The following is a 144,179-nucleotide window of genomic DNA, read 5'->3' as shown; positions in this document are numbered from 1 at the left end:
AAAGACTTCAAATAGGAGCCAAGGCTACCACTTAAGGGAATGCAGTTTGTGCACTGCACAAAGGCACTCAGCCAATGGGACAAAAGGAAGCTAAGATCCAGCCCAAGCTCTGCCTGCCAAATCATGTACCCCCGGAGCTGCATCACCCAGGGGTGCCTTTTCCAAGTTTACACAAAGCTTCCCTATAAGCAATCAGCTGGGCCCTAAACCCAACAATAGCAGTATTGCAGTGTCTCCAAAGAAACATTCTCTTGTATTCCATAAACTCATTATATTTGAATATTCAATTGGTACTCATACATAATTTATGTCATCACTTCACAATGATTTATTCTCAAATTTTTCAGGCCCATTAAAGTGAGTTCCAAATCATCAGAGGAAGGACACATTACAAATTTTGGCCACGGTCAAAGTAGCTTTTGAAAGGGATTTTCCATTCTCTTCCTGGGACAACACCTTCTATCAGTGAGGATTGTTAGTTATCAGAGGTCATGGGCTTCCTGATAGGCACAGTTTCCTGCTCCTTGGCTGCAAATACATCTGATCTATTACACATCGGTGTCCTTCCAAGGCAACTGAACATCCCTGCCATGTGAGAATGTCTGTGTCACTGAATAAGTCCAGATACTGAAGCTTTGAACTGTAGCTAAACAGCTGTGAGAAAAGATCTTTTCCTTGTCTACTTAGCCAGCTAGTGACCGCTTACTGGATCTCTCCTTTCAGAAAGAGAGTTTTACTGTGTTCCTTGGACCAAAGGAACTTTATAAAATGCACTATTGTCCTAGTCTTACCATAAACTAAGGTTTGGTTTAGGTGTGACAAAGTTTGATCCAAACTTCACTCAGGCTCCTGAGTTCTTTGCTTGACTAGGCCCAGTCTTGGGTTCCCATTCTGTCCTTGTAGAATCCAGTGTGAGAAAGAACTCTTGCTAAATGGGGTCAGGGCTTGGTGGCACATGCTGATGATAATCCTAGCTACTTGAGAGGCTGAGGCAAGAGGATCACAAGTTCAAGGCCATCCTGGGCAATTTAGCAAGTGCCTATCTCAAAATAAAAAAGAGAGCCGAGCACAGTGGCGCATGTCTGTAATCCCAGCAGCTCCGAAGGCTGCAGCAGGAGAACTGAGAGTTCGAAGGCAGCATCAGCAATGGTGAGGCGCTAAGCAACTCAGTGAAACCCTGTCTCTAAATAAAATAGAAAATAGGGCTGGGGATGTGGCTCAGTGCTCCAGTGATTCTGAGTTCAATTCCTGTATCCCCCAAACAAACAAACAAATAAATAAGAGAAAGGGCTAGCTTGTGCTAGGCCCTAGGTTCAATCCTCAGGACTTAAAAATAAACAAAACCAAAAAAAAAAAAAAACCACTTTGCTTACTGAGAATCCCCCCAACCTTTGGTGTCTTCACCCTCTATGGGTGAAGACATCATCATCATCCTGGCCTGCCTGCAACAATAATCCTATAAAGTCAGGTTACTCATGTTTTGATGTCTCCTCTTGGTAATTTCCATCCTGTTGGCCCCCACCTTGCTCCAAATCCCACTTGTCCTTGGAGGAGTCAGAATTGAGTCCAATCCCTGCCCCCCTGCCTCAGTCTCCATACCTATCACTATGGACCCTGTTGAATTGTCTGCCTTATCATCTTTAATAAATATTTGGATAACTGTTTTAAACAGATGTAAAACAATCAGTTCATATCAAGACAAATAACCAGGGAGTACCAAAGCATGCCATGGTGTCTTAATACTCAACACTGGCCCTTTATTTCCTGGCTTCATCAAAATATTAAACTATAAATAAAAAATGATGATGATGAACTGGTCACAGTGACAAAAACCCTGAACCCAGGATTAAGGAGCCCTGAGCTCCATCCTCATTTGCTCAGTTATCAGATCTCTGACCACCTCTATGTCACAGGGTTCATATCTACTAGACGAAGAGTTTTAGCTGCTCTGCCCATTCTAATTTTTATGTGTCCCTGAACAGTAGACCAAGTACAGCCTGAGAGACACCTTTGACTTGCTTTTTTTTCCCTCCCCTTAAAATATTTACTTTCATTTTACGAATACATTGAAGACATTTAATCATATGGAAATTAGTTTCCCATTCTCTAACCTCTCTTTTCTCAAATGTAATAATTGCTAATAGCAAATGAAAACAGCCATACCCCTTTTGCAAAACACTATTATGCCAAACAGAGAATTCTTTTTTGAAAATGTAAAGAAAAATAAAATCAAATGTGGAGGTATAAGTTTTCATTTTGTAGTTAGGAGTGAGCAGAATAAATTCTTTTATATCTTTCTACTGCTAAATTAAAATTATGGGAAACGCATGTGTAAATATGTACCAACAAATCCCACCACATGTACAGCTTATAATGTACCAATGAAAATATGGGAAAAAAATAAAAGCAACTGGAAAAACACAAAAATTAAATATTACAGGAAGCCTTTGTTTTGGACTAAGCTTCTGAGGTAAATCCCAATAGACCAGACTCAAAATAAAAATGAAATTTCTCATACTAAAAGTCATGCTAAAACAAAGTTGTTATCTGACCATCCAAGAAACCAGGAAAAATGAGAGATAACAACCAAATTTCCCAGAGAGACTAGTTTCAACTGGCATGATAATGAAGTTCTCTCTGCTTTAATCCTTACAAAAAAACAGGTAACCTGAAGTAACCTCATATTAACCAGTTGGTTAGTTTTCTTTTGTTCTGTTTGCCTGATCCTGCCTTACAAGAAATGTACCTTCAGAATGACCAGTCCACCTTTTGTTTCTGCTTTTTTTTTTTTAGTTCTTTCTTTCTTTTTTTTTAAACCTTTAATTTTTTTTTTTTATGTGTTGCTGAGGATTGAACCCAGGGTCTCACACGTGCTAGGCGAGCACTCGACCGCTGAGCCACAACCCCAGCCCTCAGCTCTTCCTTATCTATAAAACCAACCTCTGCCGCTCAGCTCATAGGAGCCCTCAGTCTATTTATGGAACGAAATATCTGATTCTAGAATTGAAAATAAGGTTCATTTAAGATTTTTAAACTAAATGGTAATAATTTTGTCCTTTGACACCATTACCAATGTTTCCCAACATTCCATGAGGAGTGGTATTTTGAAGAGTGTATTAAATCAGGTTGCAGCTAATAGGTCTCTCTGAAATGCTTGTCATAAACCTGCAATTCTATCTTGCCACATGAATGGACTTTCACTACCAAAATGCTTAGTTTTGCAGTGCCTAGTTTGGAAATATTCAACCAATGTGAAAGATTAATACAAAACAAACTGTTCTTGTTGGTGTAAAACCTGTAATCTCAGTGACTCCAGAGGCTAAAACAGGGAATGGCAAATCCAGGCCAATCTCAGCAATTTAGCAAGATCCTGTCTCAAAATAAAACATAAAATGGGTTGAGGATGTCACCCAGTGGTAGAGCACCCTTGGGTTCAATCCCTAGTGCAGAAACAACAACAACAAAAAATCAACCTAGCATTAAAAGACTGGATTCTAGCCAGGCATGGAGGTGCAGGCCTGTAATCCCAGTGGCTCAGGAGACTGAGGCGGGAGGATCTTGAGTTCAAAGCCAGCCTCAGCAAATTCAAGGCACTAAGCAACTCAGTGAGACCCTGTCTCTAAATAAAATATAAAATAGGGCTGGGGATGTGGCTCAGTGGTCAAGTGCCTCTGAGTTCAATCCCTGGTACCCCCCACCCGCAAAGAAAAGATTGGGTTCTAAGGGTTTAGAAGTGTAGCTCAATTGTTAGAGTGCTTTCCTAACATCCAGGAGGTCCTGGGTTCAATCCCTGGCACTGCAATAAACAAACAACAAAAGACTCTTCCCTAGAAAAAGAGCCCATTGGGAAAAAAAGTACTTGACTACTTGAGAGTTGGCCTCTAGTTTACCTACACAGCTGGTTCTCATGAGTCATTCTTGGACCTGGACCAGAAGCATCAGTAATACCTGGAAACTTGTTAGCAATGTAAATTCTCCGATATTAAAAAAAAAAAAAGTAAATTCTCAGGCCTCATTCCACATATGCTGGGCTATAAAATCCAGGGATGGGGCCCAATGTTGGTCTGTTTTTTTTAACAAATCCTCCAGGTGATGCTGATGCTCACTGCAGTTGGAGAAACCCTGAGCTAAGATGTATGACCTTGAGCAATGAAGGCAACTCTGAGCTGCAGTCGCCAGTTCCGAAGCCCTATGGTACTTCTATGATCTAACATCTGAATTATTAATAGGAGGATAGATTGGATTCATAGCCCTAATTTTGAGAACTGATACCTGATAAAGTGAAGAAGGAGAAAGCAGATGAGAAGGGCGAAAGGACATCCTTTCATATAGCCCACAATTAGTCAAAGCCGCAATTTGGTTGGTGATGATTTATGGCTGTGATGCCTATGACATCTCAAATTAGAACATCTTTTTTGGAGACACTCTGAATGCAACTAACTCTTTGGGAATTTAAAAATTTATTAGGCAACTTGGATCTCAGCTCAAAGAAAGACACAATCAATTAAAAATATGCTTTTGTTTCCTTAGCCCTGCCTTAAGTCATTCAGGAGATGGATTCTGAAAATGGAGTCTGATAGATTAACAGATCTTCTTTTTGTAAGCTGGAACAAAGTACTGTCTCACTTCCCAGGAGTTAAAACCTTTCCTTCCCCACCCAGGAGGTGACATATATTTCAGGATCCATTTTAACCAGAGATGATATAACCAACCCTCCAGGTAACTTCAGGAACTCATGTTTCCCTGGCTTAGCAATGACTCAGCGGATGATGGGGAGTATGAATGGCCTTAAGTAGCATGCTGGCGCCAAGGGTCACATTGTCATTACTTAGTAAACATTTTGCTTGCCCAGAGCCTAAGTCTCTGCAACTCCATTCTTATGCATGGCCTGGGTCAGATTTCTCTCCATTAGGTCTAGACCTGAGGTTGAAAGAGACGCCGTTTTTCATCTGTGTGTTTGAAGCTACTTATCTATTATCAAAATAGCATGTAAGTAGTAGCCACTCGGTGAATATCTGTCCAACGAAGCAATGAGCAGACTAAAATAATGCATAGGTTTAAATTTAATTTCCAAGGAATGGCAATAGTTGTGTGCCATTTTGAATACTCACTCTTACCTATTTATTTCATGATGGGGAAGGAAACTAATGTGTTCTTAGCACTGTGTCCCAAGAACATGGTGCATGTTTATTTATCTCATTTAATTCTCATAGCAATCCTGTAAAATGGCATTGTTAGTCCTATTTTGTAGACAAGAAAACTGAGGCAAACACATTTTGCGGGGAGAGACTAGGTATTGAACATGAGGTCCTCTACCACTGAGCTATATTCCCATCCCCTTTAACTTTTTACTTTCAGACAGGGTCTTGTTGAGTTGCCCAAGCTGGCCTGGAACCTGTGATTCTCCTGACTCAGTCTCACTGAGTTGTTGGGATTACAGTTGTAATTACAGTTGCCCAGCCAGGCCAGCACTTAAGAGCGAACAGCTGGTAAACAGCAGAGCCAGCTTGGAGCACAGTTCTTATCTTCCACTTCCCCCAACCGTATAATATCAGATTTAGTGTATGAGGAAAATGGTCTCTCAGAATTGGACTCAAGAAATCATAAGCCCTTTCAAGCACCTTGATGTAACAGAGATGATGACATATGGCAAAGAAATTTTATAATAAAGGGGGAAATAACTACACCCCTGCTGTTTTTTTATCAAATGTTTTATTTGTTTTATCAAATGTTTTATACATGTGAAATCATTTATTAATGTTATTTATAAATATAAAATATAATTTATAAAGAATGTAATAAGCAATCATGTGTCTATCACCCAGCTACATGTATCATTTCTTCACTATATCTTTTGGTTTTTGTACTGGGGATTGAACCCAGGGGTGCTCTGTCACTGAGTTCCAGCAACAGCCTCTTTTTATTTTTTGATTTAAGCCAGAGTCTCACTAAAGTGCTGCCTCAGTCTTGTGAGTCACTGGGATTACAGGCGTGCACCACCACACCCAGTGTGTGCTTTTCTAGGTATACTGTAGAAACAAATATATAAATATGATTAAAATGAATCCTGAATCATAGGATACACATACATTTTTCCTTCACAAGGTAATAATAGATTCTCTCTTAAATAGTTTGGACCAACTTGTCCTGCTACCAGCCATGGTTAAACCTTTTTCTATTGTCTCAACATTTGGCCTTGTCACACCTTAAGGGGAAAATAGTATCTCTTCGTTTTAATTCATAATTTCTGCATCATTTCTCAGGTTGAGTATTTTTCATATGTTTACTGGATTTTCTAATTTTCTCATGTATGAAACAAATCCCAGCTCTTATCTGTGATATATAAGATCTTTAGTTAAAAATACTCACTCACTCTTTGGGCTGGGGATATAGCTCAGTTGGTAGGGTGCTTGCCTTGCATGCACAAGGCTCTGGGGTCAATCCTCAGCACCATAAAAAAATAAAAATAAAAAGATTGAGATAACAGAGATGTAGGAAAGATCTATGGAGATGATATTTGGAGGGAGAACTGTTTCCTCTGATTCCTCCAAGAGGCAGAGGAAGGGATATTACTCTTACTTCCAGACAAAAGAGAAGAACTTCAGTGTAAAGAGTCAGAATTTGATAAGTATCCTGAGGAGTTCAGGGAACATGGTGGACTCATATCAAGTCATACTTTTAAGGAAACAGAGAGAGAAAAGGGACATATTGAGGAATGACACTGGCCAAATTATATGTATATAGTGTGTGTATGTACCAATAGGTAACAACGAATCCCATCATTATGGATAATTATAATGAACCAATAAAAAAATATGAAGGTAACTCACCCACCCCTCCAACAAAAGTCTATAGGCAAAATGGCAGGAGTTGTCTCCAGTTGCAGTCAGGAGAGGCCAGCTGTGGAAGCAGCTTGACTTTTATATTTTGCTTCTGATATCTCAAACATTGAGAAAGAACTTTAATCCTCCCACCACCTCACCTCCTTTCTTCCCCTTAAGCCCCCTGGTGGAGTCAGAAACCGGATTTTGCTGGAAGGGGGTGTTTAGAGAAGGTAGGAGCACAAGAGAAAGGAAGAGAAGGAGCCATGATGCACCTTTTTCTCCACAAACATCAGGCCCCAGTGTGGAGAGGGTCAAGATTTAATTTAAAATTAAGTTTGTCATTTTGATGGTTATTTGGGACTAACTATTTTAAAATATGGAACTGAATATGTGCTTGCCACTTATTCAGACTGTATTTTTTTCCTTATTCTTTTTCTTCTTTATTTAAATGTTTTTTTTTTTTTTAGATGTTGATGAACATTTATTTTATTCATTTGTTTCTATGCAGTGCTGAGAATGGAACCCAGTGCCTCACACATGCTAGGCAAGCACTCTACCACTGAGCCACATCCCTAGCCACCGTCGCCCCCACCCCTCCCTCCTCCCTCCTCCTCCTCCTCCTCCCTCCTCCTCCTCCTCCTCCCTCCTCCTCCTCCCCCTCCCTCCTCCTCCTCCTCCTCCCTCCTCCTCCTCCTCCTCCCTCCTCCTCCTCCTCCTCCTCCTCCTCCTCTTCTTCTTCTTCTTCTTCCTTTCTTCTTCTTCCTTCTTTCTTCTTTCTTCTTCGTATGTATGTTGCTGAGGATTGAATCCAGGGCCTCAAGTGTGCTAGGCAAGTGCTCTAACACTGAGCTTCATCTCCAGCCTGACTATAATATTTTCTATTATCCAAAAAGGAACCAAGAAATCATTGAAACTCCCAGCATTTTCATCCAAGTGTCAAAGAAATAACAGTCCCAAGAAGAAACAGTGGGAGACAGATAATGTTTTCTGATTAAGTTGTCTGGGTCCTAATTTTCAACAGAGGTATAACTAGAGGATGGCGAGACAAGAGACTATAGAGAAAGTGGCAATGGCCTCATTTGAGTGTGGACTGAGTTATCGGAAGGATGTGGGACTTTCTTTAAGGAACCTTCTTAGAAAGCCATTAAGCAGTTCAAGGTAGGCAAATTTTGCGAGCAATATGGAACTCTTATAAAAATCCCTCTAGTTTCAGGCTAAATGACTATTTGAAGGGTAGTAGAGACAGGGATCACGAAAAAGAAGTCTGGAAAAAAAATATTATGTTGGTCCAGAGCTGAGGTAGTGAGGATAAATAGAAAGTTTTAAGAGAAATGATGCTCTTGATATCACAGTCCTGATTTGAACTAGTCAGTAGTTAGCAGCACTGTTTCTACACACTAGGAATTTTTGATCCTTTAACAAGCAGACAATATTTCCTCCATTTCCACCCCACCTCCAGTACTGGGGATTGAACCAAAGGCCTTGTATCTGCCGGGCAAGCAATGAGCTGCATTCCCAGCTTTTCAATTTTGTTTTGAGACAGGTTCTAAGTTGCTGAGGCTGACCTTGAACTTGCCATCTTCCTGCCTCAGCCTCCTGAAGAGCTTGGACTACAGGCATGGACCACCATGCCTGGGATTACTGTCTCCATTTTTTTTTTTTTTTTTTTTTTTTTTGCTGAAGTAACTAACATTCAAGAATATCTAATAATTTGTTCTAGTCCACATACTGAGAGCTTCTGGCTTCTTAAATATTTTTCTTGAAGTGGCAGTGCTTGAACTGTTTGCTATACAGTTTTTTTTATCATATGTGAAAATAAATGTAGTGCCACATATAAAATTAAGTGTGAGATTGGAAGAAAGAGAAGGAAACTGGGTTCTGCTATAATCCTCAAACTTAAAATGTGTATATGTTCAGCAACTGTGCTATGTGGAATCATGGAAATGTTCCAAGAGACCCTAGATTTCAATACAGTTGAGAAAATCAGAATTGGCCTAGGTAAACTTCAGTTTCTTACCCACCCATAGGATTCTGAAATATATTTCTTAGAATACCATTTCTCAAACCTTAACTTGCATATGAACCACTTGGGGATTTTGTTAAGGTGCTATTTCTGCTTCAGTAGGTCCAGGGTGGGGCCCCAAGTTTCCGCATTTTTAACAACCTCCTATGGGACACCCATGCCACCAATCTGACTTTTAGGAAAGCAAGGTTTTAGATGAACTTCTTCTTTTTTTTATTTTTACTTTTTGTAAAAGGGATTGAACTCAGAGCCTTCCGCATGTAGGCAGGTGCTCTTCCACTGAGCTACACCCCAGGTGGGGAATAAGTAAATATGCACATGGAGAGAGATTAGACGCAAAGGACCTAAAGCAATCTCAGAAAACTGTAATTAAGGATGGGGTCAGACAAATGATGTCAGGACCATTTCTCTGCTTTACAATTTCCATTCCTCATTGAACACCTTGCCTGGGTGTTCCCTTCCTCCCTTTTTTCTGCAGCTGGTAAATGCCCAGAGGCAGACTGGAAAGTGGTTTTTTTGTTTTTTTTTTTTCTGTTACACTTTCCCCATCCTCCCTCAGGAAAGCTGTGCTTTCAGGCTTACTTTCAAATATCAAGACCCAAAGAAACAAAAGTTTAATGTGGAACGACAGCTGTGCTTTGATATTTGTAGGGCAGGGTCCCTGTTGTGCACTTCCCCAGTGTCAGTTATGTACAATTCCTGGAGACAAAACTCGACTTGTTTAAGTGGTTTGTCCTACAAGTTCTCCTGCTTATTTCCCTGTACCTTCTTAAAATCAACCTTTAAGGTATGCCAAACATTAAGAAGGAAAGGGTTTATCTCCGAAGATTATTGGTTGCCAACTTTTTGCGATGCTCTCTTCAGTCAGAGGTGATGTGGGGTTTAGGGAACATTGTAGAACTCTCAGTGGGTTATGGGATAAACATGTCGAGATGGATTGGATTAGACAGCATTGTTCCAATTAATCATGCTGAATTTAGAGCCAGGAGACGTTGGGTTCTGCTCTTGATTTTGACATTTGCATTCTCTGTGACCTTGGGCAAGCCAGTTCATGTTTTGGGTTTCAACTTTTTCACAAGTCAAATGAAACAAAAGGACAAAATGTTCTCTTACATTTCCTTGTGGCTCTAAATACTTTGTTTCTGAAATTTCAGGGGAAAAAACCTTTTTTTAAAGCTGTATGTTTTCAATGCCTGGTCAACAAAATCACTTTGGATAGCTTTAAAAAATGTATAGCCCTTCTGCTGCTCTGATATTTTGAGATGCAGCCTTAGGAACTTTTCATAAAATTCTCCAGGTCAATTCTGTCCATCAAAAAATTGGGGAAATCATGAAGTCAAGCCACAAGGGGGCGCCTGGGAGATGCTGATTTTTCATTCCAGTTATTTAAAACTATATTAAATATGGAAATAGAATAAAATTGGTTTTTACCTTCCATATATATTTGTTTTACTTAATTTGAAAGAATTTGTGATTGAAAACATCCTTTGCTTTTTCGCATTTTAGTTTGTTTTTCTATATCGAGTCAAAGCAATTTTTTTTTCCTCTTCTTGATACTGGAGATTGAACTCAGGGGTACTTTACCACTGAGTTAGATCCTTGCTCTTCTTTATTTTATTGTTTTAAGTTTTGAGACAGGGTCTCACTAAATTACCTATGCTGACCTTAAATTTGTGACCCTCTTGAGGGAGGGAGAAAGATAAATCAAATGGGGGAAAAATGTTAACAATAAATGAACATAAGCATATGTTCTATGTGATCCTTTTTATTTTTATAACTTTTTGGTAAGCTTAAAAGTGTTTTCCAAATGAAGTTAAACAAAACAAAATGCTTTTCTGGCTTTCCTCACAATCTCCATCTGCCACTCCCCCTTGGTGTTTAAGCTTCAGTATTATTATGTAATTTCAGTTTATTACCTTTGCCCATGGTGTTCTCCAAATTGGAATGCTATGATCTTCCCTACTTCCTACTTATACCTCAGTACCTGCAGTATACTCTCTGGGTAAGATGCCTGTGTAATTTGACTGAATTATTCACCTACCTCTCCTGGGGCTCACTGTTTTCCTCAATTTGACTCTTATCCCCTTTTTTCACTCAGTGGAATTAATCTGTTTTTTTTTCTCTTTTTTTTTTCTTTTTGCTATTGGGGATTGAACCCAGGGGTGCTCCCCCACTGAACCACATACCCAACCCTTATTTATTTATTTATTTATTTATTTAGAGACAGGATCTCACTTGGTTTGTTGAGGTTGGCCTTGAACTTTCCATCCTCCTGACTCAATCTCCCAGGTTGCTGGGATTGCAGGTGTGCACCATCACAGCACCTGGAATCTGTTTCCTCTTCTAAACTCAGAATTCTTCAGAACAGAGACTTACTCATTATTTTATCCCCAGAGTCTGAACTCCTGGTTCTGTCCTCTATCGTTCATAGATCCATTTTTATTTGTTGGTTGTACTGGTTCCTTCCTTTCTGCCCTTTGTGGTGGCCACAAGGACACTCATTTTCTGCTGCTTCCTGTTTTTTACAGCTGAAGTATGACTCCTAGCTACTCTCCCAGTTTTTTTTTTTTCCCCTGACTTTTTCTCCATGTGGAGGAAGTGAGCTTTTACTGATGAGGTGCTGAAATCTAGCAACCAGTCATCACTGTTCCTTGTGAACTTACCCCCATTCCCATGTCCTAAGCAACTACCTTCCCTCTACCTGAATTCTGTGTGTTAGAGCCAGCTTGGCAGTCCCAGTTTACTCATCTATAACAAGAGTACACTTTAGTCCAACATCCCCCTTGAAGGAGAACTATTTTCTGTTTAATTTGCTTAAACCTCCTGTTGAGACAGTTCACATGGCCTAATCCTTTGTGCAAATTTGTCGAAGTTCATCAAATATTAGTAGAAATGGTTCTTCAGCATTATATACTTCAAAGACCAGTGTGACACACACAATAGGTCTTTCTTATGTCTTCCCTCTGCAGAGACTTTATGGTGGGTAGCAATACATGACTCATATCAGAGTTTTAAGTTTTTTTTTTTTTCACTGAAGCAAAACAAGAAAATTTATTGAAAATCGAGGAAAATCAAACAGAAAAAATAACCTCAAACAAGTAACAAAGCAAATACTAAAAGGAAATAAGAGGAAAAGATACCTAAATTAAGACAAAGCTCCAAACTATTTCAAAATGATGAAATTGTATTGGATATGGTATCTAAAAATGCAGGTGGGGGATGGGGATCTGATGTGGATATGGCTGTCAGTAGAGGACTGTGGGAAAATCCTTGTGGGAAAGCAGAGGTCCTTCATTCCTGGAGATGCAGGCAGCCGCTGCACTGGGTTGTAGACTAAGATCCCCATAAATTAGGAAAGATAGTGATAAAATTGGCGAGGGGTGGGAGCAACAACAAAGGAAGGAAGTGCACCCAGGAACACCCATTCCACTCCTAGACTGGAGACCCAGACACTCCCAGGTGACTCAAATGATAGGTGGGGACAACAATTAGATGATATAGTAGTCAGAGTGAGAACCTGTGGGACTTGTGGAATGTGGCAGGTGCAGAACCCTCATCCACTCAGAAATCTCCTGGACCTGATTTATCTGCTCTTCAAGGTCACCTTCCTCAGGCTCTGCAGTGGAGAGTCTCTTCAAGGCAGCTTCTAGTTCCTCATCCTCTTCCCTGAGGCGCCAGGCACTCTCCTGGGCACTGCCCCCAGAGGTTCCCACCTGCCTGGGCCTGAATAGAGAAGCTTCTGGGTCTTCTTGGGCTGGGGTAGTGGACATCTTTGCAGGATGGCATGTACAACAGAAGCTAGACCAGGATGGGCCCGCCCAGGTTGAGTGTGCCCAGGATGAGTGCGAGGGCCTGCCGAGGCATCATGCAAATGGGTGATACCTCGTTCAGAGTTCGGGTATATCTTCTGTTGCACCACAAACCAATTCTGCACCTGTTGCTCCTCTAGGCCGAGGCTAGAGGCCAGGGCCACTAGAATACGTGGGATGGAAAGGGATCCTTCGGGAAGTGTGCCTGCAGCTCCTGCATCTGTTGCTTTCTGAGAATCAAAATAAACCAATCCGAGGCTGATGGGCCTAGCACACTGCGAAGGCTTTGGATCTCATTAATGGCAGCGGAGGCTCCCTTCAGAGGAATGGGACCGAGTTTTAAGTTTTTAATTCCTTGTTTTTTTAATATTATTCAGCTATGCATTTTATAGGCTGGGCAAGGTAGCACACTCCTGGAAATGCCAGCAACCCAAGAGACTGAGGCAGAAAGATGGCAAGTTTGAGGCCAGCCTCAGAAACAGAGAGGTCCTATCTCAAAAACAAAACAAAACAAACAAAAACATTAAAGAGCTGGGGATGTAGCTCAGGGGTAGAGCACCTGCTTTCAGTTTCCAGTACCACAAAAAATAAAAATGTAAACAAAATAGCTGGCCACAGTGGTGCACGCCTGTAATTCCAGCAGTTTGGGAGGCTGAGGCAGGAGGATTGGGAGTTCAAAGCCAGCCTCAGAAACAGGGAGGCACTAAGCAATTCAGTGAGACCTTGTCTCTAAATAAAATACTAGGGCTGGAGATGTGGCTCACTGGTTGTGTGCCCCTGAGTTCAATGCCCAGTACCCTCCACCCCCCCACCCCATCCCCCCACCAAAAAAAAAAAAAAAAAAAGAAGAAGGAATCCCTTGTGGAAGGAAAATCTCAGTATTGGTATTAAAACACATTCACTCTGAAATGTCACTTGTGAGTAGTGAGTATTTTCTATATGATGAAATACAGCACATGCTTGGGATGTGCCCTTTGGGAGCATGAGAAATCTGACTCTGGAGTGTGAGCTTCATGACAGCAAGGCCCTGTCCATCTTGTTGAAAGTGCTGTGTCCATCTTGTTGACTGTGCTTAACCTGTAGGTAGTAGTCAACAAATGTCTGGTGAGTGAACTCAATGCCCCTTGTTTTGGGGAATGCCATAGCTCAAAGAGCCTAAATATATTGAAGCCAGTGTGAAACAGAATCCTAAACAGGTAGGTTCTTGAGTCCCCACATTTGCCAGGAAGACACCACGTGGTGCTTCTGCTTTATCTATGATGAAGCTATGTAGCAACCTAACTAATCAAGGTCTTCATGGTCTTTATATAGGAGATTTTCTAAATGTTTCTGCAACTAAATTTTTTTTTTTTTTTTGTACTGGGGATTGAACCCAGGGATACCCTACCACTGAAGTATTTCCCCAATTCTTTTTTTTTTTTTTTTAAGATAGGGTCTTGGTAAGTTGTTTAAGGCCTTACTACATTGCTGAGGCTGGCCTTGAAATTGAACTTGTGATCCTCCTGCCTCAGCTTCCTAAGTCTCTGGAATTGCACCATCATGCCCAGCACAATTAAAGGTTTTAAAATGTCTTTCAGTCATGTGTTGTCAGTTTTATATCGCTGTGACAAATACCTGAGAAGGGTATATTTTGGTTCGTGGGTTCAGAGGTTTCAGTCCGTGGTCATCTGGTTCCATTGCCATTGCTATGGGCCTGCAGTGAGGCTGAGCATCATAGTGGAGAAGGTGTGGTGGAAGAGAAGCTGCCCACCTGATGGACCTCCAGAAGCAGAGAGAAAAAGAAGGGACTAGGGACAAGAATTGTCCCAAGGGCATGCCCTCAAGGACCGACTTCCTTCAACTAGATTCCAGTCTCTGTGGTTTCCACTACCTCGTGGTAGTCCATTCATCTATAAACCCCTCAATAGATTTGTAGAGAGCATGATCCAGTCACCTCCCTAAATCCTCTGAATATGGCTGCATTAAAGACAGGAGATTCTGAGGAACATTCCAGATCCAAACCATAGCAAAGTCTGTGTTCCTGCTGTTGCATATTACAGTATTTTGAGTCTGTTATTTATTTATTTTTTTTTCCTGGAACAGTTTTACTGTAATGAAGGGCTGAGTTACTGACAGCTGTCCGCTTGCTCATCTGCTCTTTATCAACACAGTACAGTTTCCTGTCCTAGTCACGATGGGGAAATGATACAGCTGACTTCGTACACATGAGTAATCTAAAGTTATTCCGTATTAATCTTATTAATCTTCTGAGCCAAATACTCTAACTTTATTTGCATTTTTGAATGATTGTCAGTTATGTTCTTAAAGACAATTTTATTTTCTGTTTGAGTTCATGTTCATTTGCAGAGCAACAATTTTAGATATTCTCTCTCTCTCGTTTTTGCTCCCACTCAACTTTCTTTTTTTTTTTTTTAATTTTATTGTTGGTTGTTCAAAACATTACATAGTTCTTAATATACCATATTTCACAGATTGATTCAAGTGGGTTATGAACTCCCATTTTTACCCCGTATACAGATTGCTGTGTCACATCAGTTACATTTCCATTGATTTACAAATTGCCTTTCTACCCACTCAACTTTCAACCCAGGACCTCGTGTATACTAAGCAAGTGATCTACCACTAAGATACATCCCCATCCCTTTTTATAATTTCTGTCTTGAGGCAGAGTCTATGCTATGCTAAATTGCTCAGGTTGACCTTGAATTCCTGCTTTGGCCTGTCACTTAGCTGGGATTTATATATTCTTCATCTATTATCTCCCAGGTTTTCTAAAGAATTTATTTATTTTTTCTGCTCTTCAAACTTGGGAAATTGACAAGTGGCAATGTTGTGGGGGAGGCTATAGGATATACTCTATAAATCATCCAAATGTGAGGTCCTATACCATCTCAGCATGAACTGGAAATGGAAAAAAAAAAATGTGCTGCAAATAGGATTGACTCCTTTGGGCTCCAGTTGGATTGGCAGCAAAGTAGATTCTGCTGTGGGCTGAAGTCATTTTCTACTTCAGCTCGGCTCAGTCTATGGGGAATGGCGGAGTCATGACTTAGCAGCAGAATTCTGGAAGCAGGCCAGCATCTACATCTGTTCTGAACTGTAAGTGGACTGGAAAAACACTTGGACAAAAAGCCAGGGGTGGGAGGTGAAGGAGAACACAAAATCTCTCTTCTCTAAAAAGGCCACAAGGAATGAATTGATTGATTATAAGTAGATTGGGATTAGAGAAAAGTTTTTCTATAAATAAAATATACACATTTCTTTCTTCATCTTCATCTAAATTTCTCTCTTTTTTTCTGATAATACAAGAATTGCAATTTATAATACAACAAAGCCATATTTAGAAAGACTAAAGCATTACTTATAATACTTGGGATGTGTCTTAAGGATTGAAATTCAGTGCTTTGGTGACAGAAAACATTCAACACATTTTAGTGAATTGCATAGTGGGTCTCTTTTCTCCAGATAGGTGACTGACTGTACAACATCTTGTAGAAGCCATTTAATTTAATTTTTTTAATTTAATTTTTAAAGCATCTCTTACATCAAGATAATTTTTTATCACTTGAATATCATTAATAGAATGGCTTGGAATAAAAGTGGTTGACTTACTGGAAAGAGTTTGGAAACAGACTGGCCTGGGTTCAGAGTCAAATCCCATCCTTTCCTGTCTGTGTGACTTCAAGCTAATTGCCCTCTGACTTTGCTTTCTCATCTGTAAGGGGATGTAAAATTCAATGAGTTGTTGTGGATTGAGTGAGTCCCTGGGTATGTAGAAAGCACAGGAAAATGCTAACACCCTTTCTGTCTAATCTTTTCTAGTTCCATATATATATATATATATATATATATATATATATATATATATATTTAGTTGTAGATGGACACAATATCTTTATTTATTTATTTTTATGTGGTGCTGAGGATCGAAGCCAGTGCCTCACCTATCAAGGTAAGTGCTCTACCATTGAGCCCCAGCCCCAGCCCCTAGTTCCATTTTTAAAAATTTATTTATTCTAATTTGTTATACATGACAGTAGAATGCTTTTCAATTCATGATACACATGTAGAGCACAATTTTTCATGTCTCTGGTTGTAGATACTTTTTTAAATATTGTGTTATATTTTTTTAATTTTTAAAGTTATTTTATTTTTGACTGACATGATAAGTGTTCATATTTATGGGTTATAATATGATGTTTTGATACATGTATCCATAGTAAATGATCAAATCAGAGAAATTAACATATTTATCACATATATCATTTCTTCAAGGTGAGAATATTCAAGATCCTCTCTTCAAGCTATTTTGAAATGTAGGATACACTATTGTTAACTATAGTCACCCTACTGTGCAGAACACCAGAATTTCTCTGTGACATTGTACTTGTTGACTAACATCCACCCCTCCCCTCCAGCCTCTGGTGACCATCACTCTAATCTCAACTTCTTTGAGACCAACTTTCTTACATTCCACATATGAGTGAGATCATGCAGTACATATCTCTCTGTGTTCTTTATTTTCTTGTTACCCTCCTGACACTGTTATATATACAGTTTTGATTCCTAGAAAAGGTATTTCTGTCTGTTTGGAGCCAATGATATAAACTTGGCTTGTCTAAACTTGAAATTATTTTTTGGACTAGCCAAAAGTGAGTAGGAAAACCAAGAAGGAAAAGTAATACAGGCTGAGCAGCATATATGCACAGGGAGGAAATTCTGAGGCTCTTTGGATCAATCACAGTGAATTTTGTGATGCTGACGCAAAGGTCAACCTAGTAATTTAGCCAAAATGCCAAATTCTTCTGGGAAAAATTTTGTGGAATTACAGTAAATTTTCAATAAGCAGCAAATAAATGGTTATAAATAATAAAAATGGTAGAAATAATTTCTACATGGTTTGGAAAAAAATCATCCTTTCTCGGAAAACATTTTGTATAAAAAGAACAATGTAGTCCTAAGGCATCTCTGGTTCCCACTCAGTCTCTCTAAATTATGATTTCCTTATGGATAAGGACATGATTGAAATGAAATTGATTATTTCTAAGGTCCATTTTATTATTATTACTATTATTATTATTATTATTATTATTATTATTATTATTATTATTTTGTTGGTACTGGGGATTGAACTCAGGAGCACTTGATCAGTGAGCCACATCCCCAGCCCTATTTTATATTTTATTTAAAGACAGGGTCTCACTGAGTTGCTTAGTGCCTCGTTTTTTGCTGAGGCTGCCTTTGAACTCTCCATCTTCCAGCCTCAGACTCCTGAGCCGCTGGAATTACAGGCCTGTGCCACCATGCCCTGCTTCTAAGGTCCATTTTAAATGTAACATTTCACAATTTTGTGTTTCATTTAAACTAATACTAAAATTATTTGTAGGGTTATGCATATTAGCAACAGTAACAGTAATTTCCTGAGAACTGACTTGACATGGTTCAGGTCATTTACTCCCTATAGTAGTACCTTGGAAGTAGGTATTATATTCCCATTTTAAAGATGAGAAAGCTGAAGTCAAGGGGATTTAAAGTGATTTTTCCAAGGTCAACCAGTTTGAAATAGTAGAGCCCAGATTTAACTGGGACTCTTTGATTCTAGATTTATGCTTTGTAATATTGTCTTCCAGTCTGCGGGGCACATATTACTCATGGACAGTGTCATAAGAACCTCTATTGCTGGCCTGGGGGTGTAACTCAGTGGGAGAGTGCTTGCCTAGCAAGCAAGAAAGGCCTTGGGTAGGATCCCCCAGCACTGCAAAATAGTTTCAGAAGCTTTATTGGCAACAGAGAAAATTATATCTTTCTGAAAAATATCATCTCAAAAAAATTGTGTCATGGTGTGTTAGCTTTCCATTGCTGTGACACAATACCTGATATAAACAATTTAAAAGGAGGAAAGATTTGATACTGACTCATGGTTTTAGAGGTTTCATGGTTCCTTGGTCTCATAGCTTTGGGCCTGTGGCGAGGCAGAGCATCATGGAAGGGAACTAAAAAGAAAGAAGGAGGACCAGGGTCTCAATATCTCCTTCAAGGGCTTGCCCTCAGTGGCCTCACTTCCTTTTCCTAGGCTTCATCTCCTAAAGGTTAACATCACCTAGTAGCACTGTAGGCTGGTGACCAAACCTTTAGCACATGGCCCTTGGGGGACATTTCAGATTCAAACCAAAGCAAGTAGATCAACATACATTTTGGAATTGGGAAGTTTTTCAGTGCTGTGCACTGTGTCCTGTGGATGGGCACAGTGATTTATTTAACTGGCTTCTCCTTGTCACATAATCAGCATTGATTATATTTTTATTGACCAAAGTGTATATTGTATAATTTCAATACAAATAACTCCAAAGGTTTTGAAGACTTGAAGCAACTCTGCAGTTCATTTCATCTGTCTAGGGCCCACCCCCAGTCCCCATGTTTTACATAAGAAGGAACTGAAACTCAGAGGGGTGGGAGAAGGGAGAAGTAATGAGCAGCAGGGCTCCTGGTTCCAAATCCAGGCCTCCTCCCCCTTGGCTGTCATATGGAAGTGGCTTCCTCAGAGACTGTCACTTCCTCACAGTGCCCAAAACCCAGCTCCTCACTGACTGAGACACACAGGTTTCTGTTTAAGCCCTCTCTGTTCTTCACCCATGATCTACCCTTGAATCAGGCTGGGGGCATTGCTGGAAATGCCAGCTGGCATGGTACCTCGCTCCCTTGAGAGAGGACTAATTTTGCCTGGCCTTGGAGAACTTGCTTGCCTTTTTCTGCTGTGACTGCACCAATATGGCTGCATGTACGAGTGCCAACAGGATGTTTCGCCATCTGCCTGTTCAGTGGGGAATTGGCCTTTCTGCTACTCTAACAGGGTTTTGGAAGGCTTCATGGCTCCAGGCCAGCCCAATGAGGTGCTCCTTCTTGGATCGCATGCTGCTAAAGGAAAAGAGGCTGTGCTGAGCTCCAGAGCCAAGGGTGTACTGAGGCCTGACAAATGGTTTGCACACAACTGCAACAGCAAGTGTGATCGGAACACATTGTGGCACTGTTGCAGACTTTCTGCTAAATATATGTCCTCATCACTTTTGGACAGTCGACAGAAAGGCCCAGCTTTGAAACACAGAGATTCTTCTTAATTACGAAAGTACTACACACACACACACACACACACACACACACACACACATACACACACACGGATTCTGTGTGTGTGCTTTTTGTTATTGTCACTGGTTTTTGAGAAAGGATCTTGCTATGTTGCCTAGACTGACCTCGAACTTTTGATCCTCTTGCCTCAGATTCCTGAGTAGCTGGGATTATAGGCATATGCCACCACACCTGACTGCTTATCAAAAGTTAAATATTTGTTCCCAATTTCCATCTTGTGCAGAATCTTCAGTTTTGTTGATATGTATTAAACCCATTTGTTGACCTTTTAATTATATATATATGTGTGTGTGTGTGTGTGTGTATATATATGTATGTATATATATATATATATATATATATATATATATATATATATATATTACATATGTCTTTTAATTTTAATATATATTTATTTCTGAAAGATCTATTTGGTTCTTTTTCAAATCTGCAAATATTTAAAAATATTTTCTTACACCACTGAATCTTATTTAACAATAATTTCAGCAACTGTATAGTATTCCATCCTAAGCTCACACTGCAATATAGTCAACCAATCCTCCATTGTTGAATATTTATGCATTCTTCAATTCTTAATTTTTTTTTTTTGCTTGTTGTTTGGTACCGGAGAACTCAGGGCACTCAACTACTGAGCCACATCCCCAGCCCTATTTTGTATTTTATTTAGAGACAGGGTCTCACCAAGTTGTTTAGTGCCTCTCTGTTGCTGAGACTGGCTTTGAACTCGAAATCCTCCTGTCTCAGCCTCCCAGCCCCTGGGATTATAGGCGTGTGTAACTGGGCTTTTTATCTTTTTTTGTAGAGATAAATCTCCTTTTTTCCTAACTCTAATTGATTGTTTTCTTAGGCAAATTCTTTTTTTTTTAATTTTTTTTTCTTTGTAATTGTTGATGGAAAGAATGCCTTTATTTTATTTGTTTATTTTTATGTGGTGCTAAGTATTGAACCCAGTGCCTCACGCATGCCCTTAGAAAAATTCTTAAAAATAAAATGGTTGAGTCAAAGATCATGACTAGTTTCTAGATTTAAAATTTTTGTTATACACTATCAAGTTGTTCTCCAGAAAGATCATGCCAATTAAATCCCCACCCATGACGTATTGGAGGACAAATGTCCCCGTGTCCTCACCAACATAGGAAGTTAACTTTTAAAATCTTTGTCAATGTGAGAAGTGAAAAATGACAGCATTTGACCATTGCATTGAAATGTAGGTGGCTAACCACCACACATTCCCTTCCTATAAGCCAAGCTTAGCTTGCAAAATTTCATGACAGTTGCATTTATTCCCAGATAAAGACAACCTGAGCTATTTTGCAAATTATAATATTTTCTTCGTTAACCACACTGAAACCTATGATACAATTCTGGATGTAGTTTGCAGATGATAATATTCATCCTGGAGCAGATAACCCCATATATATTTTTTATTGTTTTTGGCAAAGAAGAAAAGTAGTTATCTTGACTTTTGCAATGATGATAAAGAATATTTTCAGTAACAGTTTATTTCTGGGGGTTTCTTAGGTATCTATCAGAAAAGTCAGGATCCATGCTGTCAGTATTTGTAACAATATTTTGATAAGATAGAAATGTAGGAATTGGGGATGTGGCTCAGTAGTAGGGTACTTGCCTAGTATGTATGAGGGCCTGGGTTCAGTCCTTAGCATTGGAAAGAAAGAAAGAAAAAAGGAAGGAAGGAAGGAAGGAAGGAAGGAAGGAAGGAAGGAAGGAAGGAAGGGAGGGAGGGAGGGAGGGAGGGAGGGAAGGTATTATTGTGTTGCATAATGTAGAGGTATCTGGGAAAGAAAAATCTGAATCATTTTGGTGGAATTACCTAAAAGATTCTAGCAAGGAAGATGGCATTTTGCTTGTTGGCATGTTTCAATAATCAGAATCTAGGTGCTTTTCCTGGACCGAGGAGCTCTGGAGAATTACTGAAGCTTGCATTGCTAATGTCTGTGATTGGTGCTGGGAAAGATGTCCTACTCTGAAGAGTTGTACTTGATCTCAGAATAAAACCAGAGATTGTAAAGGAGGAAAAATCAAAAACAAAACCAACTCTCTATATTTGTTTCCAAAGAAATGGAGATGAGGAGATAAATTTCAATTTAAAAAAAAGCTTTGAGGTAGATTTTATTTTAAGACAACCAGTATAATATTATCTACATATAATTTTGTCAATATATTTGCGGAATACTTATTTGCACAGATTTTCCCAATATATTTGTGTTTCTTTCTTTATTTATTTATTGTGGTGCTGGGGATTAGAACTCAGGGTCTTGAGCATACAAGGCAAGCACTCTACCAACAGAGTTATATCGTCAACCCCCAATATATATATTTATTTTTATTTATATATGACAGCAGAATGCATTACAATTCTTATTATACATATAGAGCACAATTTTCGTATCTCTGGCTGTATACAAAGTATATTCACACCAATTTGTGTCTTCATACATGTACTTTGGATAATGACATCCATCACATTCCACCATCATTGCTAACCCCCAATATATTCATACTTTTATAAAAGTCTATAAACTATATTTTTCTTTCTTTTCATTTTCATCTTACTGGGGATTGAACCCAGGGGCACCACTGAGCTACATTCCAGCCCATTTTATTATTTATTGAGACAGGGTATTGCTAAGTTTCTACGGCTGGCCTTGAACTTAAGATTTTCGTACCTCAGCCTCCCAAGTTGCTGGGATAACAGGTGTGTGCCATTGGGCCTGGTTCATAAACTATATTTTCAAAATCTTTACAATGTATAATTTTGAAGGAAAATGTTTCAATTAATAAATACTTGATTTAGTATCAACCTTATTATCTGTATAAGTAGAAAAGTTTTTCTTTAATTGTAACGGAAAAAGAAACTCCTAAGACAGATGGCTTGTTGCCAGGAATTGAACTTGGGGATTGAAGTCTTCACAGAAGTAGTTTCTTTCTCTTCTCTTTTTGGCAGTATGATTGCCTTAACATTTCATATGTGGGGTCCATAGAAAGAATATTTCTGGAAAATACACAATATGGAAGAAAGAAAGATGAATTATTATTCCACAGAGGCAAGGGCAAGGAACTACCCAAGGGAAAAATTAGAATGAGGAGCGCGAGAATTAAGAAGGAAGGCTGCACCCAGTGTGGTGGCTTTCGCCTGTAATCCCAGGGACTCAGGAGGTTGAGGCAGGAGGATCACAAATTTGAGCCCAACCTGGGCAACCTAGTGAAACTCTGTCTCAACATTAAAAATAAAAAGGGCTGGGGATGTTGCTCAGTGGTAAAGCATCCCTGGTTTCCATCCCTGGTACAAAAAAAAAAAAAAAAAAAAAGTGGGGATTGGTAGGTGGAACAGAAAACAAGTCCATGCATTGAGTACATACCAGTTACTTCACATATATTGTCTCTAATATTTTGAACAATTCTTTAAGGTAAATCCTCTTTCTATATGAAATTCTACCTCTGGAAAGCTGGGCATTTTGCATGCTCTTTAGACAGTCTAAATGAAATCTTTAAAAAAAATAAATATGTACACTTCAGAAATTTCTACATTAACCTTAGTCAATGCTATTTGTTCTTTGCTAGTTTGAAAATTAGTTGGATTAACCTGAGTTATGTTAGCATTGCATAGTTAAAATAAAAATTTGGTGGAGTTAAATCTTTAAATATACTGTGCACAAAAAGCTTGAATGTAGTCTTCCAAACCAAATATTTAATGAATATTTAAATGATAAGGAATATAAATTCCCACAATTGAAACAGCAGAGTAAATAAAATATGAGTAATTATTTAATCGAGCAGGTGTAATGAAAGCCAAAGCAAAACTTCTAACTGCATGTGGAACTTAGTTTTCCCTCTTAGTTTATACAAAGTGACTCAAAAATTGGTACAACAGATTAGAGACAGGTCCCCTGACCATTAGCTTGTTCTGATTTTTGTTACATGGACTGAGTCACACACCAAAAACCCTCTTTAATTCTCACTCCTTGTCCATTTTGACAGTAACCGCCCAAAACATCCATTTGATTATAGTTACACTGTGTTCCCATTTGGACCAATGAAGAACTCAGACTCTTTTGGGGCTTGTTTGCTGAAGAGGATGGTAAAAAATGTTGAAGTTCCACAGAACTGCTGTAGCAACCTACAGCTCACCTGTGATTTCCATCCACACCTACACTGGCTGGGCTATCCCTTCAAAAAAAAATGAAACCAAAGCAAAGAGGAGGATGTTCTTAACCATTGTCTCTGCCCAGTATGCAGATGGTGCCCTCTACCGGCAGAATGGAGCCATTGCCAGAAAGGAGATGGAGCCTTGAACTGCTGATGGCTGAGTGTTCAACTAAGTCAGACCATAAGTACAAGCAAAGATATTCCTGATAACTTTTTGGTTGCTTTTTATAAGCTTTATTTGAATTAAAAATTAAAAAACAATATATTTTCATTTTCAATTTAATGATGAAAGTTGCCATGGCAATGTAACATCATTTATAGTAATTCCTTTTCTATGCACATCATCATATCCTTTTAGACAATAATCCGAATATTTTCTTCAAAATAATTCCTTAATATGTTGTTTATGTAAATCTCATAATTGCCAAGATATTTTGTTAGGAATGAACCCAAGTCATTAAATAAAAATAAAAGCATATTTGTGGGAAAAAAAGCATCATAAAAGAAGGTGCAAAAAGACATGCTTTTATACATATATTTTTTTCTGGGCATGCTTTTATACATATTTTTTTTCTGGGGTACTGGGGATTGAACTCAGGGGAACTCGACCACTGAGCCACATCCCAAGCCCTATTTTGTATCTTACTTAGAGACAGGGTCTCACTGAGTTGCTTAGTGCCTGGCTTTTGCTGAGGCTGACTTTGAACTCCAGATCCTCCTATCTTAGCCTTGTGAGCCGCTGGGATTTCAGGCATGTGCCACTGCCTGAAAGTACAAAAACTGCTCTCTTTCCCTTCAAATTTCCCTTACTAATAATATGCAGCAAAACTTTGGATGTCCAAATGCTAATGCAGGAGGATGATTAATGGAACTGCATGCAGAAGCACAGAAAATACAAAGATAGTATTTCAGATATAAAGGTTTGCAAAATTAGCTTTTTTGGAGGGTATTGAAGATTGAACCCAGGGGTGCTTTACCACTGAGATACATCCTCAGTCCTTTTTATTTTAAAGAAATTTGAGAGAGTATATCCCTAAGTTGTAGAGGGTCTCACTAAGTTTCCAAGGCTGGCCTAGAAATTTCCATCATCCTGCCTCATCCTCTAGAGTTGCTAGGATTATAAGCATGCACACATGAAAAACATAGTTCTTTAGCTAACTAATAAATTAAACAACAAATATACATATATGTTATATATGTTTGTTGTATATATATATTTGTTGTATATATATAACATATATATGTTGTATATATATATACATATACATACATACATACACACACATATATATATTTTTTATTTTTTTTTCCTCCAGTAGAGTAAAAATCTTGGATGGCTTTTGCTTTACCACCGAGGCCCTTTTTATTTTATTTTGAGACAGGGTCTCCCTAAGTTATGTAGGATGACTGGCCTGAAAAGTGTGATCCTTTTGCCATAGCCTCCTGAGTCACTGGGATTATAGTTTTGTGCCATTACAGCCAGCTAATATCTAGCACCTTCGTCTTTAAAATGGCTTTTCCAATTTTTTAAGCAGACAAACATCTCATTTCTGCCTGTTTTGGAAGCTGGCTATGTATGATAAGTTTATTTGTAAATAGATGCATATTTATAATCAAATGTTGATCAATTTTGAGAACCAACTACTTCTCCTAAGCCCTAATGCAAAATAGACACATTCTAAATATGGAATGCTTAGCATGTAGTTATTGGACTTCTTAAAAGAAATGCAGTCTCCAAAGTTCCCCTTGTTTTTTCATATCACATAGCTGCAAATTCATCTACTGCTCATAAAAGTGTTATTGCTAACCTCAGTGCTGCTCACCTGTGATCCCAGTGACTCGGGAGACTGAGGTAAGAGTGTTGCAATTTCTAAGCCAGCCTTAGCAATTTAGAAAGACCTTCAGCAATTTAGCAAGACCTTGTCTCAAAAAGAGACAAGGTTGGGGTTGTGGCTCAGTGGTAAAGTGCTTACCTTGAATGTGTGTGGCACTGGGTTCGATTTTCAGCACCATAGTAAATAAAAAATAAAGGTTCATCAACAACTAAAATGAAAAAAAAATAAAAGAGTCTGGAAAGAGTTCAGTGGCAAAGCAAGCTGGGTTCAATCCTTTGTACCAAAAAAAAAAAAAAAAAAAAGAAAGAAAAATAAAAGTATTCAGTTCCTTTGAGCAAAGTTTTACTCCAATGCTCGATTTCCTTCTACCATACTAGCATACTCTGGAGTGTATCTACAAGTTTACTGTGCATGTTCATTAAACCTTTAAAGTATTTCACGGTGGTGACTCTTTGTTCTAAAGTAGCATCTTCATTACATCCAAAAATAGTGGGGATGCTGCTGGGAGACCAAAATGGTCTGCATGACATTGATTCCTTCTTCTGTTGCTTTGTGCAGGGCAAATGCCTTGTGTTTGCCTGTTACATGAATCCTTACTTCCACCCAAAAGACCTTATTCCAGGTTGTTTATGATCTTTTCAAATTCATCACATTCTGCTTGTAAACTTTGTGTGTGTGTGTGTGTGTGTGTGTGTGTGTGTGTGTGTGCTGCTGAATCCACAGCTTTGCGCATGCAAGGCAAGCACTCTACCAACTGAGCTATATCCACCATCCCTGTAATCTTATAAACTTGCAGCATTCTCATAAAAAATATGAGCATGATTAGGGTCTATATCAATATACTTAAAAAGGTGATTCCCTGAGTTCCAAGCCCAACGCTGTAAAAATGATAATAATAATAGAAATATTCCACATAGAAGAATGGCAGCTTTCAGGATGAGTGAAAATATGTTTTGGGAAGCCCTATATTTTCATCCATGCTCAATGTCTTCCCATGCTGGGAGCCATGGCACATGCCTGAACACGGTGGTAGAGCACCCCTGGGTTTCAATCCTAGTACCCCCCTCCACTATATATACATATATATGGTTCTTTAAAAAATATGTTTCTCATATTTAAAAGAAAGACCCTGATTCTTATGAGAGCCTTTTAGTTTTTAGTAACAATAAAGATATATTCCAGGTGGTCAGACTGATTCTTCTGATGGTAGGACAGTGGGAACCCCTGGTAGGTTTTATAAAAGGAAAAATAAACTGGCATAAGCTAGATTATTAAATACTTAACTTTTGTATTTCCATTCTTCTCCCTGGGAAAGAGCTGTGAATGCCCACCTACACAGCACTGGTGTCTGAACTTGAAGTTATTTACAGAGTAACTCGGGTGGATGCCATGAGTTCCGTTATTCATTTATTTATTTTTGGTACTGAGGATTGGACCCAGCAGTGCTTTATCATTGAGCAATACCTCAAGACCTTTTTTTTTTTTTTTTTTTTTTGTTGTTGTTTAAAAAATTTGAAACAGGATCTTTCTAAGCTGCTGAGTATCTGAGTATCTTCAAGGCCCACACTGGCCTTGAACTTGGGATCCTCCTGCCTCTGCTTCCTCAGTTGCTGGGATTATAGGTGTGTGTCAGCATGCCCCTCCATGATACCACCATTTTAGATTCAGTGATCTAAATTATATTCTACAAAAAGATATAAAGGCTGCTTTCTATTTTAAAAAATTCAGCTATTCTATTCCTCTTACTCATTAGAATTTCCTAGCTCTTTTGTGCTGGTATAAACATATACTGGTGTAATTGCTAAAGATGATGAGCTGTTTGACAATGAACCAGCTTTGGAGAGGCGAGCTGAGTGTCATTTATGAATAGAGAATGTAGCAAAATAACAACGTTGGCTTTGTATTTTCCTCTCCTGGTGTCACTGCCAATAAAAGCCTGAAATTATCCTGTAGCCAATGGTTGAGGACTACTCTGTTTTGGGAAATGAAGAATTTGGCACAAACAGTGTGATGTCCCAATGTGGTGTGAGTTGCTGCTCATCTTCTGTGGGGCACCCATCTGTTCCTCCTCCTCCTCCTTCTTTTACTTCTTCTTCTTTTTTCATACCATATTGGGACATCAGACTGTTTGTGCCAAATTCAAACAGATTTACTTTTTTGATACTGGGGATTGAACTCCAGGACCTCACACATGCTAGGCAAGCACTGTACCACTGAGTTAGAGTTACACCCTTAGGTCCTTATTTTTATTTCTAATACATATTATGAAACTCCTTTTTATATGCTCTCTTTATTTATGTAAAATATTCTAAACCAAAGCCTAACTACCACACATCGTAGATGGCCTAGAATTCAAGTTCAGTTTTAAACACTTGAAACTGGGGCACCGGGCCCTTCCTTTCTCCCCATCGGTGCCCCTGCCAACCTTTCTAAAACACTATATTGAATTTCCTCAAAGGAAGGGAAAACAAAAGCCTTTTATATTCTTATGTGTTTTTAAACCAATAGCTTCTTCTGTATACTTCTATTTATTGTATAATTAAGAAGAAAAAGACTATTCATGTTGAGAGGAAAATTCTTTTTAAAATGTTGCGTATTTTGCAATACTGCACAATATTTTTAAAAAGGAGTTTTCTTTTCCATAGGGAAGAAACAATTTAAAAAATGATTAAAGTTTAATATAGACAATAATAATATTCTACGTGGAAATCGGTGTATTAGGTTTCAGTGAAGTGAAAAATATTCTACAGAGATGGAAATATATCACATTTTATAGTTTATTTATGCTCTTTACAAAGGAATATGGCATGTGTGAAGACAGAACAGATAAAAAAAATGGAAGCGTATCCTTAAGAGGTGATCTTCTATAATGATGTCTACCCAACATGCTAAAATTTGGCTTGTTCTGCTATGGTAAAGGGCTTAGGCAAATTACGTACCCCACATGTTAGAATAAATATTCAAAGATAAAAATATTAATAAAAATAAGAGATGGCGTGGGGCAGGGCATGGGGAGAATGGAGGAACTTTGGGCAAAGGGGAGGGAAGGGTGAGGAGGGGACATGGGGGCAGGAAAGATGGTGGAATGAGATGGACATCATTACCCTAGGTACATAGATGTCTGCGCAGATGGTGCGCCTCTACATCATTTTCAACCAGACAAATGAAAATTTGTGCTCCATTTGTGTATAATGAATCAAAATACATTCTGCTGTCATATATACCCAATTAGAACAAATATATACAAATAAAAATTAAAAAATTAAATACATGTAAAAAATAAGAGACTTTTTTTGGTCTTTGATTTCCTCATTTTAAAAGAATCTTGTCAAAGCTAGAGAATAGGAAAATGGCTCATTTATCAAATTGACAATTGCTTTGTATGAAATATGCACAAAAATAAAAAGCATAATCCCAAGTTCAAAAGTATTGAGATTTGGCCTGTAACAACTCAGAATACCAATTTTAAGTAAACTGAGGACTAGCCTGTCTAATATTTACTAAGCTAAAAAGTCAGTTTGAAGTTGGGAGCAGTGGTGCATGTTTGTAATTCCAGCTACGCTGGAAGTTGAGTCAGGAGGATTATAAGTTAGAGGCTGGCCTTGGCAATTTAGTGAAACCCTCTCTCAAATTCCTTTTTTTTTTTTTTTTTAGAATAACTCTTTTTTGTTATGTTATTTTACTATGAGTTCTTTTTAGTACATTAGAGTTATACATAATGGTAGAGATTCATTTTGACATTCATAAATATATACAACATAGTTTTCTCCATTGAAATCCCCATTATTATGCCCTTTCCTCTCCTACTCCCTCCCTCTGATCTCCTTTCTCTACTCCAGTGGTCAAATTCTTTTTTTTAAAAAAAGGGGGGGGGCCTGGAGAGATTGCTCAGTGGTAGAATACTTGCCTAGCATGTGTGATGGCCTGGGTCTAGTTCCCAGTGTTGTACCTATACACACAAAAAATCAGCTTCAAAAATATTCAGCAAAGCCAGGTGCAGTGCCACAGAAGCCTGAGGCAGGAGGATCAAGGCCAGCCTCAGCCACTTAGTAAGGCCTTAAGCAACTTAGCTACACCCTGTTTCAAAATAAATAAAAATAAAATGGACTGGAGGTGTACCTCAGGGGTAAAGCACCCCTGGGTTCAATCCTTAATACAAACAAACAAACAAACAAATCTCCAAAATATTTAGCAATATTCTCATATTTCCCAATGATGTTTTCCATAGAGATAAACCTCAGTATCTTGCAGATCAAAGCATTATTCTTCTGAAGCATATTGTTGAACTGTCATCAAATTTGTAGCTTAGTTCTTTCTACTTAGGTAAGTCTTGAAGGGGCCTGTACTATTTCCAATCTCTATTTTATTAAAAACAACTAAACAAAAAATGACCAGACTATGAGGCATTTTAAGCATGAGGAGGACTTTTAATTCTACAATTGTAATTTTGTTTGAAGCAGTTTCTCCTATTGAGAAATTTGAGGGAAGGTAAATAGGTTTAAAAGAAATTATGTTGAATGTAGTACTTTTCCAGAGTTTTTACTTGTGGCACTCACTAAGCTGGTGAATTGTTGGGGAGTGTCACTTGCTCATTCAGTTCCTTGAACTCATTCTGAGAGACAGGAAGCAGCTTCTTTGAACAGGTCAGAAGCCTCACTCCAGGGCAGTCATTTTGGTAGGGTGGAAATATCTTTATGATATTTAACAGTTCATAAAACATTTTTATGTTTGTAATTTATTTGATTCTCATTACAACCCTCAAGTAGTGAAAGCAGACACTATGGTCTGTTTTATAAGAATTTAGAAGTCAATTAACATATCTGAGCACACAGAGCTCCTGAGTGGTGGAGGCAAGCTTTGGACCTCAAATTCTTGTTACTCCCAACCTCAACCTCTTTTTACAATCTTGGAGTAAGGAGTCTAAATCCTTTAAGCCAACTCTTCCTGCTACCAGCAGCAGTCCCCAGCCCTCACCATACCCTCTTCCTCAGCCCATGTGGTGGCTTTTCTGGATCAAAAGGAAATATAGAGAAGATAGAGGCTAATCTAAACTCAGGATGCCTACTGGCTTCTTGAGAGCTGGGTCACAGTTTTGCCTCAAAACAGTAAACTTTAGTAAAGTTTAAATAGATTAGGACCATCTGTTGCACAACTCCTTCTCATCATCCCATTACCATAGCAACCCACATGCTAATTAGACAAAATTTTTTATCGGGAAAGTTTACAAGAAAATGCCAGCAAATTCAGCTTCCATTCCTAGTTCCAAAGTTACCTCCAGGGTCTCAGCTGGTGCTCAGTGTTCCTGCTTCCTGGCATCTGGTGACATTCAGCTCTTGTTCAGTCCCAGATGGACCCCAATCCACCCAACTTTTGGCACAAAGGTCTCGCCTGGAATTTTGCATGACTTTCCCATTACCCAGTCCCCAGAGATAAGAAAAATGCCAATGATATATAAATGATTTTCCTCAGAAAAGAGGAAAAGAAAGGATTTCTGTTCTAAATAGATTGTATGGAGTTTTCAAAACGGATTGCAAATTATCACTGAATGACCCTTATTATGATAATGAAAAACAAATTTGTAAAACATTTACTATGTGCCAGAGAGTATACTTAGAATAATACATTCCATTTTTATCATTTAATCCTTATAGTCACTTTATGAGCCAGGTATTCTATCATCCTTTTTTAATAGATGAGGAAACTGAGACCCAGAAAGTTTAAGTTGCTTGCCCAAAGCTCACTTTAGTTGTAAATTATAGGCTAAAATTTTCATCCAAACTCAGAGAGGCACGTGGTCAAAAATTACTAGTTGAGAGATAATAAGAAGGGCATATGGGTGAAGGGGTGATTGAAATAATCACTGACTTCATCCCTTAACCCTAAATCTGATTTTATGTATGCCAAGTTTCTAGGCTTAGAGCAAACAAGTGAGAGATGAATTATAAATAGGTCCTGATATTTTTAGTATTGAGTAGTTGATCAAAGCAAATGTTGTTCTGATATGTAAACAATACTCTGTAAGAGCTTCTTTTGCTGCTGCTAGGCAAATCAAATTTAAGAAACTGTGTCAGGCAGTGTGATGCACACCTGTAAGTAATCCCAGCAGCATGGGAGGCTGAGGCAGGAGGATCTCAAGTTTGAGATCAGCCTCAGAAATTTAGTGGGGCCCCACCCAACTCAGTGAGACCCCGCCTTAAAATAAACAATAAAAAGAACTGGAGATGTAGCTCAATGGTGAAGTACCTCTGGGTTCAATCCCTAATACCAAAAAGAAAAAGAAAGAAAAAAGAAACCATGCCAGGACAACACTGTTCAGACTGGGTGACATTGTAATTCCTTTGGGCCCAAGGATGTGGGTCAGAGTGGACAGATTTATTTATTTATTTGTTTGTTTGTTTATGTGTTTATTTATAGACAACATGTTTATCTTTCGGTATCAGTACTTTAGCAAAGAGGGTCAATAAAGAGCTTTCATGGGTGGCCTTGCTTTTTTGTCTAAGAGGCTTGTGAATACACATGCTCTTTCTTCATTCATTTCAATTGAGGTCTATGTCAGAGATCTCCCCCAGGGGAAGTGACTGAAGTGGAAATAATGTGTGTCTTGTGGACACCTGGAAGGCTCTGATACAGAGGAAGCATCTTCCCATTTCTTCCCAGGAAGACATTGAAAGAGGAGGGGTTGCAGCTCACCCACAGATACTCACTGGTCGTCCTCTCCTATATTCCTCTTCTGCACAGTTCCAAAGAAGACCCAACCTGGAGCCTTCTTTTGGGTGTCTGGACTCAGGACTTGATTTCATTTTGTAGATCAGAGTAAAAACAAATGATCACACAAGGACACAAACAAAACTAAATAGCTGAAATTTCTTCTCCTTCATAAACCTTACTGATGTTAAACCCATTCCTTGAGGCTGAGGGTATAACTCAGTGGTGGAGCATGTGCTCAGCCTGTGGGAGGCCATGGGTCCAATCCCGAGTACCACCCATTCAGTAAAACCCCTGCTCCTTTTCTTCTAACTGTAGATTCATGGCTGCCACAATTATCAGTGAAAGGGTTATAGAAAAATCTGAAAGTATGTAATTTAATCTTGATTTTAAAAGAAGTATATTAAGCTGGGTGCTGTGGCACATGCCTAAAATCTTAGCAGCTCTGGAGGCTGAGGAATGAGGATTGCAAGTTCAAAGCCAGCCTCAGCAAAAGTGAGGCGCTAAGCAACTCAGTGAGATTCTGTCTCTAAATAAAATTTTAAAAAGGGCTGGGGATGTGGCTCAGTTGTAGAGTGCCCCTGAGTTCAATCCCTGGTTACCCCCCAACAAAAAAGGAGTATATTATACAAATATATTAGATGCTAGGATTTGAGACATTACAACATAGTGATGAACATATGGCCTTTGGAAGCAGACTCATATTGTCATATATGACCTGTTGGTCTGGAACAAGATATTTAAACTAGCTGAGTTTCAGTTTTACATTCACAAAACAGAGAGTACATCTATATGAGTATATACACACACATTATATATAATATATAAAATTATAAAAATATAATGGATCTGGTGGTGTGTGCCTGTGATTCTGGTGACCTGAGAGGTTGAGGTAGGATGATCACAAGTTAAAGATCAGCCTGGGCAATTTAGTGAGAACCTGTCTCAAAATAAAAAATAAAAAGGTATGGGCTGTAGCACAATTGTAGAGCACCTCTGGGTTCAGTTCCCCAAAAATATTTTTAAAAAGATTTGTATAAAATGAAAATATAATGGAATATGAACAAATATAAAATAGAAACATACTTGTTTTTTCAAAAATGGCAATATTGCCTATGTGAAGAAAGAAGTTTAAAGACATAGATTAGAAAGGCATTGTTCTCCTGAGAGCATCATCTTTTAGAAGGCCTGCTTGCAAGACTGGCCATTAACTGGCACCTGGGAACCTGGATTTCAGGAAGGTTTTCTGGTAAAGGCATCTCACTACACCTAAATTTTTTTGTGCAAACATATGGTTTATGCCAAACATCTGCTTTCCATCTAGGAGTTAGGAATTTGCGGAGGTACCAGGTACATTGTGTATGTGATCAATTCCCAATAAAATCCTGGGCACTGAGTCTTTTGTGAGCCTCCCTGTAGACAGCACTGTACACTAATGTCATGACTCACTGCTGGAGGAATTAAGCACTTCCTGTGGGACTCCACTGGGAGGGGATTCCTGGAAGCTTGTGCCTGGTTGCTTCTGGGTTTACCCATGTGCCTTTCCCCTTGACTGATTCCACCACCACCACCCCCCCCCCCCAGTACAGGGGATTGAACCCAGGGGCACTAAGCTACATCCCCAGTCCTTTTTATTTTTTGAGACAGGGTCTTGCTCAATTGCTGAGGCTGGCTTTGTGCCTCACCCTCCCAATTTGCTGTGATTACAGGGATGCCTCATGAGTCCCTGTTCTGATGATTTTGCTTTGTATTTGTTTACTGGACTAAATCATAGCCATGAGTAGTACTATATCCTGAGTCCTGTAATCCTTGTAGCAATCTGGGAATGGCCCTGACATAGCCCCTTGTGTTAGATTTATCTAAGTATTATGTGTGATTATTCTTAGCATTATCTTATAGTTTAAAAAAACCCACTAATAAATGATAGGTAGCAATATTATTTATTGAGATGACATGATTAATTTGAGTCATCTGTTAAAATAAATGGGACAAATAACATACTAAATGATAGGTAGCAATATTATCTATCTTATGATAACATGATAAATATGAGTCATCAGCTGAGTCATCAGCTAAAAGACATGAGACAGAAAAATAGCATTAACCAAGCCTGAACTTTTCTGAATATGGTCCAAAGTCAATTCTCTTAAAATAACCACAAACAAGTATAGGGCTTTTGTTTACACTAGAACAAATAGGATACTGTATTACTTCTTGGACCTTCTGCTGGGCTTGAGTCAATGAAAACTTTATGCATACTAGTTAGATATATTCTCATACAGCTTCTGTGGGGCAGGGGAGCAGGGAGGAGCATTGTGCCATCCTGAACCTTTGAGAAAATTGATCCTAGTCACTTCCCATGTTTAAGAAAGCAGTGTATTAATATCTGACAAGAGCTCATTTGAGATCAAGGCATGAGGACTACCGAAGGTACTTCCTTCTTGTTCTGGTAGACCCCTCATGCTTGGCTAACCAATTAGAAAGTTTGGGTTTTGCATGCCTCAAAAATAAAAAGAAAGAAAGAAAGCAAAACAAAATTGCCTTAAGCTTTTTTTTTTTTTTTTTTTTTTTTGAGGGATTTACTCTATTCTTTTTGAATACTCAGGCTGAAACCCTACACAGAAACTGAAGTACTTTTACTGGGTCATCCAACTTTCAAGCACTTTCATTATGTTTAACAAAAAAATAAATGAGCATTTAGAGACACATGTTATATTTTGGTTACTGCTCCAGCTTATATACTTGGTGACATGAAAGACTGCAAGGTTTGCATGGGGCCTAGTGTAGGGAAGGGCTCTTCAGCAGGTCCAGGCCCTATCACTTGGGCCATGTGATTCAGCAGACCCATTGCAGTTGGAAGTATCAGTGGTGGGAAAGATGAGGTGTGATTTTGTGGCAGGTCCCCAGTGGGAGAACCCCAATTAAGGTCTTTGGAAATTGGGAGTAACAGTATGCTATCTCCAGTGGAGACTCATAGGCCTTTGGAAAATGACTCCTACCATGCTACAGGGCTCTGATAGAGTCAGAAATTCTGTCAGGGGTCACCAAATGACCGTGCAGTAAAGCTTCTCATCATGATCAACCAAATCATAAGATGAAGGGGACCCAGCAGTAATCTCTCATAAAATGAAGAAGCTACACTCAGGATCAAGCATAAGAAGGACCAGAGGGGACAAGGAAACTTCGTGAGAAGTAGCACAGACCCCCAATGTACCTCCCAACTGTTGCCCAGCCTTTCTCCTCCAAGGCACACCCTTGGCTGATTGGGGAGTCTGAAAAAGTCTGAGCTTGCCTTGTGGATGGATCTACCCTGGTGTGAATGCAGGCTGAAAATAGATGGTACTTCTCTATAGTCCATTCAGAGGTAGCCTTGGGACAGGAGAAGAGGAAAATTCTCCCAATAGTAGAGTGGTGCACTTGATTATTCACAGTATGTAGAAAGAGAGGTAGCTGGAGTTTCCAATATACTTATGGGCAGGGATAAATGGCCTAGTGAGTTGGCCACGGGCCTGGAAGGAAAACAGATCTCAGGTCTAGGTAGAGAATGTGGATCAATGTATAGGAATGTTAACATCCACCAAAGAATAACCACAGAAAAGGCACAGAAAACCAAGAGGATTGAATAAACTGGCCAATCGTCTGACAGCCAGCCCCTGTCATTGGCCACTCCAGTGCTGGCATGAAGGATACATAGTAGCAGGGGTGGAGGTCCTGCAGGGAACAAGCATTGTGGGGCTCTCACGTGTTAAGACTGTCATTGCCAAATGTCCAACTGTCAGCAATGGAGACTCTGGGAGAGGCTGACTACACTGAGCCCCTTTGGTTCTTGAAGGGGCAGTAGTTCATTCTTAGGGATAGACACATTCTGGGTGCGGGTTTACCTCTTCCTGAATTCTGGGCCCCAAGAAGAACCACACTCTGAAAACTTACCAAGGGTTTAATTCACTGGCCTGGGGATCCCATGGAACTTTGGGGATCAGACAAGGGACTCTATAGCAAAGGAGATATGGGAGGAGTTTCATGACCAAGATCCTATTAAATCCCGGGTCACCCAGAAGCTGCCACCCTGAGAGAGTGTTGGGACAGCCTATAGATTGCCAAGCTGGAGAACCAACTCAGAGGCAACACCCTGACAGGGCTGCTGGCACCACAGATTGGACTTAATGCAGAGCTCTCTCCTACTCTGGCCTCACTCAAAGCTGGTAGTCTGGGATGACACCCAATATGTGGACCAAAGCCGTGTCTTTATAGGGGTGGAATTTACTGCTTTCAGAACCTAAAGCAGTCTAGCAGGCATTGTGCTTCCTTCTTCATGGTAAGAAACCCAAAATGCAATAATTTGTCTCTTACTTTGGAAAAATATCTTAGCATCTCCTTCTTTCCCCTTAAAATTTTATAGATGAACAAATCCTGAATTTTCACAGAGTTTCTCTCATTCTCTGGAATACGTGCATCTTACCAAAGCCTCCAGTGTGCTAGACATTTCTTGCCTTTCCAGTCCAGCCAACACAATGTCACCAGTGTAATGGAACAATAGGATGTTTTGTGGGATGGCCAGATGATCCAGATCTCTTTGGACCATGCAATGGCAGAGGGCTAAGGATTCATACAACCCCCGGGGTGGGTGGGGGGAACTGCAAAGGTGTATTATTGTCTGGTAACAGTACCTGTGAATTCCAGCTATTTCTGGCCCTGCTTTCCTGGCTGGGGTAGAAAAGAACATACTTGGAAACTCAGTGGCTGCATACTGTGTTCCTGAGGCCATATTAATCTTCTCTATTAAAGCATCAGATCTGGCCCAGCAGTTGCTCTGCTCTGGTTTAGTTTGCTTAACTGTCCCCTGTTGCACAACCTCCTGTTGCCCTCTTTCTCTTTACTCTGTTGTAGTTTTCTTCGGGGCACTTATTTCAATGCGAAATTATATCACATGGTTATTTGTTTATTGTCTCCCTCCCCAGCTTCAACAAGAAAGTAGGTTCCACGTGGCAGACACTTTGTCAGTTTTGTTCTTTGTTATGTCTCTAGCTCTTGGAACAAGGCTTGGCATATAGTGGGAATTCAGTATAGATTTGTTGAATAAATGAATACCTCCTCAGTTTTCTTTCTTTTTTTTTTTTTTGTAAGGAATCATGGACTCTTGTCCTTACTTCACCACTTGGAACTGTGGTGAATTATTTCTTCTGAAAGGCATTGTTTTAACTTAAAGTATCAACCAGAAAAAATAAATTAACTATATTAACTTCTAGCTTCTTCTTCCTAATTTTTGTTTGTTTGGTTTGTTTGTTTTTTTCAATATCAGGGATTGAACCCAGGGGCACTTAGCCACATCCTCGTCTCAGCCTTTCTTTCTCTCTCTCTTTCTTTCTTTCTCTCTTTTTTTTTTTTTTTTTTTTTTTTTGAGACAGGGGTGTTGTTAAGTTGCTGAGGCTGACTTTGAACTTGTAATCCTCCTCTCTCAGGCTCTGGAGTCACTGGGATTACAAGCAAGTACTACCGTGCCTGATCTCTTCTTCATAACTTTAAATGCCTAGTTTCTTCAGCTACATTTAATGTCGCCAGAATCCTCCATGTCAAATAGAAATACAAGGAGTTGACCTTCAAAGCTTCTGTGGCCACTTTTGCCTGTCTTTACTAACATCAGTCATTTCTTGCTACAGCTTAGCAGTTCTCTTTTCTTTCTTTTTTCTTTTCTTAGTACTGGGGATTGAACCCAGACATGCTGCCACTGAGCTACACCCCAGCCTTTTGTTATTTTTTATCTTGAGACAGGATCTTGCTAAATTGCTGAAGGCCTTGCTAATTTGCAATCCTCCTGCACTAAGATTAAAGACGTGCACCGTGTTTGGCGACCTTAGGAGTCCTTAACAAGGAATTGGTGAAACTTAGTGACATCAGTGTATGGGGTTCTGGAAGCTCATGAATCTGCTGAAATTATGCCAGAATACTGTGCTCATTTTTTTTTCCCTAGAAGAATGAGCCTTAACTTTCTGCAAACTTTAAACGGGACCCAGCACCTTCCAGAAAGATTAAGAATTCCATAGTTGCGATTGACACCACTGATGCCTCCATCTACTCTTTGGAGCCTCATAGCTGGTTGAGAACATTTCATGATATAGAACTGGTTAGATGTTCTGGATGGCACCCTAAGAGGGTGTTAACAGCTGAAGAAATACGGTTACTGTGAAAATTGGCTACGAAAACTAAAGAATGAAAACCTAGGATGGGAGCTGGGGATACAGCTCAGTTGATAGACTGCTTGCCTTGCATCCACAAGGCTCTGGGTTCAATTGTCCAGCATCATAACAAACAAACAAACCAAAAAAACACCTTTTCTCCTAGCCATCTCCAATTCATTAAAGAATAATATGCAATGCATATTCAAACGTATTTTAGTATATTCATGCATGCATGTATCCATCCATTCATCCATTTCTCTGTTCATCCATTCATCAAACCCTCTGCCCATCAATGGGGGGGCAGAGGATCCTTGTATGGATTCACACATCCACACAAAAAACTCCCTACATGTGGTTGGTGGCACATACCTGTAATCCCAGTGATTTGTGAGGCTGAGACAGGAGGATTCCAACTTTGAGGACAGACTTGGCAATTTAGTGAGACCCTGACTCAAAATAAAAAATAGAAAGGCCTGGGGATGTATCCCCCTCTGGGTTCCATTCCCTGTGCTGCAAAAATGAATAAATAATAAAAATGAAAATATAAATCAAAACTCCCTATAGCAAGTCTTTCTCCAAGAGCGAGACATACTGTTTTCTTTACAAACAAATTCTATTCCTAGTGGTATTATTCTGCTGTAAGACCCACTGTTGAGAGAGCTTTCGCCTCATAGATTAATGCAGATCTGATCTTGGACATTGAGAACAATACTTCCAGGGCTGGGGTTGTAGCTCAGTGGTAGTGTGCTTGCCTTGCATATTGAAGGAACTGGGTTTGATCCTCATATTACATAAAAATAAATAAATAAAATAAAGGTATTGTGTCCGTTTACAATTAAAATATTAAAAAAGAATATTTCCAGCAAACATTTAAACATCCCAACACACTTTTGATGGTTGTTAATATTCATTAGTAAAAGTGAAAATGAAATGATTTTTGCTTGTTGAAATGAAAAGGACTTTATTTTTCCTTATAAAGAATAATGGATATAAAAATTCTCACTGTATTAAGATTAAAAGTTAATTAAAGGTTAGGGATATGACTCAGAGATAGAGTGCTTACCTACCAATCCAGAGGCCCTGGGTTCAATACCCAGTGCTGTTTAAAAAAAGAAATCAGTTAAAATCAATTATTGTCTTGCCTAGAAGCCATCACTAGCTGTATTTTCGCATATAAGTCTATCTGTAGACTTTTCCACACCCATACACATTAATATTTACAAAGTGGGATTATATTAAGCTTGCCATTTTAGAGTTTGCTTTTCCATTTCACCTTTTGAGGGGTATCTTTCACCAAATGTGCATTTGCATCATTAGTCAGTGGTTATGGAGAATCTATTGTATCAACAAAATAATTTTTTAAAGCAACTTCCCATTGAGTAACATTGAGATCATTTCCTTTCTCCCATTATTACAAACAGTGCTGGGTGAACATCCTTGTACAAATATCCACTGGCACTTGTCTGAATATTTCTGTATCTTGACCTTTGAGCAGTCTGGATCTTCCTATGAAAGAATTGAACTAGATGATCTCTCGAAGGTTTTATCTAAGAATGCAATTCTGGAATATATCTAAATTTGCAACTTGATTTTCTTGCTATGTATAAACATATCTTGCACATCAGATAAGAGAACATGTATGTTAACTTAAAAACTTGAAAAAAAATTAAAAAACAAAACTTCAACTTTTAGAGATCATTACCCTTTCCCTTGGAATGTGATTTGATACTAAATTATTGTAGCTGCTGGTTATCTTTTTGCCTAGCTTAAACCTGATTGTGTCATATAAATTAATCTGATTTCACTCATGAGCAGAGCCTGTCTGAATCTTCTTCTGAAGAATAATGCTCCTTTCAAGTTTTAACAGTTGAAGTTTTCTCTTTTCCTCTAAAAATAATTCCAGCCATTCTTGGAGAAGATAAAGGTTGAATTGACAAAAACTTGATTATAGTTATTAACTTTTCTGCCTAAATTAAGGGACATTTCACAAAACAATGGCCTGTACACTTGAATGTTCATGTCATGAAAGACAGAAAAGCTGTTCCAGATGAAGAAGGACTGCAGGGACACTACAAATGTGATGTACAATAATGGACCAGGCCCTGAACACTGGATTGTGGGAAAATTCTATAAAGGACATTGTTGAGCCAATTAACAAAGTCTGAATATGAACTTTGTGTTGAAATTTTTGAATTTTATAATTATGTTGTCATCTGGAAAAAAAATCTTTGTTCTCAGAAGATACACACTGAAGCACTTGGGCATTAAAGACATTCCTTTTTTTTTTCAATCAAAGTTTATTTCTGTGATCCTTTTCTCATTTTTTTGGCATTGAGAATAGTGAAACAATTTTTTACTATTATTCACATATGAGTAAATACATGGTTTCAAAGTGGTAGTCTTACTTTTTCATGTCAAAACCATTTTCCTGATATCTAAAGTGAATCTTGGTATCAATGAACTGTTTAGTATAGAGATAAGAAACAGTCATACTGTCCAAGTCAAGCTCAAATTGTTGAATCAGGTGATGGAAATTACACTTAAATCAGAAATTTTAATGAGCTTCCTTTCTGAAACTATTAATGAGCCATCCATTTTCTTTAGGTGTTTTAATATTTTTCCTCTGTATCATGTCTGATGATTAACTTATTAACAAATGATGATTATATGGGACTATATGATATATACTTGGGCCATTTTTTGGTAAGTTTCTTGATTTGGTACCTAAATTCCAAAAGTCAGTTCTATGGTTACATGAATTTAATTGGTACTCTCAGATGTCTCCTTCATAAAATAGGTGATAGATTAACAGGGTTTAATTATGAAAGACCCTAGGGACTAAGATACTTCAGTTCTAGTGTTGGATATCAAAGTAAAAATTTTAGATAAGTCATTTATTTAACTTTTATTCTTTGGTTTCCATAATTAAAAAATTAGAGGCAATATCCTATCTACCTTGTTAAAATGTTTGAAATTGGATAATATATTGAAGACCTGTGAAATAGTATCAGTTTACCTTTAGTAATCTCAATTTTTCAAATTGTTAACCCTGGGATTGTAGTTATTAAAGGCACTTGTTTCTCTTTATTTAAAAGGTCTGTGAAAGTCTCTTACCATGGTGTGCCTCAATTCCTAAAGTTTCACTTTCCTTCCACAGGGGACATGTACTAACAATTTTAGATTGTCAAAATAGTAATTTGAGGTCATTATGATTTGTCACAAATTACACCCAAAAGTACTTCCATTGATAATAGCTTGCTTGAGGCCTCCCAGGAAAAATATTAATGATGTCATATTTGCATTGATATCTTAGAATATTATAGGATCCTATGCTGCATAAATCCAGTAGAACTTTTGTTCAGATAATTTAAAAATTTAGAACATGATTTTAAAGGTGACATGTCTCCTGCAGAAGAAATCTTGCTGAAAGAAATTACAGCTTCTTGAATGAACAGTTTTTCCTGTTTGTGCACCTCTCTGAATGAAAGAATTAGGAAGAAGAATGGTTTCACTGTTCATAGTTTCACTGGGGAGAGTGAGACAGAGAATGAGAAAAGTCATAAGACATTCTTAGAACAACTGAACACAAAATATACACACAGATCCTGAGATGTTATAACAAATTTAAAAATAGATCAACATGATCCAAATGGTTTCCAAGACACCATTATGGTGGGTAAACAGCCATTTTTACAGGGTATGTTGCATAGATGTCCACATCATGCCACGAAAACCCTACTCTTTATCTCCAAATCTGAAAGCTAGTCATCCAGAGCAGGTGGCCAGTCAACGTCTACAGACTCCACATCCAGCTCAAGAATGTCAGCAGTCACATTCATCAGAGAGCCAATGTTTGGCCTGGTTCTCCCAAAGTCTCCATGTACAAACTCCTTAATGTAGGTTCCAGCTTGAGTCTTCAGATAAAGGCGGAAATGATGTTCATCCACATAGTGTGTCTCCATAGAGTGGATGACACGAGTTCTCAAAGCCATGGGTCTTCGGTGAAGGACCCATAGAGGGGTTTTCTGTTCAATCTTTAGGTCCTTTATATCATTCAGGAATTCGATGTCTTTCTTCTGTATTACTTTATTTGTCCATATTAAGGCACTATAGGTCTTAGTCTTTTCTTCTTCACCTTCTTTCATATGTCCTATTGCCTCTCTTGAGACAAGCTGCAACTCACGTACTTGGATTTTGTTAGATGACTTATTAATTTTCTGCTGAAGTTCCTTAATTTCTTGTGAAGTGAAATATACTCTATGAGGATTCACCAGCTCAATTGCAAAGGGCCTTCCATTTCCTAATGTTCTCACATCTACATCTTCTCTTCCAGAGGATGAGAAATTAAAACTCTCTGCTTTGAATACTGTCAGCAGATGATCTGAAATTAATTCTTCCACTGAAGATTCCAGCTTCCTTTCTCCATCAATTATCCAAGGAGTTTGTGGTAGATTCCTGGAATATTTATTGTTATCTCCCAGCCACAAAAACAGCACCATGAGCACATTCAATTTCAAGAACAGTGCAAACAGCCTTTGGTGAGTTTGGAGGACAAGGAAACTGCTTGCAGAAATCCCCTTCTTTTATCTTATTCAAAGCTTTCATAACTGCCATTCTAGTGAATACCGACTATACAGGGTAAAAGGAAAATTAAAAGACATTTTATTACCTGCTTATTTTTGGCTGGCTTGAAACAGTCTGGGAAAATTTTACCTAGGAAGTGGCAATCCCCAACTGTTTCTGGGTGAGCAAAGACCACACTCACTTCAAACAAGCTCTTTCCATCAATGGGAACACCCAGTTCCTCTGAAAACAGGGGGTATGTTATCCATTTGTAGGCTTCTTTTAGCTGAACTATATCATTTCTTCCCAGTGACAGACTCTGTTTTCCCATTTCCTGTTTTACCAGCAACCATGCAGCATGCTCTCTTACAGAGAGCTGTGGTGGGAAGGAGACTGAAAATACCAAGTTTGTGAATTCAAACCCAGAGGCCTCAACCTTTTGACACACCTTTTTAATGAACTCTTTCTCACAGAATTCTTGAAGAATTCCTAGGCAAACATTGCATACATTTACATTTAAATTTGAGTTTGGGGAAGCAATGCTCCCATCTTCAATAACAGAGATCTTGCTCTCCCCATTTTGACTCAGATTATCAATCCCATCTTCCAGTTCTTGAAGCCGAATTTTCTTGAGAGGTGGGTTTGGAACTTCCAAAATTAATTCATCTTTTTCAGCTTTCAGAAATTTCTGTATATCATTAAGCAACTCCTCATATGAATGTTTGTATAGTGCATGAAAATCCACGCCACAGAATCTGAAGATACATCTTGGACAGGTGCCAGTACTGAACAACAACTGAGCCACATGCTTATTTTCCTCAGTCAGTGGAAACATGCTGAATTATAACTTCTCCCAAGATCCCGGAGCCTAATATTTAACCAAAGACATTCATTTTCAAATGGTTCAGACAACATACATCTCATTGTGAAGACGGAGAGAAAGATACACAAATGTGGTAGAGCCTTAATCATTGATGAATCTGGGTGAAGGCTACAACAAAGTTCTCATACTACTCATGTAAGTTTGAAATGATATCAAAATGAAAAGAAAAAAGAAAAAAAATGAGCTCTTTAGAAAACTTTTTCCCCCCCAGGTTGTGGGATATAATCAAAGACAATAGCTATGAAATTTCAGTCAGACGTGAGATTGAACTTTTTTTTCAATTTCTATCTCATCTACACCAAATTTTCTATACACTGAAAGGGAATGAAAGAAAATATAAGGATAAAAATTTTAAAAAATACAAAGGAATTCAAATGAAAAAGATAGAATGAGTGATTATTTTCCAACTGATTTTTAAAAAATATATTTTTAGTTATACGTGAACATAATACCTTTATTTATTATATGTGGTGTTGAAGCTCAAACCCAGTGCCTCACACGTGCTAGACAAGTGCACTACCAGTGAGCCACAACCCCAGCCCCTTTCTAACAGTTTTGTTATGAAAAATTTAATTTATGGAAATATTGAGAGGACTGTAAAATGAACACCCATATAGCTGTAACCTAGAGCCAACAATTTTCAATATATTGCCATATATGCTTCATTTATTATTTTGTGCTAATGTGTTTTAAAGATATTATGACGTTTCACCCCTACCTAACAAGGTTTAATTTTCCCATTTGATTCCAAATGAGTCTTTTATTGATTTGTTCAAATCAGGATACAATCAAACACCATGTATTATACTTGATTATATTGTACCTCCCCACACACCCCCAGAGGTACAAGGGACTGCACTCAGGGATACAAAAAACAAAACAGAACAAAAAAGCCCACATATAGGCCAGCTCTGTTTTTATTATTTTCTCTTGCAGGATGACTTAATCACTTTGAACTCTAGAATTAGCATAAGTTACCACTGAGCCCTTTTTAATTTTTGAGACAAGTTCTGGCTGAATCTCTAAGGCTGGCATCTAACTTGTGATCCTCTTGCCTCAGCCTCCAGAGTTGCTAGGATTACAGGTGTGTATCACTACAAGTCTCTTGCAACCTAGAATAGAACCCAATTCTTGTTCTGGCCTTTAGTTTTTTGATTTTTGTGACCAGTGAATAATCTGGGTCTGGGGGTTGGGAGGATCAGTAAGGAGTTTGAATAAGGTTGAGTCTTAACATGTGCTAATTATACAAAAAAATATTTAATTATAAACCAGAGATGTTTTTCTTTCCTAGAAAGAGACTAAGTACCATTCTGAATAGTGTTGACCATCTTTTGGAGCTTCACTTTTCTCATCTGTGTAATGGGGATGGTAATCCTTATCCGGTCTGTTTCAGAGGTGTGCCAACAAGACAGAGTGTGAAAATATTCTTTCACTAATTTATATGCACATGAAAGTTGAGGCAGGAGAAACACAAGTTCAAGGCCAGCCTTAGCAATTTTGTAGCAAGATCCTCAACAACTTAGCAAGACTCTGTCTCAAAATGAAAAAAAAAAAGAAAAAGAAAAAGAAAAAGTTTGGGGATATAGCTCTGGGTTCGATCCCTGATATAAATACAAAAAACAAAACAGAACAACAACAACAAAAAAACCCACATATAGGCCAGTCCTGTTTTTATTATTTTCTCTTGCAGGATGACTTAATCACTTTGAACTCTAGAATTAGCATAAGTAGCTAATAGAGGCAGGGGGAGCTTCTAGAGGCAGGGGGAATAAGGGAAGAAAAATTCTGTTTGAACCTAGTCATCTTTTGGTTCCCCTTCTCCCCTCAAAATCAAACCCTGAACCTAAACGGATGGTAATAATTCTTAAAACCAAGTCTGCAAATATATAACGTGGATTGTCCCCACTCCCCTGTTCCAAACAGTCCAAGCCTTGTGTAAGCAGCCGCCAGGGGCAAGTAGAGCAGGCAGCATGTCGTGACCGGGTGTAACATGTTGGCACAAACAACCCTCTCTCCCACCTCCACCCTTTCCCCCTCCCTGCGTCAGCGTCCCTGAAGTACACGCCATGAGCAACTGTGTGGCTGACAGTGTTATTTCCTGTGTAAATGAAAGTACAAAAGGATGGAGGCATGACAGGTCACCCTGTCACACTGGTGACACCTAGGGTCTCTTGTTCGGAAATATCTGTAGTTTGCTGCTCTGCCTGAGTAGCCACATCTCTGAGTGATGGTCCATCTCCCGGCTTGGAGGATTCCTCTCCTTTGGCCTCACCTGGTCAGGCAACTATGGCTTACTATTTTATTCAGGTTGTTTCTCTGTCTGTCATGGTTGAATCCCTTTAGCTGTTCACACCTCACTGAGATTATACACCCAGGGGATCTCTGTGCCGGAAGAGATGTCCAAGTCATCAACACCCCCACCCACCCCCACCACAGTCAAATGCCCTTCACACTATTGCTTATATGCAGTTGGAGCAGCCAAGGCTCCCTGGGTATAAATTTCTGGTACTTACTACCTGTGTACTCTTCTGAAAATTAATTGTTCTGCTTGTTTCTTTACCTGTTAAAATAACAACAACGACAACAATAATAATAATATGTATCTCATAAAGGACTTTTGTGGACAAGTAGAATTAATACACAACTGTAAAACACATACAAGAGTGCTTGGCCCATGGTAAGCTAGTTACCAATGTTATCATCTGCAGCAGGTAGCTGTCTAGCCTCTTCATAAACACCTCCAGGGGTGGAGAAGTCCCTAGCTCTTAAAAAAAGCCATTTTAATCTTTGGCTAATTCCAACTGTCATATGTGGTTCCTTATATTGTGTGATTTGGGGAGAAGGGAAATACAGTATCAAAATATACTGGATACAGCCTGGCATGGTGGCACACACCGGTAATTCCAGCAACTCAGGAGGCTGAGGCAGGAGGATTTTGAGTTCAAAGCCAGCCTCAGCAATGGCGAGGCACTAAGCAATTCAGTGAGATCTTGTCTCTAAATAAAATACAAAATAGGGCTGGGGATGTGGCTCAGTGATTGAGTTTCCCTGAGTTCAATTCCCGGTACCAAAAAAAAAAAAAAAAGAAAGAAAAAAAACCCCCAAAACTGGATACAATGGTAGTTTTTTTGTGTACAGTGTGTTGTAACCTTGTGGAATTTATTTGTCTTCATTTTATGATTTGCATGTGGCAAAAATGAAGCATGTGGAGGATTCGGAAAAAGTCAAACAATGAGTAAATGGATGAGTCAGGATTTGAACTTGGCCGTATTAGGCCCTAAAATCTTCAAATATTGGAAGGCAGCTGTTATTTTCCCATTGAGACTTAGTTTCTCGCAGTGTTTGGCACATAGTTCTCATGATAGAATTAATCTTTGTTAATTTCTATGAAATAATGCTTTGTCAATGCCCTTTGAAACATGCCTTCTTTTTCTTTCTTTTTCCTGCTGAGGCAGAATTACTTCAACATTCTCCCTTCCTTCATTTTAGCTGTATAAAGTATCAATAGATTGGTCTTGCCTCTGGAAACTTGTGTCCCACAGAAATTATGACTCGTTAAGGACTGTTCCACCACTGAGCGACATTCCCAACCCTTTTTATCTAGTGAGACAGGGTCTCATTAAGTTGCTCAGGGCCTCACTAAGTTGCTAAGGCTGGCCTTGAACTTTGATCCTTCTGCTTCAGCCTCTGGAGTAGATGGTATTACAAGCATGTCTGGCTTGTCACTTCTAGGACAAAGCCAGAAGGGAGTGCGCTTGAGGCAGCTATTTCATTTTAGACAGCTCTTATCATTTATTTTATTCATTCTTTTGTTTATTTGACAAATTTTAATGAGAGCTGAGATCTGTCCTGTGCTGAGCTAGGTATAGGAAGTGAAAACATCAAGTTCTTCATAAGACTGGACCAAGTTCTGCATCTCTTCTAACTATTGATATCACCTTTCCCACCAGAACAACAGAGAACAAGGTTAATTTCTGATCTTCACAAGAATCCTTCATATATTTGAAGATAGTTTTCCAGTTGCTATGTGATGGTTTTCTTCTTTTTTTCCCTCCAGGTTTTCTTTATAAAGATAATTCTTTACTTAATTTTACAAATGACCTAAAGCTGATGAAGAAAATGGGTCTTATTTACATTCTCTGAGACTCAGTTTTCTTTATCTGTGAAGTGGGAGTAGTTATACCTAACAGGTGATTCAAAATTTCAGATTTTGGGTTACTTTTCTGAAATAGATTAATGATGTATATGTATTAGTGTGCATTCATGACATTAAACATCTAGGAGTGATGGCACACACTTGTAATTCCAGCTATTTGAGAGGGTGAGGCAATAGGATCACAAGTTTGAAGTCAGCCTAGACAACTTATTGAGACTCCATCTCAAAATAAAAAGGGATGTAGCCCACTTGTCACCATGCATGAGGCATTGGATTCAATCCTCAGAACAACAACAACAAAAAGAATTAAATAACTTTAACTTTCTGCATACATGCAGTAGGGACTGTGTGTATGGGTCACATTGATTAATTCACTGACCTAACAGCTCTGTGGGGTGAGCACCTTTATTATTCTCATTACACAGATAAAAAAAAAAATGGAGGTAGAGGTTAAGTAACTCGTCCAAAGCCACACTGCTAGTCATTAGCAAAGCTGAGAATGGGTCTGGGCCAGGTGGCTCCAGCTCACGGTTGGCAGCCATTTTTAAATTAAGAAGGGCTGAAGGAAGGATGAGAGTCTCAAGAAGGTAAAGAGTAACTTAAAGCCTAAACTTAGAGCCTGGTCTTTAACTAGTGTCATCATGACTATTTTAAATAATTGCTTACATTTTGAAATCCAGTCCCTCAGAATCACAGTCTGCTCATCTGCCTTGAAGCGGACTTCCTTGCTCTCAGCACCCTGACCTCTCAGCCTCCTACTCACATGAGCTGGCTCACTTTATACTCCACTACGCAGCTCTTGGCAACAGATATTAGTATTTTTTTTCAACACATCATTTGTTAACTTCTTTCAAAGTTGCAGCTTTTAAACATATTTTTTCACTTAAGTGTACTTTTCTTAGGATAGTTTGGTTTCTAGCTATTTACTACTTTAAGTCAGTCTGTGAAATAGGGAAGCATAGCTAGCTTCAATTCAAATCATAAACAAAGGGATAATTTCCTTAATACATATGAAGTGTTTACATCAATAAGAAAAAGAAAAATAGCCACATTAAAAAAAAGAGCAAAGGATATGAATGAACAGACCACCATAAAAACAAACTACAAACATCTCTTGAATATGCAAAGAGACACTCTCGATTATTATTGGAGAACTCTGTTGAAGGGATGCTATCACTTTTTCCTATGGCAAATATAAATCTATGAATCTATGTATGTATGTACTTATTTCTATATTTCTATGTGTCTTCTGACATATACTGCTGGTGAGGGAATAGGAAAATAGATATTTTCATATATTACTTTTGGGAATTATGATATTGGCGTTGGCTCTATGGAAGACTGTTTGAACAATTACCTGTCCAAGTCATAAATTCCTCTGTCCTTTGTTTATGTCAGAATCTCTTAACCTTGGTGCTATTATCTTGGGTGGATAGTTCTTTGTCCAGTACATTGCAGGATATTTAGCATCATGCTTGGCCTTTATTCATTAAATGTCAGAAGTACCCATACCCTCCACACATGAGTGTGACAATCAAATTTCCTCCAGATATCCAGACATTGCCAAATATCCTCTAGAGAACAAAATTACCTCCATTTAAAAAACACTGGTTGAGGGTTTTTGTTTTTGTTTTCTCTTTCTAAGAAAAAAAATTTTTTTTTCAATCCTGGAAATTGAACCAAGAAACTCACAAATGCTAAGCAGCACTCAGTGACATCCCCAACCCCTTTTATTTTATTCTGAGACAGGGTCGTGCTAAGTGCCCAGGCTGCCCTGGAACTTGCAATCCTCCTTCCTCACCATCCTGAGTTGCTGGAATTACTGGTGTGTGCCACTGTGCCTGACAGGTTGAAGATTTTTAAGTGCTGCATAACAACCACCTCAAATTTTGTGGCCTAGAATGACAACTACTTTATTTGCTCATGATTCTGAAATCTGACTTGGGTTCAGCGAGGCATGTCCTCTGCTATTCTTCAGTGGTCATTCTAATGGCTGCATTTATTTGGTGGGTAGATAGGTTAACCTCACTGGGATATTGAGATGGCTGGGCCTTCTCTCTCTGATATTTCTGGTCTTCATTTCTCATACATGTCCTCTCAGTAGAGTGAAAAGGTGAAGGCATAACTCTCTATCCAGGAAGTCTTTCCAGCAGAATATCTGGGTTTTATATGGCAGCTCAGGCCTCCAACAATGTAAGAATGAAAGTTGCCTGGCTTTCTTAAAACTATTTCTGATTTTCAACTGAGCAATATTTCTGTATTTCTATATAAAGTGAGGAGGTTGTCCAGAAAATTAGTGGACCTTCATGTCTACTTTTGATTTATTGGGGAATCTGGGTGAGTGACCAAGAAGAAATTATGCAAAAAGTTTGCCCTTGGCCTCTCCAGAGTCCACAAGGCTTCAAGTCAGGATTCCCTGGTCTTCAAGCCTTAACTGGCTCTGATCCTTCCTTTTCAACCAACATAACTCATCTTGCTTCTCAAATTTCTGTTCTGAGGATTAACTTCCTTCTGATCTTAGCTGACTTTCACTTCTTTGGAGAGGCAGTCCTTGACCACCTTTTTAAAATTTTTAAAATTTTACCTTTTAAAAATTTTTTAATTAATTAATTAATTCTAATTAGGTATATGTGACAGTAGAATGCATTTTGATTCACTGTACACAATCGCAGCACAACTTTTCATTTCTCTGGCTGCTCACAATGTAGCGTCACACCACATGCACAGCCATACATGTACCTAGGGTAATGATGTCCCACATTATCTTAAATACCCCTTATCCTATGCACCCTACTTCCTTATCCAAGTGCTTCTGAAGCCTCTGCTTAAACATTCTGTTGTTGCACAGACCAAAGCGAGTCACATGGCCAAGTCCAGAGTCAATATAGAAAACGTCAGGAAGTATGGTTTATTGAAGGCCATCAGTGTAACCTTTTTTTTTTTTCCCCCAGTGCTGGGGAGATTGAACCCTGGATCTCATGCATGCTAAATATGTCTCTACCACCCAGTTATACTCCCAACCTCCATCAATGCAACTTCTGTCTCACCCCTTACTCCTAATTTTTTTTTTCCATTAGAGAGTTTATCACCATCTGCATTATCATTTTTGGTTTTCTCTTTTTACAGAACTGTGGATTCAACTCAGTTTCCTTCATGCTAGGCAAGCCCTCTACCACTGAGCAACACCCCCGCCCAGTTTTCTTAGGGGAGGAACCCCTACTTAAGTGGCGAGGGCTTTGCTGTCTGATTCACTCTCAAGAATCTATCAGTGTTTGCATAAAGGCCAAAAATAAATAATTGTTGAGGAAATAACTGAGATTTCTGAATTTTCTAAACAGTGTTTAGCTCATCTACAAAAGACTCCATGCTAACCAGTGAAGGGATTGAAATACTTTGCTTCCTTTTAAAGCACCATGTACATTTTAACGGTAGTTTTCTGAAAATAATGCTTTAAACTTAATCATGTGGTAAATTCTTACATACAAATGGAATATAAAATCAAATTTACCTACTTTTGTCAAGACTGGCATTTTTTATCTTCTTAGAAATAGGCAATACTTTATGGCATTTGTTAGCTTATTAATATTAATTCAAATAACCCTTTTTGCAGCTTTACTGAGGTATAATTTGCAAATAAAAATTGTACATGTGCAAGGTATGTCCTGTGATGATTTGATATGTATATATGTTGCATAATGATTACCATAATCAAATCAATCAACATATCCATACATAGTAATCAATAATCTTGACTATCTTTAAAAATACTTTCATGGTCATTTCTTTAGAGTAATGCAGAAGTGTAAAAAAAAAAAAAAAGATTTGTGGAGTTCAGCTGGAGTGATGATAACTTTTGGGAAGTTGTTAAACTGTAGATTTTCAAATCAAGGTGAACTCAGGTTTCCCAAAGTGCTCTTTTGCAGGAATTTTTTTTTCTTGTACTTTAAATTTTTAATAATCTGGAAAATGCAGAGAGATTTTAAGCAATATACGTTAGAGGAATTTTGATGGCTTTGCATGTAAGCAGATCAGATACTGTAATCTTGCTTTTCCTTACTAATTTTGGGCCTATAAGGAGTACACAGGATTCTTAACCTTTTAGGTAAAATCCTTTTTTTTTTTTTTTTAACTGATTGTCTGGGGCTGCGGTTGTGGCTCAGTGGTAATGTGCTTGCCTAGCATGCGTGAGGCACTGGGTTCGATTCTCAGCACCACATACAAATAAATAAAGGTCCATCCACAACTGATTGTCTGGAAGAAGGAACAGGAAGGAAGGGTTAAAACTTAGAAGACAATATATGATTTCAGGATATTCATATTATTTCAAATTAAAATTTATATACTGTATTACTCCATTTTCTGTTGCTGTAACAAAACACCTGGGTACTTTATAAATAAAAGAGATTTATTTAACTCACAATTTGGGAAACTAAACCTCCAAGAGTGGGTATTCCTATCAGTTTGGTCTCCAGCAAGGGCCTCATGGAATATGTCATGTAGGGAGCTATGGTGAGATGGAAAGCCAGAAACTGGGGAGAGGCCAGTCTTGCTTTTGCAACCTTCTCTCCCAGTAACTAACTGGGGTCCCTAGAGAGCAGATTAGTTCCTTCTGAGGGCAGCAACCCAATGACCTAATCACCTTCTCATATTGCCGCACTGGGGACCAAGTTTCCAGCATGTGAACGTTTGGGGGACACATTGAAACCATAGCACATACATAGCAAGTGTTCTCCATTCTTACACAAATTCATTATTAAAAATCTCTCAGTACATATCCACATGCAAATATAATGAAAAGATGTTACATTTCTTGTGTGTGTTTTCAGTGTACGTCATGTAATCCTCATAGAGCAATTATAAGATATTAGTATCGATACTGCATTTATTTTAGACATGTTATCAGAAAATCTTAATCCAAAATAAGTTACAGAAACAATTGCATTCTATCTGAGTGACCTCAGACAACTCATTTCCATTTTCAATTGTGAAATGAGAACTGAGGAGGGCTGGGGTTGTGGCTCAATGGTAGAGTGCTCCCCTAGCACGCAAGAGGTACTGGGTTTGATCCTCAGCACCACATAAAAATAAAAATAAAAGATATTGTGTCTACCTAAAACTAAAAAATAAATATTAAAAAATGAGAATTGGGGAGATGCTCTAATTCTTAGGTCTGAGTGCTGGCAGCAAAGCAATATCACCTAGGTAAAGCGGTCTGTGCAGGCCTTTGAAATAGAAAAAAATACCAAGAGTATATAACTTAAAAGGATTTTGTATGAATTTTAAAGATGTTGGATGGGAGATTCCCCCTCGCCCCCCCCCTTTTTTTGAGTAAGAAGTCATGTTTTTGAGTGAGAAAGAGAAAAGAGGTTTATTCCAATCAACCTGATAGAATTTAGAGACTTAAAACATAACACATAAATGTTTTTCATTTCTCTGAAAAGGTTGTCAGAGTTTTATCTATATCAGAGTTGCTTACATCATCATTTAACACAAGTGTCCAGAGAGTTCAACAGGAAACAAGCAGCCTTCATAATGAGCTGATGAAGTGTGAGAATAAGGTTGTTTGGATGGAAGGAAATGAAGAAAGAAAAGATGGTCTGTAGATGTGCAGCTGTACCTCAGCAGAGAAAGGTCACACTAACATTTGGTAATGTTATTGCATTGAGCAGATGGGGGGAAAATTCTTCTCAGACTCTTAATTAAAGTGAAGATGGCAAACACCATACCAACTGCTTCCTAGTGAGGTATTAGTCACCTGAGAATCATTTCCACACCCATATACAGGGTGTAACAGGAACGAGTATGAGCAGAACATGATTTAAAAAATGATCCATTCTGACCCTCATAGAATGAAAGACTGTTTGAAGGAATTAATTTATGACAGCCTTGGGGGGAAAGAAAAGAGGGAAGAGTGGGAAAGAGGAGTTTCTCTCTTCAAAGGGATTAGAGCTGGAAAACGCAGAGCAAGTGGAGACACAGGAGGTGCTGAGCCCATAAGTGCATACACTTTTCCATGCCATAGTGTTTGGTTCTCTCTCCTCTCCCAGAGGGCTTGGCCAACTCCTTTTTCATCTTAGCAAAAGAGCAAACACTGTGCTGGGCCCTGAGGATTTAAACATAAATAAGATTCCATTTTGAACCTCTGAATCTTGGGGTATCCAGTCTACCAATTATGGGAGCAGGCAGGATGGGACCCCGGGATAAGACTTGTTAAATAGTCTCAGAGCAGCAAGGTTAGGGTTGTAGACAATGTGTGTACAGAGCCATTGGTGCTGAGGGCAGGCCATGGCTGACCCTGGTGTGTCTCACAGAGAGATGACATTTGCTATAGTCTTCAGGAAAAGGGCAAATTTGGTGAAGGTCATGGGTCACGGGGGTTGTGGGAAGGGGAAGACTGGAATTTTAGAAAGATAGAAGTATCTGTGTGTGTGGGGGTGTTGGGGGCCTGTTCATGAAAGAACAAGGTATGTTTGGAGGGTGGCTGCTGTTTCTCAATGTTAGAAAATTCTAGATTCTGTTACTTACTGTATTTATTTTATGTCTTTCACCTATGGCTTGCATCCCAAGGACAATTAGTCTCCTATCCCCATCTAGAAATCATTGAATATAAGCTGATTTAAATTCAAAATTAGCCCACTCATGAGGGTCACTAAAGAAGAGACCATCAAAAGCACCAATAGTACAGTTTGATGAGCACTAACCCCATTATAACATGGTCATGTTTAATTCTCATAATATCTCCATGGACTAGGTACTATTATTTTTCCTGTTAAATATCTTTTTAGTTGTAGATGGACACAATACCTTTATTTTATTTGTATGTGGTGTTGGGGGTCGAACCCAGTGCCTCACGCATGCTAGGCAAGCCCTCTACCACTAAGCCACAACCCCGGTCTCTTATTTTTCCTTTTTAAAAGTGAGAATATGGAGGCACAGAGAGGCTGGGGATCTTGTCCAAAGTAAGACTAGTTAGCTGTGGAACCTGGTTCTAACCCAGGCAATGTGACTTAACGGTCACCACTCTCAGCCAATGAGCTATCCTCCCTCAAGACGAATGCACAGTCATGACCAGGAGAAAAATGAATACTTCGAGTATCCCACTCTCCAGAAGCTTTCTCTCATTCAGAGAAACAGCATAATGGTGAGGATGTCTCATACAAGGAAGCTTGTGACACAGAAATGTACCACCTAGATCTGCCTGCAAAGAAGGACTGATGCCTATCTTGGGGTGAGGGACCTCTTCTGTCCAGGGTTAAGCCCCTTCCCAGGATGGACCACATATAGCGACTGATTCGGGGTGGGGTATCTAAAGGTCCAGTTATACAGGCCCAATATTCTGGTGGACCATGTGAGGTCCAGAGCCGCCACTGGGGTTGGGGAGGCGGTTGGGTGCACACTGCAGCTCAACTTCTCCTTCTGTCCCATCCTGCTTCCTGCCCCTCCCGCCACAGCTGCTGACCCCATGGGTATTCCTTAATGAACATCCTGCCACTCTGTCTCAAAGCCTGCTTCCCTGGGGACTTAATCTATGACATCAATTCCAGTGAAGAGATGTCTGTGTCCTCTCTGATTCCTTTGTAACTTCCTTTCACATTGGTTTCCTTTGATTTTTCAACTTCTAGAAAAATATCTAAGAACAAAAGTTGGTAAAATTCTCCAAGGTAGGTCATATAGTCACCATCCCCTTTTGTTAATATACTTTAGTTTTTAGAGTAGTTTTAGATTCCCATGAAAATTGAGCAAAAGTTACAGAGAGTTGGCCTGTAAGCTATTCCAAGCCCTGCACTTCCACCCTTGACCTCATTTTTTTCCAATCTTAGCACCTAGCTCCCTTGGTTTGGGCTATTGATATATATTGTGGAAGTAAGACTTATTTACAATCAAAACTTTTACCAGAATTATTTCTATTATTTTGTAATTTTTATTTTTAACATTTGATTATTTGGTAGACTTGATTTTAATAGGCTCTTGCCTTGTAGCCTGGGCACGATCCTTAAGCTTTCAGAGTCAGGGTCCCACCTCCAAAATTGAAATAATAACCTTTGGGAGGGTTTAATTACATATCCTAATCCTAACTCAAGGCAAAATGCCTGGTGTTTTTTTTTTTTTTTTTTTTTTTTGGAGGGGGGTTGCCAAGGATTGAACTCAGGGGCACTGACCACTGAGCCACATCCCCAGCCCTATTGTTGTATTTTATTTAGAGACAGTGTCTTACTCAATTGCTTAGTGCCTCACTTTTGCTGAGGCTGGCTTTGAACTCATGACCCTCCTGCTTCAGTCTCCTGAGTCACTGGGATTACAGGCATGTGCCATCACTCCAGGTTGCTGTTGCTGCTGCTGCTGCTTCTTCTTCTTCCTTTTCTTTCCTCCTCCTCCTGCTGCTGCTGGGGATTGAACCCAGGGCCTCACTGATGCAGGCAGGTGCTCTCCCACTGAGTTATACCCCACCCACTTTTTGATTTTTACTTTGAGACAGGGCCTTGCTAAGTTGCCCAGGCTGGCCTCCTGGTCAGGCTCCTGAGTAGCTGGGATATCAGATATGCACCACAAAGTCTAGTTGCTGGGTGCAGTTTCGCCAGGCATGGTGGCCCTTGCCTGTAATCCCAGTGGCTCAGGAGGCTGAGGAAGGAGGATCATGAATTCAGTCAGCCTTGGCAACTCAGCCAGGCCCTAAGCAATTCAGTGAGACTCTGTCTCTAAATAAAACATAAAAATGGGCTGGGGCTGTGGGGCAGTTTTGTATTAAGCTGGCACAGTAAAGGATTCAGTGAATGTAAATTTCTTATGGCTTCAGTATCCCAATGCCAAAACTGGGTGGATCAAAAACCATAGAAATTTATTTTCACATTATTTGGCCAGACAACTAAACACAGTTGCTGCACATGTTTAAAGTCAAGGCTCTAGAGGGGACCCCTGTCTTGCCTGTTCCAGCTTCTGGTGGCTGCTTGCTTTCTTGCCTGGTGGCCACAGCATTACAATCTCTGCTTCCATAGTCACATTACTTTCTCTTCATCTCTGTGTTAGATTTCCAGCTTTCCCCTTGTAAGAGTTTTTGTGGTTGCAGTTACAGCCCACCCTGATAACCCAGAATAATTTCCCTAACTCAGAACCCTTAATTCAATCACATGGGCCTAGGCCCTATTTTTATTACCAGGTTAACATTTATAGGTTCCAGAGATTGGAATCTGGTATCTTGGGGGAGGGAGCATTTTTCAGACAACTACATAGGGTAATTGACAGTTTCTGCCCATTTTGTGTGTGTGGGGGGTGGGGGGGGTGGGGGGGGGTGCTGGGGATCAAACCCAGGGCCTTGTTACATCCTCAGCATCTGTGCTATCTTTTAAAGGCATAGTTCTAAGCAGTTCACTTTGGGATCAGTAAAGTAGTCCTTTGCCCCTTCCGGCTTGTCATTAAAAGCCATCTGTCCTATTTTAAGGATTTTTCTTTACTCTCTCTCCCTGAAGGGATAGTGGTTCCAAAGGGAGTCGGGTACCTGTTCTATAAAGTCCCAGCAGTAGATGGAGTCCTGTTTGGAGCATCTTTCCAAGGTTTTAATTATGGACACATTCTAGCACAGTTCCCCAAATTTACATTTTCCTGATTCAATAGATTGGGCGATGTCTAGGAATACATTTTTCCCCCAAAGTGTCTCAGGATTCTTTTCATCAGCCAAGATTTGGAAATACTGATTCCTTCTACAAATCCCTTAACTGAAACCCTCGAAATAGGGTATTCCCCTTCCTGCTTGCTGGGTGTGTCACGGTTCCATGACTGAATTTTTATTGGAAGGGTGGGGTAAACAAACAAAAAAGAGCATCCCTGAAAAGTGAACAATCCTCTCTGTACAGTATTCACTGAAAGTGTTCCCTAGAGGGAAGATTTACAATTCCTAATGAAATAGAAAATGACGACGGCCAGGATTTGGCAGTTCTGTAGCTGTCATTAGCTCGGGATCTCTGACGGATGATGGATCGAGCCCGGCCGCACCCTCGGCTTGAGCCAACGCTTTTCAGAGTGAAAGCAGCTTCCGCGAGAGGGGCGAGGTCCCTCCAGACCTAGTGCGGGTGTCCATAGAGAAGAACTTTCCCAGTGGGGTGGGCGGGGAGTGGCTTTCAGCGTCCCCGCCCCGCCCCCCCATAAGAGGCAGCTACTGCAGAGTGGCGCGGGCAGGGGGCGTGGGGAGATGTAGGTATATTTATTCTGGCCTGAGAGTCGGACGCTGGGAGTGCTACAAGCTACCAGAGGAACTGTCATTGTCCCAGCAGTCTGATTCTTCAGAGAGGACTAAGAACCTCGCACCCCTGGTTGGCCAGGTGGGGGCAGCCGCGTTACGGTGACTTTATGCACAGAAAATTTTGTGGGAGTTTGAAAGTTCCTTTGGGAATGCTGGGACGCCGAGTAAGTCTCAGCAGGGATCGCTGAAAAAGTGGTGTCCACCTCAGCCATAGGGTATAAGGGTCATGTTCGACCACGGCGTGTGGGGGCGCAGCGTCTTCAGATTCAGCCGGAGGTGACTGGGGGCTCAGTTGGGCGTGATGGGAGACACAGGTACAGGTTCCGCCGGAGGCGACAGCGGAGCAGTACGAAGCTCAGCTGGGGTCAAGTGGGGCGTGGGTTCAGGTTTGACCAGGCCAGGTGCGCGCTACCAGCACAGGTAGGAGCCTGAAAGGCACAGCACGGGACGCTGTAGGGGGCTCGGTCCGGTCCGCGGCGCGCCAGGGCGTTGTTCCGGCTCGCGGCAGCGAGTGGCGCTGAGCCGGGAGAGTCTACAGCTCTCGGCCCTTGGTGGCGGCGGGAGGAGTTCTGCAAGGCTGCCGCCTCCTCCCGCTACAGGCTCCTCCTCTCTCTCCGCCTCTCTCGTTCTGGCCCTCCAGTCCGCCCGCCCGCCCAATCCGCAGCCCTCCACCCACCAGAGCCGGGCCGCTTGTCTGGCCGGCGGAGGCTGAGCGCGACCCTAGTGAGCCGTGGCGCCCGCCGACCAGGGACAAGCGCGACTCCTGGGACGCGCTCTGCTTCGCGCCACCGTCTCTTCCCCTATTGTTTCGGGGACACTCGGGCCGGCGCCGTCCGGGTCGCGATTCTCCTCCTCTTCCTCCCGGAGGGGAGGGAAAGGAGAGAGCCGAGCGTTTGCTCCGGGAGGGCGCAAGCCGAGGCCCCTGCCGCCGGGGCTCCGGGCTGGAGGAGGTGGAGGCGGAGGCCGAGGCAGAGGGAAGTGCGCGTCACTCCCGGGAGGAGAGTGTTTCACCTTCAAGCAGAGGCTGCGGTTACAGTTGCGTAAAAGCAGCAGCAGCAGCGGCGGACACTGGGGCTGGAGGGGCTCCATGGCCATGGAGAGGAGCGCTCAGTTTCTTTGGATCATTGCGTAGGCACCTGAGTTAACCGACGCTAGGCGGGGGAGGGGAAGGTAAGGAGCGTTGGTTTCGCCGGCCCCCTGCCCCGCCTCCTTTGCTATCCTAGGAGTCCATTGCGAGGGCGCAGACCCGGGTCTTGCGCACCTTCCCGGTCCCTGGAGGCCTGGCCCGCTTTAGCGTTGGGCATTTCTGCCGAAATGAAAAATATTCTCCTGCTCCCCGCAGCACCCTCCTTCCCTCTCCCGCTCTCCTCCTTTCCCCAGTCTCTTTGGATTAGAAGTAACCAGACTCCTCTAGAGTCAGTTCTTTCAGTAAGAAAGGGTCCTTGGGAACCGTGTCTTGATTTCTTTCTTTCCCTGTATTTTCTCATTACGTTTACGGGGACCGGAACAATGGATCTTTGAAAGTCTGTGTGAACAGCCTTAAACTTTCTGTAGAGGGCTGGGATTAAACCCCACAGGAAACCGACTACAGTGAAAGGTTGTTGGAATGTGCATTGTAGAGTTTTAGCTTCGGTGCGCGCGCGCTTGTGTGTTTGCGGGGGGGGGGGATCTTTGTCTGCTTACTGTACCCCTGGGTTGGTGGGTCCTCCATCCCCCCACTTCACTTTGTGTTACTTAGGGTAAGATGAGGCTTTTAAATAGCATGAAACTTTAAAGCTGGGGAATAGTTTTAGCACTGGACCCCACTCTGAGCTTTTCTCTGCAGAGTTGGGAGATCCTGGCAAAGGAGGAGCTCTTTCCTTGAGGACCCGAGGTGCTGCAGTCACTGCACTTTTCAGCAATAAATCCAAGGTCCTGACTTCCCTGGATGCTCTCTGCTGAGGGTTGATGTGTGTCACCAGACCTCTCCCTGGAGCGGAAACAACTCACTTAAATTCTCCACATAAGGTTAGGAAAACAGACTTTGATATATGTCTCCTTTCATCAGCAGTTGAGGATAAAGACAGAGTGCCCAATAATTTAAGAACTTTAATTCTGCTCATGAGCCTCTCACTACCTTAACTTCATTCCCTTTGTGCCAGTGTGACAACAAAATGCCATCCTGCCCATTTGCATGTGCTGAGGGTGTGCAGATGTGAACTCCTTCCAGGGAAAAGTGAAAAAAATTGATAAAAAGGGGGAGAGACTTCTTCTGAGCTGAGGGAAGCCTGAATTCCCAGGAAATGACTGCTAAAATCAAATACATATAAAATAGCTTTTTAGTTCCTTGGTTGGGTAGAACAGAGTTCTTGGTTTGACAGTTGAAGAAAGCTTGCTCTTTTTGTAGTTGGGCATCATGCTCTGGTTGGATGCCCCATTACCTATTCAAAGGGTTCTTCTGAGTTTGTGTTTATGATCAAAGCAGAAGAAGGTGCATAAGCACGTCCTCTACTTAGTAAACATTGGGTGGCACTTTTTGGTGCTTTATCCTATTGCTGAAATGACTCCCCTCAGCTTTCTGTGTGTCTGCACTAGAGGAGCTGGACAGTTTGGAACTTGGAATCTGTTTTCTGGCTTTCCATTCAGTCTACCTTGTGCTGTATTTTTCTGATCTATGTGTACTTACATGATCAGAAAACTAAGGTTAGGATTGAACCCTGAGTCTTCCGCTGTTCGATTTTATTAGCCTGTGGATAAGAGAGTAAGGTGAGGACTGGGTGTGTGTATGTATGTCTGTGCATGCATGTCTGTGCATGCACATGCGCATGTGTATATACAGGAAGTAGCATCTGTAAATTCTTACATGTTGCTTGTGTAAAGTTTCTGTGTTGTGGTTAATTGAGTAAAGTCTCCTTCCTTGATCTAACTTAACTGGTGAATTTCAGAAGTGTCAAAGTCACAGTCACAACAGGAAACCTGAACCGTGCAACCATTTACTAGTCACATTCTGGTAGAATAATCAAGTCTGTCCTCAAACAGCTACCTAGAAAATGAGAAGACAAGTGGGGGTAAAGTAATCTTGTGGGCCATTTTTGAAGTTGAAAGGGTACTCCTTTCTAGCTATGTGCCTCTGCATAAGTTTTTGAAATTTAGAAAGATGAATCATGTTTCAGAATGAGAAAACTTTATCATTGCTTTCAAATTTACAGCTTGAGACTCATATTTGAAATGCTGCATGTAAATATCTCCATTATAAAGTATTTTAAAACATTTGGGTCTCACATCCTCTATCTACCCAGCCACTGTCCATTCATTTAACTAACAATTATTAATTACCTATTGTAATTAGGCCATGAATTACAATAGACTTCTCTGGAAGGAGTCTCAGCACCTGCTTCATGGAGCAAAGTGGAGCAACAGAGGGACACCGGTGGAGTGGCAGCTGTTGTGGAGACCACATGGTACCAAGTTACCCCATGTGGTGGTCTCCAGCTACCAAGATGAATAAGACATAGCCTCCTGAGTTGCTGGGATTACAGGCGGGCACCACCACACCCAGCTCATTATGCACATTTTTTAAGAAGCCAGAGAAGGAACTGATTGGGAATGGGGTTGTGTTGCAGTTTTTTGAAAAATAAAATTTATTAAATCAGAAAAAAATAAATGGGACTGAAAACTGGTATCAGGGTGCCATTTTAGAATGTAAATATTGAAGGGCTTGAAAGGTTTGTACAGTTGCTAACCAACTATTTGCTACTGGGAAAATCCTCTGATTTTTCCTCATCTGTAAAGTGAGTTTTCAAATGCTTTATGGAATGTTCTGAGGATTAAATTGGATTAAGTTTGCTATGTATATGATAAAATACTACATAAGCTAGTGCTATGTGTTATCCAAAGGGACTTTAAATATGTGTGTGTTTTAAAAGCTATCATTAGTTATAAATCATAGCTTGAACTTGTATTAATCAGAGATTTCTGATTTATTGGCTTCTTCCAGACAGTTTTGAACCCCCTCTGGGGAGCAAGTCTTTGTTTTAGGTTCTAGCTATTGTTAAATGGTATTCCTCACCTAGACAGGCTTCTTCTCATCCCAGACACAGGAAATTCTCTGGTTTCATTTGGATTGTGAGCATTAATTAGAAGGATGAGCTTTCTGGTACAGTGCAACCGTGGAGAAAGGTTTGTCCTATAACATACACATATCACCCTGCCTCCCAAGCTAAGCTGGCCTTTACTTCCCTCTGTCCTACAAGATGAATATGGGAAAGAAAAGAGGAAAAGAAAAGAAAGCAAGAAAAGCTCTGTATTTTTGAGACCATGAAAATCACCTGACTAGTTTTCTCCATTTGAAAAGAGTTATAATTTCCAACTATATTGTTAGAGGCTCTTCTCTCAATAGCAGCAGCTGCTGTCTAGGTGAAATTTGAATCTGTAAGCAATACTTGCTTTAGTTCTCTACTTGAAATAGAATTAAGCTCATCTGACATTTTAATAAATTGCCTTTGATAGAAATCCAAACTCAGATATTTAAAGCTATTGAATTAAATGTGACTTTTTTGAAGAAAGGAGATAATATGAATGTAAATTTTTTTTTCTGGACAGTGCTACATATGCTGAATCCTAGTATAGAGTTCCAGGGGATCTTAAAAATAATATTAAAACAAGGAAGTTGAGACCCAGAGAGGCTTACTAATTAGGTAAGGTCACATAGTAATTTAATGACTAAGCAGGGACAAGACCTCCTTTGTCTCTTATTTCCAGACAACACCCCCTCACCATATATTCTCATTTATTCCAGTTTGGCTTTGTTTAACAATATAGTTATTTGAATGTTTTTATGGTCAAATAGTATGCATTTGAGCATAGAAAACCATTGCATCCAAGTTAAAGACAGACCCTGTATCTTTTCATTTCGTAGTTCTTACACATAATATGATGATCATTGTGCGGTGATGTTACTTGTAATAAATTTCTGTCAAATAGGGAACAAAGTGTAAGAATAATGCTAGCTTTACTTGCATTTTCTAAAAACAGGACCAAGTTTAAAATATTGTAGAAGTGAACATTTTTTTCAAAGCAGCAAGTTCCTGGAAACATTATTCAGATTTGTGTTGTGAATCACAGGATAAAAGCATACTAGAAATAGTTTGTATGTTCTTTTGTTTTTCCTTTATTTGCTTTGGAAAACCTTTAGTGTTGATTGTTAGAAACTACATTCAGCAAATGCTTTGTTGTATTTCTAAAATGTGCAAGATCCTGCTGCTTTCTGTGAGCAAAACAAAGATAAATGAGACATGGGGTCTTTATTAAAATACCTCTTAAAAAAGTGAAGCCGATTTGGAAGCTGTAATTATTATCTCCTAACAAATGAATCTGGTGATCTGTGAAGCAAAACTGTTTTGAAATTGTTGTCATTAGACTAAAGTTATAAGCAGAGTTGTAGCAAGGCACATATTTTCATTATAGCATGAAGAGTGGTACATCTTTTACATTTATTGTATCAGGGCTTCATTTTAGTTTGGACAGTAAGTAAAAGTTTGGCAGTATTTGATGAATTTTATATAATGAAAAATTTGCTGAAGAGAGATTGTGGCATTTTTAGCTTCAATGTATTAATGTGCACTCTCTCTCTCTCTCTCTCTCTCTCTTTCTCTTTCTCTCTCTCTCTCTCTCACACACACAGCTTTGATGCTGCATAGAAGGTCCCTGAGGACATTGTTGGTTGAAGAGTTATAATCCACATTGAGTCACTCAGAATAAAGAATTGTCCTCATTGATTGTGAGTTTGATGGAAGTATCTTAGAACATACAAACATCCACCACAAACTAGATGTCTTCATCAGGTCTGTTACCAAGTCTCTCTTAAGAGTGAAACTTACTGATTTGAAGATATTCCCCAAATTACTGTCTTGCCCTTTGGAGGAGGCAAACCTTCTGTTGTCATAATGGCCTGAGCTAATGGTGACTCATTTTCCTGAAAATGAATGGTTTCACACACAATGAAATTGGAAAATTAATTGTTAACATCTTAGTCATTGGCAAGTTTAATATAGCACAAGGAAAAATGTCAGAGTCCTGTTTTGGAAGGAATGAGAAAAATGAGTTATTTTTTTTTAAAGATTGTAACAGAACAAAACAAAACAAACCCATATAACATTGCTTTTTGATACCATTAGTGCCACCACTATAAAATGAACTTTATGTTAGAATTTAAAAAATTATACCTCATGAATGAAAAAAGTGTGACTTTAATTGCTCAGTATGTACATACTGGTAGCCGTTTACGAATCAGCGGACCACATATAGCTTAAAAAGCCTAATGAGGGATGAATAGCCTTTCAGTACATTTCATGACATCTTTTGATTCCTGACAATGCTCTGCTCTCCCAAGGCCTACCCTGACTTGGACACCGCTTGTACTTACTGCATGGGAACTGCTCCCAGTATAGGATCAGATAGTAGATAACTTCCCAGCTGTTTGGTTACCATGTGGTCTTAGCTTGACTTTAACCTTCTTGCCTCCTGTTTGTGCTTGTAACAATAGCCTGCCCTGCTTCCAGGTATCCCCGTTTAGGTACACAAAGGCCAACCATCACCATAGTGCTGGGCAGTTGCTTGTTCATGGAGGTCCTGACTTTTGACTGTGGCATCCTTGAGTCTTGGAGAGCAGAAGGCAACTGTTGAGAAGAGGTCATATGATCCATTTATTTGGCCTAGGTTTCACATGCCCTCAGAGGACGTAGAGATTGGGTTTATATTCTGGCTTGGAACTTGCTTTCCAAAGAATAGGAAAGACTTCTTGGGTCTGTTGTTTCCCCTGCCCTATTGGTGTGTTGGACAATGTATTGTTATTTTTTGTGGCAGTTTAGTGATAGATTTTAGTGAATACTTACAAAGTAAAGAAGTTATCAGTAATGATCTGATGGTACACTTTGGCGTTAGTACATTTGCCAGGGCTTTTAGAAAATTTAAACGTTCTTCCATTCACAGACATTTAAGAAACTGTACTACAGTTAAAAGAAATGTACTACAGTTAAAAGAAACGGTACACTTGAGTCCTGGTCTTGCCCTTAACCAAAATGTTGCTTTTTCTTCTAGCCCTGGATCATTTCACTTTGGACATCTGATTATTCATCTAGCCTCTTTTTGGTTTGAAAGGCATGTCAAAACATACTCATTGTGTATTTCCTATTGTCATTGCATTTCAGTATCTGTATATCACTGGATCGTGAACTTTTGGTGTGCCTATACTTGTTTATGTAGCCCATCTCGGCTTTATCTTTCCCCCCACTTTCCAGCATTCTACCAACATAACTTTCCTGGCTCTTTCTTCTTGAGAAGTATTTGAAAGCGTTGTCCCTGGCACTCTGTAGAGAATGCAGCCCACAGGCGGCTCTGGCCTTTGCTGTAACCTCAATTAAATCAGCCTCCCTCAAGTCAGGCTTCAGCTTTGGCTTGTTCTTTTGAAGGTCAGCTGCAAGGCTGACACACGCCTGCACCACCATTGTGTGCCTCTGCCCAGCCATCCATCATTGTCTGCAGGTTGGAAGCCTCTCTTGGGTCTTACCAGCCGCTGGGAAGGAGGGCATGGAGGATGGTCTAAGGAGCATGGGGGAGGAGGGGAGGACCCAGGAGAGCAGCTTTTCAGTAGAAAGAATTCAGGAGGGAAAAAAAAATCTGATGAATAATAATAGGAAAAAAGAAACAGAGAAGAAGCAGAGAAGGACTGATAGGTAAAATGACCCACTCCCTCTGTGTCTAATTTTCCAGAACATCTTCCAGGAATTTATCTTTTAGTTCTGTAGAAAGACAAAATTACAGCAAATTTAGTTATGGATCTGCTGGGCTTTCATTGAAAATTCAAGAAATGAGGCAGCTCCATGCAACAAAACAGGAGAGCTCCTAACCGGGCAGAGGCAGAACAGTGGGTTTTATACGGTGGGAAAAAGGAAACAGCGTTAGAAAAAAGCTGATTGGTTAACATCAGATTATTGCAGGTTACTTTTTTTTTTTTTGTATAAGAGTTAAAGCAGAAGGGACTTCTGTATTCTACTGATTGGATTAACTGGAATCTCCTGTTTTCTGGGGAAAATTGGTTTGTTTGGGATCTTAAATGAAATCCCACAGATTTCTGAATGAAAGCAGACTTCATTTTTTAACAATCTCTTGCACGTAACTGTATGTATGGACTTAGCATTTATGCTGAATTCCTTACAGGGGTTGTTTTAGAAAAAGTATTTTATTCTGTATGCTCTGGAAATAGAATAGGCAATGCATAATATTCTTCTGCATTGTATAAAAAGACCCTCTCAAAAACCTCTTTGTTTATAGAAAATCTATATTATACATTAAGTTCATGATCTTCATGAGAAAATTGGTCACACTTAAATATTTATTTGAAAAATTAACAAATTAATGGACCTAAAAGGTCAATTTTGCTAAGATTATTTCTTGTCTCCTTCCTCCCTCCCTCCCTTCCTTCCTTCCTTCCTTCCTGGGGATTGAACCCAGGGCCTCATACCTGCTAGGTAAGTACTCTACCACAGAGTTATATCCCCAGCCCTTTTTAAAAGAAATTTTAAATTTTGAGACAAGGTCTCATTAACTTGCCCATGCTGGCCTCTAACTCATGATCCTCCTGCCTTGGCCTCTGTCACAAGCATTTATTATGGACTCAGTCTGAGGCACAGTTAGATTTAATCAAACCTATTTTATTGATGCTAATCACACTTCAGACACACATCCTAATTCTAAGTCCTAACAGTCTACACCCAAGGGTCCCAGATGCTCACGCTCACGTGACCTGTCTTAAGTCCGGGCTGCTGGAACTTGATCTGGGGTGGAGGAGTCTGGTGCAGGGAGGACAACAGCAATGGAGGCCTGGGTCTCTCTGTCCTGGGTCCTGTTAGTCCTATCACCCCTCAGAAGTCTGGGTTCTTAAGTTCATTTTAAAATTCATTTGCTTGCAGCTGATAACTGGGTGAGGTCTGGGTATATGCCCCAGGTGTAGACTGTTACGTTACTAATTTAAGTCAAGGTTCTGCAGTTTATCTAAGTTTTGCAGTTTACATTATATAATGGCACATTGCTTATAGTCTCTTATCCAACATACACACTAATTAATATAATCAACAGTCAATAATCCTATAATATTTCTAGTACTAATATCAGCCTCCCAGGTAGCTGGGATTACAGGCATGTGCCACCACACATGCCCTGCTTATTTCTATTGAACAATTCTATATAACTAAGATAATGAACTTGTTGTTTATCAACAAACATGATCTAAATCTAAAACAAAACTAAATGAAATACCTACCTCTTCCACCAAAAAAAACCCCCAAAACTGAAAATCACCTCGTCATTGTGCCTTTTTTTAAAAAGTTGTAAGTTGGGAATATAGAAACATTCATTAAAAGTTCAAGGCTATTAGGAGCTCCTTGAAGATTTTATTGGGTCAGATGTACTAATAGTAAAATCCATGATTTGTTTTTATGATAATTCATGCATATTTTGTTTCTGACATGTTTTACTTTTGGGGTATACCAGTCAGTATGTTGTAAAGATCTTTATGAAAGATAAAATTTTTTGGCCAAATTTTTTTTTTTTTTTTTGGTGGCAGGATTGAACTCGGGGGCACTCGACCACTGAGTCACATCCCCAGCCCAGTTTTGTATTTTATTTAGAGGCAGGGTCTCTGAGCTGCTTTGTGCCTTGCTTTTGCTGAGGCTGGCTTTGAACTTGGGATCTTCCTGTCTCAGCCTCCTCAGCCACTGGGATTACAGGCATATGCCACTGGGCCTACTTCTTTGATTTGCTGTATTGAAACTGTAGAAAAGCTAAGACACTGGAACTTGTGGAATTAACCCATGGATTGAATACTGTTTTAAAATCATTGTCTGTTCTTTCATGCCTGAACTTCCCATTAAAAATAAATTCTCATAAACTGAGTGTGGTAGTGTACTCTGTAATCCCAGTGACTCTGGAGGCTGAGGCAGGAGGATCACAAGTTCTGGCCTCCTCAGCATTTACTGAGACCCTCTCTCAAAGTGAAAAATAAAAAAGGACTGGGGATATAGTTTAGTGGTAAAGCACTCCTGGGTTCAATCTCTAGTATCCTACCCCCACCCCAAGAAAAGTTCTCATAGAAAATGTAGGTGGGATTAAAAGAAATTTAAATAAGTCAAAATAATTGGATTTTTATTAGGTGCTCAATATGGGACCAATCTGCATGTCTTGACACTGTCTGTGGTACCCCTCTGCATTGGGCTAGACTAGTTGATGGTTTGGGGGACTGATGATATGGCCTGTGGGCAGGTGTCCTCAGCTATTCCAGTAAGTGATAATCACAGGGGAGTGAATTTGTTTCGCCTACTGTTATCTCAGCCATAGAAAGACCATTAGAACCTAGCCCTTCTAAAGAACTCTTACTTTTTATGAATTACTGCTGCAGTCTCCATATTGAAAAAAGACGTTCCTCTTGAACACAGCTTTTCTTGGCTGTCAGCATAACAATATAAAGTGGCTGGAATGTTTTCCTTTTTCCTATGTGCCTGTTGCATCTCATAGTATGTGGTTAAACCATTGAAAAAAAATTATAAAAGGCTAAACTTGTCCAGCTAGTTTACCACTCTTTATCTTTAGCATTCCTGTCAGCAATTGTTAATTATATTTTTTAGTCACCAATTAGATTTCATATTGGCCATTGACTTTTTTGCTTTAAGTAATGTTCTTAATTTCTTCCACATCAGAGACACTCCTAGAGATTAAATTTCTCAGGGCCTCAAGAATGTTGAAGAAGGATTAAATGGAAAGTTTTAGTATCAGTCTGTGTGTGTGTGTGTGTGAGAGAGAGAGAGAGAGAGAGAGAGAGAGAGAGAGAGAGAGAGAGAGGCGGGGAGGGAGAGAGGGAGGGAAGGAGAGAGGGAGGTGGTGGGGGAGAGAACAGAACAGAGGAATCTTGTACTTTAACAGATTGTTTGGGAGTATACTTACACAAAATCAAACATCTCTGAATGGGGGTACATTTTGTTTTTATTTTTTTTTCAACCATCTGTCTGTTTTCTCCCAAATATGAATAAACACACACACATACACACACCCTAGTACTTATGCTGAATTCCTTTGCGGGAATTTGTGATCTGAGTTCAACAACCACTTACTGAGTACCTCCTATGCATAATGTCCTATGTGTATACCAAGACAAGAAAGACCTCATCCTGGTCTCAAGAGGCGAACTGTCTACTGCAGGAGATGGGCAAGTACACAAATGGAACCTAAGACAAAAGCAAGGCGATCCTCTTAAGAGTTTTAAGCACAATACACAGAAGTGTGGACACAGGGAATGTTGAGGCCTTGTGAAAGAGACTGTGCAGAATTGAAAACTTTGAACGAGAGTATCTCAAGATTTTTTTTTTTCTTCAAAATCATTCCCTTTTTCCAGTTTTTTTTAAAACAATCTTTAATGTTACTGAAATTTACAATAGTTTGCATTCTGTGAGTACTTAGTGTAATTTATTGTAAATAAATTAATTGGATGCTTTTACCAACTGTATATGTCCTTCCTACCTCAAGCTGTTATTTCAAGTAAGGCATCCTTTCTCCAAGAGAAGAGTTTTATTTAAAATAATAGTGTTTTTAAGGTATCTTTTTTGGGGCAGCTGAGAATTAGACAAAGGTACTAGATACTTCTTTGAATGTTTTTTCCTAACTTATATGTGTTTATCTTTTTAGTCTGTGGTGTTCTCAACGTCTTAGTAATTTCTTTAAATAACTACTTTACATATTTGCCTTAAATTTTTATTTTTGTGATGCTGGGGATGGAATTCAGGGCCTTGCTAACACAAAGCAGGTGCTCTGTTATTGAGCTATAGCTCTCTCCATCCTGCCTTTGCAAATGCTTAATTGCCTGTTAATTTGTTTGATGTATAACAAACCTTTTGAGCTACCACTTTTTGTTTTCCAGTAAATAAATACTCACAAAAGAATTATGTCAAGGAACATCTAAATGCCTGAAAATCATGCTTTTAAAAACTGGGGAATGCATTTCCATTTCAATATGAATAACTTGGGTTATGGCCCATTTTGGATTGTCTGTCTTATTTTAGGGGCTATCACAGTTGTAACACCCCTAAGTGCATTGTAAAATATGCTAGACCCCTTCTACATAGATTGTGCTTTCCACGACAAGTACAACCCTTTAAAAAGCAGCATATAATGCAAGACAGACACACCATATTAAAGTGAAATTGGTCAGTGTAAAATTGATATGGTGCATAATGTTTGCATTAAAGCCTTGAAAGCTAGAGGATATTCTTTATTGTCTTTCCCCTGGTAGTTCCCTCCTTTGTTTTCAGGATGCCAAATTCAAATGCTACAAGTAGTGTTAACAACTTTTGGATGAGGTAGCCATTGGAGGTAGCTTGGGAACCTACATCATTTTATTTTATTTTATTTTATTTTTTTTTTAGAAATAAGCAATTTATTTTTTTATTTTTTAATTTTTAATTTTTTTATTGTTGGTTGTTCAAAACATTACATAGTTCTTGACATATCATATTTCACACTTTGATTCAAGTGGGTTATGAACTCCCATTTTTACCCCGTATACAGATTGCAGAATCACATCAGTTACACTTCCATTGATTTACATATTGCCATACTAGTGTCTGTTGTATTCCCTCCCCTCCCCTCCCCTCCCTCTACCCCCTCTACCCCCTCTACTGTAATTCATTTCTCCCCTTGTATTATTTTTCCCTTTCCCCTCACTTCCTCTTGTATGCAATTTTGTATAATCCTGAGGGTCTCCTTCCATTTCCATGCAATTTCCCTTCTCTCTCGCTTTCCCTCCCGCCTCTCATCTCTGTTTAATGCGACCAATCGGAGGAACAGGCCCAGCGGCCTGCCATTATTGGAGTAGGGGCAGAGCAGAGCTGCTGCCAGTGCCCGGAACAGGCCTAGCGACCCGCCGGCGTGGTATCACCTCACCCCTATGTGCCTACATCATTTTAATGGTATTTCCTTGGCTAGTTTTTTTTTTTTTTAATATTTATTTTTTAGTTCTTGGCAGACACAACATCTTTGTTTGTATGTGGTGCTGAGGATCGAACCCGGGCCGCACGCATGCCAGGCGAGCGCGCTACCGCTTGAGCCACATCCCCAGCCCTCTTGGCTAGTTTTATTCTGCTCTCTACAAGTGATTCAGAATCGAATATAGGAATTATATTTCTTGAGAATACTATAAAGCTTTTGTATGTCCCCCATAGTTTTCACCACAATCTTCTGACAGCAGGGACTCCCAATTGCTTACTGAATGAGTGAAATGCCATTTTTTTTCCCCATGAACAATTTAGACCTGAAACTAGCAGAGGTCTTTCACCTCCTTGGTTAGATTTATTCCTAGATGTTTTGTTGTTGAGGCTATTGCGAATGGTATTGTTTTTTCTGACTTCTTTATTAGCAGACTCTTTGTTATACAGGAGACATACTGAATTTTGTATGCTGATTTTAACCTACTACTTTGCCAAATTTGTTTATTAGCTCTAGCAGTCTTTTAGTGGGATTTTTTTTTTTTTTAATCTTCTAGGTACAGGATCATATCATCTGCAAACTGATAATTTGATTTTTTTTCCTTTCTTATTTTTATCCCCTTTCCCTCCTTCTCTTGCTTAATTGCTCTGGATAGAATTTAAAATAATTGATCATAATACTATGCCCCAGTAAACCCATATATGTAGAATAAAGTTTTAAAGTATTTACATCTTACATTGAGGGGAGATATCTGCTTAAAAAAATGACTTTTTTTTTTTTTTGCTTTTATTCTAAGATACAATTGTCAACAATATGTTAATTTCTAGGAAATGAATACTTGTACATTTACATATTTTTCAGTAAAATAGAGCCAATGGACTCAGAATAAATATCTATTTATCATCTATCCCCATTTAGCTTGTGGTAGTCATAATCTGAATTTTCATCCTAGGTTGCCATTTTGTGACCTTGAAGACACAGATTATTCTCAGTGGACCAGTGACTTCATTGAGTGCCTCACTGCCTTTTTTTGGGGGGGGTACATCTGGTGACATATTATCTCACACAAAAGGGCCCTCCAGGCTGTTAAGTAATAACAACCTTTCTCACCCCAAAACAATGAGGTATCAGATGATTGCAGCTTGAGAAACAAAGGATTCCCACTCCTTTTCAGAGACGATTAGGGTCCTAATTCCCTCCCCTCCTGATGAGACTGGCACTCAGGAATATCTAGTTTAGTCTTTGCTTTGTTAGTAGAGGATCATAAAGAGGCTCTTTGTTATGCTCCTTCTTTTCTTCCAGCAGGATGTATCCATTATTTTGGTTTGTTGCCTGGTACTTGCAGCAGTTTCTTCAAATAGCACCTTGAATGGTGGTGTTTTTTTCTTTTGTTGGAAAGCATAAGCTTTATCTAAATAATTACTTTGTTCACAAATCAAACCCCACAAAACTAGTGTTTTCCACAAATGCACTGACTCTAGAACATTCTTTGCCCCATGTAAAATCAGCATCGATTGTGGATTAGATTTCCTTTCTTTCCCTATTAATTTTCAGGTCCTTTGCGTCCTGGGAATGCTTATTTGTGGCTTCTCTAATGATTGTTTTGTGTTTCGCAGGGTTTGTGAATGCTTTAGAGCATTTGGGAGGCACCCTTATTACTAGAATCTTGTTCATTGTTTGGCAGAAGATGAGGGGATTAATTGTAAGGGTATTGAATGAAGTCAGGTGATGCTTGGATGCTCTAGTTAAGGAAGGGGCATAGTGGGAGAGGAAGAACATCAGGTTTCTGAAGCCCTTGAGCACACCTTATTTATCCAGTCATTGCAACAAAACAGTATATGGTTTAACAAGTTCTTCTGCCCTCCCTCCCTCCATCTCTCCATCCTTCCTTTCCTCCTTCCATCCCTCCCTCCCTCCTTCTCCCTCCTTCTCCCTCCCTCCCTCCTTCCCTCCCTCTCCCTCTCCCTCCCTGCCTGCCTGCCTCCTTTCTTTTACAGATTAACAGAGTTTCATTCCAGACCTGAAAGTGATCACTGTAAACATAAGAAAATAAAAAAGGATTTCCGTGTGTGTGTGTGTGTGTGTGTGTGTGTGTGTGTGAGAGAGAGAGAGAGAGAGAGAGAGAGAGAGAGAGAGAGAGCTTTTCCTAGATAAAAAACAACTGTGTACTATAGTCTAGTAAAGTTCTACATGAAAAATTCCTGACAAGATTAATATGCCCTTCCACGCCCAGCAAAGTTCTTATCACATTCTTGGAAAAATGCATTCTTTAAAGTTATTTCCTCTCAACTGTTTGGAAAGATGCAGTGTGTAACTTTAGAGCCTTAACTTCAGAGTCAGAGTACCTGGGTCTAATTCTTGATTGTCTGCACTAGTTGTGTGATGTTTGGGAAAGCTTATTAACCTTTCTGGGTCTCCATTTTTTTCTCATGGGCAAAATGGGAATAATGGTACCTACTTGTAGATTTGTTGTATGCAGTCTGTTATTAGTGAGTTAATAACACATAAGGTGTTTAGAACAGTGTTTGACAGGAAGTACATGTTAGCTGTTTTCGTTTTTTTTTTTTTAAATCACCTGAACCATAATATTTGAATGTCTGCTTTTTTAAGAAAAGAAATGCACAATTTAAAGAGATTAGACTTTAGGCTTTCCCACCCAATGATTCAGAGTCTGTAATGAAGTGAGAACACGGGTAGAAATACTTAAATTGCTTAACCCAAAGATAGTGGGAAAATTCAACACCCAAACATGAACACCTATCTGTTGGAACTTTCAAGGGCCACCCATGGTGCTCATAGGATTTTTGAGTTTAAAGAATTTCAGTTTAAAGAACTTAGCATAATAATTCTCCAAGTGTGACCAGCTGCTTTAGTGTTACTAAGGTTCATTAAAAAATAAACAAACAAATAAATAAATAAATAAAAGTAAAATCATTTGGACCATAAGCACAGGGGCAGAGAGCCCAGGAATCTACATTTTTAACAAGCTTCCCTGGTGGTTCCTAGGCATGATGAAAATTGAGAACAGCTGGTGAGGCAGTTGGCTCTAGAGGCTTGCTAGATTCACTTGGGGAATATTTAAAAGATTCAGATGCTCCGATCCTGGCTTAGCCATCCTGATTTAATTGTTTTGGGGGTGTGGCCTCGGTATTAGCATTAGCAGGTGATTATAATGGGCAGCTGGAGTAGAGAAGCAGTGGTATTAGAGGACAATTAGTGAAGGTGACTGTTGACATAATTTATTATATCAGGGATGTAAGCTGACTTGAGATTTTCAAAAAGTCATTACAGTGGTTATCAGTGTCGGGATGGAATAGGGAATTATTTAATGGGCATAGAATTTTTGTTTGGGATGATGAAAAAGTCCTGGAAATGGATGGTGGTGATGGTTGCACAACTTTGTAAATATATTTAATGCCACAGAACTTAAAAATGGTTAAATGGCAAGTTTTATATTGTGTATATTTTGCGACAATAATAAAAAAACACCTCTTAAAAGACATTATAATTTACATATTCTGAACTGTATTATTTTTTTCTTTTCACAGTGACAGGGTATCATGTATGCCACTGATTCCAGGGGACACTCCCCTGCTTTCCTGCAAACTCAGAATGGAAACAGCCATCGATCACCTGGTTATGTTCCAGGGAAGGTTGTTCCCCTGCGTCCCCCTCCTCCTCCAAAGAGCCAAGCTTCAGCCAAGTTTACCTCCATCCGACAAGAAGCACAGGCAGCCTTTGCATTCTCACCTGAAGAACAGCAAACACAGAGAGCAAGCCGGAAGCAGAAGCGACACAAGAATACTTTCATTTGCTTTGCTATAACTAGTTTCTCATTTTTTGTTGCACTTGCAGTCATTTTAGGAATATCCTCAAAATATGCTCCAGATGGTAAGTATATATGTGTGTGTGTGTGTGTGCCCTCGCGCATGTGTGTATATGCTGCATACCTACAACACATTCCCAAAGAAGAAAGGAGGAAATATTGGAATAATTTTTAAAAACTTTTTTTTTCCCATAAGTTGGCTCTAGCAAGCCAAGATACAGTTAGGCAATATGAACCTGTTATGAATAAGAACAGTTGTTCAAGGAATCCATTGGAAATTATAAATTTCAAAGATTTGCTCTTCTTTGCTATTTTTCCCCTTGGTCCTGGTGCTCAAGTTGTTCTTGAAATCTCTCTTTTGGAAATGCTTTTAAGAGTATTTACTGAATTATTGCGGTAGCACAATTTCATCCTTTGTGGTAGAATGATTTTTGGACTACCGAAAGTATGTTTTTGTGTCATAAATATGATAAATTGGTGTTGATTTAAAAAAAAAGTGATTAAAAATAATCATAATATGTTTTGGAATGAGCTTAGTAGATAGTTCCAAAGGAGGAGCTTTAAATATTTTTTAGTTATATTCAGTGTACATTCCAAAGCCTCTCTGAGTATGTGTAAATTCTGACACTTAAAAAAAAAATCACCCATTACTTCATAGTTAAATATCATGTAGGGAGGTTTTTATTTCTTGAATGGTCTTTGCTTTTCAAGAAACAATGTCAGCGATTCAATGATAATATATTTACTTTGAATGGTTTTGAAGAATTTTGTTGTCATTCAGCTTTAATAAAACACTAACAAAGAATTGCCTCATAAAAGAAACCTATGTATCTTCCAAAACTCAGAGGGCTCAGGGCTGTGACTGAGATCATCAGACCATTTCAGCCTGGCTTGGATGCTGTATTTGTCTACTTTTTTTTTTTTTTTTTTTTAAATAAACTCTAATAGATTTCCCTCACCCCTTTAGTTAAATTAGATGCTTCCTTAACTGGATATAACAGCTGAGGGACATTTTGCCATTTATAAGACTTAAAAACATTATTTTATTTAGTTTTCACAGATGCTTTTGGGTCCCCAAGGGCAGGGGGTTAGTGCCAGTGCTTCTGAGATGATAGATGCAAAAGAAGAAAGATTTGTGTCAACATCTTTGTTCCTCAAACCATTAGAATCCATTATAAATTTGTAACATTGACTTCCATTCTATGCAGTATTGACTTTTTCTCTCCTTTTCGCAGCAGAATAAGCAAGTTCCCTTCTGCTGTTTCATACTTCCCAAGTAATCTGCAGTAAAGGGATGTTAGATAGTGGGAATCAGAGCTGAAGTCTATGGCTTTCCTTTGTATTTTCATGTCCATTGAAAATGTTGAATTGCTAATGTGGTTCCTTGAGTCAACATTCTTTCGTTTCATATTTTGGCAATATAAATACAGATTATCCATGGAAAGATCTGGCATGCTGAAAAATTTCAGGCTCAGCATTTTGCTGTTACCACTCTAAAAGTGGGTAGCTGAGAAGGTGAGATTGGCTGAGCTGTTTTTCACTGCTGTCTGCACACCACACATTTTGTCATTAAGTGAATTTTACTGGAAGGGAACAGATTGGAATTTTTGTGATGGTTCTAATGAAGAGTGCTCCCCTGGGGAATAATTATAAACAATTAAGAGGAATTAGATAACTGTTTTAGTGGACTCCAGATTTCAAAGGATGAGATTTCCCTCTCGGTAGCTGAGAATAGTGCTTGTTACATGTGGCATAAATTAACTTTATTTCTTTTTTTTTTTATTGGAGATTGAACCCAGGGACACTTTACCACTAACTTACATCCTCAGTCCCCACTGCCCAACTTTTTTTTATTTTGAAACTGGATCTTGCAAAGTTTCCAGGACCTCGTTAAGTTGCTGAGGCTGGACTTGAACTTGTAATCCTCCTGCCTCAGCCTCCTCAGTTGCCAGTATTTTAGGCATGTCCCATGGCTACATTTGCTTCTTATGTAACTCCATGGAGAATTCCAGCTAGATGTTTTATGGGGGAGTGGGGTGTTGAAGAAAAGTTCAAGAAATTCTTAGTAGTTGTCAGAAAAAAATTTAAGAGATTCTTATTTCCTTAAGAGAATGAAAAGTTGAAGGATTTCTTCCTACCCTGCTTTTCTGTTCTGGGAATTAAATCCAGGGATGCTTTACCATTGAGCTGCATCCCAGCCCTTTTTCTTTTTTATTTTGAGACAGAGTCTTGCTAAGTTGTCTCCTTTTCTATGTTGCTGGGATTATTGGTATGAGTTACCATGCTTGACAGATTGTTTTTATTTTTATATATTTTATTCTTTACAGTGCTAGAGATTGAACCCAGGACCTTGTGCATCTTAGGCAAGTGCTTCACCTCTGAGCTATACCTGCAGTCCCAAGGATTGATTCTAGTATAATAGTGATGATCATTGATTTATCTGAAGAATTAAATATCAGTCATAAAACAGCTGCTATGAGAAAAATTATTTCCTAAAGTAATTGCCACAGACTTAGCGAGTGGGACTAATTTGAGGCGTGGTTAGTGTCACCTCTAAGAGAAAGCAGTAAAACTAGGACAACATAGGCACTTGGAAACAGGAAGAGGGTCGCAGAAGGTTATGCAAGTTCAAAGGGAAGAATCAGAAATTTTTCTATATAGAATTTCTTTTGTGTTACACTCAGTTTGCCACTTTAACAAAGATATATCTTCATGTGTTTCTTCCCCCTTCCCCAGCCTTAGTTCCTAGGGATTAAATACCCAGCAGTATTTAACCCCTGAGCTATACCCCCAGCCATTTTTTTTTTTTTTTTAATTTTGAGTCAGGGTCTCACTAAATTGCTTAAGACCTCTCCAAGTTGCTGAGACTGACTTTGAACTCCCGATCCTCCTGCTTCAGCCTCCAGAGCCACTAGGATTACAGGCGTAGGTTACCATGCCTGGCTCTTCCTATGTTTCTCGAGCATATCTTTCTTATTACTACCTTTGCTTAGTTTAAATACAAGTGATTTGTTAGTCTAGCTTGATGAATCATGTGGACTTGGATGGCAGGGGATACATGCATATCTAGTATTTTTATCTCCCCTTCACGCTCATCTTGTTTAAATACTATCCATCTTTTGGGGTCTAGATCTAGTGCCAACTGTTTCATGAAGCTGCTGTAATTACTCTGGCCCCATCCTCCCCTGAGGTCATTTGTACCTTAAAGTAACTACCACTTGTTCAGCACATAATTATATCATACCTGATGGCTTTTTCTTCTAAGCTAGCAGGTAAACTTGACTGTGAGCTCATTTTATGCTTTAGAAGTTTTATAGTATGTATTACAAATGCACAAATCAATCTTCAACAAATACTTGGTCATTAGTTGATCAGAAGTGAAGGTGTGATTTTCCCCCTTCCTCTTTCTCACTGTGGCACAAAATAAGGATTTCATGCATAAATAGCTGCAGTTTCACTGACACCTGTTCGAGAGGCAAGTTGTAATTCTAGTAAAGGAACACTACCAGTGAAGAACCTCATTTCTTAGAAGCAGAACTTTCTCATCACTCAGCTTGCTAAGTGATCTTGGGTTTGGCTCCCTAATCTGAAATTTCCTCATCTATGCAAATGAGAGGTCATGTTTGTGGCTACTTGGGTCTTGCGGTTTCATGGGAAAGCACACATGACTCAAGATGCTAGTATTCCTCAGCCTCTGCCTTGGAAGGAGGTGCTACGATTGCCCACTTTGTGATTCGCTGTGCACAGGAAGGAACTTGTGGATATCCAATCTACGTATTATTTAGCAGTCTCCATTTTTTCACTTACCAATATGTTGTGTGTGTGTGTGTGTTTTTTTCTTTTTGTGGTGGTGGTGGTCAAACCCAGGATTCACACATTTTAGGCAAGTGCTCTACCACTGAGCTACATCTCCAGCCCTATATTTTCTTTTCTAAAACAACTTAGTGTGAGTCCAAGGGTAATTTATAATTTCACTTCTTACTGTGAATTTATTTCCAGAGTAGATGGTTTGGGGGAACTTCCTTTTTGCCTTGTGAAGTTTGACCTGAACTAAATGCTGGCCACTTAGTTTTGTGGTAACCATTTTTTTTTTTTTAAATGTTGGGACAGTACAGAAAAGGGGTGGAATTTCTACCCTGATGTTAGGAAATCAAAATATATCAACACCTTACTTGCAAAACTGTATGTAGTAGTGAGAATGCTTGGATTTGGTTACTGGTATTCTTGCCTTTTGCTGGGTTGGATGGGATATCAGCGTTGTGTTGTTTTATAGAGAATTGCCCAGATCAAAACCCGCATCTCAGGAACTGGGACCCAGGACAAGATCCTGCAAAACAAGTCGTTATCAAGGAGGGAGATATGTTCCGCCTGACCTCAGATGTCACGGTGAATTCAATAGTCATTGAGAATGGAGGTAGGTAATTGTCCCTGCCTGCAGAGACTGCAAGGTTGATCTTTAATATGGGGGATATTTTCTGTTCCTTATAAACTATTCTTAAATGGCATAGATTTGGGGATAGAATGTCACTCTAACCATGGAAATGTGTTTCCAAGATTGAGCCATGGAATTCAAAAACTCTAAGGACCTTACAAATCACTCGATCCTTTTTATAGATAGGGAACAAGAAAGGTGATTATTTGCAAGCTGAATCTGTGTTATAACTGACGGATAATGATGAGAGAGTTAACATGGGTTTGCATAAACAAACATGAGATTCAGATTTATAGACTCTTAGTTATTTTTTCTAGAAATGATTAATTTCTAAATTGGATGGATTGAAATATCAACTCTTCACTTTTTCATTGGCTTTATTTTGAAAACTAGTTTCAGTTTCTAAGCAAATTTTTCCTAATAGTGGAAGTGTTATCTTTTCTTTCTTTCTTTTTTCCTACTTGAGGGGAAATCTATTCCTGTGTGTCTCAGAAAGATGTCCCAGAAGTTGGCCTACAATAATGTTGTTCCCTACAGGGCTGCTTGTATTTGGGGATGATAAAGATGGATCCAGAAATATTACTTTGAGGACTCGTTACATCCTGATCCAGGATGGTGGGGCGCTTCATATTGGAGCAGAAAAATGCCGCTATAAATCCAAAGCGACAATTGCTTTGTATGGCAAATCAGATGAAGGCGAAAGTATGCCAACATTTGGCAAAAAGTTTATTGGCGTGGAAGCTGGCGGGACACTGGAGTTACATGGGGCACGGAAGACATCGTGGACGTTGTTGGCAAAGACGCTGAATACCTCAGGCTTGCCATTTGGGTCCTATACCTTTGAGAAGGACTTTTCCCGGGGCCTCAATGTGAGGGTCATTGACCAAGACACGGCCAAAATTTTGGAAAATGTGAAGTTTGATACGCATGAGTACCAAAATGAGAGCAGGCGACTTGAGGAATTTCTGAGAGTCCAGGATCCGGGTCGAATTGTTGCTATAGCTGTGGGAGATTCAGCTGTCAAGAGCCTGTTACAAGGAACTATCCAGATGATCCAGGAAAGGCTGGGGAGTAAGCTGATCCAAGGACTGGGCTACAGGTGGGCATGCCTTATTCTTTTTCTCTCTAGCTCTGTGTTGGAGTCTTTGTTTGAGAAGAGAAAGGAAGTGGGGAAGAAATCACCCTCTATAATAAAAAACAAAGAACACTAAAAATGAGCCAGCACTACATGCAACATGAATGATATTCAATAACATAATGCCCGAGTTAGCCGGGTTGGAGCGCCAGATATGAGATTCAGAAGTGCTTGTCTTGGCTGTCAGTTATGAAGGCCTTTGTGAATTATCTTGTCAGGTTTGGGAACAGAACAGAAATGTGTTCCTGAAAACCAGTCAGGTGGCATAAAGGCTGATTTGCCTTCAAGGAGACTTCCTTTTTTCATTACCTCTTGAAGACAGAAATTCTGAATGATTCAGGGAACTCAGGGGTTGAAAGGTTAGGGCACAGTTCCATGCTAAGTTTTAAAACCCAAAGGGGTGGGGCATGCCCAGTTTCCCTTTTCTTTTGGAACCGTTTGCATACTATATTTCATACTTTGAGTGTATGTTTATACTTTGAACCCACTTGTTTGACTCAGGTCTCTAGAGTCCTAGCATCTGTAAGGAAGGATAAAGTCTTACTGTCATCTAGACAGACAAATTTATTTCTACTATTTATGGTTCTTGTAGCATCTACTTATTAACCGTGATTTCCTAATGCAATCCTCAGTCTGGGAAAAGTAGCTGGCTCAACATTTAATTCAAAAAACAGAAGTTTTAATTCTGCTGAATGTTCTTAGTAAAGTTGGGAAATATCTGCAATGAGAAAAGTAAGAGGACCTCAAAACCCAGAGACTGAAGTGATCTAGTAGTAGTTTTTTTTTCCTCTTTGATGGTAGGTTATTGAATGCCTAACCATTGAGCCACATCCCCAGCCCTTTTTTATGTATTATTTAGAGACAGGGTCACACTAAGTTGCTTAGGACCTTGGTCAGTTGCTGAGGCTGGCTTTGAACTCAGGATCCTCCTGCCTCAGCCTCCAGAGCTGCTGGGATTATAGATGTGCTCCACCCTGCCCAGCTATAGAAATTCCAGAAGACAAAAATTAGTGAAGAGAAAGGGTGTGTAATGCTTTGGAAATGCCTTTCTTTCACCTTTGATTAGAAGATGCTAAGTGCTGGATGCTCATTAACATTTAGGTACAAGGATACTACCTTAGAGTCTGTCTTTAATCTAGTGAGTAAACTAAGGCTTACATGCATGCTAACTATGCAGTAAGTCACTGCGGTTACAGGGGATAATGGAAACAAATAGAAAGAGCCCCTAAACTGACCTAGGGAATTGGTACTGGCCAAAGGCAAGAGGCCTGGAGGAATTTCAACAGTGTGCTGTGTAGACAGTAAAGGAGGAAAGCTTCCTATACCAGGAGCAAAACCTCAGAGGGTTTTGTGTTGTTGTTTAAATATAATTCATACAGAAAAGTGTTAAAAAGAATGGAGAATTTACTGAACTTATCACAGAATGATCACTGAGTTGCCAACACCTAGACCAAGAAATAAAGCATTACCAGCAGCCCATCCACCTGCAGCTGGGCCCTAATCACTCCCTCCAGAGCAAATGTTTCCATTCTCCTCAATTATTTGTCTCTGTTTGAGCTTCATATAAATGGAAGCAGACAATAGATTTTGTGTCTGCCTTTTTTGCTCAGCATTATGTTATTGAATGTCATACATGCTGCATGTTGTGCTTTTATTTTCTGTTGTAGGAATTTACAACCATTTAGTTACTGGTGGACATCTGAATGGATTTCCAGTTTGGACCTGTTATAAGAAATCCCTTTGTAAATGTTCCTTCACCACCTCTTGATGTACATGTGCAGATATTTCTATAATTTATAGACCCAGGAGTAGAAACATGGTCTTTTCAAAGTTAGACATCTACTGTGTTAGTCATTTTTCCATTGATATGGCAAAATATCTGAGATAATCAGTTTATAAAAAGGAAACACTTATTTGGGCTTACAGTTTCAGAGTTTTCAGTCCATGGTCACTTAGCCCTATCATTTTGGTCTGTGGGAAGGCAGAACATCATGATGGGGAGCAAGTGGTGGAGTGAAGCTGATGACCTCATGGTGGCCCAGGAAGCAGAGAGGAGGCTAGAGTCCCAATATCCAATTCAAGGTCCTGCCCCCAATGACCTAACTTCCTTCCACTAGGCTCCACCTCTTAAAGGCTCTAAAACCACCAATAACACCATCAGCTGGGGACTGAGCCTTCAGCACATGGACTTTTGAAAGACGTTTATGATCTAAACTTTAACACTTGCTGTGTTATATGCTTTGTTTTATTGTTTAGCAATGGCAGGGGTTGCAATGTATATCCTCCCCACCCCTCCACCTGCCGCCTCCCAGTGCTAGGGATTGAATCCAGGGGCACTCTACCACTGAGCTGCATTCCAAGACCTTTTAATTTTTGTATATTTGAGACTTGTTCTCACTATGTTGCTGAGACTGGCCTTGAATGATCCTCCTGCCTAAGCCTCCCAAGTTGCTGAGGTTACAGGCATGTGACACCACATACCCAGCTAAACTTCTCTTTCTTAACACCATCATTGTTTCTAGATTTTTATGATCACCGACTGTGACTATTTTGACTTTGGTTCCTTTACCTTCCAGAATGGTTTCTAAATTCCCTTTGAAATATTTTCACTGACTCCATGGAGGAATTAGAATTGTGATCTTTCGACAACGTTCCATTACATTGACATTATCTCCAATGTGCATAAACATGCACTCCTTTGAAGATAGTGTTCTAGTGCATTGAAATTTTCGCCAAGTGGAGGAGGGAAGTAGAAGTGTTTTGGAGATAATGTCAGTAGAATGGAACATTGTTTTATAGTTGCTGAGGCAGTTCTGGTAAATAAAGGAAGCCTCTGACATTCTTTCTCTCCTTCCCTCTCAAATAGGAGATAATAAATTGAGACATTCTTTATTTGATCTTTTCTGCTGTATCAAAGGATACAAATAAGAGCTACAAAGCATTGTCAGCCAAAGAGTAGCTAATCCACACAGGGGTGGCTTTGGGTTTCTAAGGGTGTAGGCATGCTTTGGTTAGCTTTTGTCTGTGAATATCCAGCCATCTGTCTGGCATAGATTATATTTGGCATTTTTTTTCTCTAAAGTAGGAAATTCACATTTTTCTTTTCATGTTTTGAATCAGGAGGCTTAAGGCAATTTTCTTGCTTTTGTTATTGTGTTTTTTTTTCCCCCTTTGATTTTAGCCACCACACACTTGAGCAAGTCCCTTGGATATTTAATATCACAGAAGTAAAGTGGCATTTTCAAATACATGCTTTCAACAAATAGACAGTGGTATATAAAATCAAAACTTTGTTGAATAGTAATTCTGAAACTTAAGAATATTAAGAAAGTCTAACTCAGCTGTTTTTCAAACTTGCCTGCACACCTGGAGACTTTAAAACTTCCTGATGCCTAAAGCCTGTCTTAGAGCAGGATCTTACTGGTAGGTAGGACCCCCAAGCAACTGAAATGCAATCAAGATTGGGAATTCCTACTGTAATATTCAACTGAAATGCAATCAAGATTGGGAATTCCTACTGTAGTATACATGTATGAAGATGTGAATCAGGCATGTTTGCTTCTAACTTGTTGGTTACTTAAAAGTTTGAAATTACAACCTCATGGGAAAAGCAAGGTCTCAAGGTCAGGGGTTCTCAAAGTTCGGTCTCCTGACCCAGCAGCATTAGCATCCTTGGGAAATGTATTAGAGATGGAGATTCTCAGGTTCCACTTTGGGTACTTGGGTGGATCTAGCATACTGCCTCACCCTCTAGATGGTTTTGATGTTGACTAAAGTTTGAGGGCCATGCTGTAACACAGTGGTTCTGAAGTCTACCTGCACATTTAGGTCACCTGGGGAACTTTAAAAACATCCTAATGCTGGTCCCAAGCTTTAGATATTTTGATTGCATAGAACTGAATTAGGTCTGAGCATTGATATTATTTCTAAAGTTCCCTATGTGATTCTATGATGCGTCTCAATTTTTGAGAACATTATAGAAGATAGTTTAAAAGAGAACAGGGAGTAATCATTTAAAGAGAAAGACAATAAATGGACCTGTGCCCAGAATGATATGTGAGTGATATGGGTGTGTACTGAGGAAGGAAGTCCATGATTAATTGAAACCATATTCATCAGTGTTCCACCTGTTAAAGAGCTAGACAAGCAAGTATTTGCGAAAATCAGGCATGTTTGCTTCTAACATGTGGTTACTTCAAAGTTTTGAATTACAACCTCATGGGAAAAGCAATCTGTAAAAATGAAATCTATATGCTAAGTGAAGTTAGCCAATCCCAAAAAAACAAATGCCGAATGTATTCTCTGATATAAGGGAGGTGACTCAAAATGGAGTTGGGAGGGAGAACATGGGAGGAAGATTACCTCTAGATAGGGAATAGAGGTGGGAAGGAAAAAGAGGGAGAAGGGGAATAGCATGGATGGTGAAAGAGACCCTCATCATTATACAAAATACATGTATGAAGATGTGAATTTGGTGTCAACATACCTTATATATAATCAGAGTTATGATAAATTGTGGTATAAAGATGTATTAAGAATTGTAATGCAAAAAAATAAATAAATAGATTAAAAAAAAAGAAATCTAAAAATTAAAAAGCAACCATCACATGTGTGTTAGAGATTTAGGTCATTACTGTGACAGATAATCGGATGGACACACTCTTTTTCCTTCTAGGCAAGCTTGGGCTTTAGTTGGTGTCATTGATGGTGGAAGTACTTCTTGCAATGAATCTGTGAGAAACTATGAAAACCATAGTAGTGGCGGGAAGGCTCTGGCCCAAAGAGAATTTTATACAGTGGATGGTCAGAAGTTCTCTGTGACAGCCTATAGTGAATGGATTGAAGGTAGGCAAGGGTGGTTTATACTCTTGTAAGACATTGGTAAGTATTGGACTAGATTTTTAAAAAAATAGTATTCACATGACTGGTTGGATTCTTTACCAGTTGAAGCTGACATTTGTTTCCCTATTAAAATCTTTTAGATTCAAGAGCTCTTCCTGGATTCGAAAAATGATCTGTTCTAGTTTGAACATCCCAATTGGACTTTGTTCTTGATTTTTTTTTTGAGTCATAGAGTGTGATTAAGTAGTAAAAATTAATTTGTTTCCTGTTGGCACTAACTGAACCAATCTGAATGTGATAGGGTGAGCTTTCTTTGGTTATGTGCAATGATAGTGAGCCTGATTTGTACTTTGAATCTTCTCTTTATGTAGATATACCACCCAATATTACCTTTGAACACTTGCTGTGCAAACAGACTTCTCACTTACTAGGCAGTTTTTCCCCGCTGATGATCTTGCAAATACACTTTATCATAAGAATCGAAAACACAGAGAAGTATAAGATAAAAATGAATCTTCAGCCCTATTATTTGGAGATAATTATTTCAGTACATGATAGTCTAGGATCTTTTTTCTTCTATGTCTTTCTCCCTGCATTTTGCTTTAACCTGCTTCCTAAAAGTTATTTTATTTATTTGAATTTTCTTCAACATAATTTTTTCATAGTTCATCTTTCAGGATTATAGTTTATTCAAATATTGCCTAGCACAAGGTGTTTAGGGAGCATCTGATTTTTTTTTCTTTTAAGGATGTTTACTGTAGAATTTAAAAATTTAACCCATCTTGCTGCCAAATTATCTTAGCTTCTTCTTGTCTGTGCTTGTCTATTATCTTTCTTTTCTAACTGAACATAATGCCTTTCTTTTCTAACCAAATCTAAACAGATTTAATGTGAAATGAGCAAAATTAAGAGGCGCTTATCACATGTGTGATTACCCAGAAAACTTTAATTTAACCTGGGCCATACCTCAGTTTTGAGCAGCAATGTAGCAAAGTGTTTACTAACATGGATTTCTCTTGACAGAATGCCTGAGCTCCCAGCCTTGCTCTTTCACTTAATATGTGATCTTGGGCATGTAACTTTAACTTCCCAAACCTCAGTTTCAATGGAAGCTACCACATAGGGTTGCAGAGGTGAAGAATGTGAAGTTTTTATTTTTAGCACAGTGAATGTTGCACTCAGTTATGTTAACAGTGATGCAAACATGATTGGGGTTATAAGGATGTTTTTTATCACTATGATTAAAGACATTCTTTTGCTTTAAAACAACAATTAAATGGATCCCCTGACAAATAACAGGAACTTTCACATGTTGCCTCCAAGCAACTTTCTGGGGTTGGAGTGAGGAAAATGGTATTTTTTAATACCTAAGGAAGCTGGAATCAAGCCCCAGCTTTCTGCTTCCAAGACTGTTGCTCTTTCTATCGCACCATAGTTGTCTCTATCAAAATAGGTGGGTGAAAAGCTTTTCTTAGCAGTATTTGGTCCTGCCAATGGAATTTCGTGATCCTGTCTCCAGAAGGTTCCAGGCAGGGGAGATTACTGACGGACCTTGAGTCAGCTTTTCCTTTGTAGAAAATGTCTTCATTTCCACATTAGTAATGACATTTCTGGAGGAAGGAACATTCTTTCTGTATCATAGGCTATTGTTTGTATCCAGTATTCTCAGTGACTCTTAGTTTCTGGAAGAGGTGGAAAATCTCCCCAGGAAGCAGGGGACTGAACTTATTTCCTTTTTAACTTCCAATTCAACGTGCTAATAGGAGATAACCTGCAGAATTTTCTTCTAAAGCTAGAAAAAAGTGAGGAATTGTTGAATGGTACCATCCTTCCCATCTAACCTTCTCACTTTCTTTTAAAACAAATACATTCTCAGCATCTTTCAAATTCAGACTTATTTGTCTTATAGCTTACTTTTTAAAAAGTATTTTCATGTGAAACAGTGAATGTTCCTAGGCTGCCCCGCCCTTCTTTTTCTGGGGATTGAACCCAGGTGCACTTTACCACCGAGGTATGTCCCTAACCCTTTTTTTTTTTTTTTTTTAAAGTTTTGATGCAGGCTCTTGCTTTGTTGCTGAGGATGGCTTTGAACTTGCAATTCTCTTGCCTCAACCTTCATATTTGCTGGGATTATAGGTATTTGTCACCATGACTGTTCTAGCTGCCCTTTTTATAGGGGGAGTGTTTTCTTTTATTAAAACTGAAAATTTGGGAAATGATTGTTGTTGCTGCTGTGGAGCTTTTAATTATTTTTGTTCTCAATTTTCCCGTTTTTATTCTTGGAAAGAGAGAGTAACATACAGGTAAAAAAAAATTAGATTATGGGGCTGGGGATGTGGCTCAAGCGGTAGCGCGCTCCCCTGGCATGCGCGGGATGCTGGGTTGGATCCTTAGCACCACATAAAAAAAATAAAATAAAGATGTTGTGTCCACCGAAAACTAAAAAATAAATATTAAAAAATCTCTCTCTCTCTGAAAAAAATTGGATTATGCCTGAGGCGGCGCATGCCTGTAATCCCAGTAACTCGGCAGACTGAGGAAGGAAGATCACAAATTTGAGTCCAGCTTCAGCAATTTAGTGAGAACCTGTTTCAAAATAAAAAATAAAGAAATTGAATTCTGGAAATAGATTAGTTTTCAATTCTGCGTTTTTTTAAGCTATAATTTTTAGCCATTATCCAAGCTCCTAGATCTTGTTTTTTGTTTGTTTGTTTGTTTGTTTGTTTTGTCTCTAGTGAATATAATTTCTGTCTCTCACAGTTTGGATGAAAGGTGATTATGCATGTGAAATTTTTAAAAGTTATTATTATAATTACTAGAGTTATTATTATTTATATTACTTTTTTGGATAAAATGCTATTGTAGGCTTCAGTATATGGATGAAAGAATTATATCAAAAAGCATCTGAAGTTTATGAGGTATTTTTATGACACACAGAAACAGGACAGTCAAAGTGTAAAAGGACAGAATCCAAAATTTTCCCAGGTTAGGTTTTATCTGGATAGTTGGCTCAAGGCTGTAAGACTGTATATTATTCCTTGTTCCTTGCTTGAATTTCCTTCCTTTTGATTTCCCTGGCTTAAGTGAATGTGTTCTTTGGCTCTCGTCATTGCCCTTTAGAGTCAGCATCCTAAAGTAGCCCCAGAGTGGTATGTTGTTAGAATGAGAGAGAAGTACAGATGTTTATTACAGATGTCTTGAAATGGGCTGTTTCTCTTTCACCATTGATGTTATGAAGTAACTGCCTTCTATTCCAGACACATTTCCATGAGATCAGCTTTTGGCTCATGACAGATTCCATCATGGATGTTGTAGAAGCAGGAAATGCAACCCTGGGTTGCATTTCGAAGAAGTGTAAGTGATGGAGAAGTTGATAATCTTTTCAGTTCTCCTCTGCCTAATTGGGAACCAGCTTTGAATTTCAAAGGAGATATTAGGAAAGATCAATCATTAGTAGTTACTAGGTTATATAATTTACATCATCCCAGGAATGCAGCACTGTCATGTGCCCTTGGTTCACATTATAGATCAAGCTAGTCATACTTGTTCACTCAGCAGACATCTGTGGAGCTGTGCTCTGAAGAACATAGAGTAGTGAGTACATCAACGGAAGCATGCAGCAGCTTTCACTGATGCACCTAAAGTTTATAAAAAAGGTGGAACAGTGAAAGGCTCATTGGTGTATACCTTTAATCCCAATGATTGCAGAAACTGAGGCAGGATAATTGCAAGTCCGAGGCCAGCCTTAGCAATATAGTGAGACCCTGTCTCAAAATGAAATATAAAAAGACCTGGGGACCAATAAAAAAATAATAATTTTTAGAAGTAATCTTATATCTCATTAGATACTACAAACCTTTTCCCCATTGTTTCTCTTCTAACTTTACTTATGTCATGTATATTAAAAAAAATGTTTCAACTTCTGACTTTGTCATCTATTTGTACTTTTAAAAAAAAAATAAAAATATGAACTTAAAAAAAAAAAAGACCTGGGGATGTAGCTCAGTGGTAGAGCACCCCTGGGTTCAATCCCTAGTACCCACCCTCCCCCAAAATGGTGAACAGCAAGAGTTGGGGGTCAGTCCAGGTAAAGGATGAAGTGTTTGTTACATATTAAGTTTGTTTTGGTGGGGCTGGGGCTGGGGCTGTGGTAGAGCACTTGCCTAGCACGTGTGAGGCACTGGGTTCAATTCTCAGTACCACATAAAAATAAGTAAATAAAAGTAAAAAGAAAAAATAAGAATGCTTAAACAAAAAGATTGTTTGGGGCAGTGTTACAATTGTAACACTGAGTTGAAATACAGCAAGGGATTTGGGGATTGAGAGTCGTCAACATTTTAAAGCATAGTTTTCGAATGTGATGTTTTTGTATCATGGCTGGTAGGTGCATCAAGATCTGTTTCCTAGGGCTGGGGATGTGGCTCAAGTGGTAGCGTGCTCGCCTGGCATGCGTGCGGCCGGGGTTCGATCCTCAGTACCACATACAAAGATGTTGTGTCCGCCGAAAACTAAAAAAAAATAAATATTAAAATTCTCTCTCTCTCTCTCTCTCTCTCTCTCTCTCTCTCTTTCTCTCTCTCTCTCAAAAAAAAAAAATCTGTTTCCTAGAGAGCTAGGACATATATTTCCATATTTTTAACATTCATACATGCAGAGTGACTGGCATGTGCAAAGCACTGGTAAATATTTCCTAAATTCCTTTTATCTTAACTTTTGATTTGTGAATCAGGGAGAAGGTTGATTTTAGAAAAATACAGTCCTGTTAATACATCACTTTTTTGTTTTTGTTTTTTTGTTTAGGTGTTTCTCTTTCAGGATTCCGGGTGGAGCCTGTGGATGGAGTGAAGCTTCACCTGCTGGATGATGTTAGTAGCTGGAAGCCTGGAGACCAGATTGTGGTTGCAAGCACAGACTATTCCATGTACCAAGCCGAGGAGTTCACTCTTCTCCCCTGTCCCGAGTGTAACCGTTTTCAGGTCAAAGTTAAAGGTATCAGACTATTAAGAGTATTTCGTGGGAAACACTCTTTCTTAGGGAGTTGATTCTTGGAATCATTTTTCTACCTACCCATTCCTTACCATGATCATCATCAGCATCATCAATATTAAAGATCTTGGCCAGGTGCCATGGTGCATGCCTGAATCCAGCCGCTCAGGAGGCCAAGGCAGGAGGATTGCAAGTTCAAAGCCAGCTTCAGTAAAATCGAGGTGCTAAGCAACTCATTGAAATACAAAATAGGGTTGGAGATGTGGTTGCATGATTGAGTGCCACTGAGTTCAATCCCTGATACCCTCCACCTTAAAAAAAAATAAAATAAAATAATAAAAGATCTTAACAGTGTAGGACATTGAACAATAGCTTCCAGAGGGAATTAGAAATACTTAATACACAACATTCTTGCTATTAATGATGTGTAGCAGGCAAATTAGTGTTTCTGTGCCTAGGTTTCTTGGGAAAAAATAAAAAAGATGTGGACTACCTGTGCACCTACCTATAATCCCAACTACTTGGGAGTCTGAGGCTGGAGGCAGAAGTTTGAGGTCAGCCTCAGCAATTTAGCAAGTCTGTGTCTCAAAGAAATAAAAATAAAAAATAAATTAAAAAAAAACCTGGGGATGCAGCTCAGTGGTAAAGAACCCCTGGGTTTAATCCTAGTACCAAAAAAGATGTGAACCAGATGATTGGATTTTCCGGGTCCTTTTTAGTTTTTTATTAATTTCCCATTATTGCATAGTAACAAACCCAACTATTAACCAAATCCATTTTTAATAGAAATGTTTCTTAACAAAAAAATTGTGATTTTTGATTTTTGCTTGACAAAAATAAATCTCACTAATTTTTAAAATGCAATCTAGTAGATATTTTTATAACCATCTTTCCTGTCATAATTTCAAATAATACAGTTTTTTGAAGGAGAGCAATACACAAAGGGTTTCTCATTGTAAGCTGAGTATAGAAAGAATGGCTGACATCAGGTACTTCCTGTGAGCCTGATACTCTGCAAAGCCCCCTGTAGGTTCATATATGAGATTCATTGCACATTCTACTTATTGTTTTCCTTGTTTTTGTACTCAAGGTAGTATAATGATGGTATAAAACAAAAGAGTTTACAGTAACTTCGATAAGTGTAATAGATCATTCAGAGCTTTTTCCAGTAATTTAGTGTAATAGATCATTCAGAGATTTGAGATTTAAAGGAACATTTTCTCCTAAAATAGGATGATTGGCTTACTCAGCTTTTTTTCTCTGCGCTTCATTCAGTGTTATACTTTTCCTTCTCTTGATAATACAGGGCAGAGGCAAAGCAAACAAATAAAAAAAAACTAAAATCCCAAATAAAAGCAATTAAAAAAAATCCCCCAGAATGATACCATCTGGCATTAAAAATTTTTTGGAAATTCCCATTCCTGATGACAAATCTAGATGATTTTGATCTCTGTAAGCCCAACTTGATGATTTATTTGTATTTTTCCTTGCTGAGTTTATCTAAGAGCATCAGAGAAAAAAACTTATTATGAAACTACTTCTGAACTTCCAGTAAAGGTAGCCATTTAAAAGAATGTATACTAATACTAAAACAAGAGTGGGAAAGAAAAGATGGTAATTTTTGTATGGCTAATGTCCAACTGCAGATTACTTTTGAAGTACGAGCAAAAACAACTTGACACCCTGATTTTAACTACTTCTTCTTCTTCTTCTTCTTCTTCTTCTTCTTCTTCTTCTTCTTCTTCTTCTTCTTCTTCTTTTTTTTTTTTTATAGATTCACTGCATTTGGTTCTTGATATGTCCTAGGCTAGAACAAGGACAGGAGCTAGAGGGAAAGACTAGATTATTAGGCAGATTCCAGGTCCTTAATGCTGTTTACAGGAGAATCGGGCTACTTCAGCAAGCTCTCTGTTCCTGCCTGTTTTTGAGAGTTGGGAGGACAACTGGTAATGAGGATTTAGGCTTTGGGTGGGTGGTTGGACCAGATAATCTTTGAAATTGCTCTTCCTGGGATGCTGTGATTTGGAAGTTTGGAGAATGAAAGATGACAAGTTAGTTATTGATTGTGTTTGGGGGTTATGGAATGGAGAGGAATGTAGTTTTGAATTAAGTTCCATATTTTCTTTGTTGGAATTTCTTTTTCCTTTGCTCACAATGACCAGAAACCCCTCAGTTCCTGCACATGGGAGAGATCATAGATGGTGTAGACATGAGAGCTGAGGTTGGAATTCTCACCCGGAATATTGTGATCCATGGAGAAATGGAGGACTCATGCTATGCAGAAAACCAGTGCCAATTCTTTGATTATGATACCTTTGGGGGACACATCATGGTGAGCAAAAGGATTTGACAATTTCTTTGAAAATCCTAGTTGCTGAGTACATATTTGAAGAAACCTTCAAGTGGTTGAGATATATGGATAATAAAAAGAAACCATATTTTATTTATCTTTTAAATAAATGAGGATATTTTTAAAAACAAAACAAAATAATTGCTTCTTTATTTAGCTGACCTGGGCCTATAGCTCAATCATTTAAGAACATTCCTTCAAGAATTTATTAAATCAATATATTTTGAAAAACCCCAATATACAGAAACAAAAGAATGAGTAATATTGTTGTTAGTGCATACAATTTCTGAATCAATTGGTTCTTTAAAAAATATGATATTACTAAAGAGTGAGAAGTAGTAGTATATTTGCTTATTTCTGTATATATTTTTAATGCGGATTTTTATTCTGTAAGAATGTTGAGTACTTAGTACACAGGAGGCAGTATTCTGTATTCTATTGGATTTCTGGCAACATGTGTTCCAAATCACTTTCTTCACTGACTAGGCTGTGGGTGTTAGCAGCATTCCTGTTTCACTGACTTTTTGGAAATGTTGATCAGCATTATTCCTATGTTCTTAGTTATATCATTGAAAATTTAGTGCTTAAAAATATTGCTCCAACTTCAGATCACAGAATAATTTTTTTTAAAGAATCTAAGCAAACAATATTCTGTGGTAACTAAAATATTGGGGAGAACTTAGAAATATATAACTATTAGACTCTGGCGGAGGTTATAGAAATAAAAGAATGAGATTAGGAATGACCAAAGTCTAGATAGTCCCTGACTCAACGATTTTTCAATTTTTACAATGGTGCAAGAGTGTTATGCATTTGGTAGACACCTTACTTAAGATTTTGAATTTTGATCTTTTCTGGGGAGAGAGCTGTGCAGTTCTGTACTCTAGAGATTCTGGGCAGTGGCAGTGAGCTACAGGTCCCAGTCAGCCACAAGACCACGAGGGGAAACAATGCACACTTAGCTTTGTTGCTAAGCTAGGATTTTTGTAGGTTGGGTACTAAACAATTTTTTTTCATCTTTTATATCTTTATCGAACCCAGTGCCCCACATGTCTAGGCCTGCATTCTACTACTGAGTTACAACTGCAGCCCCCTAAACGAATTTTTGACTTACAGTATTTTCAGTTTAATAAATGGTTTTATCTGGACATAACCCCATCCAAAGTTGTCAGGGAGCACTTGCATTTGAACAAGTCAAAACATACAGAAATCATTGCTGGCAGCTTTCCTGGTTACAGTTGCCTTTATTCCTAATTGAAAGCTATTTTTATGGCATTTTAAAGCATTCACTTATATAATGAAGCATCTCCTAAATTATTAATTAGGGATCTGGAAAAACAGGGTGCAAAAGAAATGTTTGAACATGTAGTATCCTTCAGATGTTTGGTATTTAAACAATAGTTTTTGCTTCTTTCCTCTTCTCTGAAGTGTCAGTTTGCTTTTGGTTACCTTGTTTTGTAGATAAGGAAAAATTTTACTGCAGTCCATCTCTCTTATGTGGAATTGAAGCACATGGGTCAGCAGCAGCTGGGGCGCTACCCTATTCATTTTCATCTGTGTGGGGATGTGGATTATAAAGGCGGGTACAGACACACAACATTTGTGGATGGACTGTCTATTCATCACAGCTTCTCCAGATGCATCACTGTGCATGGGACCAATGGCTTACTGGTGAGTAGCTTCCATTACGTTGATATTATCTGTCATTGAAAGGTTGACTCTCCTTAATGCCCACGACATCTCAGTTTTGCTTAAGTAAACTATTTCTCTTCATACCTTACTCTAAACTGCTGTTACTGAGAATTCTGCTGTTTTTCTGTTTGAAGGAAGCCTACATTTTTTATCACCCAAATTATCTTCTTCGGTGAGAAATAAAACTTGACTTTGCCCCTTCTGCTAAGATCAAAGCTTCTTTTTGCATTTGTACTGTGTGCTGTGCTGAGCCACACTTGTCACTTAAATCCCAGTCCATCTTGTTACTAACGACATTATATACTTGTATTTCTGCAGATAAAGGACACCATTGGATTTGACACACTAGGTCATTGTTTCTTTTTGGAAGATGGTATTGAGCAGAGAAATACTTTGTTTCACAATCTGGGACTACTCACCAAGCCAGGCACTCTCCTCCCCACTGATAGGAACAACTCCATGTGCATCAACATGCGAGATAAAGTATTTGGAAATTACGTCCCTGTCCCTGCCACTGACTGTATGTGAGTAATTGACAGAGAGGAAAACTCCTGTTTGATGGGCAAGGCCTGTGACTTTGGGGGAAGGCTTTTTAGAGGAAGTTGTTAATGGGCATGCTTTTTCATGAAGAATGTTTAAATCGCCTTCAAAAATGCCTTGCAGGGCTGTTTCAACTTTCTGGATTGCTCATCCCAACAATCATCTAATTGATAATGCAGCTGCAGGTTCCCAGGTAAATAATACTGAAGTGTTTTCAGATTATTTTTTGTATTATTCATGTTTATAAATGCTCTGGTTTATAAGGGTGTGATGTCTTGTGTGCCTCTGGAACCCAAGCATGACCTTGTTTCTGATACTGCTTGTCTGGTTGAGAGCAGGAGACATCTGAGGTGCGTTTTCTAAATCATTTATGACAATTCATTTCCATAGTTTATTAAGACGAAAAGAGGGTAGCTGATCTCCAGGGTTAGATCATCTCCAGAGTGCATTTGTAGTATGTTATGTGTGGTCTTTCTGGATTCTCATGTTTAAGTCCTATGTTGTCAAGAAACTGATCATTTCAATTTCTAGTGTTGATGAGCAAAGAAAGTCTCAGCTTTTTGTTATGGGAGTGGATTAGTCTTGAATACTGTCCCAGTAGTCACTCTGATTGAGTAGCACTTCCTTTTATTAAATGCAGGGATTGTGAGCTTTTAGGTATTTTATGTCCTTGATAATGTAGCTAAAAACTCAGTGATGTGCCATGATTCGACTGAGTTGTTTAAGACACACACACAAACACAAACACAAACACACACACACACACACACACACACGAATAAGGTTTAAGAAAATAAATAAATAGAATATTTTTTAAATGGTAGAAATGTTCCCTTGATAAACCTGGAGAAATTTACACTTACAAGTGAGTGTGATTTAAAACTACTAATGTAAAATATGAACGAATACTGTTAAGACTGTAACTGTGCTGAAAATTACAGTAGAGAAATATCAGCATTGCAGTAATACCTAAATATTTGTGTTGCTACATCATGACTATTTAAAAAACTTAAAAAGGAAAGGAATACCCACGTCATTTCTAAGGATTAAGTAAAAGATTAGTTGAAGGATTAGATAAGAATATGAGTATTACTGGGTGACAGTTGAACTCATATCTGTGCTTTTTCTTTAAAACATAAAACGTAGACTGGAGGTCCCTGTCATTGGAAGATTTTTATTTGACAGGGCAAAGACATGGGCATTTGATCACTTCAGGCTTTTATTCATTCATTTTCCATCAAATATTTGCTGAGCTTGTGTGAAGTTTGTGCCGAGAGTGTCTAATTGGAAAGGGATGGCTGAGAGTAGATTGCAGCCTTGCCGGGCACCATCTTCTGATCTATGCTGCCTTGCACGGCAGCAGCCAGAGCAGAGCTTCTTTTAGCTCTTTCCAGAAGTCAAGGGTTGAAGAATAAAGCAATTTTCAATTCCTCCGTGAACATGTGAGGTGAGATTACCAGATGCCCTTCCAGGGCCCCGATAAGAATAATGAAAGCATCCTGTGTATGTTCTGTTTCATTTCGTGGATTTCTTCCTTTCTAAAAAAAAAGTCTTCTCCAGTAAAGCTAGTGTTTGGCAGAATTTTCCACCCAAAGTAAACCAAACTGTTTCTTCATTGTGTCTTTCCATTGCCTTTTACAATGCTTCCTGTACCTGTTTTGACACCACAGAGTTTAACAGCAAACAGATGCTACCCTTCAACCCCATTGCATTCTGGGAGGGCCCACTTGGTCCTCAGCTCATAGGGGTATGTTACTGGACTTCTCGCCAGCACTTCAAGTCTGCTGTTGAGTTGTCTGTTTTGTTTCCAAAAGAGTTGAAGAGGCAAACATTTTTTTCAGAGAAGTTTATTTTATTAAAACCCATTTGTAAATGTTTATCATGGAAAAATGTTAAATATTACATTCATTTTGTATATATGCTTTCTATAATTCATCTCTCCTTTATGTTCCTAGAGGATTTGGCAACTAATATAGTACTTATTACATATATTTTAGTTATTTCTGTATTTCTCATAAGACTGAATTATTTGAGAGTAGTCTCTTTTTGTACACCTGGCATGTAGTGTACATTAAACAAATGTGTACTGAATTTGAATTAATATTAATCCTTGTATACTGTATGTTTATGTTTGAACAACCTGTTTAATCAACGTTCCAAAATGTGAAGTTTTGTTCTTCACATTGGGCCAATTTTCAATCATAATATAAAAAAAGTTTTACAGGCATTAAGAACATTATTTTCCATTTTCATGTCTCATTTTGTCAAAAATTTTTAAACTGTTCTCCTGTTATGGGCAGCAGTATTGAAATTGAACAGACAGGCTCCAGACGGAGACAGCATCCCGATTCATGCATGTGGTGGTTTTTATTTTTCCTTTGGCATGAATTTGCCTCAGGACAGGAAGGGCATTGGAGTTATTTGAAAGAAGTCAGTGAGCTCTACATGCTAGTGGACAGTTGTTTAATAGGCATGACTCATCTATTGATCAGGTTTGGAGGTAAACAGAACAAAACCACATTGCTTAAAGGCTGTGCTGTCCTGGTCACATGGAAGGCTTATTTGATTCTAAGTCTGCATAATGTTGTAAAGTAGATAATAAGAGAAAGTTGTTTGGAAAGGAAATTTTAGCATCAGTCAATTATTTCTTTAAATTTGATTTAAAAATATGCCTCATATAATGCTTTGAGGCTGCTAGATGTGTGCACAGCTTTTTGTAGTCAATTCTGGACCAAAAACAATGAAAAATTTGTGTTACAAAGATTTAGTGTTGTTGGCAAAGCAGTTAAGGTATGAGGGTGATTCATAGAGTATCTTTATAAAATAAGGCTTTGATGATCTTGCTCTTTCATTTATAGGATGCTGGAATATGGTATTTATTCCACAAGGAACCTACGGGGGAGTCCAGTGGATTGCAGTTCTTAGAGAAACCAGAACTCACTCCACTGGGTATATTTTATAACAACAGGGTCCATTCAAGTTTTAAGGTAGGTTCTTAAATTTTAACTATCAGTACATATGATTTACAGGGTAAAAGGATGGACTCTTATGATTATGTTTTAGTCCTTCTTGTGCTGCTGTAACAGAATGTAACAAAATAGCACCAACTGGGTAATTTATAATGAACACAAATTTATTTGGCTCATGGCTCTGGTGGCTGGAAAATCCAAGATGGAGGGGTCCCGTATCTGATGAGTGCCTTCTTGCTTCATTATCTGTGGTACAAAGGCCAAGAGAGGGCGAAGAGGAGCAAGAGTTTGAATTCACATCCTCAAGCTCTTTTATGGCTGGTATGAGTCAATTCTTGAGCCTCCTGACCTAGCCCATACCCCTGGGCCCCACCTCCCAGCACTGTTGAAATGAGATTTAAGTTTCCAACACCTGTGTCTTGGGAGACATCTTCAAATCAGAGAGATTACAAAGAAAATGTCAGTTTTGGGTAAAACTTGTCATTGGAGAAAGTAATTTGTGATCAAAAAGACATTTAACCTTTCCACTCTCAGCACTCTGTACATACACAGGTGTGCACAACACACACACACACACACACACACACACACACACACAGTTTGTTTACTTATGCCATGGACTTGATCCCTGTGTCTTCATCGTCTTCTCCTTTCCCTCCTTCTCTTTCACCTTCTTTCTAATCTTCAACCTCTATGGGTTGGAATGTGCACGTTGGATGAAGCACTTATGGGGATTAGGAAGCTTGCATACTTCCTTTCGTCCATCACAGGTCTGGTCAAACATTCTCTTGGGCATTTAATACTGATTATATAGATAGTGAAATATTGTTTAAGAATATTTGACCTACTTTACAATGCTGCAGAACAAGTAACCTACAGGTGATTCAGAAGCTTCAGTTTCTGTGGTATTTGGCACTACCCTCTTCCCCAGTGCCCTGGAGATCAATGCATTTGTTTCTTTTTGTGTTTGAAAAGTATTTAAATATTTTCATTTTCTCTCTCTCTCCCTCCCCCCCTCCCTCCCTCCCCCCCCTCTCCCTCCCCCCCCTCTCCCTCCCCCCCCTCTCTATATATATAAAATGACTAAATCCTTTACTTCCATGTGACTCATATCAAAGTTCAATAAACTTTTTGGTACTGGGGATTGAACCCAGAGGTGTTAGCACACATCCCCAGCCCTTTTTATTTTTTATTTTGAGATAGGGCCTCACTAAGGTGCTGGGGATGGCTTCAAACATGACAATCCTCATGCGTCAGCCTCCTGAGTCACTGACTCAGGTGTGCACCACCGCACCTGGTTCAATAAATTCTTTCTGTGAATGATACTCAGATTCTTTAAAAACATGTGTTGTGATTTGAAGAGCTTAGAATCACTTGGTGAATACTTTGGAGAGGAGATAGCTTTGCTATGATTTTTGTGAGTTAATGCCTAATAATTTTTGAAAGTAACATCTCAAAGTGAAAATCCTCAATTTTTAATAACTGTAAATGGTACAGAAACCACCTGATTCTAATTAAATTGTTGATGTCATATGCCACGATGTAGTAATCTCTTGTTAATTATAGTAATAGTAAATGTAAATAATATGAGTGGATAATTAGGTTTCAGTTTGTTAAATTTGGGACTATGTTAGTGGATAATTCTTATAGCTAAAGGCTATAAGTATTGGAGTCCACAAAAAGAAACCTGCCATCATTGAAACACATACACCAACCCCTATGACTTTGGTTGCTGATGCCTCTCGAATCTCTATCTAGTCCAGGTTGGCCATGTTTATGTGCCTGACTGTTGAGTTCCATTTTAGTGTCTCATGGACAAGTTTAAAAAAATGTTCAAAATTAAAATCCTTATTTCTAGGCCCTGACCTATTCCTCAATGTCTGTTTCTTGGAGTGAAACCACTAGTCTCCTTGTTGCCCAAACCAAAAAACATGAGCCACTCTGGCTGCCTTTCCTTCCATCCAGACATCTTATCAACTACTAAATCAACCTTGTTCTACCTAATAAAGTTCTCGGTCTGTCTGATTTCCTGTTCCTCCTGCCATGAGTCTAGGTCATCTTTATTTCTCTTCTGGAGGACTGAAGTCATCTCCTACTTCATTTCTTGTCTCTTTTCCTCCTTTTCAACTGTGGTTTCATCTTGTAGCTACATTGCTTGTTTTGTTTCTTAAGCTATCCTTGGTTGTGATAGTTTTTGAATTCTTGATTCCTGCAGCATATCACCTTTGTATGATTTGGTGTATATATACTTTAAAATACTTCTTTAGTTGTGGATGGACACAATACCTTTATTTTATTTATTTACTTTTATGTGGGGCTGAGGATCGAACCCAGTGCCTCATATGTGCAAGGCAAGTACTCTGCCACCGAGCCACAACCCCAGCATCCCCCCCCCCCCCCCCCCCCCCCCCCCCCCCCCCCCCGTCAACTGTTCCATGCTTTCTCTCATCTCGAGACTTTTGTACAAACTATGCCCTGAGTTTTTACCTCTGGGATCTTCAGCTGCTCCCCGCCTTCCCCTGCCATGCATGGTTGTTCTTTCCCATCCTGAAGGTTTCAGCTTTATGCGGTCACTTCTGTTAAGGAGGAAACATTCCCTCAGTGCTGTCCCACCCACGAAAAAGGCCACATCTAGGGAGCCGTTCTCTGCTGCCTTTCTCAGCCTTCGTCTGGTTTTTTTTTTTTTTTCGGCCATAAGCTTTTTGTGTTGGGTTGTAATTATTTACTTAATTTCAGGTCATCCTGATAGTTTCTGCTTCAGTAACTGCACATCATATTTTACTTGTTAGCTAATGTATAACGCTTGGTGCCTCCCGCAGAGTAGGCACTAAGTAAATATTTGTTGAATGATTGAATGAGTAAAGTCATAAAAATATCCAGGAATGTCATTGTTTTTCATGCCTTTGCTCTGCTGTTTATCCCATTCCCCCCACATGCATTCTGGGTAGAAGTGATAAACTAGAACTTATTTACATGACTCGTAATATATGTAGGTGTAACTTGGGATGCATATTTATTTTAGTCCATTATTATGTATTTCAGGCTGGCTTATTTATTGACAAGGGAGTCAAAACAACCAACTCCAGTGCTGCTGACCCGAGGGAATACCTCTGTTTGGATAACAGTGCAAGGTAGAGCTGGCTCTTTTAACTCACACTCAAGTCTTATCTTGCCAAAGCAGAACTTTCCGAGTGGAGCACATTGTGCACTTTTCTCTGGCAACACATTTGGGATAACGATTTGAAAGTTTACAGAGGGTTTTGGAAAAACACTTCTCTGCTGTCCCAGGTCCTGAGTCTGGGCATTTATCTTACTGAAATGCCAACAAATTGGTGCTTTTCTCCTTTTTCATTGTGATAAATTGATGTTAGAGGGAGTTACAGAAAGAGAAAGAAGAAAGAGATGTTGAAAAGTTCTCATATTTGGAGAAAAGTATGACTCATTGAAAAATAAGTTTAACTAAGATGTTTCATTTTAATCCTGCAAAACCAAAACATATAGAGTTTATGTTTAGTGGTCAAAATGGAACATTGCATTGAATCGATTTCAAAGGGAAAGATCCCTGATTTGATGATCAAGCTGATTCTGGTTCAGTTGTTTGTGGCCTCAGATCCACATCCTAACCAAGCTCTGTGTTGCTTCCTACATAACCACAGAATGTGGTTGGGATATGGATCAGCATTTCAGCAGAGTTCTGTTACAACCTGTATGTGAGCCAAAATAAATAAAGGGTCTCAAATGGAAATAAAGTTTTCTGGGAAAGATGGCAACTTATGGTCATATTTGGTAGACAGGGTATAAATATTATTTTTCTATACTTCAGGTTGATTCAACAGTTTATGGAGTTGAACAGGTGCTAGATTTAATGGGCTCTTTTAATAGAAATTTAAGAGAGGAATGCCAGGCCCATTTGTTCTTAAGGGAATAAAGGAGGAACCATACTGTTGGTTAATGAATCTAAGTGTGAAGCAGAATCCTTGCAATATATCACTAGGGCATGAGGTCAGGAGAAACTGGGGAAAGTAATTTGTAAATTGCTCATCAGGATGCCTCATAGGTCAATTTGAGCAATGTAATATTTTAGAGCTGTGATCAGATAACATCGGAAAGCCCAGAAATGATGGGCACTATTTAAGTAAAACACAAGATACTGTATAGTTCATAGTTAATCAACACATGAAATGGATATATAGGGAAGATAAAATTAATAAAAAGGAGCATAAAGATTAGAAAAATATATGGACCACCAAAAGAATATTAGCAAATAAAGAAATCTATGTTAGAAGGTCTCTCCCACTTTTTAAGAGTTTATTATAATTTGTAGGACTAGTATAATTTGTAGAACTAGTAATATGTACATTGCTAACTTAGGGCCTTCAGGTAACTCTTTAAATACAGCACAGTTGGCTCCTTTCCTTGCCTTCAAAAATCATTTATATAATTTAAATAATATTGCTGTGTGTGTATATATACACATATACATATAATTAATACATGTACAAACACAAGTGTGAATAGATGAGTAAACATATTTAAGAATCCATTGATATTTTAACTAGATTTGACAATAAAATTCTCATTATGGCTTAACAAATTTTTTATCAGAGGTTTGTTTATGGTGTTATGAAAATGATAATCTTTCTTCTGCATCCCATTATTTCTCTTACCAGTATGTAAGTGCTATACATATTGGTAAGGAACTGGACTCCATTTGAATGAACTTAGTATAGAAGATGAGTTATGAGACATTTGGCAGCTGTGTTCCATACGTTTAACTTTGCATAGACTAATGTATAGAATGTGTCTACCTGTATTCATATAATCCAGACATGACTAAAAAATGCTAAAACATAAATGAGTAGTAGACTAGTCTACAAATTAAATGCTAGGCTCTTGGGATCCAGAAGATACTGAGTTCATCAAAGAGGAAGTTGACTCACAATTAATCAGATGAGCCTTTCCTTGTCTTTAAGATGTGTGGGAACTTACAAGAATCCAAAACTGGGAAATTTTAACTCATGGAAGCACTTGATTTGAAATTGAGAAATGTTATCTAAAAAATGACAGAACATTAGAACCACCAGTACAGGTAAAGCAGAAGACAGTTAAGGCTGGAAGTGTGCTGAATCACATAGATGATGATGAAAAATCAGGACAGTTAGCCATATTTTCTATATACCACATGGGAAAGAAGATTAAAATAAAGGATATTGAAGCAAGTGGTTAATGACTGAATTATATGGATAGGGAGTTCAGAAGAGGTAAGATGGCTAGAGCAGAAAATCAGATGTTTCTTTATGGTAGTTTTTTTTTTTTTTAATAGTTTCTACCTTGTATAGACAGCTTCCTTTGTAGAACTTGTCTATCTGCTTAATGTTGTGTTATATCTGCACAGCTATTTGCAGCAAGTATGATGACAGATGAGTATGTGTTGACTCAGAGTCAGACTTTTTACCACTTAAGTCAGAGCTAGTTAGGGTAAAGGCCCTGAGTCACGTAATTGGATTGAATGCCCTGTCTGCACTGCTACCACCGTAGTCTGAACCTCCAGCATCTGCCTGAAATACAGCCTCCAGAATGGCCTTGGAGGCCATTCATTTCTTAAATAGCAGCCTGTAATCTGCTGAAACCTGATACCTCACCCCCAATTCCAAGCTTCCATTGGTCCCATTGCACCTTGAATGAAGACCCACCTGCTCATCTGGCAGGAGCCTGCCCTCCAGCCCATCTTCCTTGCTTTGCTCTCCAGGGCTTGGAGTGGATGCTTGGAGTGGAGTGCTGAGCTCATGTGTGCCCAGGGGCATGTGCACTTGCTCTTCTTTCTACAGAGCTGCTTCTCACATCATGCAGATAGTGAGCACCTACTGTATGCCAGTCAGTGTGGCAGTAGCATTATGCCAAGGCTATTTCCTGACCGTGTGATTGAGAATCTCAACCTGCTGAACTGATTTTTGAAAAGCTGTCTGTTTTTTTATAAGTTCTTCCCCTAACTTTGTGAAGTAGTGGACTTAGGGGATTATTTGTTTGAGTCATTATAGTGGATAGTTTTTGACACCAAGTCTTTGACTTTTTCATTAAGGTTCTCACAAATGGTTTAGAGAGAATAAAGAGAAAAGGCAAAATTCAGGCTTTATAAGTAAATCAATTAAATACAATCTATTTTAGATTTAGACTACTAAACCCAGTTTTATTTCTACATATGAATCATTTAACCAGTACACAATTCAAATAATTCAATTCACATATGTGTATGTTGAAATATACGATTACTTTATGTGATTAGTTTACATCAGTAACAGGAAACCTAGGAGTCTGTGAAAACATGCTAATTTTCCTGGTTTAAGTGTGTATGTGGGTGTGTGAGTATTTGTTTTTAATGAAAATGATTTTTGTGTTTATAATGTTCTGTAGTGTCCATTCTGTAATCTGACTTAAAAAAAAAAAGTAAGAAGCTAAAAAGCAGTTCTGTGGGAAGTTGTGTGTAAATGAATGTTACTTTTTTTCTTTGACATTTGAAATATGAATTATTATGTCTTAAGATGTTTGTTTTGGCCAAATTTAAATCCTGCTTCTTGATACTTCAGCTTATGACTATAAACAGCTAATTTTTATTCCTTTTTATTTATTTATTTTTTATAAAATTGCCCTCTTTTTAAACCCTCAGGTTTCGACCTCATCAGGATGCAGACCCTGAAAAGCCACGAGTTGCTGCTGTCATCGACAGACTTATTGCTTTTAAAAACAATGATTATGGAGCATGGGTGCGAGGAGGGGATATTATCGTGCAGAATTCAGCGTGGGTATTCTCGGCCAAGTTATTATCTGATGACATGTATATATTTATTTTTAAGTTTTTTTTTTTAAACCAACAGGATGAAAGTATGGTGGTGATTCCTGGAATCACATTGTTATTATTATTTTTATTAATAAGACAAGGTCTAAGGAAGTATGCTAGAGTTAACAGACTGCAAATATTTGGAATCGTCTCATTCTTGTGCTTTTATTGGAACTGAACTTGTCTGGTGACATGAGAGCTTTGCAATGAGATTGAACAGAAGCTTAGGATTTAACTTTAGGTACTAATGTGGTTTATGTCAGAGCACTGAATATTTGAAACTACCTGCATTTTTTTTCCCCCTTCTTGGAAAGTCCTGAAAGTTTTTCTGATTTTTTTTTTCTCCATTGCCATTCAAAGCAAAGCTGTATAATTCCACCTTACTGAGACTATTGACTTATTTCTTACCATGACTTGAAGCAGGAAGTTTCTCACTTCTTTTTTTCTACTTGTTTGAAGAGAGGCCTGATGCAGGTTGAGCTAAAGGTTTGGTGATGCAGGTTGGGCTAAAGGTTTGGTGTTCAACCATCTGGAAAGAAGATTTTGATTTTTTTTTTTTTTTTTCTGGCACTGACCATTAGCTTCTTGGCATTTCACCATCATTTCTGACTTTTATCACCAAGGCGGGGAGGAAATTGATATTACACTGAATCTGTAGAAATGACTTAGGCAATGCATATTATACATTTTTGAAAAGAATACTGTGATCTAATTATTTCCAAACAATAATTCTAAAAATAATAATTTTAGCTTGCACATGCTGCTTACTATGTGTCAGACACTATTCCAAATACTTGAAGTTATTTAGTGTATTTAATGTTTCAAGGATTCTCTGAGGCCTGGCATGATGGCTCCTATCTGTGATCCCAGCAGCTCCAGAAGCTGAGGCAAGAGAATGGCAAGTTTAAAGGCAGCCTCAGCAATTAGGAAGGCCCTAAACAACTTAGCAAGACCCCGTCTCAAAACATAAAAAGAGCTAGGAACGTAGCTCAGTGGTTAAGTGCCCCTGGGTTCAATTCCCAGTACATGAAGAAAGAGAATTCTCTAAGGGTGGTTATATTATTTATTTCAGCTTATAGATGAGAAAGTCAAGGGAGAAAAAGGTCAAATAACTTGCTCAAGGTCACACAGCTAATAATTGGCAAAGCCAGGATTTGAACCAGGTGCCACCACTTCACAGTTTGTGTTTCAGTGTGCAGTTCAGCTTCTGTGTGATTGGAGAGAGTAAACATGGGGACTTCCTGGATTTCACAATTATGTATTAGAGAATTATCTCTTATGCGGTAAATTAAAGTGTTCTGTCATCATCTGTTCTCTTACAGATTTGCAGATAATGGAATAGGACTAACCTTTGCCAGGTTTGTAATTGCTTAAAAATGCTTACTTGATTATTATAAAGCCAGGTAAAATTACCCTAGATTTTTTTCCAGGGATGGGAGGCAGGTGGAGAATAGAGTAGATAACCCACAGGAATGTTTTATTATTCATGAACATTAAAAAAAAAAAAAAGTTAGCACCCTCTTTCTGATACCACTAGAGGGCCAAAAATACATTTTTATTGACTAATTGAATTCCTACCAAAGCAGTAGGTTAATCTGGCTGGAATTCCACAGAGGAACAAGCCAGTCATAATTTTTGCTTAGAAGAAAGCATTTGAGATTTAGACTGTAGTTTTTAAAAAGTAGGCTATGAAAGAGAAAGAGAAACAGGAGGTTAAAAACCAATATTTTTCCTTTAGAAGCTACTTTAGAGCATTAAGAACTAAACTTTTTGTGTTAATATTTTTCTCTGGATGGTAATCATTGTTGTCGCCATGTTATTATCTCATTTGCAGTGCTGTTGCTTGAGACCAATCAGTTGTGGCTACAAAATTAAATTTCCTTTGTTTCTGTGTAATTTGCAAGGCTCTTAATAATTTATAAGAGGCATTTTCACAGTTTAAAGTCAGTTTCTGGTGATTCGATAATCATTGAATTGAAAGTGTAGTAGAAAAAGGTATTGGCTTTGAAGTCTTTGTTTTTTTAAGCTATTTAAGTTATAGTTTGCATTCTTGTGAGGTAAACTTGAATTTTTTGAAGGAGTAGGGCTGATGACTGTCTTCATTTTAACAGTGATGGAAGCTTCCCAAGTGATGAAGGTTCCAGCCAGGAGGTATCTGAATCCCTCTTTGTTGGGGAAAGCAGGAATTACGGTTTTCAGGGTGGTCAGAACAAGTACTTTGGCATTGGAGGAATAGACCAGAAGCCTCGGACATTACCTCGGAATAGGTAAACATTGCTTTGGTAATAGAGATTTTTAATTCAAGCAATAGAAGGAAAATGTAACACTGAAAAATTTTCTGTAATAATTCTGGATAGATTGGTTCCTACTGTAACTTCCTATCTTACTGTTGCTCCTGTTATTATCATTGTGTATATTATCCTCATCAAATTTCATCCATTAACTATTAGTCATTTCATAGATTCTATCATTGATTTTATAACAAGGAAGTCTACCTTGTTTCTTAATTCTTACATAAGACCTTATGTAAGCTGGTGTGTTTTCTTTATTTTTCTTTTTACTTTCTTGAGACATAAAAAGTTGCCAAACCATAAACTATGACATTAGGTCAGTTTTCCCTCGGTTTGTGATGTTGGTTTTCAGAAATAGCCACTGGAAAAAGGAAATTACCTCTTTTGAAAACGAGTCCTAGAAAATAGGAGATGGTTGATGCCAAAATTGACTCAAAACTCCACCACGACTGTACAATTCACAGTGTTTGAGGTGTTAGGGGAGGGGCAGACTTTTGGCTTGTTTTCTGTCAGCATGATCAGAGCCATTAAAATAGTACTTAGCACTAGAAAGATTCTTCAAAGCTTTTAGAAAACTGTTAACTAATTAATCTCTACTTCAGTTCTATGAGTCTTCAGTTCTGGAGTCGTCCTCATTTTATTTGAGAGAAAACCAGGTAGAGAAAAATCAAAGCATGTTCTAAAGATCTCAAATGTAAGTTTATGCCATATTAATCAAGAATCAGCTCCTTAAAGGAGTGCACTCTCTGGATATTGGGTCAGAGGTAGGAGAATTGGGCAAACAGACTCTCAACTTTACTAGTTTCTGGCAAAGGGTGGCCTGTGCTTGGCTTCTCTGCCCTTGTGCCTGGCTTCCTGAGACTCTGTTTTATTGTGGTGGTGCTGGGTATTGAGCCCAGGGCCTGCACATGTCAGACTAATCCTCTGCCACTAAGATGTACCCCAGTGGTGCTTGTCTTTGTGGAATATTGAGCATCAGGGTATGCTATAATATTTAGAAATCCCATGGAAGCCAGTGGGAAAAGAACCTAATGAATTTTTTTTAATAGCTAACATAATTAGGCTGCACCTGCCTCTCCTAATAGTGTAGATGGGAAAAAAAAAAAGGAGCCATATTGGTTGGGGAATGGGCTGCAGTATCATGGTGGGTGATTTGATTTCATTTTTTTTTTAATTGTACATTGTCCTCCAGTTTGATTTCAGATTTGTTTTTGTTTGCCCAGGAAGATTTTCAAAACAAATTTCACATTGATGAATGGATTATTTTTGTTGTACTGATTTTTATAATATTTTCTATGAGGGAGAACCATTTTGAGTTATGTGCTTAGAAACATAGCACGATGCACAGGTTTTCATACAGAATACTGGGTTTTCTTGCTAGGGTGTATGCTTTTGTTGTAGCATATCGTCAAGTTGTAATTAGTTACTGTAGAAATCTTTGCAGTGTGTTTAAAGAATTCAACAGGAAATTAAACTTAAGGAATTGAGAATATTATAGGATTTGTATATTAATTCTGGCTAAAGATTTATGATTAGTAGGCTAAGGAGAAAGGAAGGATATGAATACAAAGAAGTTCTCAATCTAGCCAGCCCTTTGACATAGCAAGCCCTGAGGACTTAAGCTTTTTACTTTTATTTATATCATTTCAGCCTTTTACTGTCATTTAGTGGCTTCAGAGGAGGTTTTTTGGTGCTGGGGATCTAACCCAGAGCCTTATGCACTCTAGGCAAGTGCTCCACAATTGAGCTTTACCCCCAGCCCTCAATAAATCATCTTAACTGAGTTGATGCAAGGAATCCAAAGTCACCTCTATAGTGAGACCTCTGTTCTATCCAAAAGTAGCCTATCTTCCCCCAGTCTATTGTGTTTATGTCTTTTTCTCTCTATTGCACTTAGTATCTGAAATTTTCACTTTGTTTTTTTGTTTATCGTTCCCACTGCAGTATATATTTTATTCCAGGAGGGACTTGTTTTGGTTACCACTGTACCCTGGAATTATGCTTAGCGCTTACAAGATATTTAGCAGTTTGTATAACACAAATAAGTGCTGGTCAAGAGGCAGGCCTATCTGCATAAAACAAAATCTTGTATTTTAACAGGACATTCCCAATTAGAGGCTTTCAGATTTATGACGGGCCCATTCATCTCACCAGGAGTACTTTCAAAAAATATGTGCCAACTCCAGATAGATACAGCAGTGCAGTTGGCTTCCTCATGAAGAATACCTGGCAGATAACCCCCAGAAATAACATTTCCCTTGTGAAGTTTGGTCCACATGTAAGTACATTCTTAAGGTTCCTACACATGACTTTAGTGGGAAAAGAAGGGATAACAGATTCTGAAGGACAAAAACACAAAGGGTTTATACTAAGTCTTAATGTTGGGGAAGAAGAATACATGCAACTCCTAATCCCATTCACTCTTTCCCATTGAGTTCAAGGCAAGAACAGAAGTCCCAGGTGACTTGGGGTATCTCTGACATTCAAGTGATAATCTTGATTAGGTAAATGACTTAAAGTGATGACATAGGGGGCATGTCACAGGAACATGAGGACTTATGATTTTGGGAAATTGAGTATAATAAGCTAGTACTATAGCCCCATCTCCACTAGGAGGATTTGGGACCTATCTGGTATTTTACTTATGTGGAGCAGTTTTTCTGGGTAAATGGAAGATAAAAAATTGGGGACACAAAAGAATGCTGGGAAGTGCGATCAACATTGTGTTCTGTTATGAACTGTTGGGTGGATTTTATAAAAATTGCAAAGAAGATAGACTTCCATTGTTTATAGTGTAGTAGCCCATAGAAGTGAATTTCTTAGCAGTTTCACCATTTCCCTGTTGTCCGTAATACACAGGACAGTCTGATTATGGACTCGCAGGACTTCGCCATCTTGCCAGGTCCACGGTGGTGGTGACATAAGCCAAAACTGGAGAATAGCTCAACGTTCTCAGTTCTCTCACTCATGTCACAAACTTTATGGTTGACCACTTTAAAATAAAGCTCAAGATAGGTTTATCAGTCTCTATCTAGTTTTCTAAAACAGCTAATGCATAGAACTGAGGTAGGGGCAAAAATTAGGTTCTCAGCTGAATTGGTTGATTTTCTTTTGGGTGACGTGACCCCAGGTTAAGAGGTGGGCCATACTAAGAGATGTTTTCCCATATAAAATAAGTAGGAAGATTTTTTTTTCTCTTCTTCTTCAGTGCTAGGGATTGACTCCTGGGCCTAGCTGGTCAAGGCTCTTCCATTGAGCTACATCCCCATCCCTTTATGGTGAACCTTAGAGCACCTCTCCTGTGTGAAGGTTGGCTGTTTGCTTACTGCCCATGTGGACTTCCCCATAGTCCTCCATGCATAGAATTCAGTGACCACTGATGTGGTCACATTAAAAAGCCGTTTTTGAAATGTTGCATTTATTGTGAGAGTCGGAATGTTAAATTATAACAGCACAAGAGCATGCATGTCGGTTAAGTTCAGTGGTTCATCCTGCTTGGAGTTTTCTGTGGTGGTGATACTCTGGGAATAGTTTCTAAAAGAAATAGTTTGCAAAATTTGTTCTGCATAAATAGGTAGAAAATGTACTATGAACTTTTCTCAGATTTAACCACTGGAGGCACAAAGGAAAAAGAAAACTGTAGAACTTAAGAACCTGGACCTACTTGACTAGAAACTTCACTGTTTTCCAATGAGTAGCTTTATCTAAATGATAAATATCCTTGGGTGATGTAAGAATAAAGAAATGTTAGAGGAAATCAGTAATTTTCCACAAATAAGAAACAGCTATAAACTATCATCTGCAATCTGCTTTGCAGGTCACTTGTACATATTTAGTAAAGGCTTTAAATTAACCACCCGATATAAAAATTACTGAGCGGGGCATGGTCAGGTTGAGGAGAGAGAGACAGCAGTCTACACATTTCAGCAGATTTCAGTGAGTTCAGTAGTAACCCAGATATACTAAGCTACTGCTTACATGATATATCAGTTTTGAACTATACTTATTTTTTGGTGGGGAGGAGTCATATGAATAAGTAGCTAAAGCTTTTGGGGTGAAACACATTAATTAGCTCTAAAGAAGTACTTTAATAGGTCTTTAGTTAATTGAGGTATAATTTGCATGCAGGGAAATACATAGGTCTTATGTGTGGAATTTATAATTTTTGGCAACTCTATATATACAACTTCATAGTTCTTTTTCTCTCAACTCTGTTCATTTCCCTTACCATAATTAGTTTTCTCTCAACTCTGTTGGTTTCACTTACCATAATTAGTTTTGTCAGAGCAGGTTAATAGTTTTCAGTGGGGGGGGGGAAATGGGAATAAAAAGATGAGATTCAATATTTGCCAATTGACCTTTGTAAGGCTTTAGACATTTTTCCCCCAAGCAGGCTATTAATTAAGTAGAAAACTCTGATTGACTGGGTGCCATAGTTACCAACAATGAACCCTAACTCCAAACTGTTTTCACTTTAAAGCAGTTGTGTGATGGGCAGGCACTTGGGTCATCGAAGGCTGATTCCGAGATGACAGGAGCCCTTATTTTGTGATGTCCTTGGTTTTCACTGCTATCAGGTCTCTCTGAATGTCTTCTTTGGAAAACCTGGGCCCTGGTTTGAAGATTGTGAGCTGGATGGGGACAAGAACTCCATATTCCATGACATTGATGGCTCTGTGACAGGGTACAAGGATACTTATGTGGGACGAATGGACAACTACCTGATCCGCCATCCAAGCTGTGTCAACGTGACTGAGTGGAATGCAGTGGTTTGCAGTGGGACCTATGCCCAGGTAGGCCCAGAAGGCAGTTGGATGCTGAGTCCTCAAGCTTCTCATAGCACTGCCTCTGTGAGGAGGTCACTTCAGCTTCTTGGTGTGATTGGTGCTTTGCCAAGAATGATTTTTTTTCAGGGGTGGGGGAGTGAGTTTTACTGAAAGCCACCTCAGTTTAGCAAATGAAAAAGTGATTTGTAGTGGGACAAAATGATTCACCCTTGTTGAAATAGGTTTGAAATATTGCTGTGGAGAGAACGCTTGTGTTTTGGCTCTTAGGTTTCTCACCCTGTTCCAGCCCAGTCCCCTTAGAGGAAGTTTTATCCTTTGCTTTCAGGGACATATTTCTTTACTTAATTAGGGAATCTGACTAAAGTGGGAAGTTCCTCTCGGGGAGGTGACCCTGATGACAGACACATGAATGCAAGGAAAACATTTAGTGTGTGGAATGGCACAGAAAAGTCAGGGCTCTAAGCTGCAAAGGTAATTTTGACAGTGAGATTTGAATGGAAGAGATTATAGAACAGAGGCACCAACAGCCCAGAATTTTGAAGGAAGCAGACCCCTCTTGCCCCCGCCCATATTCTAGACAATGAGAGGTTAGGATTTAATAATAGACTGTCAGGGGAGATAAAAGAATAAAGGAAAGGGGATGATTAGAACCTAGGGAAATTAAAGGAAGAGCAAAGATCCTTTAAGTGGAATTGGGCTCTGAAAGCCCCCAAGGCAGGGAAGAAGCCCTCCTGCCCCTCCATTTTTTTGGAAGATGCTCTTATTCCGTCGTCTGGACTCTTCCTGGGAAGGGACCAGTTTTGTGATCTTTCCCCACGGCCAGCCTCTGCTTGCTTTGCCTGTTAAGCATTCGTGGACTCTGCCTGTTCCTTCTCTGAGCACCCGGAGCTTACTGTATTTCTACCACTCAAGCTTCTGTAGTTGGAGCGTCTTATAGTGGAATTGTTCACCACTCTTCTGACTTTGGATCATGACTGTTAAAATATGTGACTTTTACATTTAAAAACTTAAAAAAACAATTTTTGGATTCTAATCTATCAACAAGGACAAAGGGCTTGAATGTGATAAAGACTGGACAGTGCTTCTCATTTATTTTAATGTGTTATTAGCTTCTGTGTTATGGCATTTCTCATTACCATGAAGGAAAAAAAAAAACAGAACAAAAGTAATATAGGACTAAGTCTTGGGGGACAAGGAGAGAATGGAAAATTAACTGCAGTATAATACTGAAAAGAATGTGGTTTGAAAATATGATTTCTTTTTTTTTCTCTCATTTTATTCTTAATCAGAATTTCCTTTGCTTCAAATTGTTTGCCCATCTGTACTTAGGAATCTATGGCCATTCTAGAATTAAAACTAAAGCAAAAGCCAAAAATAAAAAGCCCTCAGTCTTTTAATAGCTACAGTTTTCATTAAATTTTTTTGTCAACCATGTATATTCACATGTGGGTATCTGTCAGCTTTCTTAAAGTGGTAGATGCTCACTGATGAAAATTATTATGAATTTATAAAGTACATGGTTATGATAACTCATACTTTTTATGAATTAATTTTAATAATAAATGTTATATGTATTTTTCATTTATTTTTCAATATTTACTCATAATTATTTATCCCTTTGGGTTTTTAACATTATTTGAGGTAGGAACTTAATCTTTCTATCTTAACAAAGCAGAAGAGTAGTTCCATTTGTACTTGTAGATGCAGAAAAAAATAAGTCATCAGGGACCTCCCAGGAGACTCTGGGAATGGTAAAACTGCGGGTCAGGAGTTCTCGCCTGAGAATTTGTAATTTGGGCTGGAAGTTCTCATCTGTAACCATTTGCTCTCGCGTAGAAATAACGTAGCAAACATTTGTAGGCAAAAGACAGTAGCATCTGAATCCCAAGATAGAATAGTTATTTTATAGCTGTATGTAAACATTTTTAAATGGCATATGAGCTCTTTGCATACCTGATGCATAAAGATACTCAGGAAGAAAGGTGGTAACAGAGAATTGAAGTCACTTTTGCCACCTCCAGTCATCCTTGGGCAGGAAGTGGGGGATGTACATGTCTGCCTGCCCACCTCCCCCCAAATCAAATATATGTCAAATATAAATAAAAGACTTAAGAAAATAATATATATTAAAGTATATATTACGTGGGTATTTAAATAAAAACAATCAGAAATATTAAAAGTATGTTTTCCATCTATTTTTAAGTCTTTAAGTGGTGTCAGTACAGAAGAGTATTAAATTTGTCAGACATGAACAAAAGAACATATATTTAATTAAGTCATTATAGACAAGATTGTAAGAAATGGCAGAAAAAATATGGAAGTATTCTTCATTAAGCATCAATATTCTCCAAACGTTTTAATACTTCTGGAGAATTTAGTTACTGGATACTGCTTTGTTTTAGGAAATTGTTCTGAGGTTTGTCCTTTGGAAGATGCATTTGTGGAAGGTTTTGTTTTGGCATGAAGAGCGGCTCGAATGCCACTGGAATAAATTCAAGATTTTCAAATTTGTCTCAGCTTAATGTTTTTCCAGTTGCTGCAGAGTACTTTATAATTTTTTTTGAATGGGTGAAAAATGACTTCTTGGGCTAATGTAGGTCATGGAAAATTGAAAGCCAAAGCCCCAAGATATATAAATTTTCCATCTCTTGGTTTGGAGGAAAATCTCTTAGATTTGAGTAGAGGGTATCAGTTTTCACATTAGTTTACTAATTTTTTTTGCCCATGTGTTCTTCAGATTGAGGGATTTCATGACAGGCTGAATAAGCCACAGGAGTTTTATATTCTGATGAATAAGCTGGCCTGCAGTGGTGGAACTGATGATGAAGATCTTGGCTAGCAAGAACGCAGGGTCTGTTCTGACCACATCTAGTTTAAGCAGGCTGCATTGTTAAGTGTGGCTTAGGATGTAGTTGGCCACTGCTCATGTAGTCTGGCACAGATCACAGAATCTCTCTTTTTAATGTAGAGACCCTTGACTTTGTGCTAGAAAGATTTGTATAGTTATTTCAATTTTCATCCTCTTTCATTCAGTTCTTATTTGTTCTTTCAAGGTCTATGTACAGACATGGAACACACAAAATCTTAGTATGACCATCACACGAGATGAGTATCCATCCCACCCTATGGTACTCCGGGGGATTAACCAGAGGGCTGCCTTTCCTCAGTACCAGCCTGTGATCATGCTGGAGAAGGGTTACACCATCCATTGGAATGGGCCAGCACCGCGGACTACTTTTCTATACCTCGTAAACTTCAACAAGTATGTTTCTATTACTGTCATTTCAAACAGTTGAGCAAGTACTGACTTAGTGAAGAAAACAATAACATATTTCCTTCCTATCAAGAATGCCTATTTCATGTACTTTGATCCTGTTGTGGAGAGGCTGTATGTTTTGTGTTGATGGAGTAAAGAGATTATTTATATAAATTGGGTCCTGTTATTTTGAAAACATTTCTTTTTTTTCTGAGACCAAGGTATAGCAATAAGTTTTAAGGTAGGCTGCTGAACTTTAAGTCCCTGTAGCTGAAGTTGGAAGAAGTTTTATATGATTTTCCAAATGGGCACTGGTAAAATTAAAAGATTTTTGATGCCAAGTTTAGACTCGACAGAAGAAAGTGGGTTTGATTGGTAATATCTGCTGTGGGTAAGTGGAGGGAGTTGGGGTTTAAATGCCCTGACTTAAAGCATGATTTTGTCCCTTCTCAGTTGTTTGTCCCAATGATATCAAACTCAATCCAAGTTGATATGTTTACATTAATTTACACAAGTGTGTCAGTTGATAAAAAGAAAAATGAACTCAGATGTGCAGGGAAAAAAACCTGAATGAATAGATAAACCCAAACTCTTTTTTCCCTGTAGTGGGTAGAGGATATGGCAACTAAATCTGCCTTAGGGAGTGGGGCCAGGCTGCAGTCAGAAAGTGATACTTTGGTCAGTCTTGTTACAAAATCAGAGTTGGGACAGGGCCTACTCTACCTGGGGAATGATGGATTTGATGAGATGGGAACATAGGGTGTTAGGAAAAGTGACCCAAAGTGAAGTCAGATAGGAGAAAGGGGACTACAGTTGTCCTTCTGTGTCCTTGGGGAACTGGTTTCTAGGACCACCCACCCACCCATGAGTACTAATCTGTGGATGCTCAATGCCTGTTATACCGTCCTGTATATTTTAAACCACTTCTGGATTACTTATAAAACCTAATATATAAATGCTATGCAAATAATTATATATAGTTTAAGGAACAATAATAAGAAAAGAGTGTGTTTTCACCACAGCTGCAATTTTTTATTTTGAAAATATTTTTGAATTGGGGTTCATTGGTTGAATCCTGTGAATGTCTACTCTGCAGATAAGGAGGCCCACTGTATTTTGAAGGGCAGGAGCAAAGACATCTAGATCTGTAAAGCTGTTAGCCTGTGGGGTTCTATGAAGCTGCTCAGATATGTGCCTAGAAAATTGCCATGGCTCATTCACCTGACTGGTCATAAAGCTCTGACTCATCGGATTCTCTTTGAACACCCAGTTGAAGTAAACAGAGAGGAATAGAACTTACAGTTGAGCTATAAATAGGTCACTTCCAAGAATGGGTGCTCATCATGGTGGGTGCCTTTGCTCTGAAATAGTTAGGCAGATGGCACGTGCTCTACACTGAACCATTGCTTCTCTCTAGCACTTCTCTAAAACTTCCCATACTCATTCCTCACTCTGCCTTTTTCCTCTTCATCCCTGTTGGTTCTGGCTCCTGATGTCACTCAGATCTCTACTGCTTTCTACCCCCACAGATTATGACTGAATTCAGGCCATCATCAATCCCCCCGCCTTTTTTTTGGGGGGGGGTACTGGGGATTGAACTCAGGGGCACTCAACCACTGAGCCACATCCCCAGCCCTATTTTGTATTTTATTTAGAGATAGGGTCTTACTGAGTTGCTTAGCATCTCACTTTTTGCTGAGGCTGACTTTGAACTCACAATCCTTCTGCCTCAGCCTCCTGAGCCTCTGGGATAACAGACATGCCCCAGTATGCCCGGTTTCCATCATCATCTCTTTCTTGGAACCCTGCAGCAGCCTCTTTCTAAGTCTCCCTGTGTCCAATGCTTAGTCCACATTGTGTTGAAGGAGAGATTTTTTTTTATTTGTAAATTTAAGCTTATTTCAAAACTGATACATGAAAGCATAAGCATTGCACATATTTATGGGTTACCACATGATGTTCTGATACATGTATGCATAGCTTATTTAAGTCAAGTTTTACATATCTATCTTCTCAAGTGTTTATTGTTTCTTTATGGAGGAAATACTCTTTTCCAGGGTGAGATTTCTTAAAGTCCAATCTGAGACTGTCCGTGTGTTCCAGAGAATTCAATAAAAGAAACAAATAATAGTCAGGGAGGATTGGGAAGAAATGTCAGTGAGTGATGGTATTCTAAAAAGTTACATGGAGCAGGATTATGCACTTGAGGTGAAATGTTAGAATCAAATGATGCAGGACTGGGGACATGGCTCAGTGGTAGAGCTCTTGCCTAGCAAGCAGAGGATTCTGGGTTCAGTCCTCAGTACTGGGGGAAAAAATGCACAAGTTCTGTATAAAGTACTGTGCAAGGTTTTCATTGCATACTAAGCAAGTAAAAACATTTTCAAGTGAAAAAAGGCTGAACCTAAAAGTTTCAAAAATCCACATGGGCCTAAAAGTTAGCCATGCTTTTCTAGTTTAATTAGGTAGAAGTTATAAAAATTATGTGACGAGGAGAGGCAAGAAGAAGACGTGGATAATTTCTTTTTCCAAATCTAATATAATTATAGAGCAATCATAGACTTTGTCATAGTTCCACTTCTGAAAATAACCCTTTAAGAGTTATAAAACCACTGGGCACACTGGTGCATGCCTATAATCCCAGCGACCAAGAGGCTGAGGCAGGAGGTTTATCATGTTCAAGACCAGCCTCAGCAATTTAAGGAGGCCCTTATCAACTTAGTGAGACCCTGTCTCAAAGAGAAAAAGAAAAAGAAAAGGGCTAGGGATGTGGCTCAGTGGTGAAGCACCACGAGAGTTCAATCCCCAGTATGTACCCCCCAAAAGAGTTAGGAAGCCATACTCACTTATTTACATAATAAAGAAAGTACAGGAAAAAAACATTAAAAAAAGAAAATTGAAAAAAATCTGTAGTCCTAGTTAAAGGGTAGCATGTAAACATTTATATTGTTCTCTTCTTTATCCATACTCAGGTTTTCCTGCACATATGGATGTGCAGAAATTTTCTTTAACTGCCCCTTCTTGCATGAATATTAGTATTTTCCTGTCCCCTGCTCATTTCCTAGTATAAATACCTCATGGAACATCTCTATTTGCATTTCTAATTATTCATCAGTGGGATTACTGGGTAAAACTTGTGTGACAATTTAAAGGTCTTATAACAGATTGAGAAAGTTCTTTAGGAACAATGGAAAAGTTCTGGAAATGAAGAGTGGTGATGGGTGCACAGCCAGGTGAATATACCCAATGCCGCTGATTGCTACAGCTAGAAATGGTTAAAATGGTGAACAATAAAAAGATGAAAAAAAAAGCAAATTATTTTAAATGACTTTTTAAAAGGATAATTCAATACCTAACGACATTAAAAATACTAAGGTAATTTGGTGATACACATCAAAGGCATTAAAAAAGCAATTCTGCCTGCCACTAGAAATTTCTTAATATTATTACAAAAGATAAAAATATATTTATGAATAGAAAAAGTCTTCAGAATGATTTTACCATTATACACTTCCACCACCAGGCTGTTAGTCTTTCTGTCTCAATGCACTCATACCCAATCATCTCAGTTGGCTTTCTTATCCATTTGGAGTATCTGAGTATATTTATTCAATGTTTATTCACAGTCTCCCAAATCCTGTTGAAACCAGATTTTTTTTTTCCTCTGTAGAATATATTCTGCAAATTTATTGCTAAGAGAAATGTGGGCAACAGATAAAAGTAGGTGATTGGTTAGTATGTCAGGGTTTGGGATTTTCATTGTTAGTGGCTCAACATACAGTGGAAATTTAAGAAGGAATAAATTATAGTTAAAATTTACATATGCCATGATTCCCAAAGGATTTTAACTCAAGTGTGAATTATTATTATTTTTTTAATTGTATCTCCTTTAAAGGAATGACTGGATTCGAGTAGGCCTCTGCTATCCATCAAACACAAGTTTTCAAGTTACCTTTGGCTTTTTACAACGGCAGAGTGGCTCATTATCCAAAGTTGAAGACTATGAGCCCGTGAACTCGCTGGAAGAACTGCAGAGGAAGCAGTCTGAGAGGAAATTCTATTTTGACTCCAGCACAGGGTAATTCAGTGGAACCAGGGCATGAGAATGAATGCTATTTTTCTTTAATGGTGAAATTACTAGTTCTTCATCGTAGCCAAGAATTGCCTGTGATGTGATAGCTGTTTAGGAAAGCAGCTGATGTGGGTGCTTCTCTGCACATCGTTATTAAGGGTTTAGAGGAGAACTAGAATGACTGGTTATTGTAGCTGGCAGTAGGAATTGAGTGAAGATGTTTGCTATTTACATATTAAGACAATTTAGGGAGAGAAGTTATCTTTGACAATGAATAACCAGTGACCCAACTGAAATTGAAAATCCTTTTTTCTTCAAGTCCAAAGGTAGTTATTTTTACATGTGATAGAGTTCAGATTTCAGTGGAAGCGCATTTTTCTCCTGCTGCTGCCTTAAAGTTGTCTTTCAAGTTGACCTTGAGTTTTTGAAGGTCACTGTATAACCATAGCATATTTGCTTTCAACTTTCTCTAGGCTGCATCTTTCCACTGTTTAATTCTAATCCTGTTCTCCTGGGGTCCTGTTGGCTTTGTCTGCTTTTGTCCAGTTACAGTCTCTCAGCCTGTGGGTTATGGTAGGCTTGACCTCCTGTCTTATTCCAGCAAGTGGCATGCTCTTTCAGTCTCCATCCTTAAGCTGACATTCCAGCCATATACCATTGTCTAGGTACTGTAAAGACATTAATGTAAATAAGATGCATTTCTTTCACAAATTCACAGTCCATTGAAAGATGTGGGCATGCAAAGCAAGTAATTAAGAGAGTGAAAGATTTAAAGGCTGTAAGTTCTATAATGGGATATTTAATGTGCCTTTGTGGATACTTATCCTAGAGTAACCAGTGACATCCTGATAGGGTGACACTGGACCTCCCAAGGAACAATTAGGAGATGGAAAAAGAGATGGGTGAGGTTTGCAGGCGGAAAGAACAGTGTGCACAAATGCATGGACGCATGGAAGAATGTGGCATGGCATGTTTGGGGAAAGGCAAAAAGCTCAGAGTGGGGAGAAGGGTGGCAGGATTGATTGGGGGGAAGAAAATTAGGGTTCAATTGTTGAGTGTCTGGTTGGCCTTTGAAAAAATTTCAACTCATTTTCTCTCCAGGACCTGCAGTGACCAGTGTGATCAGCCTAAGTTTTTTCTTAATAATCATCACTAATTTTCAATTTCTAATTAGAGTCAAACCATCTACCTGCATTTTTATTCTGTAGATGACAAATTCCACATTCCCAGTTGTTTTTTCACAAAAATAAATGGAGTACCCAGATTTGTAAGCATAGTCTGGTAACCACTAATTAATGATTTACCTGAATAATAAGAGGTAAATATTTTCTGGTCTGGGTATCTCAAGAATCCCTCAGCCTCTGAACAACAATTTTGTTTTAAATTCCCTTTATTTTTACAATTTTAATTATATTTCAGAAATTACATTTCATTCAGGTCCCTGACATTCTAAAATTATTGGATATTAAGGCAGTGACTACCTTTTTAACTCTCTCTTTTCTTTCTTTCTTTTTTTTTTTGTAGTTGTAGATGGACAGAATGCCTTTATTTTATTTATTTCTATGTGGTGCTAAGGATCAAAACTAATGTCTCACACATGTAGGCAAGCACTCTGCCACTGAACTACAGCCAGCCCAGTTTTTTACCTCTTAATCGAAACATTGCATTGTTCAGTGACCTCATATTAAAATATGAATCCTTTTTTATTTTTGAATATTTTTTAGTTGTAGCAATAGCTTTATTTATTTATTTTTATGTAGCGCTGAGAATCAAACCCAGTGCCTCACACATGCGAGGCAAGCGCTCTACCACTGAGCTACAGCCCCAGTCCAAAATATGAATTCTTGATTACTGGTTATCAATCATTTTATTAAAGTTCTTTAGAATCTTGACTTGCTTTGGTTTAGAAAGACTGGGTTTGCAGGTAGATATTGGACTGCTGCCTGGAAGTTAGATTTTTCTGACCATCTTGGCAGTAGGAGGAAAAGTTGGAGAGGGTGGAACTGTTGATTTAGACTGAGTTTTGCTCAGTTACAGACTGAAGGACCCCAGGCTCATGTGCTCTTGGAACACATCACAGGAATTGATTTGAGACTATCTTGACCATAGCCAAGCAGAGTTGTTGTTTTATGACTTCAATTTTGTACCTTAAACCAAAATGATTTATGAACAAAAAGACAAAAAGAAGAAGAAGAAACCACATCAATTTAGGAATCCTAAGCTCAATACAAGTATACAGTTTTCTAAGGAATTTTTGAGCCAGGCCAAATTCCATGCTCTCAGATTACCTATTTAACTAATTTAAACCAGAAATCAACTTTGATATCTTCCAGAATGACTGAATCAAAGAATTGAAATATTTTCCAAAGCAGTACTGCATTTGACTTAATACCCTACAAGGACAGGGAAGAAAGAGAAACAATTCGATTGGTTTTGCAATTAATTTTTCTTCTAACGAAAAGTTACTTATTGGAGAAATCCCTTTGGCCATGAGTTGATTTGAGGAATTTTATAAGTTTTTGAGAGGAAGTCTAACACCAGATGGGTTGCTCTTTGCTTTGTGCAGGTTACTGTTTTTGTATCTCAAAGCCAAAAGCCACAGGGATGGCCACAGTTACTGTTCATCTCAGGGATGTGAAAGAGTCAAGATCCTGGCATCAACAGACTCAAAAGACATCAGTAATTGCATGGCCAAAGCATATCCACAGTATTATAGAAAGCCATCAGTGGTCAAGCGCATGCCGTCCATGCTCACCAGACTCTGTCAAGGCTGTGGCACTCACCAGGTAAATAAGGAAGAAGAGTGGACTGTGGTCTGGGAGCAAAAATCAGGGGGTTTCTTTGGAATAGGAGCACTTTTCTTTGAAACGTATGTGTTGGCAATTTATAAACACTTGCTGGTGTCTCCTAAATTTGGGCCTATTATAGAATGTGATCCTTATAAGAAGCAAAGTAGTCCAAATTTATAACAAAAGTACCTGTTCCCTGTGAGACATCAGTTTACTCTGATTAGCTGTGGCTTTTATAGTTTGAAATTAGAGGTTACTATATTGGCCATCCTTTTTTCTTTCCCAGATTTGTGATTCCGTTACCATGTTGCTACTTGGTTTATACATCAAAAAGTGATATAAAAATGCTTTGTTTTATTGGTAGTGTGAAATTTCTCCTCAAAATGTGCAGCTTGTGTGAGAATTGTTTCCTTTTTTTTTTTTTTTTTTTTTAGGTGAAAAGCCACTCTTTAATTTTGAAGCATGTGCTATTAAATTTCCTTGTAATTCAAAGAACAGACTGACTTTGGTTAGAAGTGAAAAATGCTTCCTTTGATAGATTTCTGATTAGACTACTATATTTTAATAGATCTTGGGTCAAAAATGGCAGTGGAAATAAACCCAAACAATGTGCTTAAATTCCACATATGAATGGGTTCCAAAGGATTCCGACCATTTCCAAGTGAAAAAGAAATACAGAATGAATACTGCCCCGACTCATTTTTAGTCTTCACAAAACAAATATGGGCTAAGGTAATTGTCCTCTAAGTGTAGTCCCCCCAGCCAGCAGCAACAACATCTCTGGGAACTTGTGAGAAGTGGGAATTCTTGGGCTACCCCAGTCCTACTGAGTCAGCAGCTCTGGGTCAGGGGCCCAGCAGCCTGCAGCTTAATAGTCCTGCAGGTAATTCTAATTCTATTCACATTTGAGTTCTACTGAAGATGGTTTTTAGAGCAAGAATTGAATTATCACAGAAATGCATACTGCCTACTTATACGGAGAAAACTTCTAAAGCTTGAGCTTTCATTTCTAATCAGCCTGATGAATTTGAGGAAACAGAATCTCTCACTGCATAAATTCTTTATTTTGTTCTCTCTTTTCATTTGTTTTTGGCTTTGTGGCAGAGAAAGCAGAGAGAGAAAGATGGATTTATGCTGCCCAATAGGATAGAGAATGACTGTTGTTGTTGTTGTTGTTGTTTTTAATGGCAACTCCTATCACAATCTCAGTCTCCCATACTCTTGAGTTGCCTATATTCTCCCATACAAGTAAAACCAAAAAGCAAACCGACAAAACAAAAAAGCCTTGTGTATATGAAGAGTTTGTTGGTATATGTACATGTCTACGGGCCCTTTGTTGGTGCATGTTTTCTCTTTCTTTTTTCTTTATTTGTGGTATTTTGGGTTGAACCCAGGGCCTTGCACATGCTAAGCACACTCTCTACCATTGAGCTGTACCCTAACCCTTATGCAATATTTTGACTGTTAAAGTGATAGTTTGAGATAATCTTTGTGAGAGACTAATTTTTCCAGCCTCATTCTTGAGTTGGATTTGTTCAGAAAGTTCTTCATTGCTGAAGAGACTTTATTTAATTTTTACTTTTGTGTGGTATTGGGGATTGAACCCAGAGCCCCATCACATACCAGTTAAGCTCTCTATCACTGAACTACACCTGCATGCTGCTGAAGAGACTTTATATAACTTATAATCAACATTATTTGTGACAATGATTAAGTCATCCTTGGAAACATCCTAGGCTTTATTTCATTAAACAGTTTCATGCATTAACATGTAGCATTCTTTATTCTTGTGCCAGAAGCACTGATCATAATTTTTTTTAATGTCTTAAGTACTGACTTTGTTCAGTTGCAAAATACTTGAAGTATTTGAGAATATCACTTTTACTTGGAAGTTTGAGAGGAATTTTTATTTTGAATATCAAAACGAAACACATGTATTTAGAAGTAAGTAGGAAAATTCATATGAACTTTTGACTCCAAACCTGAAATTCAAAGAAGTGTCCAGATTCTGAGTGCTGCTTAGTCTTCTGATGATTATTCTTGCAAAAAAGTTGTTGACATTGATTTATTAGGAAATACGCTTTGAAGTATTAAATTATGTGAGAGTTAAGTGTTTGAATGACCAGACAGCCTCGTGGGGCGAGATTGGAGGAGTGGAAGGGATGAGGAAAAGGAATCACAAAGGCAGGGTGTGGGGAAGAAGGTGCAGAGCTCATGGGGAAGTGAGGGAGGGGCCCTGCCTCTTGAATGTGATAGGTTAGGGAGAAATGAGGGCCTGTCCCTAGGTGTGGCTCTGTCATGAGACTCTCTGCAGGTCACAGAAGTGTGCTGAGACCTGGTCATGTACAAGGCCAGTGGAAATTTTTAAACAGAGTAGCCCTTGTTGTATGTACTTCTTTCCTCAATCCTAGAATGACTGAGCCCCAATTCACGATAATTAATCAGAAAAGAACTTTTAAAAAGATTTGTATCTGTATCTGCCCAAAATGTTTACAATAATTTAAATTTAATGCATATTTTTTAAGTCATTTACTGAAATGACTGAATTTTTTGAGGGGAGGATGCTAGGAATCAAACCCAGGGGTTAGCACATACTGAGCCCATGTTCTACCACTAAGCTACACCTCCAGCCCCTGAATTAATTTTGTCAACAAGATTATATTTGTTCGAAACAGATTGTTTCAGAAAATGAAAAACTACACTTTTTGTATTAAACATTTTTAAAAAATGGAGTTCTAGGTTATGCAATATGTACAGAAATCTCAGAAACAGAAACACAATGGCACTAATAATATAATTGAGTTTCTCTTGATGGACCCTTTGGGAAGAAGATATAGTCTCCTTAAATATGGAACCTCTTCCTATCTAGGTGGTGTTTACCAGTGATCCTCACAAGAGCTACCTCCCTGTGCGATTTCAGTCACCTAGCAAAGCAGAGACTCAGCGCGGAGACCCATCTATTATTTCTGTAAGTACTGTCTTGTGTTGTTTTAGTCTATTTGGGCTGCTGTGAGGCGGGGTGGCTTACACACAACAGAAACCTGTTTCTCTCAGTTCTGGCAGCTGGGCAGCACACAGGTAGGTCAAAGCACTGGTAGATGTGGCCTCTGAGGAGGACCTGTTTTCTGGTTCTTATATCTTGGTGCCTTCTGTTGTGTCCTCAGATGGTGGAAAGGTTGGGTTCTCTCTTGAGTTCCTTTTCTAAGGACACTAGTCCCTATCCTGAGGGCTTCACTCTCATGTCCCGATTACTTTCTGAAGGCCCCACTTCCTAATACCATCACTACAGGAATTAGGAATACAACAGAAGTTTTGCCCCCACAACATTCTGACCATAGCAGGTGTGTATCCTGCGGTGGATTCTTGCTTTTATCCTTTATCCTGATGACCTATATTAATTCTGAGAGTAGTCACTGGTTTTAACAACCTTTTGATTATTGGTGGCAAATGATACAATGAGGCATAAAAACCTCTTTAAACATTTGTAATGTGTTTTGAAATACATTATTATCAGAATTCTTTTTTTCCAAGTGGATTGTTTACTGATTACTTTAGGCTAATGTTAACAGTTGTTCACATTATCTTTTAGTCACTGTTATAGATGACCCTGATTTCATTTCTATAAGAGAAAAGGCATCTTTGGTTGGCTATAGGCAATCATCACATAGAAAACTGTTTTACCTTGATTTTCAACTTAAAATGAGCTCTCAAGATATGGGGAATGAAGGTTTTAAAATTTCTTTAGCTTTTTATTTTGAGATTGTCTATTTTTTTAGTGTTTTTTTTGGGGGGGGGTGTGAGGAAAGTGAAAATACAAGAATTAGCTGTCTTTTTTAAAGTGGTTTAATGGAAGTACAGTAATGAGTCTCAGTGTCAACGCTAGAATTTGGGCTTAGAGTCAAGTTAGTCATGGGAATCGAACCTTGGCTTGTGACCTATCCCAAACTAGGTTGACCTGGGAGCCACCTTGTAAAGAGCTCTTTGGGGGAGTAGGTATCTAGCCATCCGGTTCATAGCCAGCCAGGACCTGCACCCTGTCTCACATGATCTCTTCAGAAGTTCATTTTTTGTTTTTCCCCAGTGGTGGACAACATGATCACAAATCCATTTTTATGTGGACAAAGTTAAATTTTAGTTTTTTTTTCTTTCCCAATTTGTTTTTATTGTAGTAAGAGACACTTAACACAAAATTTACCATCTTAACCATTTTTAGGTGTTGAGTTCAGTGGTGTGAAGTACATTCATATTGTGCAAACACCACCACCATCTAATTCCAGAATTTAAATTTAAATTTTACTTAATAGCTTTTGAATTAAGGAGATTCCTGTTTAAATGTAGTTCAAAGATTTCTTAAAGACTGTATTGACATTCATTCCCCTGTGTTAACAGTCCTTTATTTTGTACGATGCTGAAGATGTAATTTTATGAGCATAGAATTTATTAGCTCAGCCTCTTCATGCATTCATGAAGGCTGATCCCAGCCTACTGATTACATCTGCTGGGGGTTGCATAAGGGAGGAGGCCCACTGTTCTAATAGCTCACTAGATAATTGAAGAAGAAATTGTTTTGTCCCCCCAACCCCAAACAACAACAACAACAAACCTTCAGAAAGGTTATGCCCAAGGTCTGAAGACTTAGTTTGATTCCACTACTGCACATTGGGTGCCTGGGACCCTGGAACAATCAAGGGACACTGTGTATCTCCAGCGTTCCCTTCTGGTTGACAGAAAAACAGCTTTTCCCTCTTGCAGATACATAATATAAGCATTCTTTCCTGGGACTTGGCATTGCGTTGTTTTTTATGGAAAGTTTTAATTTAACTAACAGGTTTTGGAGGATAGTTTTTCACAAGAACAGTTGGAGTGTATTGAAAATCATTATATATTTTTTTCTCAAATGTGCTTCAAATTTTTTTGGTGGCAGGGATTGAACTCGGGGGTACTTAATGACTGAGCCATATTCCCAGCTCTTTTTTTTATTTGAGACAGGGTTTTGTTAAATTGCTTCATGCCTTGCTAAATTGCTAAGGCTGGCTTTGAACTTGCAATCCTCCTGTCTCAGCCTTCTGAGCTGCTGGGATTACAGGCATGTGCCACCACATCCAGCTGTACTTCAATCTTAAGCATTCAGATTTTTTTTGAAATAAGGGAATCTCTTCTAGTCTTTGCACATAGAAAATTTACTTCAGAATCTCCAGATCTCTTCACTAGATTAGAGCAATTTAAACATAACTAACAAGACTATTTTGAATTTTGGGAAGATCAATATGATTAGAAATAAAATTTGAATATAATTTCTCCAAGTCAGGTCAGGTGAAGTGGTGAGAGTGTTTCTCCTTGGCTAGCTCACTTTAGTTCAGTTTATGATTTTTCCAAAGAGTAACATTGCCTGTGGATTAGTATTTAGCCAGCTCTGTTTTATTTTTTCCTTTTTGGCTGAGAACTTAATAATATTTGGATGTGTCCAGAGTATGCTTCTTTCTTGAAAAGATCACAAACCATTAAAGAGGATGATTATGAAAATTCAGCTCATGATCATTGTAAAATAAAATGTAGCTCAAAACTCATTTAAAAGCACCATTTTGCTCTTTTGATGTCAGAAGAGGGTTATATTTAGAGCTAAAAGAGATAGAACAGTTGGACTTAAATGATATTTCAAACTCCATGAATCAGATTGTGATCTGTATATAGGTGTAGCACAGAGGCCAGCCCCTGGTCACTGTAGAGCTCTTGCCCTAGTGACAGTGCTTGTGTGTAGACATGAAGTCCCAAGCAGTGCAGAAGGGTCACCCAGCTCAGCTTGGTGGGGCTCAGAGTCTCTTACTCTATCAGCAAAGATCGAAGCATAGTATGTAGGTAGAGTTTAGAGGAACAAGGTGCAGTTTCAGACATTGGATGGGAAGAATAAGTAAAACATGTAACTCGAGTCCTTGAAATACAGTCTGATTCATGGGTTAGAAGGGGCTAGAAAGACCAGTTATCCCAGAGATCTTCCTGCAACAGTGATGACAGCAGAGGACATTTTGTATCTTCAGGTCAATGGCACCGACTTTCCCTTCCGAAGTGCAGGTGTCCTCCTCCTCCTCGTGGATGCGTGCAGCGTTCCCTTCCGGTTGACAGAAAGAAAGCTTTTCCTTCTTGCTGATTTCAGTCGCATGGAAGAGTATTTGAAAACAAGCATCCCTTCAAGGTAGGTCTGGCTCACTCTGTACCAGGGATAAGCCACCTTGAGGATGTGGAGTCCTCTACACAGGTAACACTGGTCACCTCGCAGCTTTGGTATGTCTACCTGGTCTTTAACTCTGTGGGCATTCGGGGCTCTGCGAAAGGTACTCATTCCTTTTCACCTCAGCGTGATGCCTGTGTGGTCCAATCAGTTGACAAGCTGTTACTTATCCATGGCAGAACTGAAATGTTAGAAGATTTTGCAAATGATAAGAATGCTCTTAGGAAAGTTCCTTGTGTGGAACACTACTGTGCTGCTTTTTAGTACTAAATTGTTCTATGTTGTACCCAACTCCCCAGAAGGTTTATTACCATTTTGAAGTACCTTTACCGGCAGTTTTCTTTGTCCCACTGATTGACCCTTGCACAGCACTCTACTATATTTAGGAAGTGAAGTCATTTGGAAATGACTGTAAAAGGGTAAATTAATTTTTAAGTGGTTGAATGTCTGGTCTGTCTGTTTTTGGTTGTTGTTGATATCTGAAGAAAGATGTACAGGAGAGAAACCTTTCATTTTCAGGGTTGGTCAGACCTTTCCTGGGGGAAAAGATGTGAACTCAGGGTCCTCTCTGCCTCTTAGCTTTGCTGCAGATGCTGAGTGCAGCCATTCAGGGAAGAGCATAAGCTTCCCAGGGAGTGAAGACCTGTCTAGCTTTCAAATCATTTTCAGTTGATGTTATTACTTATGTTTTTTATAGATCACAGGACCAGGTCTCATGAACTAACTGGATTATTTTGGTGCAGTATTCCATGTGTAATATAAAGTCAACCTTCAGTATCCATGAGGGATGGTTTCGGGACCCCCTGCAAATACCAACATTTGAAGATGTTCAAGCACCTCATATAAAAATGGTGTCATAATTGCATATAACCTGTGCACATCTTCTTGTATATTTCAAATCATCTCTAGATTATGTGTAAACGCTGTGTAAATAATTGTCATACTGTATAGTTTAAGGAACAGTAACTAAGAAAAAAAAGTCTGTTCATATGCAATACCGATGTAGTTTTGTTCCCAAATATTTTTGATCTGATTGCTTGAATTCATGTATTCAGAACCTATGGATATGGAGGGTTGGCTATAGTTTTATCTTATGGTTCAAGATAATTATGGGAGGTTACCATATTCTTTAAGGGTTTCAAAGTTTTTCCTAATGATGAAAACACATGCACTTATTTCCCCTAAAACAGTCTAGGATATAAATTTCACCACAAATATTTAGGACAACACAAAAGTCCTGCAAGTTAACCTATAGATTTGAGTTAAAAACCAACTAATTAAAAACGTAGTTTCTAGAAAGAGTAAGAAAGGCTTTTGAGAGATCAGTAATACCAATTCTTGATCTGGCTGCTGGTAACGCAACTATGTTAAGTTTGCAAAAACTTAAGTCTTTTGGACACTTAGGAATGTGTTCCTGTATGTATGTTGCATTTTAACCAAGTATTGGGAAATTATGGGGCAACTGGCAGTGATGTCTAGGAAGACTGAAGGCTTGCTTGTGTGTGTACATGTATGTGTGTGGTTGTGTGCATATACCTGGGGGCACACGGTGGCACGTGGTGGCAAGCTGATCTGTTAATGTTCTCACAGCAGAGTACTGAGTAATTCTGACCTATAAACAAAAGTCATGTCTTCAGGGTTGCTGGGGACAGTCCTCTGGCTAATTTTGAATTGAGGTTCCACTGCTTTAGAAAGATCAACCCCAGCACAGAACTTAACAGTCTTAGTCTAAAAGTCAAGACCCACATTAAGAAATTAAATACAATACTGAATTGTGATATATTCATACATGCACATAGCATAATTTCGTCAACTTCATTCCTCAGTTCTTCCTCTTTCCCTCCCCTCCTCCCTCCTCATTGGTCCCCCTCTTCTATTTGACTGATCTCTTCTATTTTCATAAGATCTCCTTTTTGTATTCCTTTTTTATTTCTAGCTTCTGCGTATGAGAGAAAACATTTAACTCTTGACTATGGGAGTTTGTCTTATTTCACTTAGCACAATGTTCTCCGCTTCCATCCATTTACTAGCAAATGGCGTAATCTCATTTTTCTTTTTGTCTGAGTAGAACTCCATTGTGTGTGTGTGTGTATCACATTTTCTTTATCCATTTGTCTGCTGACTGACACCTAGGCTGGTTTCATAACTTGACTGTTATAGGTTGTGTTGCTATAAAAGGTGGTATGCATGTATCACTATTATATATTGATTTTAGTTCTTTTGGATAAAAAACAAAGTGTGGGATAGTTGGGTCGTATGGTGATACTGTTCCTAGTCTTTGCAGAAGTCTTCATACTGCTTTCCAATGTGGCAGTACTAATTTGTAATCCCATCAGTAATGTATTAGTATAAACTCTTTAAACAAATTACAATAATACAAGGGACTTGTTGGTATAAAATACTAAAATAAACCTTGAAACTATAGTAACTAAACCAGGAAAAGGATCCACAAGGATCAGAGTACTATGGTGATTTACTATATGATAACGATGGCAAGGTTTAAAAGATGTAAACTTTTTTTCAAAAACCATGGAGAACAGCTTTTGTTTTATTATTTATTTATTTTTTAATTTATTTTTTGTAGTCCTGAGGATTGAACCCAGGGCTCTGTGCATCTTAGACAAGCATCTTTCCACAGAGCTATACTTTCAACTCTTATTTTTATTTTTTAATATTATGTTTATATGGAGCCAACCTAGATGCCCTTCAGTAGATCAATGGATAACAAAAATGTGGTATATATATACACAATGGAATATTACTCAGCAATAAAAGAATAAAATCATGGCATTTGTAGGTAAATGGATGGAGCTGAAAAATGTAATGCTAAGTGAAGTTAGTCAATCCCCAAAAAACAAATGCTGAATCTTTTCTCTGATATAAGGAGGCTGATTCATAGTGGGGTTGGGAGGGGAAACATGGGAGGATTAGATGAGCTCTAGATAGGGCAGAGGGGTGGGAGGTGGAGGAAGGGGTTAGCAATGATGGTGGAATGTGATGGACATCATTACCCTAAGTACATGTATGAAGACAGGAATGGTGTGACTATACTTTGTGTACAACCAGAGATATGAAAAATTGTGGTCTATATGTGTAATATGAATTGTTAATGCATTCTGCTGTCATATATAACAAATGAAAATTTAAAAAAGAAGATTGTGTTTATGATGATAAACCATAGGTAAATAAAGAATCTTAAGTAAAACAAAAGCCGCACTCTCATGAGCAGCAAATTATTCCTTAAAAGAGCCAAGTCCTAGCTGCTCTCTGGGTCAGACGTCAGTAACTTTTGTTTTCTCTACTTTGGAGTTTTCCTATGTTGTAGTAAAGTGAGAAGTTCCATCTGGAGCCAGAAAATTGGAACTTGTACTAGCAAGAATAAAAAAGCATCTGAGCTGTTTTTCTTTTTGATTTCTGCTTTTATCTGGAATTTCTATATCGTACTCAGTTCAAAAAGGTACTCAATAAATACCTGCTGGATGATGAGAATTGACTCCGATTTTCTCACTTGCACTTACAGGTCTATTGTTCTGTTGAGCACAAGAGGAGAAATAAAGCAGTTGAATATTTCAGATTCATTAATACCTCTGGGATTAGCCAAACCAGCTCACCTTTATAACAAAGGTTTGTATTTGTATTATTCTATCAAGTTCTTGTGAGGCTAACAGCATATGCACTTTTACAGTGGAATTGAGCTACCAGTCTGTTTTCATGAGCTTGTTTGGCAGGTATGGGCATCATTAAGATAATATCTACATAAGGGGATAGTGTTAGAGGAAGTGTGTTGGGATATGGTTTGTTACTTGAGTGGTAAGAGCTCATGAGTTCATTTGCTGATATGAGGAATTGTAGAGTGCTTATATGTACATATAACTTCGTTTTGCTCAGCCCTGACTTACCTTCTGCATTATCTTGCTGGAAACTAGTAACTATACAAATTGATCTTTTTTTTTTTTTTAGGGAGTACCATATTTTTGGGATTCAGTGGAAAGTTTAAACCATCATGGACTAAGCTATTTACCAGTCCTGCTGGACAGGGCCTTGGGGTGCTTGAGGAATTCATACCTTTGCAGCTAGATGATTATGGATGTCCCAGGGCCGGAAGCATCCGCAGAAGAGATCTGGAATTGTTAAAGCAAGCTTCAAAAGCGCTTTAGAGACTGACTATAATTTAAGTGCTGGGGGAAAAAATGTGAACTAACTTATTTAATTTATGGCATTTAAAAATGACACTGTTAACCCAACAGAACCGTTTTCTTGTTTGATACTAAAAGGGGAGAAAAGAGTTTTAAAGGGATTGCTTGAATACCAGTTCGCGCACCTTCTAGTTGTACAAAATGTTTAAGAATTTATTTGTCTTGGTAAGGCTGGTGTATTCAGAGAGCAGTTCTCTTGTTCCTCACCTTGCGCCCTACTATTTGGTAATGACCATTTATATATATGTATAAACATTTTGTATAATGGGCATGGCGGGGTGGGATGGAGGCTTCTGAGAGTCAGCCTGAGCTCTTTAGAGGACCTGCTACTCTAGCACCTTGGATACTTGAAGTCAGATGCTCAGTTGTGTCGTAAAGCAGTTGATTTGGGTGTCTGGCTCATTCAGCAATGCCTGGGGCCCTATTTCTGGGAAGCCTTTGAGAATTTTGTATGATGCCGAATGACAGAATTTTACATGACAACTCAGGCCCAGCTCATGCCCTTTTTTGCCTGGACATGTGCTATTTTTATTCATTTGTATATTGATTACTTCTAAGGAATCAATTTTCAAACAGGAAGTATATTGGGACAAAAGGGCTTTGGGGGATGAGAAATCCCTTTAATCTGTGACCATTGAGCAAAAATTTGACCTGCACCAGGGTCTGAGGTTGTTGGGACCAGTTTTTGCAGCTTTAATCCTTAGTCTGTCTTGACTGTGTATTTGTTTGAAGTGCAGAGCTGAGCTGAACAGTTATGTTTTTGTTTTTGTTTTTGTTTTGTTTTAAAGAAGCAGGATGTTTTCCTGAACTGTAAACTTTGTGTTATTTTTAACTTGCACAGGGGAAGTGTGTTCTTGGTGTTGCTCTTGCACCTAGGTTTTTTGTTAATGTTTTAGTGTGGATTTTTCAGAAGTTTCTCTGCTCACCATCCTGCCAGGAAAATCAGAAAGCTTAATGATACTCCAGAATGATGGGGGGAGGCAGGCTTTTTAAGGGTCAGAATCATGAAGCGAATATTGAGAAATGAGCCTCTTCATAGCCTTAAAGGAGTGAGTCACTCTGCATTAAATGGTAAAGGAATTAAAAAGGGCATCATGACACCCAGTTTCCCTTTCCACTGGGATCTTGTGTCTCCTGCCAGTGAGGGCTGTGTGTGGCAAAAGGAGATTGGCTCCACAGCCTGGGTGTTGCACATCAGGAGGAAAGATACTTCAAAATGCCTTTATGTTTTTATTAACCCACAAGGCACAAGTCTGGTGGAGGGATGGCCAAGGGTGTTCAGGCGGACGTTGGAAATAAGCATGGACAAATTCACTTTCCTCTACCAAGGGCCAAGGCTGATGGCCTGTACTTATGTGTCCAGGAGACACTACAGAGCAGCTCTGTGACTTCTGTTACTTTACAGAATATGCTACCTCAAAGTGCTACCGATAAACCATTCTAACTGTAAGAGCTCGTGCTAAGGGCACGTGTCTTAATCAAAGTTTGGTTATCTGTTTTTTGGGTGTGGGTTGTTGTTGTTGTTGTTGTTTCCCTTGTATAGTGATGAGTGAGATCTTACCTATTAAATATATTATTGGATCATGGTTCCTGAAAGTGATTAAAGTTTGTGTGTATGTGTGTTTTATGAGTTAAATATCTATGATGTGTGTTTTTTAGAGTTTGGTTCTTTAAAGATTTGGGGAGGATGGGTAAGTTTCAAGGCACTCGTTTTTTTTCTGATTTATATACTAATAATCAGGGTCTAAGTTAAATAAATAAAAATAATGTATGCATGTATTTTATACATGTGTGTCTGTGAATCTCTGTGATTTTTTTTAAAGTTCCGCATTCTAGCTGCAAAGAAGTTATTGGCGGAAATAAGGAAAGCAAATCCAGTGAGTAGACTTTGTAAGGTTGAGCATCAGCAGGGTGGGACCATAGTCTCCATATTCTCCAATCCTGGCTGCACATTGGAATCACCATGGGGAGCTTTAAAAAATACAGAGGCCTGGACCCCACCCTGTAGATTTGAATTGGTTTGGGGTGCAGCCTGGGCATTGGGATTCTTTTATAGCTCCCTGGGTGATTCTAATATGAAGCCAGGTTTCAGAATCACTGTACTAACACAATAATAGGCCCACTGTTGAACTTCAGTCTGTAATTATTATTATTATTATTATTTTTTGTGATCCAAACACAATTGCGTTCATCTACTATTTTTATTTGAGTTTCCTATATTACTCATGGGACTTCTAACCCTAACCAAAGCGTTTCACTTGTTGTCTCTCTCTCTCTCTTTTTTAATAGAACTTTTTTTTTTTTTTTTTTTTTTTTTACAGTTTTCAGTCATTAACCCTCTCCAATTGTTAAATTGGACCTACAAGTTGATACACACATTTCAGGCCTTTGGGAGCTAGCAGTCTGTTCTAATTCTACTGAGAAATTTTATTCCAAAATGATTTATAGGTTTGTAAGCATTTTCTATCAGGTGAGGCAACTAACTGATTGAGTTCCAGGAATGTGGCTGCTACAAATCAACCAGCTGATGGGAAACACAGGGTCTCTCATATTGTCCACAGACTGGTGTTTTACATCTTTGCTGTGTGGGTCCTGCTTCTCCACCTGAGCCAGGATGCCATAGGCTATCTTCAGAGGCTATGAGAGAGTGCTTGTGAGAAGATGAAAGGCAGATGCACCTCCCGTCATGGAAAATGACTCCAAAGCAGCCGCTAAGCTGATGTGTAGACTGGGGGGCAGGGAGCTATGACTCCTCTGTCCCTAACTTCCTCACAGGTCCTCCTGCCTTGGAATTACTTTGTTTTGAGGGGGGCTGGGCAATGAGGCGAGGGAAGGAGGATTTCATGCCTCAGGTAACTAGGTTTTTATTCCCTAAGAGATGAAGTCATGTTTGGGACAGTCTGGTTGAAAGGCATTTCAAAAGGAAGGAATGCACTTGGTTAACCCAAGTGTGTTTTCCTGTTATTCCCAGTGGATAAATATACCCCAAGACAATGCTTGTTGATTTTGAGTGGCAGAATTGGAGTTTTTCTTCTAGATTTCTTGTTTAGTTTTCAGATACTTATTAAACCATACCTAATGACCTGATAAATTCTCCTGGAGGTGAAAAGCTTTAATAGGGTGACAGATTTGTATCACTACTGTTTGTCGGACTTGGTAATGACCCAGTTTGCTAGAAATGGGAGCAGACTCTCTGGTCTAGAGCAAATTTTCAACAAAAGATGTGGGTGGTGAGGGGGTTTGGGCACAAAAAATAATGAAGGAAAGTCATTCCCAGTTCCTCATTCACAGATGATAACCTGTTTCTCATGATTTGCTGGGCCATTTGAGTCATTTGGAAGACGGAACGTTTTTTACTCTTACTTAGCTTCAATATGAGAAAGAAACCCATAAAAACAATGCTTAATTAGGTCCTCATGTTGTGGGAAAAGGTTGGCACATGTTTTGCTCCTAGTTGATAAAATCAGAGCGTGATTGAACTGTGATTTCTAAATGAGAAGCTCTGCCCGACAGGATGTCCCCAAACATCAGCCTATACCAAGCTGTGAAAATGTTCTATTCAAAAATAAAACAGGATGGGTCAGAAAACATCTCCCCAGGTGCGTTTTCTGTAATTTCCTTTATGTGGACGACATGGTGAGTCTAAATATGAAAAGTAATTAAAATTCATCCTCAGGAAAGCTTAGATACGATGATCACAATTGGTTAATTAGAGTTGGCTAAGTATGACCTGTAAGCTCCCTGCCTGCAATTTTGAGCTAAGAATGGGGTTTTTGTTTTTAGTTTTAATTGACACATTTATATACATGAGACACACTGCAGTGTGATAATTCACACATGCACCGGGGAGTTATCAATTTAGGGCAATTAGCATACCCACCACCTTAAACTGTTATCCTTTCTTCATGGTGAGTATAAATTCCTCTCCTGATTTTTTTTTTTTTAATAGTGGGAATTGAACCCAGAGATTCTCTACCACTGAACTCTACTCTTAGTCAACCTTGATTTTTTTTTTTTTTTTCTTTTCCATTTTGAGACAGGGTTCCACTAAGTTGCCAAGACTGGCCTTGCACTTGTGATCCTCCTGCCTCAGCCTCCCAAGTAGCTGGTATTATAGGGCCATCACCTTGGCTGGCTCTTCTGATTATTTTAAGATGTATGATGCATTATTGCTACTTGTCTGGTATTCTGTAGCACTATAAGGAACTAATAATTATTTATATATTTTTAATAACAACAAGTTGGAAAAAGTCAAAAGAAGAGTTATATTTTATACTGTGAAAATTCTGTGAAATTTAAATTTTCATTAGTGTTCATAAGTAAGGTAGGAACTGGAAGGAACCCAGCCAAGCTCATTCACTTCTGAATTGACTATTGGGACTTTCATGTGGCCATGGCTGAACTGAATAGTTGCAGAAGTCTGTGGCCCATAAAAAAATTGAAAATATTTACTATTAGCCCTTTACTGAAAAATTTGCTGACCCTTGATCTCAGTGAAGAGTTTACTGGTGTTCATTGTCCTGTTCTTGGAACTGCTTACATTGTGAGAATTTAAAAAGTAGCCAGTTAAGGAAAAATCCCTTAGCAGAATCACATGCAGTGTTGATGAAAATGCAGAACCCCAAACCCAAGCTCAGCCTTAGAATTGCCATCCCCAGCAGGCAGAACAGGGAATGAAATTCCCTAACAAGCTCTGTAGGGGTTTCTTATCAAGGATGAAGTTTGTAAACCCCATTGAATGTAGTGAGTTCTTTTCCCTCAGTAGAGAACACTTCTGGACATATTTGAAGTGTTTCTTTTTGTAACCTTGTGGATGCCATCTACATGGTCTTCCCCAGAACTTCTTTTGACAGTTTAGGGCAGAGTTGATGCACAGCAGGGGGTATGGCTGTTACCTAGGCAAAGGTTTGTGAAGCCTATGATTCGGCCCTCCCTCCATGATATCTGACGTTCTCATTGTTAAAATTATTCCTTTGGCAACTGTTATTTCCACTCTGTGATCCCAACCATTCTTTGTTTTCTGCAATTCATTATTTTAAGGCTGAAATTAGGCTGCACAGGATAACAACAGGGTTATTTTTTTGTTTGTTTTTTTTTTCTTTTTTTTTAGTGACAGTGTAATCCTAGTTAATATTTAGCAGAGGTCTCATTGATAAGTACAAATGTACTTTTTAAAAGTAGAATGAATGATTTTATACAGGTAGTTTGCTTGTGGTACTATGGATTGAAACCCTAGACACCATCACTGAGCTACATCCCCAATCCTATTTATATTTTTATTTTAAACATGGCCTTACCTAAGTTGCTGAGGCTAGCCTCAAACTTGTGACCCTTCACCTCAGCCTTTCGAGTAGCTGGGATGACAAGCATACACTACCATGCCCCGCAAGCAAAAGCCTTTTTTTTTTTTTTTTATGGGGTAGAGAGAGAAGATGGGAGGGGAGGGGAGGGGGGATAGTAGGGGATAGGAAAGGTAGCAGAATACAACAATTACTAATAGGGCTTTATGTAAAATTGTGGATGTGTAACCGACATGATTCTGCAATCTGCATTTGGGGTAAAATTGGGGGTTCATAACCCACTTGAATCTAATGTATGAAATACGATATGTCAAGAGCTTTGTAATGTTGTGAACAACCAATAAAAAAGATAAAATTTAAGAAAAAAAATAATTAAAAAAATGAAGTTAAAAAAATGCAAAAGCCTTTTAATGCATGGACATCATAGAGAATCACAGGTGGTTGGGTGGACTTGAGAGATATGGAAATTGATCCTTGTTAAGGAAGAAGGGTGGAGCTCTGGGAGGGTGGGGCATTTTCCCCTTCCCTTAGCCCATATTGATGGTTAGCACCCAGTTCCTGAGGGAGGAAGGCCTAGACCAGGAAGGTTGCTGATGTTGGAGAATGTGGGCTTCCAAGTGTCAGAAGATGGGCAGCATCATTAACTCCCAATATGGGTGGGAGGGAGAGAGAGCTCTGATAGGAAAGAGAGAACATGATAAAACTTGTTGCTTCCTCAAAAGTGTACATGGGGTCACCATAGCTTTGAGGAAAATAATGAGCAGTTAATGGATTGGAGACAGCCTGATAATTATTTACTGTAGGTTTGGGGGACGTTTTGGTGAACAATAGGTTTGACCTTCTCTAAGGCACTTTATTAGTGGTGTTACCTAGAGCAGCTTCCTATTCCAGATCCTCAGCTTTCTCATCTATAAAATAGGATTACTAATACTTTTGTTTTGGATAATAAATGAGCGTAGCCATGGCTCATGAACATAGCTGGTAATCAGAAACACCTAATGGTTTCCAAAAAATCACAATTCCAGACACTTCTGAATTCTCATTTGGCAGTTTTACAATGGTCAAGAATTAGGAAATCGACTTTCCCCAGATAATGCCAGGTTTAAGAACCAGTGAGAAGACCCTTTGCAAAACCTCTGCCCTAGTTTTAACACATTTCTGGTACTCAGCTATTTGTATCTGGAGAATAGGAGCCTGAGCCAGGCAATACATTAATGAATTGGTTTAAGCATCCTCAACAAGTTTATGTTTATGCCTTTAGTTGTACTACCAGCATAACTCAACACACTCGCTTTTATGGACAAGAGCCATGAAACATGGGCAGTGGGAGCTGGGGCACGGGTTCTGCCACAAAAACATGGCTACACCCTGTTCTGCAGCTGATATGTGCAATTTTCTGCTCTCCATTTTTATGAGGGGAATCTTCAGTTCAGCTAATAGTTTGCCTCTTCCAATCCATAAACCAACCATAGACCAATAAAATAAAAACAAGTCATTTCTATCTCTGTTTTCATCCAGCTACATTCTCCTTCTCCCTTCCTACGCAGTGGTGAAAACGCTGACATTGCAGAGAAATAGTTCAAAGCTCAGGTTTCATGGTGAGCTGAAGCCGAGTTAGAGGACTGGGGGAATGAGTGCCTTTGCCAACAAGCCCACCCAGGCTTCTGCACCCCATTTTCCCCTAGTCACACACCTATATGTCTTGCCCGAGTTCCACTGTGCAAGATGTAGGTGAGGAGGCCCTTCTGAAACTCACTCCTCATTATCCTATCTTCGCTCACAAGTTCCCTGTTCAACTCTCAGGGTTTTCAGTCCTTGCTAAACTAATTCAAAAACAGGTTTCAGGGCTGGGGGTGCAGCTCAATGGTAAAACATGACTAGCAAGGGCAAGGCCCTGGGTATCTCAAAAAAATTAGGTTTCATGTCTTAAATTTTTTCTTGGGTGGTTACGTCATTTTGATATCTGTCCATGCTACTTAAACTGCTGAGAGTAATGGGTACCTGGAATGTTTTTAGTATTCTTCTGGTTGGCTTGGTTTTTAAACCAATTTTGCCCTCTGGCATACTGACCTCCTGAGAATGGTTCCCTCTATGTGTTGAGGAAGTTATAAATCTGGAAAAGTCACAGACAAGAGTTAGTCATTGAAAAATGGACTCAAGCTGTCTGGAAGACATGAGTACTTGTGTTTGGATGAAGTCCCTTGTGTTCACCTTCAGGAAGGTTGTGGATGATACTGTGATTTTCATTCTGCTTTCAGTAACATTCTCAGAACACAGTGGACTAGAAGGGTAAAACTACACGGCTTAGAAACATACAATCCATTTGAATTCCAGCCCAGATACTGGGCCATAAGAAAGGATTTTTTTATCCTGACATCTTCCTGGAAGCTGTGCTCATTGAGCACTGGAAAATCCCCTTTGTTTATCCTGCCTTGCATTTTTTAAAAGTTTTTTTTATTATTATTGTAGTTGGAAATGATACCTTTATTTCTTTTATGTGGTGCTGAGGATTGAACCCAGGACCTCACACTTGGTAGGTGAGCGATCTACTGTTGAGCCACAACCCCAGCCCTGCCTTGCATTTTTATAAATCACCTTATTTCAATAGCTGAAAGGAAAAGATTTGGTAATTACAGCTTTCCTTTGTCACAGGTTTATATTGATAATACAAGCAACTTTAAAAGGTTATCTTGAAAATAAGTTCACTGATATGTACAAAGAGTTTATAATGGTGAGAGTTTCATAAACATTAGCTATTGTCCAATAACTCTTCTTGCTTTGCAGTAGTATTCAAATGCCAAATAATGGATTAAAAAATTCTTTTTTGAATCATTTTTAAAGTAAGCTGACTAATCACAACCACATGTATCTGTTTTCAACTATGGTTGTTCATCTACAATGCAGCAATAATGACTGGCATTTTGTCTTATGCAAACCCTATAGGTAAGACACTAATGTTATCCCTTTACTTACGGATATAAAAATGAGGCATAGAATTAAATATGTGCTTTATAGCCTCACAGTCTGTTAGTGTAGGCATTGTGATTTTAATTCAGATGACTGAAAACAAAAGCCACATTATCTATGTTGTCTATTGATTCAGAGGTAGAGGAGTGATTTTTGAAGAAAGAAAAGAATGCTCAGCATCCATGCAAAACGACAATGGTAGAGAAGATCAGATCTTTTAAAATAAAAAATAACAGCTGATATTAAAGCTGCCTTATAGCTCTAAAAGTCAAACAAACCTAAATTTGAGAATTTGCTCCACAACTTCCCAGTTATGTAACATTGGAGAAATTACTCAACTAAGTCCTAATTCTAAAATGAAGGTAATAACAGCACCAACTTCATGGGTTATTGAATATTAAATGGCAAAACTTTAAAATGTTTAAAAAAAAAAAGAAAACGTTCTAGTAAGGTTAAGTAAGGATCCAAGTGGATAGATGATCCATAAACAGAGTTAGGAATAGTAAGGACTGTAGAGGTTTCCTGTGCTATTTTATCCACAGGAAGAGGGTCAGTGTCAAGCATAATTTTTTTTCTTGTTGGGGAGGGAATGATTTTATCATTGATGATCTATAATTTTGGGGTCTTGTTTCAAATTCCTTGAAATGAGTTAATTTGGTTTCAATATAATCTTTAAAATAACTGATGGCAAAGTCTATTGACACATATAATTGTTGCTTATGTTGAATAGTCACCTAAATTATCAATTTAGTACAGGTGTTATGCCTTGATTACTTGATTGCAATAACACCAGGGCTCTTTTATTTTTAATTCATCCTTAACTTTATCCACTTGCAAAGACAAGTGATTAATATGAAGCATAAAGCTAATCAATTAGAGATTTAAATAACAGTAACATTGGAAGGAGAGAATGAACAGAAAAGAAAAGAATGGCTCTACCTTAATTTTTTTTCACTTTGCCTATTAGTTATTTTTAACTCTTAAATTAACAAGTCAGAGCTGGTGGACTAATTCTTGAATGTCTGAGTTTGCTTAGTGTGTTAGGCCACTTTTAAAAAGCAAATTCTGCCCCCCCCCCCCCCGCTTATAACTTTTTATGTGTGTTGTTCTCGTATGTTTGAGAATTTCTTTGTTGCACCAATATAATTAGCTTATTGAGTGCTACAAAAATGATATTACCCTGATGTGTGCATGGTGGAGTCCTGCTTAGGGGTCAAGTTAAATCTACTGTTATTTATCAAAGGGAAGTTAGCTAAGTAGGTCTACCCTCCAACTTAGTATAAATTTCTAAGTTTGAAAGGAAGAAGGGTTTAGATTAAATTTTTATAAGTCAAAGTGCCTTGAAGGAATCTGTGGAGCAGTGAGTGTTAAAGTTTCAGGTACCATGTGGAAAGAAAACGGGATTCAAAGGGAAGTATCCCTGTGTTATAAAATCTTATCCTTTGGACTCTGTTGTTTACTAAGCCCAAGATTATATTTCGTAAAGTAAGGTTATGGGCTGTTTCCATCTGAATCCGGGGTTTACTATTCACTTGCAGATTCCTGGACTTCACTTTAGATAGATTGCATTACAATCTTAGGGTGAAATCCAGAAAGCTGCATTTTAATAAGCAGGCTAACCACTGGAATGAATCACAGAAACGAGAAATGCCACAAATAAGGCATTACAAATAGTGGGTACAGGATAAACTATTCAATAAATAATCAGAGAGTAATTAACTTTCCATGTGGGAAAAAAATGCAATTGGATTCTTACCTAAAACCATGAAGAAAAATAAATTCCACATAGATTAACTCTTTAAGGAGAAAAAGTAGAACTAATGAAACATTTTGGAAAAAATATAGGAGAATATTATTTCAACATTAGAATATACAAAATTATCTTCACTACATTAAAAAATGAATTATAAAGAAAACAACAGAAAAATTCTACTAGATTATAATTTTTGTTCATTCACACTGCTATTACAAATATAATAGACTGGGTGACTTATAAACAACAGAAATTTATGTCTCTCAGTTCTGTAGAGTAGGAGGTCCAAGATCAGATTCAATATCTGGTGAGGGCCCACCTCATGAGTCAAAGATGGCACCTTCTCACTGTGACTTCCCATAATGACGGTGCAAGGTAGCTCTCAGACTTCTATTGTAACAGCACTAACCTCATTCATATCTCCACCCAGCCAAAGGCCCCACCTCCTACCATCATCACATAGATTTCAGTATATAGATATTAGGAAGACACAAACATTCAGGTCAGAGCCCAATTTAATACTTTGTATGACAAAAGATACCATGGAGTCAAGAAATACACCATATACTTGATATTTTGTTTTTATTTTTATAAGTGAAAAATAATTTTTATACCCCCAAGCACAGTGGCGCACGCCTGTGATCCTGCTACTCGGAAGGCTGAAGGAGGAGAATCAGTTCAAGGGCAACTTGGACCATGTATCAAAAATTAATAATAATAATAATAATAATAATAAGTGATGGGTATGGAGTGGTAGAGCAACCCTGGGTTCAATTTTCAATACAACAGGTAAAAGAACAGAGATACCATTTTGAAAGTTTAGTGAAGAATACAGAAAATGAAACTGAGAGATACATGGTTGGTTGGAAAGTAAGTTGGTACAAACACTTTGGAGGTCAAATTGGTAGCATCCAAAAGCTTGCTGAATTTTGTTTGTTATTGTTTTGAGGTGCTGGGGATGAAACCCAGGGTCCTGCACATGCTATGCAAGCGCTCTGCCACTGAGCTACACCCCTAATTGTATCTGTACTACCCTAATTATATTTATGTCTGTGAAATTCTTGTTCATTTTTTACAAGCAGGCATATACAAAGGCTTTCATTGTTGGTTATATTGGTGAAAAATTGGAAAGAACATGAATGTCATCAATATGGGACTGCATAAATATGTTACAGGATACTCACACTTTGGACTACTATTTTCTAGTTACAGTGAATGAATTAAGTGTATGGCATCAGTACAGGTGCATTTAGAAAATATAGACTCAGGTGGCCAAGTTAGAAATGGGAACATATGAAATAACATGATATTTATGAATACACACTTATTGTTGTTGAGATGGCATGATCCAATTTCTTAAACAAGAGATTTTCTTTCTAGTTTTGCTAAAATTTGGAGATTTGCTT

At 38.7% G+C, this 144,179-nt stretch overlaps 2 protein-coding genes across 5 annotated transcripts; one reads left to right on the top strand and one right to left on the bottom strand.

The window, feature by feature from the left end:
- Positions 1-42,060: 42,060 nt before the first annotated feature.
- LOC308632250 (tRNA pseudouridine synthase Pus10-like) lies at positions 42,061-44,123 on the bottom strand. Its single transcript, XM_081264181.1, is given in 4 exon segments — positions 42,061-43,157; positions 43,159-43,314; positions 43,355-43,609; positions 43,697-44,123. Coding segments are annotated over 4 exon segments (1,509 nt in total). The 5' UTR covers positions 44,084-44,123; the 3' UTR covers positions 42,061-42,446.
- A 15,502-nt stretch (positions 44,124-59,625) lies between these two features.
- Positions 59,626-134,339, top strand: CEMIP2 (cell migration inducing hyaluronidase 2). 4 transcript variants are annotated; one of them, XM_081281604.1, is made up of 26 exons: positions 59,626-59,691; positions 60,347-60,528; positions 64,184-64,279; positions 75,078-75,420; positions 79,629-79,769; positions 80,325-80,886; positions 85,598-85,767; positions 90,565-90,753; positions 92,913-93,082; positions 94,562-94,771; positions 95,111-95,316; positions 95,456-95,525; positions 98,191-98,319; positions 101,344-101,432; positions 104,966-105,097; positions 106,459-106,494; positions 107,248-107,403; positions 109,528-109,705; positions 112,005-112,220; positions 115,268-115,476; positions 119,366-119,548; positions 122,109-122,328; positions 125,201-125,299; positions 128,367-128,521; positions 132,078-132,181; positions 132,518-134,339. In XM_081281604.1, exons 4-26 carry the CDS (start codon positions 75,090-75,092, stop codon positions 132,712-132,714), a joined length of 4,152 nt encoding a protein of 1,383 aa, XP_081137730.1. In that variant the 5' UTR covers positions 59,626-59,691; positions 60,347-60,528; positions 64,184-64,279; positions 75,078-75,089; the 3' UTR covers positions 132,715-134,339. The 4 variants fall into 4 exon arrangements, with proteins under 4 accessions (XP_081137730.1, XP_081137729.1, XP_081137731.1 ...); XM_081281603.1 differs by lacking the exon at positions 64,184-64,279; XM_081281605.1 differs by lacking the exons at positions 60,347-60,528; positions 64,184-64,279.
- The last annotated feature ends 9,840 nt before the right edge of the window (positions 134,340-144,179 follow it).

Source organism: Spermophilus citellus (assembly GCF_964194105.1).
Source record: "Spermophilus citellus genome assembly, chromosome: 2".
Classification (NCBI taxonomy): domain Eukaryota; kingdom Metazoa; phylum Chordata; class Mammalia; order Rodentia; family Sciuridae; genus Spermophilus; species Spermophilus citellus.
This window is presented reverse-complemented; position numbering and strand designations above follow the sequence as displayed.

What these genes read in the sequence shown, in the direction of transcription:
- CEMIP2 (XM_081281605.1), top strand. Translation starts at nt 75,090, where the DNA reads ATGTATGCCACTGATTCCAGGGGACACTCCCCTGCTTTCCTGCAAACT. An exon ending in CGGACATTACCTCGGAATAG is followed by an intron (nt 107,404 to 109,527) that starts GTAAACATTGCT and finishes GTATTTTAACAG; the next exon opens with GACATTCCCAATTAGAGGCT. An exon ending in AAGGCTGTGGCACTCACCAG is followed by an intron (nt 122,329 to 125,200) that starts GTAAATAAGGAA and finishes CTTCCTATCTAG; the next exon opens with GTGGTGTTTACCAGTGATCC.